The following is a 144,179-nucleotide window of genomic DNA, read 5'->3' on the forward strand; positions in this document are numbered from 1 at the left end:
TAGAATCTGTGTGGTGGCAAGCAACCACTACTTTGTAGACTTACTTGAAGCCAATTTGTTTGTCCTCTTCTATGGGCACTAGATTAAATTCAAATCCCTACATTATTTTCATAATATCATCAATATTGAATGTATTTCTTATTTTTATTTTTAAATTTAAAAAAATTGATATGAAATTTCATTTACTACTACTTACAAGTCATGCATCAAGTTCCATATATCCGCCAAAGCCAAGATGGTGTTGGCCAATCTTATCTTTTCTAGCTTGTGTGGCTATTGATATGTCCCCCAACCTATATGTGTAAACTTTAAAATATGTTAGAAATATGTTAGATTATATAAATATAAAGATCACTAATTTGTGAACAATTATATTAATGCTACCACATACCTATTTTTGTTGGGTGGTGGCTTACTTCCTTTATCTTTTAGTCTTATCTCTTTTTCATTTTCAACAATATCATTCTAGTCCACCTTTGGAACCATAAGAAGACACTCATAATTTGATTTGACCTTTATAGCCCCATTCGATAACTCCAAAATTCATCAATAAGGTGCTCAATATATGCATTCATATCTTTCACTTTGGTACTTACCTAGTTGAATGGACATTAAAAAACATAATTATTATGGCCATTTTGATACTATGTTTATAAATTAATTTACATGACTATTAAATGAAAAAATAATTGGTACAATAATTGTGAAGATTATTTGATACCTGTTTATGGACATCCAAGGAGGAACGCTATTGTTAATGACAAAAACATACTAGACTGAGTAAAAAGATCTCATCTCTCCAAATGGATTGACATTGTCTACTATCAATGAAAGCTTTAGATTACAAAGCTCTTCTTTAAATAGTGGTCACCTATCTTCTATGTCCTTAAATGTAGAACCATCTATAGACATTCATATAATGTCATCTTAACTTCTATTACATGTATGATAATCCATAAATTGTGCCAAGATAGTGCACCTGAACAATCATTGTAGATGTGGAATAATGGGAATGTACCAAAGAAGCTTGTGAGGCACCTTTTATTTGATCTAATTGATATCTACTAATGTGACAATCAGGGAATTATATTGCAAATTCATGTTGTTTATGATATATAATATGATCATTAGGACATGCATGTATTTTTTTATACTCCATTCCAATATCTTTCATAATGGTTGATATTTCTTGGTAAGAGAAAAGTAGAATATTTGATGGTGGTTACAAACACTCAACTATCAACTGATGGAAAAAAATGTTAATATAAAGAGCATTAATGGTACACTAACATGGAAGATGAAAAAAATAACACTATACCTTAGCATACTTAAGATTTCTACATTGGATATACCATTCATACCCTTGAAGTTAACCAGCAACAATACAATAGAAAGAATCATTGTTTGGGAGCCTTGGTATAGGGGATTGTATGCCTATTCAATTACAAGTATATCAAGGTTCTCTTCATCATCATCATTAGATGTGCTACTCTCATCCTCTTCATCATCTTGATCAGTTGTGCTAGTAACATCTTCTTCAATCTTGATCTCTAGCACATGGTCAGCTTTGCCAATACCAACATCTTCTATTGTGTTCTCTACCTCATGATCATCTTCTTCCATGGAAGAATTACCTTTTAATATTATATTCACAACTCCATATTCCCCTAGTTGGAAATCCATATTCATCAAAGGAAGAAAATTATTTTCCGCTTCAATGTGATCATGTTGCCTACAATATATTTGAGTTGTTTTGGTTAGAATTCTTTGATTCTTTAAGCCCTTTCATTTTTTGCAAGGACAATAACATTTTCCATCACCTTTTCTTTTGAACTAACACCACAATTTAGCAATCATCTCCTTATTTTGTTATGGGTTCATATTGTTAGGCATGGAATTTTTTCACAAGAAAATATTAGAGCTATAAAATTATATCAAATATGAACATATAAGAATTAGTAGTATCTTGTATATAATAAAAAACAATAAAGTATTACTATCTCTTCAATAAGGGTATCATCTAAAAATTAAATGAATTATACATTTTACACACACACATAAAGATTTCATTATAAAAATATTATTGTATAGAAATAAATCAAAAGGGCACAACAAGAGACAAAATATATATTCATTGTTGAATCCTAAATGAATGAATAACTAGAAAATATAGGTGGGGGCATATTTTATAAATTAATCAATTGAAATTTAATAACTTTTAGTTTCCCTTTCATTCCCCCAACTCAACAAAATCTTCCATTGTGTAGCCCTCTAGTTTGTATTTATCATTAATTTATATGTATGTAAAGAGGAGATAGTGAAGAGTCTATGTTTAGGACACCACATCAAATTTGAATGGCCCTTCAGCAATGGCCCTTCCTATAAAAACTTTATGTAAAACCTTTCTCATGAGATAATGTATAATGATATCTCCATCAATGGGATGGAACTTCAATCCAAGAGGCAGTTGTGTATCACCCTTATCATGACTTTAACCAAAGTTAATAGCCTTCATTATTGAAATCTATTCCCATATAGGCTAAGGCATCCCTGCCCAAATTTTAGATTCCTACTTAGCCTTTTGTAAAATCCAAAATGTTGGCTATCTAAAATTATTCCCTCAGCCTAATGCATACATGTTAATAAAAGCATCACCATAGACATTTAGATCTAGTATATTTTATGCACCTTCAACACTAATATTCCTTGAGTATGTAAATCACTATGTACAAAACCACCTATTAATACTGATGATGTATATGACAATAATGTTATTGGTGCATGGGATTGACCCTTCTAGAAAATGGAATCCTTCTTCTTCTTTTATTCTTTTACGATGATCTATAATTTGTATATAAATTTTATGTATGTTAATTGCACAAGAAATAACAATTGATAGTAGTACTTAGTAATGTTGACACCTTCCAATTAGCATTAGATGCTCAATCAATATTTTACATTTTCTTAAGTTTTAATTAATGTACCATTTGTATTTTTTATAAATTTAATATAGAAAATTTTACTTCTTCTAGAAATAATTATATTTTTCTCTAACTCATAATTATTTATTTCATTATCCAATGCTAATTAAGTCCTCTACTTCTATGGTGCTAATTTTCACTCACTCTTAGTCAAACTAGTTGATCAATTTAGTCAATCTTTTTCATGTAGTTTATTAAATTCCCAATAACTTATCTATTTATTTCATCTAAGCTATCGAAGTCAAGAAACATATTTGCATTGTTATTATATTAGTCAACACAAAATTTTGAAATCAAGTGACCAATTTTACCTTATTATCATGGCCATCAAATACTCTTTTCAAATCTTAGCCATCCACTGTTTGTAAGAATCTTTGAATATGGGCTTCCAATTGAAATCCTAAAATCTATATAATCATCCTTGATTTCTCATTTTTTATAAGTGCAATCTTTCAATATTTGTGTGATTACACACCAAATTGATATCATTAATTTTAGATCCAACATTACAACTTGAATAAGAGTACAATGGAGAGCTATTTTTGATTTAATGAAATTGATTCCATATGATTTATTGATTTTATTGTAATATGATTTTCTTTATATTCTTTATTATTTGAAGGTAGGTTTATGCACTGAATTGATTTTTATGGTTTCTCACTTATTTAATGTAGTTTTAGCCCTAGTTAATGATATTGATACTATTAAGAGTGCTATGATTCAATGACTATTCAAAGCCTAAAAGACTATAGATAATGTATACCAACTAAATTAACGATGTTGTCAAAAATTAAAAATGAATATAACTTTAGGTATTTGTAATTATCTTAACTATAGTTGCATTATTCTTCTAGCTACCTAAAATTAGATATTTGTGACTTGAATATAAGTAATCCTCAATAAATTATAATAGTTGAATTAAATGACATAGTCATATATCCATTTCAAGATTCATTCTGGTGAATTATTTTAACATATTTAAAATATTTTTCCAAGTACCTTGTTGATATTGGTAGGTTTAAAGTGTAGAAGATGTATATTGTTCTCTTGGTTATTGAACTTTTCTAATTTTCAAACTTAAATGTAGTTTCTTTCATTGTATAATAAGTTATATCAATTGGGAAAAATATTTTAGGTGAGGATTAGTGTATAAGGAACACGAAACACACATGTTTCATGGGTTGTCATAAGGCTTGGGAATCTAGAGTTAACTAGCTGAGATCTGGGTTCATAGGTCCACATCATACTCATATCATAACACAAGGGTGAGTAAGATAGATGATAAAGTACCATATTTTAATCCAAATATATTATCTTCAATTAGTCACTTTTGAGGAAACTTGCATCTGTGCACTCAGCAAAAACATTAAGCATTCTTATACTATTGGAAATATATGACAGGCTAAGTTACTAAGAGAATTAGTAACAATTAAAACTTGGTTTTTATTTACCAATTAATCCTTCATGTGCATTCTGATCTTATTACATGCATGAAAAACTGAAAGAATTAAAATATTCATAACACTCTAACACACAATATGGTAACCCAAAAACCTTCCAAATAGAAAGTAAGACTAGGGTGGAGATGATACCCAAAAGATTTAATATTGTAGTATAAATTTGGCCTATTAAGGCTTATAATGAACACTTCTAATGATCTTCCCTATTAGGAGCAATAAGGACTACTAGATCCACCTTGTAAAAGGATTTACAAACATACAATGAAGTATGCATTTCGTAAAGAGATTTACAAAAGACTATTAAGTCTACCTTATGAAAGGATTTAATTGTTCCACTTGTTAGGATAAACCAATGGCTGATCTCTGATCTGCATCTATGATTTGCTGAATGAGATACCCTTTGAGTGTAATGATTACCTTTTTGTGATAGATAAATCTTTGCTACTCCTTATACTATTGTAGCCTTTTACTTTGCACTCCTACTTAATAATCTTCTTTTCATAATTTTATATGTCATTAGATGTGATATAATACATTAAAGATATACCAATCCAATTTACAAATCAGCAAATTTGGCTACAATACAAGTTTCACCATAATACACAAAGTCATCCCAACTACAAGAACTCAGGTTTTGAAGAAAAACTTGGTGAGGTTCTGATAGTTGGAATCCATTGTCAATGCTTAGAATCATCATGCACTTGGTAGATGTAGAAGCTTGTTCCATACGAATTACTTCCAAGTAGCCTGAACTTGGTCTGCACTAGTGACTTGGTGAATACTATGAAACTTGACATATAAACTAAATCACTTGATTCACACTACATAGCTTGGTCAATGCTATCACTACAAGCTTGGTATAAACTAAATCACTTGGTCACATTGCATAATTTGGTCAAAAATGGATTCACATCACTAAAACTACAAACTTAGTAACCACTATATAACTCAGTTTGCACTAAGAAAATTAGTAAACCTTGTGAAGCTTGGTTTACACTGATAATCACCAACCTAGTAGAAACTACTTGGTGCAAACTAAATATTGTTTCTAATACTCAGTACTAATTGTAGAACTCGGTAGAGACTAAATTACTTGGTTAACATTGTTAACTATACAATAAGCTCAATAGATACTAACCATCTAAATAAGTGTCTATCACTAATAAAAAAACTTGATTGAAATGTCAACAATATAGCCCTTTTGCATTAGTGACAAAAACACTTATCAATCAAAACTGAACTCTTAAAAAGTTTCAAACAATCCTTAGTCTTCAACTCAGTAACATACTTTTATTTTGAGATTTTTCAAAATTTGTTTTGTAAGAGATATTTATCTAAATATCTATACATGTACATAATATGATGATGCTCCCCCATACATATATATTCAATATACTTTACATAATATACATCTTCTCATCTTATTCTCATTATCGCATCTTATATTACATCATCCCCCCTTTCACAATAAGCTTTACCTATTATATACATCTTCCCCCATTTTTTACATTAATTTCAAAGGTATATTTTACATGGTAATGCCAAAATATGATAAGAAATTAGAATGTACCTTTAGAATTACTGTCATTGTCTTTTCCCAATTGTATTGCAACACCTTGCTTGTGTGCAATGCAATTTGAACTTCTACTGATAATTCTATTACATGATTAGCAATAGAGAAGTTTTTATCATGGATGAGAGTTTTAGCATGTGCAATATGTTTTTGCAATGCATCCATGCTTGCAAGAATCATGCCTTGTATATCTACAAGTGTAGCCCTTATCCTAGCTTCTTCCCTTAGCAATTTTTCTTTCATATCAATTAGAAATCTGATCTTTGTATAGTGAGAAAAAATGTAGCTCGGGTCAAGTGACAATTGGTGTGCACTTTCCTTTAGATCTTCATCTATCTTAGAGAGTTTATCTTTGATTTCCTGTATGAAGATAGATGTGTCATAGATTTTACCAAATAAAGAAGTGACATTATTGGCAGAGGTTTCCAATGAGCCTAGAATAGTAGACAAGTCTACTTGATATATGGAAATATTTTGTGCTACTAGCTCCAATACTTTATTTTCAAATTTCTTCTCTGCTCTCTACAACAATTTCTCTTGTCCATTCAAATCTTCATTGAATTTCTGGACAACTTCTACTAGCTAAGCCAAAATAGGTTGAGAAGTGTTAACCTCAGTGCTAAGTGCCTCTAAAAGAATGTTCTTTACATGTTCAAGCACTTGAAATTCTTTGTTTCTTTCTTCTCTTAGCCTCCATTGCTTAGCTTTCTTCTATAGCAGCTCCCCTACTATATGCATCTAATCAAGATTTAGATTAGAGATATCCCAATTTGGGATAACTATATCATCATCAAGATCAATGTCTTCTTCCTTTTCTTTTCCTTTGCTAGAAATTTTTGTACTCAGTTGAGGCTTGGTCTCAACTATCTTCATACTTTTATTTGTATGCTTGGAATGAAAACAATAGTGGAAATGGTAGGACTAGCAAAAAAAGTAGATTTAGCACTAATTGAAGAAATGCTTTGTTTTTGGGTGACCAAAAGTGATGAGAGAGGAACCACTAACTACTCAGTAGAAGAAGTGTTGGTCACTTTAGTCAATGATGTACCAAGCTGAACATGTGCAAAGATTAGTTGAGTGCATGGATTTTTAATGTTTGACACAACCAACTTGGCAATAGCTTTCTCCAAGCTGGATGGGTTTGAAGCTTTGCTCAAAGAGTGAGGAAGTGAGGCTATAATTGCTACTACAATATTTTCAATGTCAATCTCCTCAATGCTCTGAATCTTAGGGAGATTCTCCTTAATGGATTCCTATTCTTGTTCCTCATCATCTATATTCTCATCATTTTTTTATTCTTTATCATCTTTGTCTTCTTCTTCCTTGTCATCATGACCACCATCATCCTTATCACTAACATTAACAACAAAGTCACTCTTCTTATGAAGATTATAAATATTATTCCATGTGTTAGTAGCATTCTTCTCTACATGTTCAATTTTATTGATCAATATCAAGAAAGTGTTAAACTTCAAAGAAAGTTTCTCTTTATTCTACTTGATGGAATTTTTCACTTCTTTATCACTTAGAATCAACATGAGTTCCTCAAAATCTTCTCATATATGTCTTTTTTAGTTTTCTTAGCTTGTTCCCATCTTGGCTTGATTTTCTCCATTATTTCACTAGCAATCTATTGTGCAAGTTGGTTAGGAGAATATTTCCATTTACCCATCTTAGACATGACCATGTCTTGAACTTTCTTCTTCTCCTCTACAATTCTTATCTCATATCTTAATGATTTGAAATTTTCCGTGCTGGCTCCAAAATCAATTTCTTTCAACTCTTCTTGGAATGTGGGTAGTGTCCATTTGAAAATTACATCTCCTCCCTCTTTACCCAATTTATGTTTCTTCCTAGATGCCCTTGTTATAAACATTGTAGCAGATGTCTAAGCAAGTTTGGTTATAATAACCTTGTGTTTCTTCTTTACTGGCTCTTCTTCTTTTTAATTTTCTTCATCTTCTACATCATCTTCTTCTATGTCATCTCCTTTATCTTCTATCAATAGGAGAGTAGAACTAGTATTTTCAATTTTGGTATTATTTTCTTCCTTTTGCTGACCACCTAAGGGAGTTTTATCTCTATTTCTATTCTGTCCTTAGCTTCATCATATGTCCCAAAACATGTAGCCTTTGGATCAATAGGTCCATTTAGAAATGCCTCAATTATGTCCTTGGTTTGATCAATATTAACCTCATAACTTGGAGGCTTGACCCATACAATTCTTGGTCTGACTACTCCTATATACACTTTATCCAAATCAACCATAAAACAAATATCATCCTTGTAATATTCAACAAGTTTCTTTTGGATTCTGAATCTATTATTCATCTTTTCAATGCATCAAAATAGTTTTCCATGATGCTAACATATTTTTCTCCCATATTGGTTATATACTCATTGATTTGATAAAGAACAAGCACAACTTTTCTCCATACAACTATACCTTTTGATATGAAGAACTTTTTCACAAAGAAAAATAAAAAGGTTAAGAGTGAACTAAACTTACAAGGTTTATTCTCTAAACTTTTGATGCTTTCCATATTTTTGTTGAAGTAGTTCAACATCAACTCAGCCAGGTCAAAGGACATCTTGTTCTTGACCACTTTGAAAGTAGGATCGACAACTTCACATGATATACTATTGAGTCTACTAGAGCTATATATCTTGTGTGAAATTACATGTATTTCAAACTTCAGCTCCATATCAGTAACACAATTGATCTTCATGCCCCTTCCATCCCATTTGGTAAGGGATTTCATCTCCTGTTCCACTAGACTTAGGGTTTTGGTGGTTTTAGACATGGCCAACATTGGAAGTCCTATGATTCAATGAATCATTTTCTTCATTATGGAAATAGGCTACTCCAACCATAACTACCCATTATGCACATGGCTAAGGATAAACCTTATCCACTTAATCTAAAAATCTTTGGGCATGTAAGGAATGTGGGTTAAATCCTTCACTTCCACATGTTGATGTTCCTATTTTAACACACCATTCACACATAGTTTCTCAAAAGTTTCATCCACTTCTAGGGTTCCTATATCTTGAAAAGAACATAAAAAATGTGAGTGAATTTCATTTACCAAAAGTACATTTGATGGAATTAGAGATTGTGCTCTAGTGGGATCAGGGGTTTCTGCAACAGTTGGACTAAGCTTGAAATCAAGTGCCTTCCATTCAATGCCTCAAAACAACATTTTAGGCCTCTTCTTTGTTTTACTAATGGATTATACCATCACTTAGTAGGATTTGATAAAATGAGGAAAGTTCAATAACAATTCACACAACTCACTTGGATGCACAAAAATTGCTCTTCACAAATAGCTCTTGAAAATTTACGATGACAAATGAATTCAATTTTTCCCTTTTTAACAAATTTCATCTTTTAATCACCATAAATGCCTGGTATAGTCACTTGGTTGATGATAGACTATCTTCCACTCAGCTTGAATTAATTGCTCAATAGGAACATTCACGACTTGGTTTCCACATAACAACTTAGTTTTTCCCAACCTTGCTCGGTAGAGTCTTGCAACTTGACCTCGCTCAGTAATGTCTAGAATTTCTTCAAAAACTTGGTGATCCCTTTGCATCTTAAATACTGATATGGATCTTTATTTTCTACTAATTATAACTAATTTAAGATGTCTACTTTAGAATCCTAGTTCTAGTTCTCCTTGTGGGAGATCAAGTAGAAATGCTTGAGTCACCCAATTCTTGAGTGACATTTTCTTCATTTCTTGGACATGCATTCTCAGACGATTTTAGAATCCACTACTATCTCATTTTCTTTCTAATTTTATCGACCTTGGCTTTATTTTCATCTTCAATTCTTCCAATGTTCATATACTTCTTGGCAAGGTGTCCAAGTTCTATACAAATAAAACATCTTGTAGTGGTGTCTCTTTTCCTCATGTGATGTTTTACACAATTCATTCCAATGTGTCCAAATTTTCCATAGTAATGGCATCTACACCAAGTCTTGTAGTCCCAACCAAATATAGCTTTTACAACCTATTCTACTGGATTCAATATCTTAGTTTTGCATTCAGAGGACTTGTGCATATGCTTCTTGCATTTCTGACATTTTCCCTCAAATTTAGGTTTCTATTTGCATTCATTTGCTCCATGACCATGTTGATTATAATTGTAGCATTTTCCATTGAACTTATCTTTTTCATTGCTCCAACATTTGTTTGATGTATGACCTAACTTACTATAGTGACTGTAAGTAGCTCTTTGATTCTTTTGAGCTCCTTTATTGGATGATTTACATTCTTCTATATATCCAATTCTTGCTTTGCCCTTTTATTTGTATTGGATTTTTTCATTTAGTTGATCCATGTGTTCTTGAGATTTTATCACCCTTTCATTGGTTTTCCTTTTAGTGTTTAGATCATTTGGCAATCTTTGATTCTCTGATCTTAATTTCATGATTTCTTTATTTTCGTTAGTAAGTTGATTAATGAAGTCTATCTATTGAAGGGATAGATGCAAAATTTCATTATTCTTTCCTTCTAACTCTTTCTTTTTTTCTTTTTTTCATCTTCCATGACTTCACATAATATTACTGACTAAATTTCTTACTCTCTTTTTAGCTTTCTTACTTCTTCTTGAAGTGTGCTATTCTTTCCTAATAGTTATTTGATTGCCTCATTATCTTCATCTGAATTACTTTCTAAATGGATGTCTTCAATTCTTTCTTCAATGTAGAGTTTGGCATTCATCTAAATTGCAAAATCTTTTCTTCTTCTCAAGGATTGAGAGAGTTTCTCCTTTTCTTTCTTAAGTTACCTAATAGCCAATTCCAAATCTAGCTTTTCATTTTCAATAGCCTTATCAAGTCTGAATACCTCCATTGTGTTTGATCTTTTCTCAAGTTGTTAAACTTTTCTCAGAGAACCAAAAAGCTCTGATACCAATTGTTGGAAATATATGATAGGCTAAGTTACTAAGAGAACCAACAACCAATAAAACTTAATCTTTATTTACAATTAACCCTCCATGTGTATTCTAACCTAATTTCATGCATGAAAAATTGAAAGAAATAAAACATTCATAACAATTTGACATGCAATATGGTAACCCAAAAACTTTCCAAATAGAAAGTAAAACTAGGGTGGGGATGATACCCACAAGCTTTAGTATTGTAGTATAAAGTTAGCCTGTTAAGACTTACAATGATCACTTCTCATGATCTTCCCTATTAGGAGCAATAAGGATTTCTAGGTCCACCTTATAAAAGGATTTACAAACATACAATTAAGTATGCACTCGGTCAAGAGATTTACAAAAGATTGTTAAGTCTACCTTGTGAAAGGATTTAACTGTTCTAACTGTTAAGATGAACTAGTGGTTGATATTTGATCTACAAATATGATTTGCTAAATGAGATACCCTTTGAGTGTAATGATTGCCTTGCTATGATAGATAAATATTTACTACTTCTTATATTGTTGTATCCTTTTACTTCACACTCCTACTTAATAATCTTCTTTCATGCTTGTTATATGTCATTGGATGTGATACAATACATTACATATATACCAATCCAATTTATAAATCAACAAATTTGGCTACAATATAGGTTTCACCATAATACACAAAATCGGTCCAACTACATGAACTTAGGTTCTGAAGAAAATCTCAGTGAGGTTTTGATACTCAACATCCATTGTCAATTTTTGACATTGTCATGCACTTAGTAGATGTGGAAGCTTGATCCATACTGATCACTTCCAAGTAGTTTGAACTCAGTTGACATCGGTGAGTTGGTGAATACTAAAAACTTTTCATATAAAATGAATCACTTGATTCACACTGCATAGCTTGGTCAATGCTATCACTATGAGCTTGGTATAAACTGAATCACTTGGTTGACATTGCATAGCTTAGTCAACACTAGATTCACATCACTAAAACTATAAACTTGGTAACCACTATAGAACTCAATTTTCACTAAGAAACTTGATAAGGCTTATGAATCTTGGTTTATACTGATAATCACCAACTTGGTGGAAACTACTCAGTGCAAACTAAAAACTATTCTTGATACTTGGTAGCAACTATAGAACTTGGTAGAGCCTAAATTACTTGGTTAACATTGTTAACTATACAATAAGCTTGGTAGATACTAACCATCTGAATAAGTGTGTGTCACTAATAAAAAAACTTGATTGAAATGTCAACATATACAATAAAGCCCAGTATATCATTCATGCATATTATTGAAAACAAGGGTTGCATTTTTTTAGTTGGAGTCCATGCTAAATAAAAATATTGAAAGGATAACCTAGATACACTACCAATATCCCCTTATGCTAGCCACACATACTCTATTTCAGCTAGACTAATTGCAACACATGAAAACAAACATTACACAATGTAGAAAATGAATCAAAACAAAAAGAAAATTTTACAATGTAGAAATTGAATTAAAAAAGAAGTTATACATAGTAAGGGTAATCATGATTTCTATTATTTTTTGAGTCTTTGGGAATATGCCAAAATTCTAGACACATACCATGAAACATACATCTAAAAGAACTTAAAATGAATATATTATAGAAGAGAAGCCTTTTGATCTTTAATTTATAGTAAATTAAAATAATTTATAATATAATCATCCAAAGCATCTATATCTACTAAGAGAAGCCATGAATTTTCACTTTCTCGTAGAGAAAAACCTTCAAAATGTTCAATTTTATTATCTCTTCAATCACAAAAGGAGTTGATGTAGATATGTTTCCACCCATATTATAGGCCACATCACTTTACCTATTACAATGTATAGATAGAACATTATGAGATGAATAATTTGAATTTGAATCCACTAAGGGTAATTCTATTAGAAATTATATAAAGCCTATATTTATAGTATTATCTCAATCCATTATTAAGTATCTTCTTCAGGTGTTTTTTGGAACCTTTCAATTTACTATTTTCAATTTGACGAGGGAATGAGAGTCTTGGGTCAACCAGGGGGATGGATAGTATTATACACTCATCTGATCCTTATCTTAGAAGATGATAATTGTATTTTTGATATGTTGGAGAGAGAGAGAGAGAGAGAGAGAGAGAGAGAGAGAGAGAGAGAGAGAGAGAGAGAGAGAGAGAGATTATTGAAAGGGTGGGAAAATTACTTTACATGAGTATAGTATGGTATAGTTAGTACTATAACTACTACTACTACAACAACTAGTAATTGACCTACTGCCATGCTACTTCCACTAGCCCTTAATATGGTTGTATGTAAGCTACTTGTAGTACATTATGTATACAAGACCCTTTCTTTTCCTTTTCCTTTTCCTTTTCCTTTTCATTTGTTTCTATTGAAAAATATCACTATAGAGACATAGATAACAAGGGCACAAAAAGAGACAAAATATATATTCACTACTCAATCCTAAATGAATGGAAAATTTAGGTGGGGGTAGAAGTTATAACACAATCTACATGCTTCTTGTGAAAGGATGAGAATAGAAATAATGGAAGCAATAGAGGTTGGGATGGTTTTTTATTTCAGCCTACAAGGGTGAGACCCAGACATGTGCATTTGTAACTAGTAATATAGTTTAGAGAAAATTGGAGGTTAGTCAAAATTCAATGACTTTTAGTTTCCCTTCCATTATCCCAACTTAGCAAAATATCCCATTATGTAGCCCCTAGTTTCTCTTTATTAGCCCTTGATAATTGGGTTTTGTCCCTAAGGCATCACAAAGGAACAAGTATGGAACAAATGGAATAGATGTTGCATCCAAAGGTTGCATTCAGAGGGAATAGATGTGGATATTTATATTTGATGGTTGTGATTACTTACTAGACAAAGTTGTGATGTAGTTGTTTCTCAATCCCTCCTCCTACCCACAAGCACTTTGCTAATGTGAAAAATGAGTTTCACTTTGCACTTTTTATTGTTTATAACCCATTTCATCTATTTTCAACCAAATTGGGATATTGGTAAAAATCAAATATTTTTTGTTGAAATATGGACAGTAAACTTAAACAATGTCAAAATTTTGACACTAAATTTTAAGTTTCATCTAAATTTTGACCTTTTTGAGAACAAAAACACACAAAAAAAAAGAATTTCAGAAGCCAAAATGGCATTTGGTCTAAAATGTTGGTCAAAAATAGTGTTACAATGTAGTAGTGTAGAGCTAACTTGAACATTTAGGGGTATATATATTTATATATATCTTGAAAGTAGTTGGTAGTCAACCTCTCAATTTCCTCTTCATCATTAAGTTCAACATTATCATTATTGATTAGCTTTCTAATAGTGTGATGACGAGCCACACCACCCGTACCAACTCACAACCAAAAATGCAACAAGATGGAGATAGAGAGATGACAAAAAAAATGCTTCATAAAGCACCCATTAATACTTGAAATCCACTAGAAGAGATTACATTTGAAGAGCTTACAATTCAAGAACTTCTATTTCTCGAACTTCCATTAGAAGAGCTTCCATTTCTTGAACTTTCTTGAACTTGATTACAAACGATTATAAGCCTTGCTTAAATAGGCACTTCTAACCCAAGACATTACAAACACAAGCAATGTGGGATAAAAGGTAAATACAACTACCTTTAAATAAATATTAAATTCCCACCCAAATACAACTAAGCACCCAACAAATATTAAATGCATGATTTAAGGATCTTTCCACAAATTTCTAAATTGCCACCTATACACCTTGATTAATGGAATGACAACTATTTTTACTATTTTTCTTTTTATGCCACCTATGCGCCTCGAAAATAGAAATCTTCTTTTCCTTTCTTTTCTCCTTTTTATTTTTTATTATTTCTCCTCTTATGCTTAGTGGCTGACCTATGGAAAAAAATCATGTTCTTGTCTCATTCCAATAGTCATTGAACTCTAGATCTTTATTTATAGAAGATTTGTTCTCTTCCAATTACTTGATTCCATTTCTTCCTCCTCCCTTATTCCTCCTCATGGGTAATCATTGAGAGGTCACCTTCTGCCATCCTTGCTTGGAATTTCTCCACCTTATTTTCAATCTATTTTTTTCTATTTGAAGATAGCACCAAAGGATGTTTTACTCCACTTAATAACTTCCCTTCTAATAATTCTAATATTTTTTGCTATGCAGAACATGGTGGTCCCTTGATTTTGGTGTTTCAATAGTAGCTAACTTGATCCATGAAGTAAGGGTGTGAATGTCATATTATTTCAAAGTAGAAAGATTTCTTCTTTTGATGGTTGTTGGTAGACCAAGTACATAGAAGCATAGAATTTTCTAAGATATATCTCAAGAAACCCTAGAGATAATTTTATGACAAGATATCTCAATCTTTTGAAATGAGCACCCTATCAAGCCTTACCTAGATAATATTTTTTCCCATGTAGTTATTGGAATAGGTAAATTGGACTCCCTTAAGCTCAACATCCATGAGATCATTTATGCTCAAGAATCCCTCTAAATCCGACATGTTCTCAAAGACATCTTTTAGGCTAACCTTATTTTTTGAGGGGTATTGAATTGTGTTGGCACTTCAATCTAGCATCCTTCCAATTCCTCATGTAACTAGAGGCTTCTTGATGCAAGAGAATCCTACAGAATTGAACAATCCTATATGCAAGGGCTTTGGGTGCTGATTTGTGGAGCTATGGTTTACGTAATTAGGGATGTGTTCAAGGCATATTGGGAAATCTTGTCCTAAGTGCGTATAGAGTCTGGAGTTTTTATCTTGGAGTTAGAGCCATTTTGTGAGTTCTAGTTGTGTGTTCCTAAATTGTTGACAGAATTTGGAGATTATATTCATGAGCTTCAATCTAAAGGAGTTGGCATGTGTACTCTTGGATTTGGATAGTTGTATGGCACATAGACTTATGTCTAAGTAAGAGTATTCATGTGTGGTCTTCTGAATTAGTTGTACATTATAAACTTGGGGCCTATCTTAAGTATTTAATTTATGTTATTTATTTAATGTCTATTGGAATCTGGCATATGGCTTGATGGGAATATTTAATTAATGTGACTTTCTAGGCCATCCTATAGCTTTATTTAGTATAAGTAGAGGATCTTGTGGAGTCTAGAGTCACTTTCATTTATCATGAAGAAGATGAGTAGCTGAGAGGAGAGAATTTTGAGCACAAATAGTAGCTAAGTAGGCTTTGGAAACAAGGAATTTGTTTGTTGGCTTGAGAGCACAAGATAGATTCTTATTGGAGTTCTCTACTAGATTTTAGATGAAGAACTAGCTACAAGTTGTATCTTGTGAGGTCTTGTAGAATTACTATCATAATTGATTTGTATCTTGTCATAACCCCAAAGGCCTTATAGTTAGGAATGCTTGATGTAAATCTTATGATTCTATTATGAGAGTTGGCATTTTATGGATCTAAATCTTTATTTTATTGTTTATATTCCACTATGTGGTTATTTGCTAGGGGCTAGGACATCTCCTTTGGGGATTCTCCTACCTTGCATTGCATTACTTCTTCCTAGAGTTAGAGACACCTCCCCTCATATTAGAGGCATAAAAGTTCAGTAGCACCCATTTACTCACTTCTTTATTAAAGGAAACCACAACAAAATGTGGGTTACAATGGAGCTCCATCCCATTGAGGTGAATGGGATTCTGCATAGTGGAAATCCCTCAAACACTCTAGTTTTCTCACTATAGAGATAATTTTCCCCTTCCCATGTGTGGTTGGTAGTCTTCCCAAAGTTTTGTTTACTCATCTTAACTTCCTAAATAAGAACTATATCTACCTCATGATCTTTACTCATAGATTTCAAAACAAATTGTTTCGTTGGGCTACTAAAGCCCCTAATATTCCATGATATTAATTTCATTTCTTATCTCTTTACATATCCTCCAAGGTTTTTTGTGTCCCTTTGGAAATATCCTCAAAAGTCTCCTTAGTTATTGTTACCCTTGTTGGAGGCCTTCTAGTTCTTGTCTCTGAGCCCACATCTTCCTTAGGTTGGTCGTACCCCTTTCTTTTTAGTTCTTGCAATGCCACTTCCCTCCCCAAAGGGGTACCCAAAACTAAGGATAGAGAACCCGAATCTAAGGAAAGTTGAATCTCAAGACCAAAAATATTAACTACTAGAGTACCTTGTGGAGAGGAGTAACTCAACCCATCTCCCCATAGCTTGTGACCCATCTCAACCCCCACTTCCTCTGGTTGATCCTATGGTTCAACAATGTCTTGCGACCCCTTCCCTCCATAGCCTCAGTCTAAATTTCACCTTCCTCCAAGGATTTTCTTAGCACCTTATTGCTTACCTACTTGGGGGTTGTGAGTGCACCAAGTTGGTGTACAAAACAATGCACACCAAAATGAAAAATTCTCAATAACCCAATCAGGTTCTCAATAACCCAATCTAGTTATTTAAAGTGAAATGTGGGTCGGGATTGTTGTATTATACTTTGAAAAACCCGATTGGGTTTTTTGAATTATCTTATTTAATAACCTGATCAAGTTTTACAAAACCCTATTGGGTTTTGCAAAGTATATATTTTTGTCTATTAACTTTTTTAAGGTCATTTTATACCCTCAAATGGTAGCAACAATGTGCAGTGTGGAGGAGAAGGTCAAAAACCAATTGGGTTTGGGATAAAAATTCAATTTTTATTACATTTTCATCCATGGTGCCCCACAAAAGAGGTAGGTCTTTATTCTATCCATTTTTTATGTATTTTTCTATCAAATTTTATAATGTGGTTTTGTAATTTTTTTTTAATTTTTTAATATAGATGCATCAAGGAATCCAAGAAAATGAGGGAGAGAAGAAAGACCACCTCCTACACAATCAAACACTCCACCCATTATGGAATAACTAAAAAACCCTCCACCCCTAATGACAACTACAAAACCCTCCACCCATAGTGACACAATCATAAAACCCTTTAGTCAATGTTCCCATTCAATAACCAATGCCTCTTATAAACCCTATATGCATAGAATTACATCATTTAACTACTACATAAGAGGACCTCATAAACTGCCTTACACAAATTAATGCTAACATTACCAAAAGGGTCAATAGGATGCGGTCATCTACACTTTCTCACCACTCAACCCTAGCTAATTAACTTGAACAAATATTCCAAAATGAAAATGAGGTGTCTAGGGAGGCTACAAAATGGGGTACATGGAGGGATAGGTGTCATGTATTCTATGCTGATGGGTTATCATATCAATAAGTGAAAGATAAAGACATAAAGAAAGGTACTATATGTTCTCTTTTCACCAATCTTATATTTGGCAACTCCCTATTATGCACAACTAAGAAATTTCCCATTCATTGGTGCAGTCATACTAGGATGAGATCATGTTTCTATGACAAGTGTTATATGGTATTTGACCCACCATCATGTAATAATTATGAGGTGCCTCTATATTTTTAGAGAAACCTATATTGTGAGTTCAAACTTATTGAGAAGCTAAATTAGTTTAATATTTTTCAATTCTAGGGTAGAGGGAGAGGCTCTATACAAGATAGACCTAGGGCTCATAGGGTGGTATCACAATATGAGAGGAGACATATAACATGAAAAACCATGCCTCATGTTGTGCCCCTAGTTAGAGAAAAGGGTTAATTTCATTTCATTTATTAAATTACCTTTTCTCCCTTCTTAAGATTTCACTTTATGCACCTCTCATTCACATTTAATAATTAATTAGTAATTATTAAATGTATTTTCTCTTTTAGGTTACCCTTTTTCACGTTTTGATCTCCTTATATAAGGACTGATCTTTTGTAATTATCTCTTATCTTTTTCATTTTTGAGAATACAATTTGCATATTTTTCAAAGAAAAACCCTTGCCTCTTCTTGTCTTTTTCTTCTCTGTGATAGATTCTTACATGCAAGTATTCTTTGAGCTTTGTGGATTTGTATTTCTCAAATCCTTCATGCTATCAGAGCTAGATCTATTATAGCTTGTTTGATATTTGGAGAAAAAGGAAAATGAGAGTTTGGTAGAATAGATTTGGTGTTTTTTAGATTTTTTTGTGAAAATAGGGGGGTCTCTAATTTTTAGAGCACTTTAAGGCCAAATAGACCTTTACGATTGGATTTCAGAGGCGTCAAAACCCCCATTTTCATATAAAGTTTGTCAATTTTAGATAACATTGACCTGGAAGGAAATTTTTTATTGCATACTAGGGTCATATAGCCTTTGGCCCATAGATTGAGAAGATTTAAAAATAAATTTTAAAAAAATGTGTAGTTGTTTAAAAAAACTCATAGCAGTTTTCCTAAACTACATGGTGTTCACACACTACTATGGTTTACTACCTACAATTTTCCATCTCCCCTGGTAGTTTTGTATTGTAGTCACCACTTTTGGCACTATTTTCGAGTTTCTTCAGAGCCACCATAACTCCACCAATTGCTTACCACTCTGCTTGGCCACCACCATCGCTCCACCATTGATGGTGCCAAATTTTTATTTATTTTATTTTTTAAAAAATATCTTTTTTGATGCTTGTACGAGGGCCCTATCATTTTATTTGCAATATCTTGAGCATACGAAGGTCCTTTTTCAATTGAAAAGAAGCATCAAAAAGCTGGTTCTAAGATGAAGACGATGGAGCGGGTAGTTTTGGGAATTTTTTCCCATTTTGGTACCTTTTTTTTCTCTTGAATTCTATTGATGACTTCTATCTTCCAGGGGGCATAACTTCTTCATTATAGCTCTATTTTCCAATTTGAAAAAAGTGCCAAAAAGATCTTCTTGAGAGCTTTCTAGATTCTTTGTTTTTTTCACTAGTATTCTATACTAGGTCTTTTTTATTCATTTTTAAATCTTTTTTCTCTTCTGTCATTTACATATTCCTTCTAGCAGCTGGGGTTTAGTTTTTTCATTGTGGGTGGTGTTTTGTCATATTATTTCTATTATTTACTTGTGTAAACCAAAAATATATTCAAAAACAATTAAAAATCTTCTAAACAATGGTCGAGACCTCTTTTTGTCTAGAACTTTTGACCCCTCATAACTATCACACTTGGAAGACTTTGATGACTCAACTTCTCTGGTCAAAAGGGTTGTGGTCTTGTTTAGATGTCATGCAACTAGTTTTACCAAGGCCTTTTGAGGTCATGCAACATAGGCACAAGATGGATGAGACAATAGGATTGATTTCTTTATAGGTTTCTAAGAGTCTACAATTTCATCTTGATGGTTGCAATACCCCTCTAGCTATGTGAACCAAGCTTGAAGGATTGTTTGGTACAATCAATGAGTTTAGGGCACTTCAAATTGAGAAAGAGCTTACGTCTCTTGTACTAGATTATTTTACTTTCATTGAGCAATTCTTAGTGAATTTTAATCAGCATAGATCTTTATTGCAAGGTTGTGGGAAGACCAAAACTAACACTGAGTGCATTTATCTTATTTTTTCTAAGCGTCATGGAAACTTTCATATTTTTTCTTCTACCTTCTATTCCACCAAAGATGCTTTGGGTAATAAATTTACCATGCCATCCTTTGAGTTTTTTTGTGGTCATTTGACTCAAGGGAAAGCCAAGCTCTCTCAATTGGATTCTCTCATAAGTTCATAGACTTATGCATTGGTAGCTTGACCATCTTCAGGAATGAAAGAGAAGACACAAAAATTTCACTCCATAGAGTCTCAGATTGATTCTAGTACTCATAGTTCATTAGGGCTACCTCCTCTTAAGAGGGGTAAACCAAAGCTAGAAATACTAAAGTGTACTTATTTTAATATGCCTAATCATGATGAATCACATTGCTATGCGAATAATTGAGATGGCTATGCCAAACTAGTTTCAAATTTGATAGCTCTCCTTTAGAAGAGCAACATTGATATTCCTTCCACTTCTCACAAATCATCTTCATCATCATCTTTCTAGTTAGATGGTAAAGATATAGGAAAGGGTCATGGGCACTATAAAACTATTACTCCTCATTCTTCTAGATGGTTACTAGATTTAGGTGCTTCAAACCATATGGCATTTTCTCAAGATTTTTTATCTTCTTTTGAGGCTTCTCCTACTCCACATATTTTGATGGGGAACAAAATTGTTATGATTGTATGTGGGAAAGGTTCTATTGACATCAATGATGGTATATTTCATGATGTAATTTTTGTTCTAGCTTTGTCCTCTAACCTTCTATCTATTTATCAGATTACACATAGTGGGACAAGGAAGATAGTTGATTTTCAACAAGATCCAATACACATTAGAGATAGTGAGATAGGAAATACTATTGCTACAGGGACTATTGATCATTATTCCCAACTATATTCCTTCTATTGAGGTGAAGTCAATTCGCTTGTGTTCACCGATTCACTAGTTTAGACCAAGTTCAAATTACTTGGAAGTGATTAGTATGGAATGAGCTTCTATGTCTACCAAATGCATGATGATGCCAAGAATTGATAGTGGATGTTGAGTATCAAAACCTCACCAAGCTAGTCTTCAAAACTCAAGTTCCTACAGTTGCACCAACTTTGTGTAAACTTGTATTGTAGCCAACTTTGTGTAATTATAATTTGGATTGGTATATATATAAATTCTATATCAAACCAAATTCATGATGCATGGAGAATATATGATAAGAAGTATAATGTGAATTCGAAGGGAAGAAGTGTGAAGTAAAAAAGCTACAATAGTATAAGGAGCAACAAAGATTTATCTATCACATCAAGGTGATCATTACACTCAAAGGAATCTCATTCAACAAACCAAGTTATAGATCAAAGATCATCCATTTTTTCAACCTAACATTTGGATCAATTAAATCCTTTCACAAGCTAGACTGAACAGTCTTTCGTAAATCTATTTACGGAGTGCATACTTTATTGTTTGTTTGTAATTCCTTTTGCAAGGTGAATCTAGCAATCCTTATTGCTCCTAATAGGGAAGTTCATTAGAAGTGATCATCATAAGCCTTAATAGGCCAAATTTATACTATAGTACTAAAGCTTGTGGGTATCATCCCTATATATGACAAATGTTAGTATGCTAATAGAAACCAAATTTAAATAAAGCTTCTACAAACTAAACAAAATTTATAAACTTCAAGATAGACTAAGATGAGCTCTCATTTGAGAATGTGAGCCATTAATGGGCACTCTCAATAAGAAGCTCTCTTGTTGAGTAGCTTTGTCTAAATAGATAGGATGTATGCTCAAGTGTATGCTTCAAAAAGGGCTTCAAATGGAGTTGGAATTTAGGTGTGAGTGTATGGTTTTGATGTAAAATGGCATTATGACTTGACTTCATGGATTGTGTTGTTTTGCAAAGGGGAAGGATTTAATTTATAGGAAAGAGGCTTGAGGGATTGAGGGCTAAGATTCAAGGATAGGGAAAAGCTCATGGAGGGCTTAGATTGCATGAGAGGAGAGCACATGGATTGTGCTTCTTTACAGCCAATCAGGGAGTGACACATGTCATAGGGTGAGAGGATGGAGGAAAGGGGAAGGATGAGTCAAAAAAGGAGGCTCAAGGGATAAAATATTCATAAAGACCCTCATAATGGCTTGTAAGAGCAATGAAAGGGCTTGGAAGAGTCATTTATGGCCTAGTGGGCTTCATAAAGTTTTATGTTTGGGATATTTTGAGGGAGGTTAGAGGAATTTCAACTTGGGCTTGATTAGGAAGGTTTTAAGCTTGCTTAGGATTGTGCAAATGATTAGAGGATGGATTAGGATGGTTTAGGATTAGCTTAGGGATAGGCAAGTGGATGGCATTTAATGAGGGTGGGTGAAGGAGGAGATATTTGTTAACTTTGGCTTGGGTTAGTAAGTCTTAACCCATGTTTAGGGAATGTGACAAGGTTAGGAGGGGATTAGGATTAGGTTTAAAGACATTTTCTAGAAGAGTCTAGACTTTGGATGAGGATACAGACTTTCTAGAATAGTCTAGAACTTCCTAGGATGAGGATGAAGAATTTCTAGAAGAGTCTACAACTTCTTAGGATGAGGATAAATTAGATTTTAGGAAATAAAAAAAGTTTTATTTATTTCAAGGGTTTGGGTTGAGGAGATATTTATTAAAACTTTTTTAATAAATATGAGGATTAATATTTAATCTTAATTAAATATTTTGTGTTGGGATTAGAGGTAGGAAATGATGGGATTAGCCTTTAATCAAAATTAAAGAAGGATTAGAAGATTTTGGAAGAGGTTAGTGGTCTTAAGGAAATTGACCAAGTTTTGGGAAAAAAATAATTTTTTAATTTATTTTGGGTTTTTTGGTCAATTTACTAATTAAATAATTAATAAATAAAGAAATAATGTTTAAATAAGATTTAAACATTTTTGGGAGGGATTCCTTAATTAAATATTTTTAATTAAGATAAAGGGATTTAATGGCATAAAAATAAATAAATTAATTAAATAATTAATTAATAAATAAATGATGATGTCATTAGGAATTTTTTTCAGAAAAAAAAACACTATATTTTCTAAAGGATTTAGGTGTCTACATTTTGCCCCTCTTTGATGTGATGCCACAAGTGGCATGGCATCAAAGATAAGAAAATAAGATGCCTAAGGCTAGAGCAAAAGAGGAGAGAATGGACTGCGAGATGCCCCCTCAAGAAGGCAGCGGGGAGAGAAAGCGAGGCTCGACAGCTTCTTGAAAAAGTACAAGAATCTAAGATGAGCAAGGAGACTCGGATTGGCTTAAGAGAAGAGATTTAGTTAGCTGAAACTCTCATTATGGGAGAATGATAAAGGGAGAATCAGAGGCACAAGAGGAAGCAAGCTTAAGATCTCAGGGATTGTAGAGGATGAAGGAGCAAAGCGCAATAAAAATGAATCTAGGATGGGGAGATGGATGATGGGATGATAAAGCCAATGCAACAGGATTTCAAAGAGTCAGATTGGTGGAAGATGGGTTTTGAAGATCCCAAGGACTAGGATTGTGGAGCTCGAAAGATGAGGCTTGGTGGATTGATTGGATTGGTGGATGCCTAAGACTAGGATTGTGGATCCCTAAAGCTAAAAGTGAAGATTGACTCAAAGAGATACTAATGCATAAGCTAGGGTAGGAGAGATAGATGCTAGATATGGATGGGGGATAATGGAGATGAAGGGAAACCATTGAAGCTTTTTTGAGCAGGCAGATACTTCAAAGAGAAGTACCACCATGCAGTTGAGCACTAGATTTTCTATAGGATTGTTGGTTAATTGCCAAGGTTACCAAGAACATCAAGGCCTTTTCACCAACTGTCCAAAGGACTGACGGACTGACTCAAAACAAAAATGCAAGGATTTCCCCAGCATCACACATGATTCTTGGAGGAAGCAGCATGGAACCAACACTAAGTAACCCACAAGCAAAAAAGAAAAACAAACAAAAGACCTAATCAAAACCTTATGCTTAGATTGCCCCATTCATGGTATACCATGATATGGAAGATCGTGGAAACCTTGAGGAGTGTACAAAATTTTTTTTTGGAAAAGATAACTCAAGACCCAAAGGGAAGCTTCCAAATCAAAAGAAAGTGAAAATTCAAAAGAGAACTGTTTACCAATGAGATGGGTAGGACGAGGTACTAACGAACCAAGATCAGACATGAGGAAAGCTATATCCTGTAAGGATCTATCGAAGAGAACCTAAGCTAATGGATTTTGGATGAGTGATGCATTTGGCAAGCTGAACTAAGAAGGATAACACTTTGGTGATAGGAGATCTAGCTAAAGGATGCATTGGAATAGCTAACCAAGGGTTGTGCAATGTGTGCAAGATGCTAATCAAGGAGGAACTAACACGAAAGCTGGATAGATACAACGGTACTAAGCTAAAGAGGATGTAGAAGCTGATGGACCAAGATATGTTACAAATGTACAAGGTTTGTTCATGTTTTGGTTTTTGTGAGATGGGAATGTTCGTGAAGGGTGGGATGTCTACAATAGTTGATAGGCAGATAGGTAGATGGTTTACGAAAAGCTTAAGGAAAATGGGATTCTTTGTGTGCATGTGATAGGATACAAGCTAGGATACAAGATTTGGCATATAATAAAAGCTAGAATATGGTACAAGCTTTGGAAAAGATTTGGATATACAAGCTATGATACAAGGGATGATACAAGATTTACAAGCTAGGGTACAAGATTTACAAGCTGAGGTACAAGATTTACAAGCTATACAGGAGGTATTTACAAGCTTTATTAGATTTTGGATATTTGGTTGGAACACCAAAGGAACAAGCAGGTGTGTTATAAGATGGTGGGTGAATGGATGAGGGATAGGATACTGATAGATAATGGATTAGTCTTAGTACACAAGGTGCCTGAATTACCAGGTTTTCACCAAGGTACCTATCCAAGGCACTTGAATTGCCAAGTTTTCACCATTAGATGCTTATTTCTCTTTACTTTTTTTTGTATTTCTCAAAAGATGGGTATACCAAAGATCTTCAAGCATAGAACTTCTTGAGATGAATGATGTTAGTAGGATAATTCAAGGGTTCTCCTTCTAGTGTAGTTAGTTGATAGGCTCTGGAGCCAAAGGAGGTAGTGACAACATAAGGACCAAGCCAAGTAGGTTCAAAATTGCCTTTCTTTTCTTAGACAGCTTGGACTTTCATATTTTCTTTGAGGACCATGTCACTTGGCTGAAAGTTTTGTGGGAGCACCTTCTTGTTGAAATTCCTTTTGAGATGAGTTTGATAGACTGTGAGATGAACATAGGCTTGTTGTCACTTCTCGTCTAAGAGATCTAGCTGGGTGAGCTGAGCTACTTTGTATTCTTCATCTGATATTTGCCCCTACAAAGATATGCAGAAGGAGGGAAGTTCAACCTTTATAGGTAGTACCACTTTGGCACCATAGACTAGGGAGTATGGAGTTGTTCCTGTGGATGTACAGAAGGAGGTTCGATGGGCCCATAGGGCTGGATTTATTTTTAGGTGCCAATCACAGTCAAAATCATTGACAACTTTCTTTAGGATTTTGAGGAGGGTTTTGTTAGTTGCCTCTGCCTGGCCATTACCCTATGGGAAATATGGGCTAGAAAAGTGGTGATGGATGTAGAGGGAAGTGCATAATTCTTCCATGTTGAGATTTTCAAAGTTACCTCTGTGGTCAGTGAAGATGGTGGATGGGATGCTAAAGTGGAAAACAATGTGGTACAAGATGAACTTGGAGACCTGAACTCCTGTAGCTGAGACTAGGGGGACTGCTTCCACCCACTTAGTGAAATAGTCTATAGCTGTTATTATCCATTTATGTCCATCAGATGAGAGAGGTGTGATAGTTCCAACTAGATCAAGGCCCCAACAAGTGAAAGGCCAAGGTGGTGCAATAGGTTGTAGATCTTGTGCTGGAGCGTGCACGAGATTTGCATGCTGCTAACATGGGAGACACTTTCTGACAAAGTCACAGGAGTCTTCTTCAATGATGGCCAATAGTAGCCTGCACTAAGGATTTTTTGTGCTAGGACAATACCACTCGTGTGGGCACCATAAATTCTAGAATGTACTTCTTTTAACGCCATCACGACCTCATTTTCATCTAAACATTGAGAGAGAATATCGTGATAACCCCAGTGATATAGGGTATTGGCTATGATAACATAGCAAGATGATTTTTGAATGAGGTTTTGGCGTTGGGTACGTGTGAGGTGAGGGGATATGATACTATCATTAAGGTAAGCATGAATCTCATGGTACCAAGGGGATTGGGGACCAACCAAGATACAAACACAGTTTGAATCCTCATTTACATAGGCAGGTGTGAGGAGTTGCTCGACTAAAAACTCATACTCCATAGTTGCTTGGGGAATTTCCAAGAGTGAGCCTATAGTAGCCATAGCATCTGCTACTTTGTTCTGTATTCGAGGCAGTTGTGTAAATTGAAGCCTTGTAAAATGATGGGTTAGCTGATCAACTAGCTCTTTGTAGGGTAATAGATTTTCATCTTTGGTTTGATATTCATTTAGGGCTTGCTTGATGATAAGCTAAGAATCACCAAAGATTTATAACTCAGTAATGTTCCATTTTGCAGCTATCTTTAATCCTACTATGAGAGCCTCATATTCAGCTATAGTGTTGGTGCTAGGGAATTGTAGCTTGAAGGCTTTTGGAATGTAATCTCCTTGAGGTGTGACCAACAATATTCCTACCCTTGATCCATGAGATGTGTGTGAGCCATCAAAATAAAGTTTCCATGGGGGCTATTCTTCAATTAGATAGACATGTTCATCTAGAAATTCTATGATCAAAGGATATGTATCTACTAGAGGTGCATCAGCTAGGTGATCTGCTATAGCTTTCCCTTTGATTTCCTTTTTGTCCACATACTGGATGTCAAATTTGCTAAGGAGCATAACCCATTTGGCCAAACAACCTGTAAGTGCTGTTCTAGAGAGCATATACTTGAGAGGGTCGATCTTGGAGACTAGTTGGATGGTATGACTTAGCATGTAGTGGCGAAGCTTTTGAGTTGAGAAAACAACTACCAAACAAGCTTTTTCCATAGGAGTATAATTGAGTTCATAACCAACTAGGGTTCTACTGATGTAGTAGATGGCTCTTACTCTGTCGTAGTCATCGAGCTGTGATAAAAGTGCCCCTAGAGTAGTAGGCATTGTTGATATGTACAAAATCAAGGGACGATCAGGAACTGGTGGAACCAAGATAGGGGGATTGGTGAGATACTACTTGAGCTGATCGAAGCTACGCTGACATAAATGATCCCACTTGAAGTTCTCATCCTTCTTCATTAAATGTGCAAATGGTGTACACTTATCTGCAAGTTGGGAGATGAAGTGTCCGATAGATTGAAGCTTTCCCTAAAGAGAGTGAAGCGATCACAGTGTCTGGGGAGGAGGCATGTCTAAGATAGCCTTGAACTTCTTGGGGTCGATCTCTATACCTCATTTAGAGACTATAAAGCCTATAAGCTTGCCAGATGTGACCCCAAAGACACACTTCTTGGGATTTAGCATGAGATGATATTTAGCTAACCTATCAAAGACTTTCTCCAGGTTAGCAAGATGGATCCATGAAGGTATGAGATTTGACCAAGATATCATCCACATTATCCTCCAAAATTCTATGGATGAGACCATGAAAAATGGTTGTCATAGCTCTTTGATAGGTGGCCCCAGCATTCTTTAGGAAAAAAGGCATCATGTTGTAGCAAAAGGTTCCCCAAGGGGTAGTGAATGTTGTCTTATGCTGATCCTCTTCTACAATCTTGATTTGATTATACCCAGAAAATCCATCCATGAGGGACAAAATTTCATGTCCAGCTATAAGGTCTACAATCATATCTATGTTGGGTAAGGGAAAATCATCTTTTGGACAAGCTTTGTTAAGATCTCTGAAATCAGTGTAGATTCTGATGTCACCAAAAGGCTTAGTGGTAGGGACCATGTTGGAGATCCACTCTAAGTAGTCGATAGGTCAGATAACCTTAGCATCTAACATTATTTCTAATTCAACTTTGACTAGTAATGCCACCTTGGGGTGCATTTTTCTAAGCTTTTCTCTGACGAGCCTAACCTTTGGATCGACTACAAGATGATGAACTACAAGCTTTGGATCAAGTCCTGGCATGTCCTGATATGACCATGCAAATCAACCAATGTTCTCTCTTAAGACCTCAAAGAGGAGATCAACTTGGTCTTGTGATAGGGACGCAACAATGTGAAGAAGTTTGGGGATCTCTAAAGAACTGATGTTGACTTCTCTAGTATCCTCAATTAGAATAGAAGATATCTCTGGTCGATTATCTTGAGGAGGCAATGCTAAATCCCCATGTTCTGCTTGTGACTCTAGATTTTCTTGCTGAGGGGTTCTCTTCACTACCTTAACTAGTCTCGGTTTCACCTTAGTTCTAGTTTTGGATGTATCAGAACTAGGTTAGGGATTTTCTCCAAAATACCCCTTGGGATCTAGCTTATAGATATAGGTAGAATCTAGCTTTGTTTTCTTGTGAGTAGTTTTTGCTCCCATGAATCTCAAAAGTGCTTCCTCTGATGTGAACTCATCAATGTGTATGATGCTTGGTTGGTCCCAATCTATGAGTTGTGGATGGGCGAGTGGTAGGTCAATGAAATGGATGGATAGTTCTTGGAGAACAGAGTCTCCCAAGGAGATTTTGTCTAGGATATTGTCATAGGCTCTCTTTTCAACTTCCTCAGGAATGTCTTCAATTTTGACAAGGTCAGAGTGAATGCTTGAAAAAGCATGACCATTCTCATTGGTGCCCCCAGTTGTGGGTATGCCAAAGCCAAGACCTGACTTTGATTCCCACTTGTGTGCATTGATGGGGCACTGTATGCCTCTTTCTTCTAGTCCTAGACCACCACCTTGATAGTTCCATTTGTCAGTGATGAGCTTATGTTCTTGGGGATACTTCTGGTTGAACTGATCAAGGCATGCTTGATTTCTTGGAGGTGCATCCTTATGTAACCAATTGTTGATATCTAGAGTGAGCTTCTCATGAAGAGGGATTTTCAAGGATACAAAGGTTGTTGGGCCAAACTGTTTGTATCAAGGAAGTAGAATCTCCTTAGCTTTGTGATATTTTGATCATCCATGGGCATGTGGATCAAGTGGGAGTGCCCCGACAAAAAATGCATTTGATAGACTATACTCTCCATAGCCTTTGTTATTGATCTTCACGATAGATAGGGTGGAGGCGAGGATGGTTTCTAGGTCATTACAAGTGTGGGATGAGCTGGTGATGGCTATGCTGATATCAATTCTAGGGAAATGGTTTGCATATGAAGCTTCAACTACATTGCAGTAAACAAAGGGTTCTGGATCAGCATGGATGGTTACCTCAATGCCCTGATGCGAAAATTTGATGCACTGATGGTAAGTGGATGGAATGGCTTTCATGGCATGAATCCATGGGCAACTAAGGAGGATGTTAAATGGTAGGTTTAGATCAATAACATGGTAGAGTGTTTCTTTGATGACTGGCCCAATGTTGATTGACAGCGAAATAGTTCCTTCTATGGTTTTTTCCAAGTTATCATAAGCTTTGATGGTGATAACCTCACTGATGATATCTGCCTCAGTATACCCAGCTTGTTTTATAAATTTTAGGGTCCAAATATTCAAGGCTAATCCATTATCTATCATTACTCTTTTTACGGAAAAATTGGATACCATAATGGCTATGCGAAGCAGAATGGTGTGATCTGGCTCGACCACGGGTATGTCAGTGGGTTTGAAAGATAGGGCACATGAGGAGGATAGGTGTCCAACAAGATTACAAAAATTAGTAGTGTTGATATCTAAAGGGATGCGGGATTCTATGAGAGTACTATCAAGGATGTTTTTGTACATAGGACTAGTGCGGAGAAGGTCTAAAATGGAGATTTGGGCTGGCATGTTCCCAAGGTGTTCCAAGATATTGTAATGGATTTTTGATGGAGCTAATGGTGTTGGTGAAACGGGTGGGCCTGCGATGTTAAATCATGCTCTTCGAGTGGTGACTGCACACTCATTGTTTGGTCCTTGGATATTGATAACATTGACAGAAGGCTCTTTCTTGGATATACAACCTATGAGGCTACCATAGTCTATATAGGATGAAGTGTGGTCATTGTTCTTCCCATGCTATTGGTTTGGCTGGTAGTTTTTGGTGTTGTTTTTGTTGGTTTGGATAGGTGCTTTTCCAAGATTTTGGTTGTTGTGAGGAGGAAAAGCATTTTGATAGATCTGTAAGCCTAGATTGGGAGAGGTTTGGGCACCAACGGTGATTTCTTTTTTATCAATGAGGTCCTGCACATAATCTTTTAGTTTCATGCATCTGAGGGTAGTGTGACCTTTTACCCTATGAAATTTACAGTACTCATTATCTTTGTACCATGTAGCTTTGGATTGGCTTGGGTCAATTTGCTGGGTAGGAGGAAATTTGATGAGGTTTTCCTTAGTCAATTTCTCAAAAATGACATCCAATTGCTCACCAAGGGGTGTATAGTTTCTAGGTGCAGGTTAGAATCTGGGCTTTTGCCCTGCAGCTGCATTGATGGCATTAGCTTGATTATCAGACCTTTGAAAGTTGGGTCCTAGATTGTGGCTTTGATAGCTTTGGTGATTCTGCTATTGGTAGTTGATAGCTTGTTGATTTTTTGGTTGATAAGGTGGGTTGGATTGATTTTGGGAAGGACCAACAATATTCACATGTCTCATATCAGTAACCCCATCTATTGCAATGTGCTTGTTTTTGTTCCAATACCTAGACTTGTCATTTGAATGTGTTCGATTTTGGTTGGATTCTTTGTAAATCTTGACCACACCATCTTTTATGATTCCTTTCTCAAGGATCATTCCTTTCTCTTTGATATCTTTATAGGTCTACAAACAATTCATAGTCATGTGGTGAGCCAAGCTGGGATAGGCATTATCAATAAACATTTTCACCAAATGGCGCTTTAGCAAGGTGCAAGATATGTGGGTGGTGAGGGTTTGCCATCTTTGCAAATATTCAAGAAGGCTTTCTCCACCTTTTTGTTTAGTGTGGACAAGATCCACTATTGATAGCTCTATTTCAACAAGATGGGCATATTGGGCTACAAATGCCTCAGACAATTCAGAAATTTTTTTAATTGTGCCATATGGTATTCTATAAAACCATTCAAGAGTTGGTCCAACCAAGCTTTTGTGAAAGAGATGCAAGAGGAAGATGTGATCGTATGCCACTTCTTAGCAGTGCATCTAAAATTCTTTGATATGTGTGACAGGGTCTCCTTTTCCTCTGAATTTGTCAAACTTGGGTGTCTCAAAATGCTTGGGGAATGGAGTCATAGTAATGGCTTTGTCAAATGGGTAAGGACACACATTCTCAAATTTGAAAGTTTTTGGATCATTTCCCTCTTGGATTTTCCTCAAAGCTATCTTCATGTCTTCCCATTCTAAATTAATGGGTGATGGCTAGGGTGCCCCCAATGTAGGAGTACCTTGAGGTAGGTATGTACTAGATGTAGCAATGGAATATGGATGGCTTTGAGGTATGGGCTTGTAGGGATTATACATGGCTTGGACAACTGAATGGTGGATGATGGGTTGTTGTGGTGGAGGTGACACATATTCCTACATGTGTTGTGAGGCTTGCTGTTGATATTAGATTTGAGGTTGGGATTGAGGAACATAAGCTGGTTGTGGGATAAATGGATTTCTTTGTGGAGGTAAGGTATATGATGGTTGTGAAGCTTGGGGAAAGGATTGGGGAGCTTGTGGAACTTTACTTTGGATTTGAGGAGTTTGACCAATATATGTGGGTTGTGCCCCCATTTGGGAAGGTATCTGCATGGCAAAAGAGGCCAAGTTATTCATAGTTGGTGGTGGTGGATTTCATCCTAGAAGTGGCATAGAAAAATAGTTGGTAATAGGAGGTAATGGATTAGTTGGTGGTGGAGGTGGTGGAAATTGAAAATTGGAAATGGAACTGATGAGGTTTGATAGCTTGGTGGCTGGATTGAAAGCTTGGTAGAGGGGTGGCAAGAGCTTGGGTCACTTGAGAGCTTGGCAGAACATTGGTAGTAGGTTCTGGGGTTTGATATCTTTGTGGAGTGAGGATAGTAGCTTGTGGATTTGTGGCTAATGGCACTGAGCTCCAAGGACCTAGTGGAAATGATGGAATTATGTTCTGAGCTAAGGTAAACAAGCTGGGGGTGATGAAGGGTTGATTACTTGGCCCCATGGGTGGCATCCCGGTTGTATATTGCTGAGGTTGGCCAAAGATGCTATCACTAATTTGGGAGATGGGTGGATTTGGAAGGCTGGGTTGGAGAGCAGCAGTAGCAATAGTGAAGGGAGTGAATGATGAGGTGTTTTGGGCCAAGGGGATTTGGGATGGAGTGGTATGGACCAATGGTGGAGTGGTGGTGGTTGGATTTTGCGGAAGGGAGATTTCAACTTGAGTGGAGGTTGGTATGTTTGGGTCTATTGGATCATATGGGGTGGGTTGAGGCTCTTCTTTTGGCACATATTGAGGATAATTTGAATCATAAGAACCTATGGGTGGTGGGAGTTGTCCAAACAATAGGTGAGATGGATCTAATAAGGGAGGAGGTCTTCCAAAGTCGAAGGCTCCTATGTTGTCCCTTCAAAAGTTATCCATGACTGTTTCTTTGTTCTTGTCTATAATGGTGTTCACCAATACTGCATTTCCTGGTTGTTTCATGAAAGCTTCAATGTCAGTAGGTGATGGTATAGTCTTCTCTAGGCTGAAGGATGGTTGGGTGCTCAAGGGGAGCAAAGCTATTTGATCCAAATGATAGGGCTCCATTGTTTCCTTCTTCTTCTTGGCTAAATGAGTGACGGGTGGCATGAAAATGCAGAATGTTCCTAGGGATGAGATGCAGCAATGCTGATGGATGCAAAGGGGGAAGGCTTTTCTATGCAAATGATTTCCTAAGTTGAGGCAAAGCTGTATGAAAAAACCTAAGGAGGATTGGGTTGGAGATTCTAACTTCAAAGATATGTTGCCAAAGCATGAAAGGTCTACTTTCCTATGTTCAAGCTTGGTGGTGATTGTGTCAACTGAAGGATAGACTGATGATCCTTTAGGAAGAACACGAGATTGACCACTTTTGGATCCCAACCTTTAGCTCAAGGTGATGAGGGATAACAAGTGACAAAGCTTTGTCAAAGGGATAACCTTGGTGAGATTGGTGGATTTGGAAGATGTTAGGAATGGAAAACTTTTGGCAAAGTGACAACAATTTTGAAGGCTTGGATGTGAAGATTTTGGATTTCTAGCTAGATGGTTTGGTTCTAAATGAGATGGATGAGCTAAAATGCTTAAGGGGAGGAATAAAGATGGCTAGCTTACCTACAAGGATGACTCTAAAGTGAAGCTTATGCAAGAAGATGTGGAGAAACAAGGGGGTCTAATCATAGAAATCATGCCTAGTTGGTAATGAATAAGAAGGATTAACTCTTGGATGTTGGTTAAGTTGGATAGTGCGATCTAACTAGGCATCTTGAAGGGCTTCATCAGAAACTTTGTCCTCTACTTTGTGGAGTTTGGCAATTCGAGAGCTTGGTGTTATTTCCTTTCTCTTGGCTGAAACTTCTTGGTATGCCTGAGATGGCTTGAGTTTGACTTTGTGAAACTTCTGTTTGGGTTTGGGTTGTTCTGACATAAATTCTTGAATTTGCTTGGCCTAGAGAGATTTTGGTTGTTTTGCTTCAACTCGTTCAACTCCTGGAATAGGCAGTGACTATGCTAAGTGTGCCCTAAGCTAGGATTGACCAAGTTTGGCAAACATGCATTCAACAAGTAAAAAATCAAGCAATAGATAGGAACAACCAGATAGAAGTTTGTGATTCTCAGAATGTGATACTTGCACCATGGAGTGTGTATGTTCTACAAAAGTTTTGATCAGTCACTTCAAACACATTAACATCTTAGATGGTTGTCTAGAAGGCTGACAGTTGGTTTAGCTAGGGAGTCCTCGATATACCCAAGGTACGTGAGGCCCAAATCCGTAGATGAAACCAAAAACAATGTCACACAATCGAGAGGAGTGGTAACCCACTTCTCCTCTTTCACTTCTCAAGGGTATAAAGTTCCTTGAGGCTTAGCTTGAGTGACAAAATATTGATTCTAAGAGAGGTGTCTTTGGATTCACCTCCCAATATTTATACTCCGTCGAAATGCTAGAGTGGAGGTCATCCAAGGGGTGATGAAATCCCCAAGCAGGCCTCTTAAAAAGAGAAACAAAGTTTCTAATCCTAGTCTTATGCACCCAAGATAGCCTCGAAAGATGACAAGGGGAGAGAAGATTTGGATGACCTTGGGCTAAAAGACAAAGTTCTTTTCCAACTGACGCTTAAGTTTTTTGATCTAGACCTTGCAAACACACATGTTTAGGATGAAAATGTTCAATTCCAACTTGAAGCATTAACTAAAATAAAATCAAGCGAAGAATGCAAACAAGAAGAAGAGTTAGGGTCAACAAGAAAGTAAACCCGCGCACCCGGAGGCCCTCCACGTCAAGTATCAATTAATTTCCTTTAAGGCATTCAAGATTGAGTGTGAGTTTATTTTAAGCCCAGAAAGAAAGATGTGTAAAACTTGGTTTCAAGCGCACGCCCAGAGGCCCTCCACATCAAGAGTTGTTCAATTTTAATGTCCAAATGAAGTTTTAGCCAGCCTAATGTGCATTCAAGGAATTTTCTAAGTTAGAAAAACTAATAAAAACACAAGTGAGTTGAATTTGATTTTTGTGGAGCACTTAACACCTTCTTAGGTAGACCGATCCCCATAGATGGCACTAATATTGCAACCAATGGTTAGAATGATGGGTGATTAAAGAGGGTGAGTCCAACAAAAAATTCACTCAAAGTGCCTTTATTTGTTTGTATAACTTAGAAAGTTTCTAAAATGTAGATTCTTTTTATGCCCCAAAAGATGAAGTGTGAGATATTGTAATAATTAATTGACCTTTTGCATTCAAGATTGGATTTTTTGTTTTAATCATGCATTCATAAAAAAGAAAAACTTGATTTTAATCCATGGCACTCAAGAGTGATTTTAGCAACATGCATTCAAAGACAAGTGATTAAACATTCAAATTTTTTTCCTTTGAGCATTCAAGATTGAGATTTTGTGTGTTGTTTTAAGAACTTTGAAGTGCTTTGTTTTAACCTTAGATCATTCAAGATTGTTTTGGACTCAAAAGTGAAAATGACTCTTTGGACTTTGCTTTTCATTCAAGATTTTGTGTTCTAGTTTTCATGTTTTAAGCCCAAAAATGATATTCTCAGATTGTTTTCATGCATGAAAAACCTAAGAAACATTCAAGATTTTGCAACAAGACATTTGTTTGGAACAAATAAAAAAGCTTTTAGGACAATTTTGGAAACCATTTAGGACTCTTAGTTTTCATTAGATTTTTAAAAGAGCTTTAAAATATTTGCAAATGAGTTTCATTTTATCCTTGATTGATGCTTTGAGTTTGATTTAGATTTTAGTGTGCACTTAGTGTTGATTTTGAACCTTTTGAAATGGAGACTTGAAGTTCTTTTTAAATTCCCAAAAATTAAGTGTTCCTAACTTTGCATGAATGCATTAAAACCTTGATGTTGCAAGGATGCAAATAATTGGATTGGTTTAGTTTCACTTGTTAAAAGATTTTTTTTTTTTTGCAAACTTTTAGTTTTTAATGGATTTAAGTATGATTTGGAGGTTCATTTTAAGCACTAAAAAGAAGTGTGTATGATTTTGATTCCTTAAAAAATAAAAATGGCCAAGATCTCCCACAAGAAGAAGAAGAAGAAATAGATGGAATAAGAAGAATATAGACAAGAAGAGGAAGAAGAATTCCAAGTGCTTTGTCCACCTATAAGCTTGAAAAATCTGCAAACACTATGAGATAGACTATGGGTTCCTTTGTCTTCTTCATGCTCATGTGGACCTACAAAACCAATTTATACAATCCTACCAATCATAAAAACAAGCAAAATTATCCAAAATTAGCAAATGACATACAAAACTTGACTAAAAAAGCTAATGAAGATGACCCATGTGGGGTCCCACCGGGCATGTCAAAATGTGCATGAGCAATGTTAGTATGCTAATAGAAACCAAATTTAAATAAAGCTTCTACAAACTAAACAAAATTCATAAACTTCAAGATAGACTAAGATGAACTCTCAATTGAGAATATGAGCCATTAATGGGCTCTCTCAATAAGAAGCTCTCTTGTTGAGTGGTTTTGTCTAAATAGATAGGATGTACGATCAAGCTTATGCTTCAAAAAGGGTTTCAAATGGAGTTGGAATTTAGATGTGAGTGTATGGTTTTGATGTAAAATGGTTTCTTAAAATAGCATTATGACTTTACTTCATGGATTGTGTTGTTTTGCAAAGGGGAAGGATTTAATTTATAGGCAAGAGGCTTGAGGGGTTGAGGGCTAAGATGCAAGGATGGGGAAAAGCTCACAAAGGGCTCAGATTGCATGAGAGGAGAGCACATGGATTGTCCTTCTTTGCAGCCAATTAGGGAGTGACACATGTCACAAGGTGAGAGGATGGAGGAAAGGGGAAGGATAAGTAAACAAAGGAGGCTCAAGGGATAAAATCTTCATAAAGACCCTCATAATGGCTTGTAAGAGCAATGAAAGGGCTTGGAAGAGTCATTTATGGCCTAGTGGACTTCATAAAATTTTATGGTTGGGATATTTTGAGGGAGATGAGAGGAATTTTGACTTGGGCTTGATTGGGAAGGTTTTAAGCTTTCTTAGGATTGTGCAAATGATGAGAGGATGGATTAGGATGGTTAAGGATTAGCTTAGGGATAGGCAAGTGGATTGCATTTAATGAGGGTGGGTGAAGGAGGAGATATTTGTTAACTTTGGCTTGGGTTAGTAAGTCTTAACCCATGTTTAGGGAATGTGACAAGGTTAGGAGGGGATTAAGATTAGGTTCAAAGACATCTTCTAGAAGAGTCTAGACTTTGGATGAGGATAAAGACTTTCTAGAATAGTCTAGGACTTCCTCGGATGAGGATGAAGACTTTCTAGAAGAGTCTAAAACTTCTTAGGATGAGGATAAATTATATTTTAGGAAATAAATAAAGTTTTATTTATTTCAAGGGTTTGGGTTGAGGACATATTTATTAAAACTTTTTTAATAAATATGAGGATTAATATTTAATCTTAATTAAATATTTTGAGTTGGGATTAGAGGTAGGAAATGATGGGATTAGCATTTAATCAAAATTAAATAAGGATTAGAAGATTTTGGAAGAGGTTAGTGGTCTTAAGGAAATTGGCCAAGTTTTGGGCAAAAAATAATTTATTTATTTATTTTGGATTTTTTGGTCAATTTATTAATTAAATAATTAATAAATAAGGAAATAATGTTTAAATAAGATTTAAACATTTTTGGGAAGGATTCCTTAATTAAATATTTTTAATTAAGATAAAAGGATTTAATGGCATAAAAATAAATAAATTAATTAATTAATAAATGATGATGTCATCAAATTTTTTTTTCAAAAAATAAAAATACTTTATTTTCTAAAGGATTTAGGTGTTTAGAATCCCCACCCTAGTTTTACTTTTCTATCTCATCCAAACTTAGGATTTTTTCTTTCTTTGCTTTGGTTAGTATTGGAAAACTTGTGATCCCATGAATTGTTTTCTTCATTATCACAATAGGTTTCTCCAACCACAACTAACCATTATGCACATGGATGAGAATAAATCTTATCCATTTGATTTGAAATTCTTGTGGCATGTGAGGAATGTGAGTCAAACCCTTCACTTCGAAGTGTTGATTCTTTAGCTTTAACATGTCATTCACATATAGCTTCTCCAAGGTTTCATCCATTTCTAGGGTTCTAATATCTTGAATAGTACATAAAAAATGCAAAAAAATATCATTAATCAACAATAACTTGTATGGAATTTGAGATTGTGCTCCACTTGGATCTAGGGTTTCCATGATAGTTAAACTTAGTTTGAAGTTTGGTGCCTTCCATTCCATGCCTTGAACTAACATCTCTAAACCTTTCTTAGTATTGTTGCTAGAGGATGCCATTGCTTAGTAGGGTTTACAAAGACATCAAAATATTCAATAGTAATTTGATTAGATCACTTGGATGAGCTAAAATAGCTTTCCACAAATAGCTCTAGAAAATTTATAGTGAAAATTAAATTGAATTTTGCCTTTTTATCAAGTTTTACCTTTTGATCGCCATAAATGCATGGTATGATCATTCGCTCAAATGACAGACTACACCAAGTGTTATAGTCCCAACCAAATATAGCTTTTACAATCATTATGTTGGGTTCAATATCTTATCTTTCCATTTTGATGATTTGTGCCCATACTTCTTAAATTTGTGATATTTGTCTATAAACTTGTTGAAGAAGAAAATGTGTTTCAATCATTGTTTTGTCATTGATGTCAAAAGTGCTATTTTGTTGGTAAGACAATTGCTTATGAGATTCAAGTACTATCACTTAGTTGATTGATGAGGAGGATTTGATCAATAAGATGTGACAATAGCACCTAGAGGAAAGGTTGAGTTATGATTATGTAACAAAGTATGAGGATTAGTTAAGACAATGATGACATGATGTATTGATAATCTACTTGAGGTTACAAAGGCTAGTTACACTTAGAAACTTTAGAAGAACAAGTTACACAAAGACTATCTACCAAGCTTAACTGAGTTTATAGTAGGTGTTGAGAAAATTTAGTGCAAGCCAAGCAAAAAATCAGTTGGGGCCAAGTAAAAGTAAATTCTAGTGTATGGCAAATAAAATAGTTGAAGCTGAGTGAATTCATAGTTGATCTCGAGCAACACAATATGTGCCAAGCATCAGTAAACTTTAGTTGATGCTGAGTAAATTCATAGTTGATGATGAGAAACATAGTATGTTTCAAGCATTAGAAGATTTTGATACAAGAGCATCCTGGGTTGCACTTCCATCCTGCATGTTTTTGGTTTGTATCTTGCTACTGAAACTAGTTTCTTCTGAAATTGCATTTTCTAGTTCTTAGGTGTCTATTGCAGATCATGTAACTAATTTTCCTTAATGAAAAAATGGTTTTACACTTTAGGGATTGAAGAGGACCTATATTATCTATGTTCCAGATCAAAAGTTCTAAATCCTTATAGTTTGAGAGCTATGGTAATTCTCCCAAAACATGAATTTTTGGTAGTTCTGCATGATAGTTTTCTATGCTCAACTTTTAGAATAGATGCAAACCTTTCCTTGATGAACTAGACTTTGTGCACTTAAGGGGTTGTAGAGGACCTAGATATAAACCCACAACTGTAAGTATGAGTTCTAACTTAATCAGAGCTAGGAGATATTGCAATTTTGCTCGGACATCATTTTCAAGACAGTTAATTGTTGATGCAAGCTGACTTGTGTATTTAATTTTTGTTTATTTTCATTTAATATTTTCTAAGAGCCAACTTGTGGCTTCTCCATGTTCCAAAATGATCTATAATCCATTTTGGCTAGTATAAATAGAGTTTTTATGCTAGGAGCTAGGCTAGTTAAGAGTTTTTAGGTAGTTTTGAAGAGGATTGTAGAGCAAAACTAAAAAGTGTGAATTGTTGTTGGATCTTTGTGTATGAATGTACTTTATATCTGGTTGTAACCTAGAAGGCCTTAGAGTTGGGTATTTATGTTGAATATTTGAAGAATAAATGAAATCATTTTACTCTTCTTCCTCATTTGGTTGTTATTCTTTGTGTTTGCTTTCATTGTGTTAACTCTTGCAGGATGGTTCAAAGTTGTGTGTGCCAGTCCTTCCTTATGTCAAGTGATATCAAAGCTTGAGGTTCATCCTTTTGAATATTGGATTGTGTAGAACCATAATTTGGATTTGGTTGTAGGGTGGAGGATCTATAGATTTAACCTATAACTTGCAGAGGGTTACAATCTTATAGGATCTTGATTTGTAAAGATAGTTTGTGGTAGAGGAAATGTTGATAATTCTATATTAGATCAATTGAGACAAATTGTAGCTAGATTAGATGCTATGGAGATAGCCCAAAGGAAAGGAGCACATCTTGATGATGTAAGTGATGATAAATCAGTAGCACCAAATCATAATCCAGAACTTGAAGAAGATCAAGATGAGGAAAGATTGTTGTGAGTGTTGTCTAAGGAAAATTCAAAGCCTATTGTAGAAGTTGTTCCTAATGATGAAAAATTGGATGCCAATGCTGTGTTAGATTGGATCAAAGATATGGAGAAGTTCTTTGAGTATGAAAACACTCTTGATAATAGAAAGGTGAAGATTGCAGTTACTAGGTTGAAAGGTCATGTATAACTATGGTGGGAGCATTTGCAAACTAATCGACAAAGGAGAGGAAAGGAGAAAATTAGAACTTGACCAAAGATGGTGAACAAGGTAAAGAACAAATTCCTTCTTGTTGATTGCCAAGTTATTTTTTTGAGAAAGATGCAAAATTTGAAACAAAAGGACATGAATGTGAAAGAGTATATCGAGGAATTCTATAGATTGGACATCAGATCTAGACATGTGGATGATGATGTTGAGAAAATTGCAAGGTACATAAATGGATTGAGATCTTGAATTCAAGATGAGATAAGTTTTATAAAATTGGAAAGTGTAGAATAAGCATATCAATATGCCTTGAGAGGTAAAAACATCTTGACAAAGAAGCATGAACAAAGAAAAAGAGGTAGAAGTGGGAGATTCCAAAGAGGGAGAGGCCAATCTTATGGTGAAGGTGGAAGATTTGAAAGTCTTATGCATGATAAAGGAAAATATGAATGGAAGAATGATGAAAAAGATAAGATCAAGTGGAAAGGTGGTAGCTCATACTGACAAGGTACTAGATCTTACTAAGGAAGAGGTAATTATTATCCTAGAGGTGGTTTTCATGGTAATTGTTTTAGATGTGGCAAAGAAGGGCATAGATCATTTGAATGTAGATCCTATAAAAGGGGGTAGAATAATAGAAATTTTGTTATTCAAGAAGACATTGAGAGTTCACCAAGTGGACCTGAGGCTGGAGAAAATTTGATGGTGAGAAGAACCTTATGTAACAAGGGAAGCGATGAGGAACCTGTCCTTAGAAGAAGTCTTTTCAAGACCAAATGTAAGATGGCTAGAAAATGCTACAAGGTAATCATTGATAGTGGAAGTTCTACAAATTTGGCATCAAAAGATTTGGTTACAAAGTTGCAATTGCAGAGTCCAAAACATCCCAAACCTTATCATGTTTCATGGATCAAAGATGAGCATAAGATGTTGGTAAGTGAGCAATGCCTTGTGAATTTCAAAATTGGACATTACTTTGATGAAGTTTTGTGTGATATTATGCCCATGCATTGTTGTCATATTTTGTTGGGTAGATTTTGGCAATATGATAGATATGTTGTGCATGATGAAAGATTGAATCAATATACTCTTTGTGTGAATGGGAAGAAGAAAATATTGCTACATTTGATTGAAAGTCTAGATGAGGTTATTTTTACTACAATAAAAATTTGTATGGTTAATGGAAATTTTTTTGAAAATGAAGTAAAGAAGAATCAAGTTTTTTTTGCCATAGTTCCTAGAGGACCGAGTGTTGGTAGTAATAAACAAGCAGCAGAAGTTAGTAATAAATTGTAGAATTACTGAATGACTATAAAGATATTTTTGTTGATGATATTACTAATGGTTTACCTCTAGTAAGAAGTATAAGTTATTGTATGGATCTGGTTCCTAGAGCTAGCTTGTCGAACACAACACCATATAGGCTAACACCTACAAAGAATTAACTTAATAGACAAGTGCATGAGTTGTTGGATCCGAAAAAGTTTTAGTCCATGTGTTGTACTTACTATATTAGCACCTAAAAAGAATGGAGAATGGAGAATGTGTACTAATTCTAGAGCTATTAACAAAATCATAGTAAAATATAGGTTTTCTATGCCTAGAATAGATGACATAATGGATTGCATGAGTGGAGCAAAGTATTTTACAAAATTGATTTGAAGAGTGGCTATTATCAGATTAGGATCAGAGAAGGTGATGAATGGAAGACTTCTTTCAAGACAAAAGATGGATTGTATGAATGGTTGGTTATGCCCTTTGGTTTGATCAATGCACCTAATACTTTCATGAGGTTGATGAATGAAGTTCTAAAATGATTCTTGGGTAAGTTTGTGATTGTTTATTTCGATGATATTCTAATATTCAGTAATACTAAGGAATAACATCTTGAACATTTTAGAAAAGTATTATAGAGGTTGAAAGAGGAAAAGTTGTTGATTAATTTGAAAAAGTGTTCTTTCATGCAAGAGGAGATTCTGTATTTGGGATTTTTGATTTTAGCTGATGGATCTTCAGAAGGTTAAATCAATTTTAGAGTGCCTAAACCTAAGAATATGGGTGAGGTAAGATCATTTCATGGTTTGGCTAATTTTTACAGAAAGTTTATAAAAAAAATTTAGTTAATTTTGTAATGTTATGACTAAAACAATGAGGGGAGATCAAAAGGAATTCAAGTGGACACATGGAGTTGATAAGAGTTTTGAGACTTTGAAACAAAGGTTGTTGGATTACCTGTATTGGCTTTGCCTAATTTCAACAAAGTATTTCATGTTAAATGTGATGTAAGTGGTAATGCAATTGGAGCTATATTAATTGAAGAAAGTAAGCATGTTGCTTTCTTTAGTGAAAAGTTGAATGATGCTAAAAGAAAATATTTTGTGTATGGTCAAGAGTTTTATACTATTGTTCAAGCATTGAAGAAGTGGAAACATTATTTGATTCCTAAGGAGTTTGTGTTCTATATTGATCATAAAGCTTTACAATACTTGGGAAGTCAACATAAATTGAATCAGAGACATATGAAGTGGGTTGAGTATTTGTAGAATTTTTCATTTGTCACTAAGCATAAGAGTGGAGTTACTAATCAAGTTGTTGATGCATTGAGTAGAAGACATTCTTTGTTGATTGAAATGAAGGTTGAAGTTCTTGGTTTTGATGAAATGAAAGAGTTGTATGATGTTGATCCTAATTTTTCTAAGATGTGGAGAGAGTGCAGAGCGCCAAATCTAACCAATCACATAAGTAAGTATGATGAATATTTCATTCAAGAAGGTATGTTGTTCAAAGGTATTCAGTTGTGTATTCTTAGAAGTTCTATGAGCTTGAATTTGATTAAGGAAAAGCATAGTGGTGGATTGGCTAGACATTTTGGACCTGATAAGACATTGAGTTTTTTGAAAGAGAAGTATTATTTGCCACAAATTTATAAGGATGTTAAGAAATTTTTAAAGAGTTGTGGAGTTTGTCAAGTTGAAAATGGAATGAGTCAAAATACTAGTTTGTATACACCTATTATTGTTCATGAGAAACCTTGGAGTGACATCAGTATGGATTTTATTCTTGGATTACCTAAGATAGTAAAGGTGTATGATTCCGTATTTGTTATTGTGGAAAAATTTTCTAAGATCACTCATTTCATACCATGTAAGAAGACATTAGATGCTGAGCATGTTGCTAATTTTTTTTTAAAGAGATTGTGAGATTGCATGGATTAAGTACTGAGAAGTATTGTTTTTGATAGAGATAATAATTTTGTTGGTTATTTTTGGAATACTTTGTGGAAGAAGATGGGTACTGAGTTAAAGTTTAGTTCTACATTCCATTCACAAATAGATGGATAGATAGAGGTTGTGAATAGAAGCTTGGGTAATTTGCTGAGATGTTTAGTTGGGAATAAGCCAAGTAATTGGGAGATAGTATTGGCACAAGCTGAATTTGCATACAATAATTCTATGAATAGGACTATAGGGAAGAAATCTTTACAAATTATTACTAGAATGAAGCCTATAGGAGTATCAAATTTGAGAGAGATTGCTAGTGAAGAAAAGAGAAGTGTTGTAGGAAAATAATTTTCTGATTTTATAGAGTCTTTGCATAAGAAAGTGATTATTAAGGATAGAACAAAATAGCTAGAAGTATAAGGAGAATGCTGATTAGTCTAGGAGGCATCATGATTTTCAAGTTGGTGATGAGGTGATGGTTCATTTGAAGAAAGGAATATTTCTAGTTGGAACATACAATAAGCTGAAGATGAAGAAGTTTGGATCTTGTAAGATCTTGAAGAAATTTAATAGTGGAAATGATTATGAAGTTGAGTTTCTTGATGACATGGATATATCTCCTATATTCAATGTTGTTGATTTATACAAGTATCATGAGTCAGCTAATGAAGTTATTGTATCATAGGACTATCCTAAGAAGTAGATTGAAGAATTTGAATAGATATTGGATGAGAGACTTGGCAGGAGCACAAGGGGAAAAGATTATTATGAATATATGGTGAAGTGGAGGAATAGACCTATGGAAGATGCTTCATGGATTTCTCAATCTAAGTCAAATTTAGCTTAGATTATTACATCTCAATGATTTAGGAGAATAATCTTTTCTAACCCTAGTTGTTTGATGTAGGAGCATCCTGGGTTGCACTTCTATCCTACATGTTTTTAGCTTTTATCTTGCTGCTGAAACTACATTTTCTAGTTTCTAGGTGCATGTTGCAAACCATGTAAATAATTTTCCTTAATTAATAAAGGGATACACACTTTAGGGATTTAAGAGGGCCTAGACTAATATCTATTTTCTAGAGTGTATGTTCTAAATCCTTATATTTTGAGAGATATGGAAATTCTCCCAAAATATCAATTTCTAGCAGTTCTGCATGACAATTTTCTGTGCTCAACATTCAAAATAGATGCGCATATTTCCTTGATGAATCAAAATTTGCACACTTAAGTTGTTGTAGAGGACCTAGATATATATCCATAGTTTTAAGCACAAGTTCTAACTCAATTGGAACTAGGAGATATCACAATTTTTCTCAGACATCAATTTTGGGACAGTTGATTGATGATGTAGGCCGACTTGTGTATTTAATTTTAGTTTATTTTTATTTAATATTTGCTAAGATCCAACTTGTGCCTTCTCCATGTTCTATAATGGTCTATAATATATTTTGGCTAGTATAAATAAAGTTTTTAGGCTAGGAGCTAGGGAAATGAAGAGGTTTTAGGCAGTTTTGAAGAGGATTACAGAGCAGAACTAGAAAGTGTGAATTGTTGCTCGATCTTTATGTATGAATGTATTTTATATCTGATCATAACCCAAAAGGCCTCATAGTTGGGTATGTATGTTGAATATTTGAAGAATAAAGGAATGCATTTTACTCTTCCTCCTCCTTTGGTTTTAGTTCTTTGTGTTTTCTTCTGTTATGTTAATTCTTGCAGGGTGGTTTAGAGCTGGGTGTGCCTTTGGCCCTAGTTTTCCCCATCCTTCCTTGCATTAGATTGATAATGTCGAGCTAGTGCATTATTAGAAAGATCAAAGGATTTTTTAATATGAACCAACAAGTTTTTTTTCTTAAAGTCTATGAACTAGGTGGAAGATAAGGTTGATGAGCTGGTGGCACTGAATTTGAGGTAAACCATTTCTAGGCAACTTCAAATGGATTCAAGGAGAAGTTTCTAGACAAAAGATGGAATATGAGGTAGATACATTGTATTCTACCTAATCTATCTAAACCCTAAAATGGATGATGGAAAATGGAAAAGTATCTTAATTTCCTATTTATAAGAATGCTTGGTCATGAAGTAAGAGAGGAGAATGTTAGAGAAGATAAGGAAAAGAATAGAGAAAAGAAGGAAGACAAGAAGTCAAGGACTCTGCTTTATCAAGTGACCTAAAAGGTGACTGCATTGGTGTGCTAAGCAAGAAGGCTTAAAGAGATACATGCATGAAAGGTGAACAAGCAATCAAAACTACAAAGTATGAAAGCTAGGCAAAATTGAGGATTGAACAGTGATCTTAATTTGCAAGAGAAGTTGTAAGTTGTATCAAATCAAAGCTCTACTATTACTTTCTAACAATTGTATTAGTTTAGGGTAAATCCTTTGGATTAATATTGACCTAATAGTCATTTGAATATCCTTTAATTAGGTTTCATTCCATGTGAATGGCCCAAAGTCCTCTACTAGGGTGATTGAAATCCCTTAATTGGGTCACATTTAATAGCGTGTGTTGTAACTTTTAATAGGGTTTGCCTTTCCTAGGGCATCACTTTAGAAGAGTGAAAATGAGTAGCATGTTACTGGTGGTTTTTATCAAACTGAATTTTCATGTTAAATCATTGTGTCAAGTGTGTTGATGAATAATTTATGTTTCATGTCTACATTTTTGTAAGTTAATTTAATCGTAGCTTGCAAGTTTTAGTGATTGTTTGGATGCATGCACACATTTGAATGTTTTGTGAATTCACTAAGCTAACTGAAGTCTTATTTTTACAACTTACCTTGAATAACTTATTCAACCTCCCCCCCCCCCAAAAAAAAAGTTATTCTAAATAATTCTAACAATTGGTATCTAAGCCATCTACTAAAGAGGACTAGCTTGAAAGGTACTAGAAGCACAAAGATCAAGATGTCAAAAAGAGAAGTACCCAAGCTTAACAAAGACAACTTTCCTATATAGAAAAGTTTGATGAAGCTAAATCTTGGAGGAATAGGAGGTCTTGCACAATGCACCATCTTAGTGGAACATATTGATCCTATTGGAGCTTTAACTACTAAAGATATGAAGAAGAAGAAGAAAGAACACAATCAAGCGATGTTGGAGATTGTCTCTGCCCTAAGCTATGCAGAATTTGATGATATCAAAGGGTGTGACACTGCAAGAAAAATGTGGGATGCCTTGCACACCATCTATGGAGGAGAAAAAAATGTTCAAAGAGCCAAATCTAAGAGCCTCAGAGCTAAATTTGATGACATGAGAATGGAAGAAGGTGAGAATATTGCTCAATATGTTTCTAGGATAAAAGAAGTTGTTAGTGCAATAAGAGGAGCTACTAGTCATATAGATGATAATATTATTTTAAGAAAAGCCTTAAGAAAACTACTGCCTATTTATGCTATTAGAGTTTTTTCTAGCCTAGAATTGAGATGTATTCCAGGAAATAATATAGCTCTTGAAGGTTTGGTAGGTAGACTCACTGCTTTGAGCTATCTAACTTTAACAATTGCAAATTGGAGTATCTTGAATCTACTTTCAAGGATAAATTGTTATTGAAAGATTCTAATGAGAAAAAGTAGAAGAAGAAAAGAAAGATAAAACATGTGTCTAGTGACAGTGATACTGATGAAGAAGATGCTAAACAACTAGAAGCACTACTGGCAAGAAGATTCCACCGAGGAAAAGGAAAGTTCAAAGGCAAGTTACCTATTATTATTATTAATTGTAATGAGATTGGTCATATTGTTGCTAGATGTCCAAAGAAAGAAACTATAGAGGAAGTGATAAATACAAAGGTAGAAGAAATGAAGATAGCAAGAATTACAAAGATAAAGGCAAGAAGTGCTACATTACTAAAGAGGATGATTCTGATGAACATGATGATGAAGTAGTTTATGTTGCAATGAAGGATGAATCTGATGAAGATGAGGCAACTGCACTTGTGACTTGTGTGAACAAAAATGATAGATGGATCATTGATAGTGAATTCTCACATCTCATGACAAGAGATGAAAGTAAGTTCATTGCCTTAAACTATTATGATGGAAATAGTGTAAGATTTGGTTATGATGACCCATGTTTGATAAAAAGAAAAGGTCCCATCAAACTCATAGATAAGATCTAATGTGATCATTCTTACTGTGTTGAAGGACTAAATTATAATCTATTTAGTGTGTCACAAGTAAAAATTTTGGGATGGAAGGTTGAATTCAGAAATAAGACTGTTAAGATATATGACACAAATAGGATATTGATTCGAAAAGGTGATCAAACTAGAACTAATCTATTTTATCTTGATATAGAGGATGCTACTTGTCTTTTTGTAAAATTTGATGATGTATGGTTATTTTACAAATGGTTATATCATGTTAACTTTGATAACTTGATTAGTATCAGTAACATGAAGAAAGTTAGAGGGTTGCCCAAGTTGAAAAATCCTAATAATGTGACATGCAAACAATGTCAACTAGGAAAAATGACAAACTCAAGTGTCAAGAGAAAAACCTATACGTCTAAAAAGATACTAGAGATTGTTCATACTGACTTGTGTGGACGAATTGAAGCGAAAAGTTACAAGGGAGACAAGTACACAATGTTATTTGTAGATGATTATTCTAGAATGATGATGGTCATGTTTTTAGAACAAAAAATTTGATGCTTTTCAAAATTTTAAATGGTTAGTGGCAAGAGTTGAGAAAGAAACAGGTAAAATTATGAAATGTTTGAGATCAGACAGAGGAGGAGAATTAACATCAAATGAGTTAAATTTTTTTTGTAATGATAAAGGAATTAAAAGATATAAATCTACACCTAGAACCCCTCCACAAAATGGAATTGCTGAAAGAAGAAGCAATTCAATAATGGATTGTGCCAAAACACTTATGATGGAAAAGAATGTTGCTCTAAAATATTGGAGAGAAGTTGTTAGCACAACTATCTATACCTTGAACCATGTGAAAATCAAGAAAGGTACTCATTCAACACATTTTGAACTATGGTATGGATACTCACCCAATGTAAAATACTTTAAGGTATTTGGGAGAAAATGATACATTCTTAAAGATGTTAGAAATGGTAAGCTTGATGCAAAAAGTGAAGAAGGTATATTCCTTGGCTACTCCAAGAGAAATAAAGCATAAAAGTGTTTGAATACTAACACTAACAAAATTGTGTAAAGTGAAAATGTGAGTTTTGATGAATATATAGAAGTACATGATGTTGAACCTATGAAAAAGCTAGAAGAATACAAATCTTTTGTATACTTTTATGAAGGAATGTCTACTAAAGAAAAAGATGCAAATCAAGTTGAAAATCAACAACAAGTTTGAGTAACTGTTGAGTCACATCCTATGAATGTTGAATTGAATTTAGAAACTGTGTTGTATTCAGATGCTAAGTTACAGAATGAAGGGATTGCACATTCTAATTCTGACATTAGTGTACATGAAAGTGATGTTGAGATACCTGATAGAGATATACATAGTGACTCTAAAGCTGAAAGACAAAATGAAGAAACAAGAGATGAGCCAAGATTGTCCAAATATGTCAGAAGACATCATCCTGCTAATCAAATCATTGGAAATAAACATGCTAAATCAATGAAAAGAAATAGATTGAGAAGTGAATCATGTTTGTTGAGTATGAAAGAACCCAAGATAGTAAAAGATACATTAGAAGATGTTGACCAGTGCAAACCATGGAAGAAGAGATTGAACAAATAGAGAAAAACAAAACATGAAGTATAGTTCCTAGACCAGAAGACAAAAATGTGACTGGCATCAAATGGGTATTTAGAAATAAGCTAGATGAAAATGGTAAAATCACAAGGAACAAAACAAGACTAGTTTGCAAAGGATATCCACAAGAGGAAGGAATTGACTATGGAGAGACATTTTCCCATATTGCAAGATTGGAAGGACTAAGAACTCTACTTTCTTATGCTGCATATAAAGGATTCAAAGTCTATCATATGGATATTAAATCTACATTTCTGAATGGCATACTAGAAGAAGAAGTTTGCATAGAATAGCCTTAAGGATTTATTGATGATAACAATAAGAATATGGTATGTAGACTACAAAAATCTCTTTATGGCTTGAAACACACACCAAGAGCATGGTATGAAAGACTTCATAAGTATCTTGTGAAAATTAGATTTGAAAGAACTGATGATAAAAATAATCTATACATAAAGATAGAAAAAGGTAAAGGTATTTTGCAAATTAGATGAAACATGATGTTGAAATGTCAATGTTTGGAGAAATCAAATTCTTTGTGGGATTGCAAGTATATCAGTTGAAGTATGGTATATTTATCACTTAGTCAAAGTACATCAAAGAAATATTGAAAGTTTTTGGACTAAAAGATTCAAAACTAGTAAGTACACCTATGGTGACAGGACACAAACTATCAAAGAATGACGATTCTGCTAAAGTAAGTCAAACACTGTACAGGTCTATGATGTGCAAGCTACAATATATTTTACATAGCAGACCTAATATTGCATTAGCTATAGGGATAGTTGCAAGATTATCTGAAAATCCCAGGGAGAATCATTTAATGGCTTTGAAAAGAATAATGAGATACTTGAAAGGAATAGAAAAGTTTGGCCGATACTATAAGAAGAATGAGAATTTTGATTTGAGAGCCTACACTAATGTTGACTAGGCTGGCAACATAGATGACAGAAAGAGCACTAGTGGAGGAGCACTTTTCTTAGGCAAGATACTAGTTACATGGACTAGTAAGAAATAAAGTTGTACCTCACAGTCTACTACTAAAGCTGAATATGTTGTTGCTACTATAAACTACACAAACATTGTATGGATCAAGAAGCTACTCAAATCAATGAAGGAAGAAATAACAAAACTAGTGATACTTTATTGTGATAACACAAGTGCTATCAATATATCAAAGAATCTAGTGATGCACACTAAGACAAAACATATTGCAATCAAGTATCATTACTTGAGAGAGCTAGTTCAAGATAAAGAGGTGAGGATGGAGTATGTTAACACAAAGGAACTAATATCACAAGACCATTACCTAAGGATGCACATGAATATCTAAGAGGAATATTAGGGGTGATACCCCTAACAATAGTTATCTAAGCAACATGAGCACTGCCTTGCATCAAACAAACTAATTGCCAAATGTCACAAATTGATGCAGAAGATCTTACTTTAGGTGTTGCTTGTAGTAATCAAAATGCTGAAACTCCAAAATAGTCACAAGAAAGGTGATAGAGGGAGAAACTAGAGATACTACAAAATTCTATATTTACATGTCAAGATGAAAAGATGATATGTATTTGGCATTAATTTTTATTAGATAAACAGGTTTTACAGGGACCCTGAAACCCAAGAGTTAAAACAAGAACAAGGCTGATAATAAGCATGAAAAGCCTAGCCAAAAGAGTTCAAATTCAAAGGCAGATAAAAAGCCCAAGGCCTAGCCTAAAAACAAAGATCATAAAAAAGACTAGGAATAGAAACTACTTAGAAATGACAAAGGCAAAATCTCTAAGAAAAAGCCAAAAAAAGGATTGAGACAAAAGAATAGGTAGTGGATTAGTCCTCATTCTTTCTCTCCAGGTCTTGCATGGCCTGAGCAGCCTCATAGACCATGTAGCTCTCCTTAGCCTCTTGTTGGTGTGCCCTTTGATCTTCCTGGTCCTAACCATTATTCATGTTGTCCTTTTTAGTGTCGACCACCAATCTAGCTTTTTCCCTATCTTTTCCTTCCTCTTCTTGCTTCATAACTCTGTCTTTGATCTAGCCAGTTAAAGAAATAATGTTGTTGTTAATGGAACTTAGCAGTGAAATCATCTAGTTTGAGAGATTATGATTATAGATTTTGAGGTTGTTAATCCTTCTCTTCACCAAATTGAGGCTCTCACTATTTCCATCTCTATTATCAAAATCTGCTCCATTCCTATTATCCTCCATATGACCCACCTGCTCTTTGACCTCCTCCAGCTCATGTAAAAGCCACTTGATTGATCTGAAGTTATTAATCATACTGTTATGAGCATTTTTCAAGAGGTTTAGCCTAGATTCCCTTGCATTATCCAAAATAGCCACAATTGCTAGGTCTATAAATTCTTCAAGCTGCGCCTCTTCTTGGTTTTCCACAAGGACCTACAGGTTCATGGCCTCTCTAAAAATGCCCATTTTTGAGGTCCTAACATTAAATTTTTTCCAAGATTTCCTCTTGTCTTTAACCTGTACCTCCCCACCCTTAGTCTCAGAATCCATGTTTTGCTCGTCAAGTTGGGCTTGAGTATGGATAGGAGAAAGAGGTAGCAAAGACATATCCCATTCTTGCTGCAATCTCTCATCCTCCACACCCTCCCTCTTGCATTTCTTCCCTCCTCGATCTTCCTTATTTTCCTCTTGCATCTCCTTTTCCTCCTCTTTTGTCTCCACATCCTCCTCATCATCACTGTCAACCTTCACATCCTTCACAGGTTGCTTATGCCCATGAGCCCTAGGGCTTTTCTTGCTTGGGGTAATGGAAGAAGGAAAATTCTTGACTTGAAGGGAGAAAGAGCATTAAACTAATCATCATTGGCATTGTTGTCAAAGGGTAATATGTCTTTGGAAATGTTGTCAAAGAGGGAGAAAGAGCATTAAACTAATCATCATCAGAGGGAGTTACAAGAGATATTCGATTGATTAGAAGGGAGAAAGTATATTAGAGGAAGATATCAAGAGATTTTTTATCTTGGAGGGAGTTAATTACTGATGTTATTGAAGAGGGAGAACTCATAATCTACCTAGCAAGAGGGAGTTACAAGAAGAAAATTAGAGGCAGTCATAAGAAACAATTTTGCAACCTAATTAAAAGATTGAAGTTTGTGATAGAGGAATAAATTTTGATACAATTTTTCTTTTTGGTATTTTCTTAATATTTTAAGTTAGTTAGTTTGGTCAAACAAAGTGTTTTACCAGTCAAGTGACTTGGTAGATTAGTTTGGTTAGCCATCAATGTCAAAGAGGGAGATTGTTGAAGAAAAAAATGTGTTTCAATCATTGTTTTATCACTGATGTCCAACTTGCTATTTTGTTGGTAAGGCAATTGCTTCTAAGATTCAAGTACTATCACTTAGTTGATTGATGAAGAGTATCTGATCAATAAGATGTAATCATTACACCTAGAGGAAAGGTTGAGTTATGATTATGTAATGTAGTACAATGATCAGTTAAGACAATGATGAAATGATGTATTGGTAATCTACTTCAGATTACAAAGATTGGTTACACTTAGAAACTTTAGAAGAACAAGTTACACAAAGACTATCCACCAAGCTTGACTGAGTTGATAGTAGGTGCCAAGAAAAGTTAGTGCAAGTCAAGTAAAAAATTAGTTGGAGCTGAGTAAAAATAAATTTTAGTGTATGCCAAGTAAAATTGTTGAAGCCGAGTGAATTCATAATTGATGCCAAGCAACACAATATGTGTCAAGCATTACTAAACTTTAGTTCATGTTGAGTAAATTCACAATTGATGTCGAGCAACACAATATGTGTTGAGAAACAAAAGATTGATAGTGCCAAGCTGCTACATTATTAGAAAGATCAAAGTCACCAAATTTGAGCCAACAAGTTTGTTTTCTTAAAGTCTATGAACTAGGTGAAAGGTAAGGTTGATGAATTGATGGCACAAAATTTGAGTTAAACTATTTCTAGGTGAATTCAAATGGATTCAAGGAGAAGCTTATAGAAGAAATATGGAATATGAGGTAGATACATTGTATCCTACCTAGTCCATCAGAACCCTAAAATGGATGATGGAAAATGAAAAAGTATCTTAATTTCCTATTTATAGCAATGTCTAGTCATTAAGTAAGAGAGGAGAATGTCAGAGAAGATAAGGAAAAGAATAGAGAAAAGAAGGAAGAAAGGAAGTCAAGGACTCTACTTTATCAAGTCACCTAAAAGGTGACTACATTGGCATGTTAAGCAAGAAGGCTTAAGGAGATATATGCTTGAAGGGTGAACAAGTTGTCAGAACTGCAAAGTATGAAAGCTAAGAAAAATTGAGGACTAAATAGTGATCTATAATCTACAAGAGAAGTTGTAAGTTGTATCAAATTGAAGCTCTATTGTTACTCTCTAATGATTATATCAGTTTAGTGTAAATCCTTTGGATTAAGGTTGACTTAATAGTCATTTGAAAATCCTTTAACCAGGTGGCATTCCAAGTGAATGGCCTAAAGTCCTCTAACAAGGTTCACTTCTAATAGGGTGATTTAAATCCCTTACCAGAGTCACATTTAATAGTGTGTGTTATAACCTTTAACAAGGTTGGTCTTTTATAGGGCATCACTTTGGTTAAATCATTGTGTCAAGTGTGTTGATGAATCTTTTGTGTTTCATGTTTCTAACAAAACTTAGGTTTCTCTTTGCATTCATTAGCTCTATGACCATGCTAATTGCAATTGTAGCACTTTCCATTGAATTTAGCCTTCTATTGCTTGAACATTTGTTTGATGTATGACCTATCTTACCATAGTGACTACAAGTAGGTCTTTGACTCTTTTGAGATCCTTGCTTGGATGATTCACCTTCTTTTGTATATCTAGTTCCTGCTCTTCCTTTTTTTCTATATTAGATTTACTCATTAAGTTGATCCATGTCTACTTGAGATTTCATCATCCTTTCATTGGTTTTTCTTTCAGTGTTGATAGCATTCTTTACTACATGTTCAATATCATTGATTAATATCAAAAAAGGGTTAAACTTCAAGGTACATTTTTCTTCATTCTTCTTGATGGACTTATTAAATTTTTTATCACTCAAGCTAGGCATAGTTACCTCAAGGTCTGCTCATAAATGTCTTTAGTAGTTTTCTTGGCTTGTTCCCATCTTGTCTTAACTTTCTCCATCAATTCACTCAAAATTTGCTAAAAAGGTGGTCTAAAGAATATTTCCATTTTCCCATCTTAGACATAACTGTGTCTTCAATTTGCTTCTACTCTTTTGCATTTCTTATTTCATACCTTAGTGATTTGAAATTTTCCATACTAGCTCCAATGTCAATTTCCTTCAACTTTTCTTTGAATGAGGGTGGAGGCCTTTTGAAGATCACATCTCTTCCTTTTTTCTTCCTAGATACCCTCCTTATGAACATTGCAGTAGATGGTTTTTTAGGTTTGGTTATAATAACCTTACCTTTCTTCTTTATTGGCTCTTCTTCCTCTGACGTCTCTTCATCTTTTGCTTCATCTTCCTCAATGTCATCACCTTTTCCTTCAGATAATAGAAGAGTGGACCTAGTTTTCAATTTTTCTATCCTCATCTTCCCTTTTTTAACTACCTAAGAGAGTTTTATTTCAAGTTCTATTCTTTCTTTTACTTCATCATAAGTGCCAAAAGCTACAACTTTTGGTTCAACAAGCTCATTGAGTAGTGCCTCAATAATATCCTTAGTTTCATCAATGTTAACCTCATAACCTAGAGGCTTGACCCATACAATTCTCAGTCTTACTACTTGTATATACATTTTATCACTATCAACCATGAAAAAAATATCATCTTTGTAGTTATCAATAAGTTTCTTAGGTATCCTGATCAAATGCACATCATTGGAGAACTTTTTTAGAAGAAAGCTTGTTGGTGTAAATACATATTTACTATTTACACTTTACTTAGGTTTACTTAGGTTAATGCATTATTTTATTATTTACTAGTTTGACACCTAGGAGTATGCATACTCTTATGAGTTTTCTTGTTGACAACATAGGAGTTAGCAACTCTTTTATACACATGGTGTCTACAACATAGGAGTTATCAATCTAATTAAGCACATGGTGTCTACAACATCTCTACATAAGATACACCTTGTCATACTTATCCTCTCATCTACAATGGAGGATAATCCACTTCTGGTGGACATGTGCTTAGTTTTCATGCTTATCTTCTAGCTCATTCTAGAAGCATTCTAGATGCATCTTAGAGGCCCTTATATGCAAGTACTCCTAATGTGTATGACATAACATTACATGAATACAATTTTATATTGTTTTTCTAATTATACTTTATTGGTTCATTTTTGTGCTTGTGCTTGAGTTCCTTGATCTTGGGTGATTTTTTCCTAAGGCAAATTCTTACATGGTATCAAAGCTGAGGGAATTTCTCTTCACATAGCCCTTGTGAGACTATTTTCTTTCTTTACCTCTCAGAGGAGCACGACTTAGATCTGGAGTATTGTAGTCATTAGGAGTGTCTAGAGCCAAAGTGAACCTTGCCATTGCATCCAAAGCTTCAATTCGGTGAAATTTGACTATAAATTTGCCAACCCTAGGCCATAGTCAAATTTGAGGAAATTTTTTTTTGCAAAATGACACCTGAAGGCCCAATTTGAAAATTTAGTATGATCATTTTTAGATCTATATAAATTATTTTTCAAACCTTTATTCTCTGCAATTTCCATCTTTAGTTCTTTCAAAAATTTTGGATTATATTTTTCTAAATTTTTTTTGACCTACCAGGCCTATAGAGAATTTTTTTTATAAGAACCGGGTGGTGAAATCTTGGCTCCCATGGCTACAAAATATTCTTTGAGAATCTAGAATATTCCTTCAACATACTATAGTTTGGCTTCATTTTACAAATTTTGGTATTGCTTTAATATCCAACAGTTTCTGAAAGTGACACCTACTAGTGGGCACACATCATAACCCAACCAAGCTATTTTCTTATACCGGGGAGGATTTTTGTTTTTATACACATTGAAGTTTGTTATCCATGGAAATGTGGGATTATTTTTAATCCCTTTTTGTCCTTTAAAAACTCTGACAACCCGCTTTCCTCTAGCATGACGAAGCTTTTGTATGTATTTTAACACTCTCTATCGGCCAATTTAATTCCAATGTGAAATTCTCTAGTGGCATTTATCACTACAAACACTAGTGATTTCCAACTCACCACCAATAGCTACATTTATTTTCACCATTCAACAATGTCCTTACTAGCCTAATGACCTCCTACCATATTTCTTGCATCATGCTAACCCTTCATTTTTATGGCTAGTGCTGCCATTTACAGATTCCACTAGAGCTATTAAAATTCTCAACACCAACACATGCCAGCATAGCAATCCACACCAACACAATAGACCTCTCTATCATGACACATGATAGTTTAGCTCATGTGTACATGGGCCTTGTCAGTAATGGCTAGTAGTAATCTACCACATCGAACAAACTTGCCTAGTCACGATTTGACTCATTTGTCATGCAACATGACTATGCCTTCTTTATGATCCACATGTACAAACTGTATGCCTACACAAATGCCATGTCATCACTGAGTCAACTACCACATCAGCCTTTTTTGTACTATTGATGTCATCTACCACGTTAACCAGGGGCATCTTTTTGCTGATGTCATCTTTTTTCTATGTTAAAATTGATGGTCATTTGACTATCATATGTAGCCCAGTTCACACTATCATGATGGTCATTTGATTGTCAAATTTAACCTCACAGTTTGCTACTCAGACCCCTCTCTAGATTCAATTTTAATTTGTCAATCTAACTTTGGGAGACATATCATAGTCATCCAAACTCCAAATCAGGTGCCATTTTTTTTTATTTTGGGTATAATTTCCTTAACTTTTTAGTGGTGCTATTCTTTTCTAGTTTTGATGCACAAATTTTGTCAGAAATTGCATTTTTTGGTGACTATATCTATCTAATCTTGTATTTTGCAAATTCAAAATCTTTGTATGGGCTCATCTAGACATATTTTTAGGTTCTATTTTTTCTGAAAGTGTGTAAATTTTTGTCTACTTTTCAGATCTATAATCAAATTATAGGGTTGTGTGGACAAAAATATCACTTTCAAAATTAGGTCCTCTTCTGCATTGTATTACTTTGATTACCCTTCAAAAAATTTGTAGATTTGAGCTACAATGCTTAGTGCCAGATTTGAACCTCAAAGGTAGTTGTAAATAGCAAAATCTAAAGCCTACTTTTGTCTATTTTGACAAGTGGCCTATTGTAAATGCACTACATATATAGTGTCAAAAGTATCATTTTTTTTTGGTGGCGGGGGGGTTGGGGGTTTGGGGGTGTTCTTTGATTGAGTGAATAGGGGGGTGTGTCTTGTGTTCTTGTGTCTCTCTTTCTCTATTGTGCTCTTTTGCATCATCGGTTCACCTAAAGCTCCACTTCTAACTTCACACAATTATTCTACATGGAAAGATATTATATGGAGTAGACTTATGGAAAAAGCTTTAAATGTATATGTTGATGGTACAATTACCAAACCTACTAATGCTACAACACTAATTGATTGACAAATTAAATACAATCAAATATTAGGAATAATCAGAAGTTGTGTTCATAGAGATCTCTTCTTCCATATTTCCATCTTTAAGGAAGCCAAGCCTGCTTGGGAAAAACTTGTAGGATTGTATGGTAAGGTGGATGAGGAAAATGGATTCCAAATTAAGGACAACCTACTTCAATTGGATCCTAAGAATTTTGACACAATTCAAGATTATATCAACAAAGCCAATGAATTGAGAGCACTATTTAAATATTGTGGTAATCCCATGAAAGATGATAGATTGATTCATCACATCTCAAAGAGGCTACTTTTAGAGTATGCATCTTTTTTTTTGAGTTACAACACTCATAGGTTGACCATGGGAAGTGCCTTCACTAAGCCTACATTTGATACATTTGCAAAAAATTTGATGTTGGAACAATCCAAGTTGATAGATATAGGAATTCTCATGTCATTAAAGACCAAAGCATTGGTGGCCAGTAGTGAGAACCAATCAAGTCAAAGTGGAAAAAGTTCTTCCAAAACAAGAAGTAGTGGAAGAAAAAATCACAATTAGAGACACAAAACTCTTCCTCCTTACAATAAGGAAGTTCTTCTTCCAACAAGAAGGGAAACAAAAATAAGAAGGATAAACTATTTTGTGCATATTGCAAGAAATCAAATCAGGATGAGTATCAGTGCAAGACTAAGAGAATAGATGAGTTGGAAAACTTACTTAGGAAGAACAAAATCAATGTACTAAATACTTCCAAAGATTCAAATCCATCCACTTTGAAGGAAAAAGGGCAAGCATTTATAGCAAGTTCAAGTTCTCCAAAGGAATGGATTCTTGACTCAGGTGCCTCATATCATATGGGTTCTTCAAAAGGACACTTTTATTCACTAAAGCAATCTAAGATACCTCACATCTTTGTAGGAGATGATTCAAAAATGGAAGTTGAAGGGAAAGGACAAGTTGAGATGGAAAATGGAGAGTTCAAAGATGTTCTCTACATTCCTAACCTTAGCTCTAATCTCCTTTCAATTTACCAAATCACTCACTATTGAGATGGCAATAAAGTTGAGTTCCTTCCTAATTTAGTAATGGTGTGAAAATTCATTGGTTGTAGTGGGTAAATTCAATCATGACACAAGGTTGTATTCCTTCTCCCACTTTGTGCCTAAGTCTCCTTCACATGCCTTGTTGACACAATCTCAATCACAAAGTAAATTATTGCATGAGCAGTATGGTCATCTTAGTTTTTGCTATCTTCATCAACTTTGCTAAAAAAAATGGTCAAAGGTCTACCTACAATCAACTTTTCTAAGGGTGAATTTTCAACTTGTTCAATGGATATGCATTTAGAGGAGAAGTTTGATAATGGGAATTCTTTGAGAGCATCAATTGTTTTTGAGTTGGTTCACACAGTTCTAGTAGGTCCTTTTACAATGACATCAGTCAGCAAGGGTTTCTATATTATCACTTTCATTGATGACTTTTCATGCTACACATGGGTCTACTTTCTTGATCACAAGAATGAAGTGTTTGATAAGTTTCTAGCCTTCGAGAGTCATGTTGAGAAGCAATCAAGGAAAGCCATCAAGATTCTTTGTATGGACAATGAAAGCAGATATGTGAACATAAGACTTATAGAATTTTGTAAACTTGATTGTATTGATCTTCAAAATCCACCAACATTTAGTCTACAAAAGATAAGTGTTGCAGAAATGAGGATTAGAACTCTTAAGTCTATGGCAAGTTGCAGGATTCAAGCCAAGTCTCTTGATCCATCACTTGAAGTCAAAGCTATAAGCAGTGTCAATCACAAACTTAACAGGTCTCCTCATTATGTCCTAGATGGAAAGACTCCTTTTGAAGCATGGTGTGGTAGAAAACTAGTTGTGAAACACTTTAGAGTCTTTGGTTGTTTAGCATGGGCACATATATCTTCAAGAGAATGTAAGGCACCACCATCTTGGCCTTGTACTTTCATCAAATATGAAGAAAATGTTAAGGCATATAGACTTATGAATCATGAGACTCATGAGATTTTCATATAGAGGAAAGTTCACCAAGCTTATCCTCTAATCCTTTTTGTGCTTCATACATTGTGGAAACTAGTAGTGACACCAGTGATAGTGATTCAATAGATTCAGATATGTGGGGTTATATTGATAGATACAAGGAGAGGTCGCAGCATTAGCACTTTCCACATGCATACATTGCTACAGTGATAGGTCCATGTAATTCAACACAATTGGGTACACCTTGTCTTCTAGCTCCAACACCAAGGGATGACTACATAATAGATAGTTTAGGTTTGTTTTTGGAGTTATACATAGAAAATTTGGGAGACATCATTGATGATATACATCTTCTCTTTGATGAAGATGATCCTTCTTTAGTTGTTATGAGGGTTCACTCTGACCCTCCTATCCATTCTCTACATGATCATTCTTACTAAGTTGATATGATTATGGATCCTTAAGTACAAGAGTTATAGGAGGTCTCTTTATCATTTGAGGAGATGGTTGGTTCTTTGGGACATGTTCTACATGCATCCTTGCTAGATCTACACTTGTTCTTTTTAGCAGTGTCAGAAGGGGCAACCATCAGTATTGACACAAGGATAGTTAAGCAGGTTTCAGAGACAACATTCATCTTCAAGATTTTATTTACATATTGGGGACGCATCTCAAATGTACCTATGGCATTATTTCTTCCAAAGGGGAGGAACATTATTCAACAATCATGGATTAGCTTCTACATTGGAGCAACTATCACTGATTGAAATTCTACATTGGGGGGGGGCTACCTTGTCTCCTTTCTTCTTCTTTTCCCTTATGGGGGTGCCTTTTCCTCTTATTGGGTTTTTTTCTTCTCATACCTCTCTATTGTATATACATGATGTATGTCATAATGGGGGGCGGGGAGGGGGGTTGGTTTCTTGATTACTTTATCCATCCATACATCTTTTTTTTCATCTCTCTTTTTGGTGGAGGATTTTCCCTCTTTCTCTGCTTTATGAGAGATTGCATTGCATTTTGTAGATGGGTACCTAACATTGCCTAGTAGCTGGGACCCATCATGCATTTTCATCATAGCTTTTGTGATCTTAAGTGCATTCCCTTAACTTGCACTTGGGGGTTTGTTAGTGTAAATATGTATTTACTATTTACACTTTACTTAAGTTTACTTAGGTTAATGCATTATTTTATTATTTATTATTTTGACACATAGGAGTATGCATACTCTTATGAGTTGTCTTGTTGACAACACAAGAGTTAGCAACTCTTTTATGCACATGGTGTCTACAACATAGAAGTTAGCACTCCAATTAAGAATATGGTGTCTACAACATCTCTACATGAGATACACCTTGTCATACTTATCCTCTCATCTACAGTGAAGGATAATTCTATTGGATTGTGATAAAAATACTTGTATACAAGAGCTTAGAGTTAGGGATTATTTTATAGTTGTGATGCAAAATTGGTTCTTGCAGTGGTATTGAGCTATAAGGGATTATAGATTTTAATTAGGATATAATCACTGGATCATAATAATATTTGACTTGATGTTTGGTGGATGTAGCCCAAGGATTGGGTGAACCACATTAAATCTTGGTGTCATGTGTTATTTTTTGTGTGATCTATTATTTTTTGTTATTGGATATATTTGCATTTAATTTTTATTTTTGTCCATGGTTTAATCCTAACAAATCCACTTGTGGTGGATGTGTGCTTAGTTGTCATGCTTATCTTCTAGCTCATTCTAGATGCATTTTAGAGGCCCTTATATTCACACACTCCTAGTGTATATGACATAACATTACATGAATACAATTTCATATTGTTATTTTGGTCATACTTTATTGGTCTATTTTTGTTCTTGTGCTTGAGTTCCTTGATCTTGAGTGATTTTTCCCTAAGGCAAATTCTTACAAAGCTAAGTAGCATAGGCTTAGAGAAGAAAGGAATAAAGAATATCAAGTGCTTAAAGATGCAAAGAATATTCTAGCAGAAGCACTCAACATAGAGGTTGACACTTTTCAACCAATTTTGGATCAATTAATAGAGGTAGTCCAAAAATTTAACAAAGATTTGAATGAATAGGAAAAATTGTTGCAAAGAGAAGAGAAGAAATTTTAGAATAAGGTATTGGAGCTAATTGTACAAAATACTGCAGTTCATCAAGTAGACTTGTCTACTATTCTAAGCTCATTGGAGACCTCTTGCAACAATGTGACTCCACTATTCGGTAAACTCTATGATACTTCAAATTCCACAAAAGAAATTAAATCTATAAACTTTCTAAGATTGATGAAGATCTAAAGGCAAGTGCACAATAGTTGCAACTTGACCCGAGTTACAGCTCTGCCCACCACACAAAGATTATATTCTTAACTAACATGTACGCTAAATTACTAAGAGAAGAAACCAAGATAAGAGCTACACTTGTGAACATAAAGGGCATGATGATCCCAATCATGGATGCATTTTAGAAACATATTGCACATGATAAAACCCTTATCCATGATAGAACTTTCAGTAAAAGTTCAAGTTGCATTGCAGACATGCAAGGTGTTGCAAGAAGACTGGGACAAGACATTGGAACTAATTCTAAAAGTACATTCAGATTTCTTATCACATTTTGGCATTACTGTGTAGTATATAGCATACATCTTTGGCATTAATGTCAAAAAAGGGGGAGAAGATATAATATAAGAGGTAGTATACAAAAGGGGAAGAAAATGTATATATAAAGGGTAAAAGATATGAGAAGATATAAATTATATTGTATATATATGAATGGGGGAGCAACATCATATTATACATATGTATAGATACTCAGAGAAACATGTCTTACAAAAGCAATTTTTTAAAAATCTAAAAATAGAGTACTCTACCGAGTTGGAGACAAAAGATAGAGAACAAAAAGTGTTTTAAACTTTTTGACAATTCAGTTTTGTTTGATAAGTGTTTTTGTCACTAATGCCAAAGGGGGAGATTGTTGAAATTACAGTCAAGTTTGCTATTAGTGACACACACTTATTTAGATAGATAGTATCTATTGAGCTTATTGTATAGTTAATAGTGCTAACCAAGAATTTTAGTGTTTATCAAGTTCTACAATTGCCACTAAGTTCAAGGAATAGTATTAAGTTTGTACCAAGCAATTTCTACCATGATGGTGATCAGCAGTGTAAACTGAACTTCATAAGTTTTACCAAGTTCCTTAGTGCAAACAAAGTTGAGTAGTGCTTACCAATCACAGTTACAGTGATGTGAATCTAGTGTTGACCAAGCCACTCAGTGTTAACCAAGTGATTTATTTTATACCAAGCTCATTGTGATAGCATTGACTAAGCTATGCAGTGTGAATCAAGTGATTCAATATATATGCTAATTTTTGCAATATTCACCAAGTCACCAACACAAATCGAGTTTAGACTACTTGGAAGTGATTAGTATGGACTAAGATTCTACATCTACCAAATGCATGACAATGTCAGGCATTGATAGTGGATGTCAAGTATTAGAACCTCATCGAGCTAGTCTTCAGAACTAGAGTTCCTATAGTTGGGCTAACTTTGTGTATTTTGTGTAAATTTTTATTGTAGCCACCTTTGTTGAATTATAATTTAGATTAAGATATATGTAATTTTTTGTATCACATCCAAATGCATGGCACATGAAGAATATATGACATGTATAATGCATATTTGAAGAGAAGAAGTGTGAAGTAGAAAAGCTACAATAGTATAAGGAGTAGTAAAGATTTATCTATCACAACAAGGTGATCATTACACTCAAAGGAATCTCATTCAGAAAAACAAGTTGTAGATTAGAGATCAGCCATTGTTTCAACCTAACAGGTAGGTCAGTGCAAGAAGTTGGGTCTTACTTTTGGCCAAAAAGTGGAAGTGGTTTTCCTGTTTTTGAAATATTTTGTCAATTGATGCCAAAATTTGAGCCATTTAGAGATTAAATATTTAAAAACTTCATAAATAAAAATTGTAGTGCCTGGAATCTTCTTTTTGAATATGTAATTTATTTGTATACCCATATGATATATTATTTTTTTGGTATGGATCTTTAAAAACCACTTTTTCAAAATGCCTGTTTCAGGACCATACCATGCTCATGTATGGACACCATAATTTGACACAAATGAATGAATTTTTGTGAATTCTTTTAAATGGAGTTACCTGACACATCAAAGATTGATGAAAAATATTTTTCTTGAATTTTTTAATGAATATTTTTTTAAATTAATTTTTAATTGGCTATAAAAGAAAATTTTTAAACCTCTCGTGTACGGACACCATAATTTGATCAAAATTTCACTTTTTTCAAAAAAAAAAAAAATTTAACTTCAAAAGAATTGAATGTAGATCGATGACATATAAATTAATTTAAGAAAAAATATAAAATAAAAAAGTTATTAAAGTTTTAGTGAATGTTGCTATTTTACATTTAGGTACCACCTTTGATTAAAAAATAATAAAAAAATAGTAAATAAAAACATAACTCTATAAAATTTATATTTCTAAAATTAGGATAGTGAGAGCTCTAATAGGTTTTTGTTTCGTAAAAAAAATTTATTAGGAAGACCCTCTAAAAATTATGGCAAGGCATGATTTTGTCAGTTCAATGCCTTAGCCAAATCTTAAGAGGCCAAGGCATAGGCTTGGTGTCACCAAGCTTGTCCCAAACCAAAATCTAAGGCAGGAAAAAAAAATCCCACCTCATGTTCTAAGAAACAGGCACCTGTTATTTGAATTTCAAAAAATGGTACCCGTTTTCAAAAGCTAAAAGTGGCATGTGAAATCTGCTGAAAACTTAAAAAATTGAATTTTTAAGAAATAGGTACCCGTTTTTTACTTTTAAAAAATGGGTACCTGATTTTTAAAAAACGGGTACCCATTTTTTATTTTTACAAAATGGGTTCCTGTTTCTTAAAAATTTAAATTTTTCTTTTTTTGAGAAACGGGTACCCGTTTTTTGAAAATAAAAAATGGGTACCCGATTTTTAAAAATAACGGGTGCCCATTTTTTAAATTTAGGGTCGAGCACCTGAACCAAAAATGGGTGCCCTTTTTTTAAAATCGGGTACCCGTTTCTAAGAAGTTTCATTTTGCAGATTTGACTTTCGTAGAATTGCGACCCAACTTTGTGCATTCACCCAGGTGGATCAATTAAATCCTTTCATAAGGTAGACTTAACAATCTTTTGTAAATCTCTTTATCAAGTGCATACTATATTGTATGTTTGTAAATCCTTTTGCAAGGTAGACCTAGTAGTCCTTATTGCTCCTAACAAGGTAAATCATCATAAGTGATCATTATAAGCCTTAACAGGCCAACTTTATACTATAGTGCTAAAGCTTGTGGGTATCATCCCCACCCCAATTTTACTTTCTACATGGAAGGTTTCTAGGTCACCATATTGTGTGTCAAAGTGTTATGATTATGCATGGAGTTATATTAGAATTCACATGAAGAATTAATTGGTAAATAAAGAATAAATATTATAAGTTATTGATTCAACCCTCCCCTCTTAGTAACTTAGCCTATCATATGTGGTGTTCATGAGACTAGTGTTGTGACTTCTACACCTCCACCTCCTATTCAGATTTGATCTCTTACACAAGATTACTCTCCAACATTACCTACTATTGTAGCTCTAGTCATTGAGCCACATACTGTAGTGGTTGAGGATATATTAGAGGATACACATCTCCTCTCTAAAATGATAGATTTAGCACACCTATTATCCCACCTCCATTGGAGATTACATTTGAGGACTCTCATGCTTTCTCCTTTGAGCATCAACTAGGACTTCTAGTTGCAACTTACATACATGGGTTTTGTCATCCTTGTCCAATGCCTTTGTTTCCTTTAAGACTTATGCCATTTTATTTTGTTTTTGGGAGGAGGAGTGGGGGGGGGAGGGGAGGATATGGAGTCTCAAGCTTCTATCATGTAGGCTTTCATTGTACTTATGGTCTTAAGAGAGTCTCTTGAGATGTTTCATTTGTGCATCCTTTTCTATCTCTTTTTAGAGTAGGGTTTTTCCCACTAGTTTTTCACTATTTCTCTATCTCATATTTTTTTATTATGATTGGGTACCTCATCAGGCCTTGTTACTAGGACCCAAGTTTTCTTTCAATATTACATTGTTGCTCATCTTAAGGGGGGTGTTAGAGAAAAAGGTTAATTTCATTTCATTTATTAAATTACCTTTTCTCCCTTCTTAATACTTCACTTTATGCACCTTGCATTCATATTTAATAATTAATTACTAATTATTAAATGGGTTTTTCCTGTTAGGTTACCCTTTTTTAGGTTTTGATATCTTTCTATAAGGATTGATCTTTTGTAATTATCTCTTATTCTTTTCATTTTCGAGAATAGAATTTGCATATTTTTTAGAGAAAAACCCTTGCCTCTTCATATCTTTTTCTTCTTTGTGATAGGTTTTTGGATGTAGGTATTCTTTGGGATTTGTGGATTTGTATTGCTCAAATCCTTCACTCCCATCAATTGTGAAGGAGTCTATTGATTTATAGACTCTTCATGTGGCTACATCATTGAAAGATGTTATCATTGAGAATGTCTCATAGTTAGGTGGTTTTCCTTCACCTATGGTACCTCGACCATCATTAGATGTACCTTTAAGGTCATCACAACATGTGATAGCTTCATCATCACCTATGACACCTCAATCATCACAGCCTATGATAGCTAGTGTCATCTACACTTGTGTCGCCTACACCACTAATGTCATCTCTTCTTGTGTCACCTACACCACTAGTGTCATCTCTGCTTGTGTCACCTACATCACCAATGTCATCCTCACTTGTTCCACCTACATTTTCATCATGTGCATCATTATAGTCTTCAGGGCCCAATCAACATTTTTGTTTTAGCTATCAACACATGTTCGATGGATGAATATGGAAGCATCTCAGGATGGAGTGTCATCTCATCCATGTGTACATTGTGGGAATACTTGTTATTCATATGGAGGTGGGAATTTCACACTCATAGATGATTTGAGGGTGATGGTCTTCAGTGGACATGAGACACAGGTTTGTTTGTTTGAGTTTTGAGATAATATTATTTAATTGCCTAAATATCGTAAAAGTAAACAAAAAATATTTTATAGATCACTCTAGATTGATATGTGAATAATATGCTATGCAGGGTGTAGCAAGTAGTATGAGAACATCACAAAATACTCATTATGTTGGAGGTGTGAGGCTAGGAGCAAGATTACCCAAGGTAAAAAAAATTAAATACTCTTGAAGGTACATTAATACATTGGCTTTAAAATATTGTTTCTTAATTGTTATGACACTAAAAACCTGCTTATAGATCCTTTTCTATCTCCTACCATCACTAAAACCCTCACATTCATCAAATCCATCCAATTCTCATCCACATATCTTGCTCCTAGCATTACTCCAACCCCATCTAATGAACCTCATGAGTTCTAACATGATATTATTTAATCACCTAAATATCGTAAAAGAAAATTATTTTTATTTATTGTATAGAGAACTTTAGATTCATATGTTCAAAAAATATGCAATGCAAGTTGGAGTAGGTAGTACGAGAACACCACATAGTACTCGTTCTGCTAGAGGTGTAAGGCTAGGAGTAAGAACACCCAAGGTAAAGATTTTTAAATATTCTTAAAAGTACAACAACACATTGGCTTTGAAATATTTTTTCTTAATTGGTATTCTTAAATGTACAATAATACCTTTCCATCTCTTACCATAATTGAAACCCTCCCAAATTCATCAAATTCATCCAATTCTAATCCACATATTTTTGAAGATATTTGATGTTGCAATCAAAGTCTTCTTAAAGAGAAAACTCCAATTCCACTACTTTGTTCATAGAAATTAAAATTAAAATTAAAAATCTCATGCATAATTGCTAGATTGCATGATTATCAGCATTTTTTTCTACTTTGTTAATAGTCTTTTAAATTCCTAAATTTGTTATTTAGTAAGGCATGCAATCATGTTAAAATCACTGCATAGAATTCAAAATCTATATTTTGATCTATGTGTTAGGGGGTAGTTTTAACAATTTCCTTCTTGAATAAATGTATTGGTTGAACAATGATTGTTGTTGGAATAGAATATGTCATGCCCAATTTGTTTTTTTTTAAATAATAAGGTTTAAGTGTTGATTTGCAAGTGAAGAAATAGGTTTACTACATTCCATCTTGAGTTTATAATCGTGAGAAGGAATACATTGTTAAAGTTAAACTCTTGTTATTAAATTGGTATCAACATTTGATTTGTTATTACATTAATATTACAAAAATGTATTAAAATTATTATAATATCGATTGGTGGAGTATAAGTCCAACTATTGGATAGCCTAGATATCAAAGAACTAATTACTATGATAACATTAAATAATTGTATAACTACAATCAAACTCAATTCTAAAACTAAATATAATTGAATTAATGATCTATTGAAAAACAATAATAACGATAATAAAAATATAGCTAAAAATTGAATTAACTAAAATCTAAACTAAAATTAACTAAGATAATTTATATTTGCAATAGAACCATTAACTTTCTTTACCAATGAAAACTAGAGTTTCACTAATTAAACTTTTACTAACCATATAATTTTAAATCTAAATTTATTAGAACTAACATCTAATAATATTTAAATGAAGGAGAAGTTTCAGCTATACTTACAACAATTTTCAATATTAACAAGCTAAAATTCACATACTAAATTTCATTTATACTAGCTCAAGATTTAAACTAACTTATTACAAACTAACATAACTTAAAACAAAACATTAACCCAAGGACAACTAACTTAGATTAGTAAACTAACTAAAACTAACTAATTAACTTAAGAACTTAATTTAAAACATAGGCAATTCTAAACCCATACTAACATCTAACCTTCTAACCTAAAACAAAAAAAAACATGCTAATACCATCTAGGCTACCTTAATTATAAAAAAAACTTACATAAGATAAAACATACTAAGTTAATATTAATACTAATACTAACTAAATGAAAACTTTAATTAAATAAACTAATATAAACTAACTCCTAAAACTATCCTAACAACTAACCCACTTACTTACCAATTTAAACTTACTTCCCCCCCCCCCCCACTCAAATCCATGTTTCCCTAGGTGCTTTCCAAAGCTACCACGTTACCCAAGACTGCATTAACGTCAGTCTTGTCCCCTCCCTACCATGCATGAGCAGTCCTAACTTGGTGCTCAATAGGTATATGGTGGGGATCGATATAGGAGTTGTTTAATATTTTAATTTTGTTGACTTTAAACTTACTTCACCCCCAACATCTTGCCACCTACTAACCCCATTAAATGCAGTTTATAATATTTTTTTTTCCTTGGTCAAATATGCTTGCGCCAAAGGGGATGGGAGTAAGAATTAATGATTAAAAGTTTTATAGGTAGATTTTAGGATATTTTAGATATTAAGTTATATAAGTTTATTAACTTATGCAATTTTCTTGTTATTATTTTCTTTGATTTCTAATTTTAAAGTTAAGAAGATTCCTAAGAATATTCTTTGTTGTTTCTCTAAGGACCAACTTATTTTTCTCCATACAATTTCCAAAGAGCAATTAGCTCCTAGGATTTTTTTTTTTTTTTTTTTTTTTGAGTGTAGAACATTTTCCAACATTCATAATTTCTCCAAGGCATATTTTTTTTTGTCTTAAGGGCTTTTATACAAGGAGGTTTATATCTTCTTCCTCTTCAAATTGAATTCACCAATTATTTTGTTAACAAGAGGGTTGAATAAATTTTGTTTATCAACCATGTGAGGTTTGTTTTATCTACCAATATGCATGAGTCAAATTGAAAATTTCAACATAACAAAATTTCTTCCTTAACATAATTGAAAACTTGAGAATTGCATAGTTTGAAAGTATCAACATTTAAACTATTCTTCTACACACCTTTACATGAAATGAAATAACGTAAGATACAATGCAAGAAAGTTAACATCAGATACAATGCAAGAAATTTTTCTCAATTTTTTCTCTCTATTAATCAACCTAGTTCGAGGCTCCATTAGGAAAGAACCAGTAAGAAAACTTGACATCTTTGCCAAATACATCCGAATTTAAATTCATTTTTACATAATGTTACAATTCAATTGAATTCTCTTCTTAGTCTTTCACAAGAGGTATTTTTCAATATCTACAATGCACCAAGGGAACCATGGGAAAACAAGAACTGACCTAGAGGTAAAATAACATATTATGATAAACAATTCAAGCATACATTCCCAACTCAATTTTGCAAAAATGGTTCAACATTGAACCAAAGTAGGGGGGGAGGTGGATTTTCTCAATAGGAAACATCAATCACCATACCATAACATAGCCCTTTTGGGGCTAAAATTGAAGAACTTACATTCTTCTACAAATGTCCTTTCAAGGCCAATACAACAAGGACTTTCATTCTATCAAAGCCATGGTGAGTAGGAGTGGGAGTGGAGAGAGTTTAGGAAGGAACCGGATTTTGAATTCCTCTGTACCTACTAAGCGGTATGGGGATCCCCTATCAAATTTGGGGATGGTTTTTCTAGAGATGATGATGATGGCAGGTCCTTGGTAGATGTGGGTGGGGGATCCAAATAGATGGGCAGGGGACCCAAATAGAATAAAAAATGGTCTAGTCTATTTGGGATTCGACCCACTGCAAAGTTTGCTTTCTCACTAGTCAAAGATATCTCTGCAAAGGATATAGGTAAGTTCTCCATTGAAATTCTGGATCAGATCATAGATAGAAATATTTCTTGAATGGATTCCACCTTGGTTGGGTGCTTCATTGGAGCATGACCAAATATTGAAGATGTGCGTGCTTTTGTCCAGAGAAAATTGTGTTTAAAGGGTCAAGTGGACATCTATGCTATGGCCAAGGGCTGTCTATATTTTTGTTTCTCTTGTGATGAGGATAAGAGAGATATCATGTGTTGCAGCCATTTGGTTATGGGGAAGCATACCATGCTATTACAGAAATGGGCTCCAAATATTTACTCTCTGAATGATTCAGCAATTCAAGCCCTAATGTGGGTTAAGCTTCAGGGTCTCCCTCTAGAGTTTTGGGTGGAAGATATTTTCAAGGGCATTGCCAATACTTTTGGAGAACTCCTCTCTTTAGATCTGGTGATAGTTTCAAGGAGGAGACTGAACTATGCTTGGTTTTGTGTTGGGGTTTCCCGTGGGGTGGATCTTCTAGAATCCACTGCACTAAAATCAAAACTAGGTGTTCGGGACTAAAGGATAGAGTATGAATCTATCCCTTTCTCTTGCTTCCATTGCAAGAAAGTAGGCCATTGGGCAAAGCAATGTCTGTCTCTAAAAGAAAAAGCTAAAAAGAATGCAAAGAAGAGTAAGAAAATTTGGGTTAAGAAAGACCTATCTAAAGATATGGTGGCTACAGCTAAGGGGCCTATTTCTCCAAAGGACCAAACCCAAAAGGATAGTTGCTCTATGAATAGAATGGAAAGTGCCCCCCACTTTGATCTTTTAGCATGGAAAGATTATTGACCTGACAAAGACTATTGGGGAGAATATTGGTCTAGTTTTCCCCTCGACAGAGCTTAATAAGGACTCACCATTGATGGTGACTGAGGGGACTTCCCCTTCTCAAGTTGCCTTGGTTATCCTTGAGATTGTTTGTTCAAAGAAGAATTAGGAAGCTTCAGATAGTCTTTCTATGGAGAATCAGATTTATGTTTCTTCTGCTTAGGTTCCTGTGCTGAAGAATAATTCCTTTGTTACTGGAGTTGTTGAGGATATTCTCACTATCTCCCATGTTGAGGAAGCAATTTTGGAAAAGGATAATTCTGAGGCCAACTAGACAACAGTTGAAAATTTTTCTAAGGGTAGGAAGAAAAAAGAAAGAAAAAAAGATGAGGATACTATCCTAGTGAAAAGAAACAAGAAGGGTTCCAAAGTTGATTCAAAACCTATTAAGGGTAAGTCTGGTTAGTCTAAGAAAGGTGTAGCCATTGTCAAGAATGGTGATGTTGGGTTTTCTCCTTCTCCTATTGGTAGATGTTTGAATCAAATGATAAGAATAGTGGAGGCTATTAAGAACATTGCAGATGGTAGTCAGAGAACTATCCTTGACTCCAAACATTTTGTTAAATTATGAAGATCATTTCATGGAATATAAGAAGGTTAAATAATCCTCACAAGAAAGATGTTTTAAGAAACATGTTGAGGGATAATAGACCTAACATTTTTGTTATTCAGGAAATTAATAGACCTAACGTTTTTGTTATTCAGGAAACTAAGATGCTCAAGGAGAAGGTGGAAGGTCTTTCTATTTTTAAGGGGGGAAAGATTGTTGGCAGTGATTCTGATAAAGCTTGTGGAGGCTTGGTTGTATTTTGGAATAATAAATGGATTCAGGGGGACCTCATCTATCATAGTAGAAATATGATGAATGTGCATTTTGTTAATACAAAAGACAACTTTAGTTGGGTTCTGACTAATGTTTATGCCCCCAATACCAAATGGGGAAGGAAGGCTTTGAGGGAAGAAATTTCTTATCAAAGAAAGTTTTTTGCTAAGGATAAGTGGCTGGTCATTGGAGATTTTAATACCCCCTTAAAGGATTCTAAAAAATGGGGAGGTAATTAGACCAATCTGGATAATAGATTAGATCTTATGCATTTTATTGACTCTCATATGCTTCATGACATTGAGTCACATGGGATTGAGTATACCTGGATGAATAAGAGAATAGGTAAGGATCTTATTCAAGTTAGATTGGATCATACTCTTATTAGCAATGAGTGGATTTTGAATTATAAATGTTCCCTCAATGCCCAGGTTAGGGTTGGGTTGGATCACTATCCTATTTTCTTCTCTGCTGATCAATGCTTCTTCAAGAAGAATTTCCCCTTCAAATTTGAAAAAATTTGGACCCTTCATCCTAATTTGGAGAGTCTCATTTAGGAGTGGTGGAACATTAATGTTGAGGGTACTACTTTGTTTAGAGTGGTAGCTAAATTGAAAAATGTTAAGAAAAACATCAAAATCTGGAATAAAACCACCTTTGGTAACATTTTTTAGAACAAAAACAAGATTGTGGGGGAACTCAAAGACATTCAAGACAAGATTCAAGTTGATGGTTATGAGTTGGTATCTAGGGATAAGGAGAGTGATAAGTTGGTTGAACTTCATGATATTATTACTAAGGAGGAAATGTTTTGGAGACAACAATCCCCAAAGGTTTTTCTTAAAGAAGGTGACAGGAATACCAAGTTCTTTCATATCACTACCCTCAAGCATAGGATGGCTAATAGAAATTACAAAATTAAGATGGATGATGGAATGACTGATAATGAAGATGTCATTAAAAGGGAGGCCATGTTGTTCTTTTCCAACTTGCTACAATGTGACCCTGTCCTCAATGCTGAGAAGCAAAATTTGTTCCTAGGCTATATTCCTTCATGCATCTCTAAAGCCCAAAATTCTTTTTTTTCATCCATACCTTCTATGGAAGAGATTTCTAAAGCTATTTTCTCTTTTGAAGGCAATAATGCCCCAGGTCCTGATGGGTTTCCTCTCCTATTTTTTCATAAATTTTGGCATATTATTGGTTTTGATGTTTGTAATGGGGTTAAGGAATTTTTTGGCTCAAGAAACCTCCTTAGAGAGTTTAATGGTACTTTTATTGCTCTTATTCCTAAGAAGCTGGGTGGTGATTGTATGGATCAGTTTAGGCCTATCAGTTTATGTAATTCTTTTTATAAGATCATCTCCAAATTTTTGACTCTTAGCATTCTCTCTATTCTTTCGATTATTATTTCTAGACAGAAAAATGGTTCTGTTATGGGCAAACAGATTTTGGATTTCATTATATCCGTTCATGAAAACATTCATTCTCTTGTGGTTTCTAAGAAGGAAGGGTTTCTTCTTAAGCTTTCCCTTTCTAAAGCATATGATAGAGTTGACTGGAACTTCCCTCTAAGGGGGTTGGAAGCTTTTGACTTTAATAAGAGATTTATGGATGTAATTTTTATGTTAATTTCTTCGGCTTCCTTCTCTGTGCTTGTTAATGGCTCACCTTCCCCCTTTTTTAAGGCTTCTAGGGGCCTTAGATAGGGAGACCCTATTTCTCCTATTATTTTTATTATCTTGGCTGAGTGCTTGGGAAGATATGTTAATAATATGGTTGTCAAAGGAGACTTTGTGGGTCTTAGTCCGTCTTCCTCACCTCTAGTTTGCTCGCATCAAAAATTTGTGGATGATTCTATTGTCATGGGGGAGGCCTTAGTGCATAATGCAAGGAATATTAAGAGGGCTTTGACTAACTATGGAGATGCTACTGGCCAGATCATTAATTGGAACAAAAGTGTGATTTACTTTATCAATGTTAGTGAAGCTAGACAATTAAAGATTAAAAGAATTATTACGTGTGAGAGTGGTTCTTTGCAGGGCACTTATCTGGGGTTACCTATGGGTTTATCCCCTCCTAAAAACTTTTGGAATTCTCTAATTGATAAGATTCATGTCAAACTTGTTGGCTGGAAGGGTTCTCTCCTCAGTTAGGCTGGGAAGGTGATTGTTTTGAAATCTATTCTTCAAAGTGCTCCACTTTATGCCTTGAGTGTCTTTAAGATTCCAAGAAAGTTTTCTCTTCCTATTGAGAAAATTTAGAAAACCTTTTTGTGGACTAGTATGGAGTCTAAAAAGAGACTCCCTCTTATTGCTTGGGAGAATGTTTGTATTCCTAAGGGGAAAGGTGGGCTTGGGCTACAAAGGATTTCTACTATGAACAAACTTTTACTGGCTAAACTTCTTTGGGCAGATAAATACAATTCAGATAACTTTGATTTTCAGCATTTCCTTTTCTCTGATGCTAATCAAGGGGGATCTCAGATATGGAAGAATGCTAAAAAATTTAAACATATATTAAGGAAAGGAGTTAAATGGAAGGTTGGTAATGGATTGAAAGTCTTTTTGTGGGAAGACATTTGGCTTTTGGATCACCCCCTTTGTGATGACCCTAGATGGAATGGGTTTATGGTGTAGTGTAAGAATCGATTTGGTACTTTGGTTAGTGATTACTGGAATAATGATTTGTGGGTCAATCTTCTTAGGGTGGACCTGAATCTGGTGGAGCTAGCTAAATGCCTGAATGCTTGTTGTTTGAATCATGAAGAGGATGTTCTAACTTGGAAAGATGATCCTAGTGGAGAATACTCCATTTTGTCTTCCTACACAAATTCTTTGAGGATCATGATGTACCTTGTTGGGCTATGGCTTGGGTGAAAGGTATGACTCCTAAAGTTAATATACATTTTTAGATTATTTTGCAAAACAAAATTTTAACTCTTGACAATCTTAAGAAGAGGGGGTTTTTCATTGTCAATCAATGTGTCCTCTACAAAAATTATGGGGAGTCGGTGGACCATATTATGCTCCATTGCTCCTTTACTAAGTAGGTGTGGGATTTTATTTGGAGTTTGATGAACATGGACTAGGTACCCCATGCTACCATCCAGCTGTTCTTTTCTTCTTGGAGAGCTCCTTCCAAGAATACTTTAATTATCCAATTATGGGAACTTATTCTTCCTTATCTTTGCTAGGGTATATGGAAGGAACATAATGATAGAATCTTTAGAGGGGTGGAATCCAATCCTACTCAGGTTTTCCATAAAATCAAGGTCCTTTTGCATGAAAATATCAAAATTTGTCATAAGGGAAAGCAACCTTTTAATGAATGGGATGCTGGGGTGATGAATAACTAGAATATTAGTAATATGATCTGGAATACTAAAGATCCCAACCCTAGGGAAAGTGCTAGATGGGATTTCCCTCTGACTAATTGGTTCAAAATTAACTTTGATGGGGCCTCGAAAGGGAACCTGGGCATTGCTGGTTGTGGAGTGATGATTAGAAATTCTAACGAGGACTTTGTTGGTGGTATGGCAATACCTTTGGGTCATCAAACTAATCATGTTGCTAAAGCCTCTACTGCACTTTATGGTCTTATTTATGCTAAAGATCTAAACTTGAAGAACATTTGGATTGAAGGTGATTCCCTCAATATTATAAATTTCTTAAAAAAAAATTATCCACCTTCATGGACCATTAGTAATATTATGTCTAAGGCTCATTATATTATTAACTCCTTTCAAAATTACATTATATCCCATAATTATAGGGAAGCTAAAGGTTTAGCTAATTGCGCTACAAATGTGGCATGTTGTAATAATCAAAAAATCATATGGGATTCATATGGCACTTTACCTATTGATGGCCACAAGCATGTTAAGCAAGATAAATGGAAATCCTAGCAAAAATCCTTTAATTATGATGTTGTCAGAGAATTATGATTTTAACTCCTTTGGAGTGATGTGGGCAGTTATTTTTAGAAATATGGGTAGAACACACGGTTTATGGGTTGCCTCTTTCTATCCATGCTCAGGTAGTGGTATTCACAAAGTTTTTGGGGGCTTTCAGTGCATGCAAACCAGTGCTTTTGTTGCAGAGATCATGGGAGGTAAGAGGAAACGGGTCGAACTGCCTAGCTACATGGATTGGAAGAAGAAAACTAAGGTGTGGGATATCCTTAGGTGGGGAAATTTTACTGGTTACATGGAGAGACTCAAAGGTAACAACCTAGCTATTATGCACCAATTTTTGAAATATTGGAAGGATGGTTCTATCATGGTCGGTAACCAAAGGTTGGAGGCTACAAAAGAAATCATTGCAGAGGCTACGAGTTTGGAGTTGGATGGGATGAATTTCTATAGGGAAAGGAAGATCTCGGATAAGGCAATTGATGACTTTGTTGAGACCAAATAGGAAAGAAATTGACTGGTTAAAATAGGTACTTCTTATTTTAACCCAGCTTCTGTGTCTCATCTGTGGTGGTTTGTGTTCTATGTTATTATGGAATATCTAACTTTAGATGGAAGATATACAAAATTGTATGGTTACCATTTGGTGTTGGCAAATCATTTTTGTCATGACATTAGGGTAAATTTTCCTTCATAGTTGTTGCAATCTCTCTCCAATTCTACCCTAGCTATTCAGTGTGACCCGACTGGTGAACATGTTTGTCATGAAAGATTAATGGTTTTGATTATGAATGTGCTAAAATCTAAAAAAATCTCAAAACTTAGAAATTTTAAAGGGGAAGATCGAGATACTATAGGAAGTATTTAGGAAAAGGGCTATGACTCTGAGACACAGGTCAGGTGGAAGGGGGTCTGGTTAGTCCTAAAAGAGTTTCAGGTGGTAGCACTAAAAATAAAAAGTAGAGTGTTGAGAAGGATGATTCTGATTGGAAAAGGGAAAGTGATTTTGTTGATAAAACTATTAGAGAACATGCAAAAAATAGGGGATGTAGCAAAGGGAATGGCAAAGGTCATATTGATGAGAGGGTTTCTCCTCTATTAGATGATGAGCCCCTTGCTAATCGTTTGGAAAGAAAAAGAAAGTCTTTAAGGTGACAGGAAAACAAAAATGTGAAAAAAGGATTGAGGCTTCCAACTTTTTTGATGGTGGTGAATAGGGGTCAATATCTGATGGAGGTGATTGTGTTGGTGGTGGAATTGGGCCCTCTAAAGGCTTATTTGATAACCCTAGTTCTATAATGAAGCACAATGACATTCTTAAACATAAAATGGTGCTATTGAACAAAGAAATGGAGCATCTTAGCAAGATGGCCAGAGGGGAAAGAACATTAGGTCAGCATATTGACAAGCTCACGAAGGTCGTAGGTAATGTAGAAGAAGTGAAAAATATGATGCATAAGATCCTTGTGTTGGAAGCCAAGTAGAAGGTGATGGACAAGGACATTAGTAGTATCTAGGGGAAGGTGTCTAAATTTGAAACTAGGCTGGGTAACATGGATAAACAACTTAGACAATTGGGGGATAACATGACTAGCTTCCTTAAAAAGAATGAGGTAGATAAAAGTCAGGTTTCTCCCCTAGGGGTGGACTCTTAAGGTCCTAGAAAATTTAGGAGAAATTAGTTTTTCATTATGTAAGGTGTAATTTGCCAAGTATAGAAATGAGAGTTAATTCTTGATAGCGAAGTAGTTGAAGAATGATTTTGCAAGTGCGGATTTTTTTAATTTTTTTATACAGTATTGATTATAGTTGAAGAGGCTATCTTTTTCATTACATCAGTCATCATAAAATGAGGGGGATTTATATTTAATTGTGCTAGTTTCTATTTATGTCATCTTCTAGCTATGATGTTGTTGTAAGAGTCTTCTTTGGAGCCCTGCGAGAAAAGGAAAAAGAGATTAGTGTGAACTTTGATTTGTATTGAGCATATAGTCAGTTGTGAAATGTAAAAATGAAGAATGTTTGAAAGAAATTTATACCTATTGAGTTTTAGGAGTATTTAGATCCACGTTTCAGTTTTTTTTTTTTTGGAAGTGTTATCTATCACTATCTTCTTCCAGCAATGATGTTGTTATAAGAGTCTTTGTTGGAGGCCTGCAAAAAAAGGAGAAAGAGTTAGTGTCAAGTTTGATCGGTAGGGAATGTATAGTGTTTTGTGATTTGTAAAAAGAAAGTATGTTTGAAAGAAATTTATACTTGTTGAGAGTCGTTTGTGCTTTTGGCAGTGTTTGTGAAGCTGTTTTACTTCTCGTCAAAGTGGGTGGGACTTTTTTTTCCTTCTGAATTATGGGTGTATGATTGCAGACATAGATCTAGTAAGAAAGTGTATGTGTTGATGTGCAATGTTATTATGTAAATCTAAGCGTATAAAAACCTATTTTAAGGTGTCGAATAGTACATTGAATTTTCCAAATGTAGAGCATACTTATGAGTATTTATATTTTTGCATCATGTAAATGTTGTACATAGAAATGCATGAATTTATTTGATGTAGTTGAGAAAGTAATTTTGCTAAAGCAGATGAAGATTGTTTTGTACATATAAAACCAGCAAGAGCTTTTGGAATCTATTAAGAATATCTGTGTTGGAAGCTTTGTTGTTTACATCAAAATTATCATAATGCATAATGAATGTGAGCATTTATATAATCCTATTTTAAGCATCGGAAAAAGTAGATTGCATGATCCAGATGCACAACATTGTAAATGATGGATATTTCTATTTTAGCATTATGTAGATATGGAACATAGAAATACATAGATATAGTACAATTAACATTAATAGTAAGTATAGGTCAATTTGCCTTATCAAAAATGAGTTCAAAAAATAGTAGTTGTTTATGCAACATTGTAATGCAAGAGTAATTTTTTTCGAGTATTTTTGAATTAATGGAGCTTGGAGAAACTATTTTTGACATGTTCAAAACTAGCAAAATGTGAGAGCTCATATTTCTATTTTCATGAGCTAAATTTCCCATAGAGCTAGTACCTACAGAGAAGGATATGTTAAAATGGATTGGAATATGCATTTGTCATAGTTAACATTCAAATAACCTGTAGAAAATATGTCAATGGCACTGTATTATTGAAGTAAGGTAATTCCTTTGAAAATTCTTCCTTGTCATGTCCCCTTTTCAAATAATTAAAAATAATAATCTTTGCTAAGGCAGGCAGGCCCAAAAAGACGAAGTTTCAGCAAAAGGGGATAATCTTTGGAAGCGAATGGAATAATAAATAAAAATTATTATTAAAATATGTTTTATTAACCCCTCTTGGACATGAGTTAGTTTTATGCTCTCTTTTAAGGGGTTTGGAGGCATTCTGGGCTGATTCCAAAACTTGATTTTTGCTCATTTCTTTGTTATTCTTCAGAGGCTGCCAAACCTGTGGAGAAGGAGACCCAAGAACAGGAGTTTGCAGGTTTCCAGGGAGACCCAAGAACAGGAGTTTATAGGTTTCTAGGAAGGCTAAGGATGGGAGTTTGAAGCCATTCCATGTGCATGCTCATGCAGAGTTTGCCTTTGTGCTGAACAGTGCAGATTTGTGAGTTTTCGGGTGTATTTTTTGTAAATGTTTGGTGTTTCCAGTTGAGTATTTCATATCAGTTTGGGTTGCTGCTGTATATTAGACTTTTAATTGTTAAAATAGATCTGAAAATATTTATTTGGATATGATTATACTTCTGTGATAGATTATTAAGTTTTTGTGGTGATTTCGAGCTATTTTGTGCTATTTTCAGGAGCCCGATGAGCATCGTTTTTTGTCCTCCGTTTGGGAGCTATTGTGTGCATGTTATACAGATCTGGAAATGTCATTTTAGAGGCTGTTATGATGCTCAAATTTATGTTAAAAATTCCATTTTCAGATTTATTAATAATAGGTGAGGCTGTGAAGCTTTTGGCACTATTTTCGGCATACCCAATTTGGGGTTTCTTGAGAAATTTGGTGGATCTTTGTGATATTAGTTGTTTGATTTTGAAAATCTGATTAGAGGCATGAAATATCATATAAAATTAGTAAAGGGACATTTTAGTGGTATCAGAGCCATGATCTTGCCAGCCTAAGGGTTTGTAGAAGTTTGCATGTCAGTTTTGACAACTACCCAGATCTTGCATGTCAGTTTTGACAACTACCCAAATCTTGCATGTTAGTTTTGACAACTACCCAGATCTTGCATGTCAGTTTTGACAACTACCCAGATCTTGCATGTCAGTTTTGATAACTACCCAAATCTTCCATGTCATAATTTATGGTTGCATGTTGCTTCCAATCAACTGGATGTCAAAATTTATGGTTGCATTCTACTTCTAATCATTTGCATGTTAGTTCTTGGTGAATTTGGTGGTTGCATGTTGTTTCTAATCAATTGCATGTCAAAATTTATGGTTGCATGCAACTAAGTGAAAGAGAAAAAAGATATTTACAGTGAGAAAAGAATAAAGAAATTTTGATCAAACCTCCAGTTGAAAGTAAAAGTACAAAATCCAAGGAAGGGAAAAGTATGGCTGATCCAGATGAGATGGCAATGAAATTCTTCCAAGACATCCAAAATACTCAGAAGAAAATAGTAGATAGTTTGGTAGAAACTAGAGAGGCTTTGCGAATATTGACAGAAAAACTACAAGGAGTTGCATCTATTAATGAGAAAGGGAGCACTTTAGAGGAGCCAAGAAATCTGAAATCCACACTATCTAAATCAACCAAAACTATTTTCTTGCCTGCAGATGAGCCACCAGTACCAATCTAGCCATTAATCCTATGGAAGAGGTTACAGGTAACTTGATTACATTAAGAGCTACTTACAACGGCTTAGATGATGACTTTCGTAGTTCAGTTCCTTTTAGAGAATATGTGGATATGATGAACACTTTGATGCCCAAGAAAGAGTACAGAAGGGAGCATGACATAAGTGGAAGAGAGCTCAAAAATAAAATAAGCAAGTTTATAGCACCTACTTTTGATGGAACAAATAAAATTTCAGCTAGAGCATGGCTACAAAAATTACAGACCTTCTTCACACTTAACCCCATGAAGGAGAGTGATGTTGTTCAAATTGCAAGTCTACACTTGGAAGATGCAGCCTATGATTGGTGGTATCATGGAATGACTACTCAAGGTCATGATCAGGTAACTACATTTGATGATTTTAGTCAAAGAGTGATAGATAGATTTGACCTCAAGGATGATGATTATAAGGATGTTGTTGTGCATGATGGTGAGATACCTTGTGCAGATGAGTAGACATTGAGCATTCATGACTTTTCTAAGAGAGAGTACCAGGCACAGTTAGATGCTTTGTCACATGAGGTTGAGGCTAGTAGTACTTCACATGATTTATCCCGCCAGCTGAAGGTGAGTGAAGACAGTATTGTGACTACATTATCTCATCATGATAGGTATGTGGAGTTAGTTGGTATTGGTCATATTACTCAAGTGAGTATTTTTCTTGAGTTACCAACTGATTCTAGTTTACAGATATGGACTCAAGATTGTTATATTGGCATTTGGGATTCAGTTGACTATAAATCTTTAACACTTTTTGGTAGTAGTGATTGTTTGGGTGCTATCATGGATTTGATTAGCAAATTGCATAGTGTTGTCTTTTCTTGTGCCAGGAGCTTATCCGATGTTGGTATTAGTTTTTCTACACCGGTGTTGGGCTTTGTTCATATATCCAGTTGACCATACTTGCTGGAATGTCTTGATGATCTTTCATATTTTGTAGTGTGTACAGATGAGTCCCAGGATCATATTGGCATTGATGACATGCAGGAGGATGCAGTGGGCAGTTGTGAAGACTTAGTTTCCTTGGGTACAGAGGAGTTGGACAACAGTGCTACAGTTTTTGATACACCATATGTTGATATGAGCTTTAGAGTTGATCCAAAAGACATGGATGGTAATACTCTAGAGACTAGTAACTTTGAGGATACTTCTTTAGACAGTGCATCAGAGGAGGTTTGTAGGAGATAGTCAAGCCAGTGCCATCATGTGTCTAATCAGTTGAGAGTTAGCAGCCAAGACATTTCTATCACTTGCCAGCATTTCGATGCTACTTGTCAGTTGTTAGAAATTTATGGATGGGGTTCTCCTACTAGTGATGAGCAGGAAGGCAGTCATCTTTCCTTGACAAAGTTCCACTCTTTATGGGAGGCTATCCAAATTTTGAGATATGATTATATGCAGTTGGTAGCTGATAGAGATTATCTTATGGAGTGGGGCAGTACAACATATGATGCATTGTTGGCCAAGGAAGATGAGGTGAGTGAGCTTACTCAGCAGCTTGAGGTGACTTCTAAGATTCTTGAGAGTACACAGTTGGCTTTCAAGGAGTCATAGTTTCATTTAGCTAAGGTGACCATGGAGTTAGAGCAACTACAGTCTTTACCAGATTCTGTATAGTCACAAGCTATGGTGTCTAGTGATTTGAGGATGTCCATGGTCGAGATTGTCAGAGATAGTGGAGATGAGGATGCATCCATACTTGATACTAACATTGGCATATCGAGTTTATCCCCACTAGAGTTAGGTTCAGATGAGTTGGGTGTTGTAGCAGATTATTGTGGTATGCCTAACATGGTGATGACCTCTAGTACTAATGGCGCGAAGACTAGAGAGGTTGTATCAAAGATCATGTGTGATATTGGTGAGCTAACAATTGGCATGGTTCCTGCTAGTAATACTACTCCCTTGGTGATGTCTTCAGAGGTAGTAGTCAATTCCAACTTGGTTAGTGATCGATTGTAGTTAGTTACATCTAGATTGTAGTTTGAGCCACTGACTGAGATTGGTGCATTCTATTGGCATTACACTATGAGGTATGCTCATCAATCTACCTTTGATGACCATGTTGATGAGATGATGATACAGAGATGTACTTTGGTTCCTAGTGCTTATCATCAGTTATGGGACAGTTTGATGCCTTAAGATGAGAGTTGTGATGGGCATGACATGGTGATAGGTTCTGCAGTTGACAGCTTGATAATATGTGACTTAGATCAGGATTTTGGGAGTGATGCTTCAGTGGGTGTTGTTATTGATTCTACTCCTTTGGCTACGACATCTCCTAACTTAGCTAGTGATCAGTCACAATGGGTTGTATCACTTGTTCATGGTGAGCTATTGACTGAGGTTGGTTTTTTTTATGAACATTATATTGCAAGGTATGTACATTAGTTAGCATTTGATCCTTGTGTTGAGGAGTTGATGGCAGGCAAATTTGGTTTGGGTTCCATTTCTTGCTGTTTATCTTGTGATGACTTTTCACCATCAGGGGTGCATGGGAGTTATGGTTATGAGATAGTGGTCAATGATCTATAGAGTTGTGTTGACTACAGGAGTTGTACAGTGTGTGGATTCTCCATACTTAGTATAGTTTCATTTGAGAGCATTCACAATTGTTGCAGAGTTGGATTGTACATTCTGTATAGGCCAGTGGGATGTGTTGATGGTATTTATTGTGTTGGCGGTTTGATTTGTCCACTTTACTTGGGTTTTAATGTTCTAAGAGTTTGTGTCTCGTGGGTTTCTGATTTTGGTAGTGGTGATTTTGGAGTTTGGTTGAGTTGTAATTGTCAATTTGATTATGGATTCCTCTTGGTCATATTGCAGAGGGTATTACAGGAGCCTATGTTATTTGGCAGTAGTATAGTTCATGACTACATTTGGGATCCAGGTGGATTGATTGGTTTATTGTTTAGCCATTTCTTGAGGACAAGCAATATTTGGGAGGGGAGGACTTGTCATGTCCCCTTTTCAAATAATTAAAAATAATAATCTTTGCTAAGGCAGGCATGCCCAAAAAAGGTGAAGTTTCAGCAAAAGGGGATAATCTTTGGAAGCAAATGGAATAATAAATAAAAATTATTATTAAAATATGTTTTATTAACCCCTCTTGGACGTGAGTTAGGGTTATGACCTCTTTTAAGGGGTTTGGAGGCATTCTGGACTGATTCCAGAACATGATTTTTGCTCATTTCTTTGTTATTCTTTAGAGGCTACCAAACCTGTGGAGAAGGAGACCCAAGAACGGGAGTTTATAGGTTTCTAGGGAGACTCAAGAATGGGATTTTTTAGGTTTCTAGGAAGGCTAAGGATGGGAGTTTGAAGCCATTCCATGTGCATGCTCATGCAGAGTTTGCCTTTGTGCTGAACAGTGCAGATTTGTGAGTTTTCGGGTGTATTTTTTGTAAGTGTTTGGTGTTTCCGGTTGAGTATTTCATATCAGTTTGGGTTGCTGTTGTATATCAGGCTTTTAAATGTTAAAATAGAGCTAGAAATATGTATTTGGATATGATTATACTTCTGTGATAGATTATTAAGTTTTTGTGGTGATTCCAGGCTATTTTGTGCTATTTTCGGGAGCCCGGTGAGCATTGTTTTTGTCCTCTATTTGGGAGCTATTGTGTACATGTTATATAGATCTAGAAATTTCATTTTATAGGCTGTTATTCTGCTCAAATTTCTGTAAAAATTCCATTTTCAGATTTATTAATAATAGGTGAAGCTGTGAAGCTTTTGGCACTATTTTCGGCATACCCGATTTGGGGTTTCTTGAGAAATTTGGTGGATCTTTGTGATATTAGTTGTTTGATTTTGAAAATCTGATTAGAGGCATGAAATATCATATAAAATCAGTAAAGGGACATTTCATTTTGACATGGTCAAAACTAGCAAAATGTGAGAGCTCATATTTCTATTTTCATGAGTTGAATTTCCCATAGAGCTGGTACCCACAGAGAATGATATGTTAAAATGGACTGGAATATGCATTTGTCATAGTTAACATTCAAATAATGTGTAGAAAATATTTCAATGGCACTGTATTATTGAAGTAAGGTAATTCCTTTGAAAATGCTTCCTCATTTTCATGAATTCAGATCGTCAGTTGAGATGGGGTTTGAATCATCTTCCTTTGTGCTGTTAGAAGTAGAGCAGTGCGATCATTTTTTTCAAAATCTATATGGATGTGAAAAGCAATGAAGTGTTTATTTGAATTACCTTTTACTAATTTTTTCTTGCTTTGGGTCTTGTTCATTGGTTGGTTGCTTTGGTGGATTCATTGTTGCTGCATAAATATCAGTAAGTTTCTATGTCAATATTTTTTGTTATCATTGCTATCATTGGTATCATGAAGGTGCACAAAAATTGCGAGATGGTCAGACTAGTATGCATGTGTTTTGTAGATGGAACATATTGTATGAGGTGCATTTATCCAGACATGGTCTATTAATGATTTGTTTGCAGAATGGTTTTGTTCCATCATGAAATCCATGTTGTGTTGTAGCATATAATTTTTGATGAATTTTTGTGTGTTATTGTTGTTGGACATGTCAATATTAAAATCCAATAGAATAAGATGAGTATTTGTCACTTTGATATCTATTTGTATTTTAGTAATAATGGTTAAGATCTCTTGTGTTGAAGTTTTTGGTCTTGAATATATGTTTGAGATAGTAATGTTGTTGAAACCTTGCTATACTATTATTGTTATGGCTTCTCTATTTGTTGTCTTATGTTGCAATGTTGTGGTGACTAGTAAGTGTTTTTTAGCTAATGTCATTATACCATGTATATGGTACATTGCATAGGTTTTATACTCGTGAAGGGGAATCTTGCTTTCTGGATAGGGTATAAGTTGGGTTTCTTGAAAGCACAAGATATCTATTGCCATTAAGTCATGGTCATTTATGATGTCATTTGTGTGTGATTTGAAACTTTGAGTGTTTAAAGTACACAATAGTAAGTGTCCTCTAGATATGAGGTAGTTAGTTTGGTTTTCAAATTTCCATTGTGCCTATGTTTGAAGACGAGACATTTCAGCACATATTTTTGGTTTCACTTTGAAGTGTTTTGGTTACAAAGGCTTCAATAGATACAATGATTCAATTATTCTTGTTCGAGATAGTACTGTGTATGTTAGACCATGTTGTGTAATTCCTAAAGGATCAAATGCCAATCCTTACATTGTGAGGCCTTGAGAGTGATGTATTGTTCATGCACATGCTACTTGTATTGGGAATTGTTTCCTAATTGTTATGTTTCTAGTTGAGAAAATTTTGGGGTAAGGCCTACTTATTCATAGTATGGGAACCCATTTTTTGTCTGTAATTTCATTGTAGTATTGGGCTAGTCTATTCTTCTGTTGGATGCCAATTTTTGGATAATGAAATTCTATCCAAACTATATCAACATTTGGTTCTTTTGTGTATGCTCTAAATAGTCCATCTAATCCATTGACAAGTCCATCTTGTGTATTATAGTTCCCTGCAATAATCTCTACAAGGATGTTAGGTTTGAGGATTATTTGACTGGGTAGCATTGATGTTGTGTTGTATAATCGTAGTCCAAGGGTGCCTTCATCTTTTTCATCAACTGTTTCTCATATTATAACTTCACCATCAAGTTTGAACAAAATGTTTTTGTTATGTGTATCAACATCCTTTTTGGTGTGAAATAGATAAGGGAATGTTGGTTCCATTGGTGGTGGTAGTAGGCAGTTGTAATTGAGATATTGTAAGTCAGCATTTGTTTTCTAACCTATTCTTATTCTATTCAATGTGAGATGAATTTTTGATCAGTTTGGCACATTATTGTGTTCATTGAATAGCATTTGACATTTTCTTTCCAGAATTTATAAGGCATTAGCTCTGTTGCATTTAGTTTGTTCTCAACCACAACATTGTCAAGAACATGCAATGTTTGATATAAATCACCACAGAAGATTGTATCTAGATTGCCAAAGTATGCAGTTGGTGTTTGCATTATGTCTCGTAATTTTTTATCAATGTAGCACAAGAATGTTGAACCAACTAGTGATATTTCATCTATAAGGAGTAAGCGTAGTTGACTATAGGTCTTTGACATTGTGTCTAGTGTGTCTGTATTTAATGGTATGAATTTTGTTTTATTAAAAGGTATATGAAATGTAGAGTGTAGTGTAATTCCACCTATGTTGTATGCAGCTTTATCAGTAAATGTTGTTATTAGCCCTTTTGGTTTATCTAGATCATTGTCTAGGTGATCACTATAGACATGTAGGAAAGTTTGGTAAATGACTATAGTAGTAAATGTCTTTCTAGTACCTGCTCCACCAGTTAGGAACAAATGTAGTGGAGTTGTGTGGTACTTTAATTTGTTCATTTTGATTTCTTTAACGATGGCTTGTTGTTCTTTATTTAAGAGTTGTCTCAATTTATAATAGTCGTTGTTGTTTATCAATTGTGGAGCTTGTGTTGTTTGAAACTTTTTTGGAGCTACATTATCGAGATTCATATGGAAAGTATTTGGGATATCTGATTGTATGTCATATTCCTCATGTTCTATTTTTCTTTTTTTTGGGGACATGTGTTTCACTATTTTCTTTGTCATTATCAAGGTCATCTGTAGCCTTTTCAATGTCCCCCCATATAGAATTTGTGATGTAGGTAAAGTTTACACAATTGTTGTGAATTATATGTTCATTATGTAAATATGTTTCATGCTAGGATTGGAAGTTTTGTTTTAATGTGTCTTCGTGTATTCTAAATGGTACATAAAGTAATAGTTGTTCTCTACAATGATTCTCTAAGTCCATATGTTTGCTGAAATTAATAAAGTAGATTACACATGGTTTGGATTTTGGATCTAGAGAGGAACCATTTTTGTTTTATTTTGAAGAAAATTCAGCGAGGCATATATTGGTTATGTTTTTTGGGCATTTTAAGTAGTATTGTATGACTGATTTGCACATTACATTTTCAGAATCATCTTCCTCTTAGTTTAATTGTTTAACGGGTTTCAATATAAAAGTGCATTCGCTATCTGTTCTTGTATCAATAAAGATACATTTTCTTGAGCTCTGATTCAATGGGAGCAATAGAACAAGGTGAGCAACCTGTTGAGATGACATTTGTTGTAAGTTTAATAGAGTGTTTCTAAGTTTGCTGATCATTTTCAATGCATCTATATTTTCATATTTGTGGTCTTTTCAGATTTTTTTAAATTCATTTCTCATTGACTTGTCAACCTTAGCCATGTATGAGCTACAATACATTACTGTTGTGTACGCATTGAGCACAAATTGTGCATATGTATTGGCTTTCCATAATTTGGGTATTTTCCTTGCAAATTGGTTGTTCCAGATGTCTGAAGGATTTCTTTGGAGGAAAAGAGTTGGTCTATGAATTGTTGACCTTAAAGAAATGATATAGTTAGTTTCAGTGATTTCATGTTCCATTAAGAAGTCATCGAATGTGAATGAAGCATTGTAGTTTGCTTTCTGTAACTTTTGGAGGATATCATTTGCAATGGATCTTGTAATTTCTGTATTTTTTGGTAATGGTTCAAGTATTGTTGTTGCTCAAATTGGTGGAAGAGGGAAATTGTATCTACATGTTTGTTTTTTTGATCTTTGACATTGTTTGGTATGATGATGTTTGTGAAGCATGGCTAAATGAGGTTGTAGTTGTGTAGTTTGACATGTTATATAAGTATCTACAAGTTGGACAATGGTGCTATTATTGTCTTTTCCATAGATGGGTGCATTCTTTACCCATATAAGAATGTGGTCATGTTCATTTCCTCAATTTTGGAATTCAGTGATTGAAAAGTAGTCCAATATTTTTTTTAAGAAAGAGCTATCTACAAATATTAGCTTTTTAAGAGAATTTATTCTATGTCTGTAGTATCACACACATGTAATTGGATCCTTTTTTATTAGTTCAAATTTATTAGTATGATGATTGTTCTGCATTCTTCCTGATACAGTTGTGGAATAGTAGGTGTTGTGTAGGTCATCAAGTGTGGTTGTTTTGGAATACCAATTTTGTTTCGCACTGCTAAAAGTGAGGCAAAAAGTGGGGGGTCCTAGTTGGCATATCATTGCAAATACATTTTTTTTGAGTTGTTGAATATAGTTTGGGGCTATTCTAATTCTTTTGAAATCAACATAGCCAATATCTTATTTTAAAATTTTCTCGTGATTTGGTTTATGTTTAACATCTTTTGCTAATAATTTTCTCCCTTTCAACTGTCCTTTTCGTGTTCTAACTGACATTGTGGACAACACTTGGTGTATGAGTATTTTGATTGTTTTTAAGAATAGGTTTGTTGTGTGGTATGCAAAATGCCTATTGGAGTGTAACAATTCCCACTGGGTTATTTTTGGTAGCTAAATTTTCTAACAATGTCATCGTCACATGGATTGCCAAAGTAGAGAGTTAGGTAGTTCATTTCCTTGGCATATTTGTCCTTGAATATTCCAATTGGATAGTAATCTTGTGTTGGTGCAATTTCAATTACAAAATCTTGCATTTTATGTATATTGTTTGATTCAGTGAATCCATGGATCAAAGTTTTAGATGCTTCTTCTTGGTCAATTTCAGTATCTGAGTAATTGCTAGCTACATTATATTCATAATTTTGTGCAATTTGTATTTCCATTTCTATTGCTTGTTTCCAATTTTTGTTCAGCTTAAGATTTTGCATTTTGTACAATTTAGTTCTTATCAATTGGTTTAGAGCATGAATGATAACATTTGGTCACACCATGCCCTTTTGAAATGCATTCTTGTATTCTAATCATCTTTTGAGGGCTACTGCAATTGTTGTTGTGTTAGAAATCGATGACGGTAATTCTTTTTGTATAATGTGTGTGTCAACAGGAACATTAATAATTGAACCCGTTGGGATCTTTTATATCCTAGCTCCCAAATTTGAGCAAATTCAGTTCACAATGAAACAAGTCACTCCTCCAATTGTATGAGCATTTCCACATAGTGCAGTGGTTTTTTAGTGCGTATCTTGTGTGGGATAGCATACTTTGGAATTGTTGATTGTTTCAATGAAGCATTACATGAATGACAAATCAAATTATCCGTTAATGTTTGTTCAGTAGAATTGATGAGTTTGTAATAGATTTCTTTTTGTTCACTTTTTAGAATTCTAATGTCTTTCTTGAAGCATAATAGGTGGCATATTGTGCATACATGCTTTGGCGTGTCTTCAACTACTTTTTTGTAGACTTCTATTGGAAGTATTGTTTTCTTCCTTTTCCTAGTCGGTGTTTTTTTTTTTGAGTTGTTTTGACTACTATTCATGTTTGTTTGTGTGTGAGCTTCTTCTAGTAATAAATGCTCGCATTCATTTCTTAGAACCTTTTTTTTAGATTTTTTGTTGCATGTTTTTTGTTCTAGTGGTTGATAATTTATTCTAGTTCTAATAAATTTTTTTACATGATGTAGTGATTTTTCTTGATTTGTACTTTTTTTTGTCTTGGGTTTTCTATCAGTTCTGCCATGTTCACATTTACTATGTTTCCATGATTTGTATATGTTTTTTGTTTTGTTTGTATGTAGTGCATGTTACTTTCTACAAGTAGTTCAAAATGACCACAAAGCGGATTTGCATCATGATAGAGTACTGAGTAGGATTTTTTATGCAAGTTTTCATTGAAGTGCAAATACTTTTTTCCTTATGACATTGACCAAACACATATTTCTATATTTAGCCACTTAGACAACCAATGGATACAAAATATATCTCCCCAAAGCCCTATTTCATTTTGACCTAATGGTGTAGCAGACAATCACATTCTCCTAAAATATGTTTCATGATTGCTCACCTTGTGCAATTCATATAAATGATCAGGATGTAGTTCAATGTTGAACGAGTCTATTGCTTATGTGTCATGGTTATCTAGATAGGCAAGGAAGTAATCAATAATGCCATTACATAGTTGACTTGATGTATACTGCTTATAAATTAGAAGTTCAAATGAGTCAAAAAGGAAGTCGCCAATGTTATATGAAAATGTTTTTATTCTTTGAAGGACTTCTTTGATTAGTGAGTATTCAATGTCCAAAATTGCACTTTGTCTTTGGCTACTATAGTCTTTGAGTTCTATAGTTTCTACTTCTTCTCTCCTGATTTTTGACAGTGGTTCCATTATTGTCTATTATAGCACAAGAGAGATATAATTACTATATTATTACTCACAAAATTTTTTTAACCATGACAAGACAATTTAATGAAATGAAATGTTTGTTATGAGGGTTACCTTGTTCTACTCTCCACTGATTGTTTGGACATGCTCATTCTATGCTTTTTGACTTGATATGTGGACTACAAAGAGAACACACTAGTTAGAATAGTAAAGGTAAACATGAATACAATGTAAAATATTGAAATTTGGTTTCTCATATATCATTTCATATAGTTTTCAATGAAAAAAAAGAGAATGAGGTAAGTATTTGCATTCACTGTAATTGAAAATTTTCATGGTTGTTTTAAAATATTTGGCAAAAATAAAATCAAAAATTGCTTCAATGGTGAAGAGAAGAAGTAATAGCCATGGAATGAGTGGAAAAGTTATTGCTACTTGAAGCTTGTATATGTTACCACTATATTTTACAAGTGATTTTATTAGCATAATAGTTTGCTAAGATTATTATTACTTGTATAATTTTAATTTTAGAATATTTTTAATTCTTTATAAATATAAGAGAAATTGAATTATATTTATCATTTATAAAACTAAATAATTAACTTGAATGAAGGGGAATGAAAGGAGAAATAATGGAAGTTTCAGAGTCTTCCAGAAGAATAACATTAATTGCAACACTTGACATATATTAGCGCTAAAGTTTCTAAATATTTTTTATTGATGGTGTAAGGTTTTTTCTTTGACATTTTTAGATTAAATTTCCTAACCAGTCACTGATTATATTGATAAATAGTGGCAAAATTGATGAATAGGGGATTAACAAGAGATAAACATCTTGTTTTGGTTACAACTATGTAAAATTGGCAAGTGCACTCAGGCCAATTCAAAGAAGATGGAGGAAACCACTAAGAAGGACGAGGTGAATACTACTGCTAAGACTATGCATTCTCTGGTGGACTAGGCTGTGCATCTAATTAATACTCCTTAGCTGGTCGGTTGTTGTTCCTTTCTTGGTCTTTTGCTGTCTTTTCCAGCAATGTTGCCTATGACCTCTTTTTGTTTTCTGAGGTCTGTTTCATGTTGTATGTTTATTCTCTTTTCATGATAATTTCTTAATACTCTTCTGATGTAGGGTTTTGAGTCCTTTAAAACCTATTTTTAGATAATCAAAACAAGGATTTTCATTCCTTCCTCTCTTGAAGAATTCAATTTTTCATACAAGGTATGTGATGACAAGTAGCGGTCCATACACCCTACCCTATTTCCCTATTCTCACCATGAGAGGAGACTCTACATTATTGAGGTCCAACTAAGGTCCTTGCCTCATACTTGGACACTTCTTCCCTATCCAAGGGTGAGTAATGCCAAAACAATCCCCATAAAATACCCTCAAAATTTTGAAAAAATAAAGCATAAGAATGACCTCAAAGAACAAGTTAAGATCCCTCTCAAACACCCTCAACACACATAAAAGCAATACAAGGACCATAACATTGCCTTATGCATGAATCAAACAAAAACAATAAGAAGAAACATGATCAAAAGAGTGAAGAACCTTACCTTCACAAAAAGTAATGGTAAAATGACAAGTTGAGAAGAGTTTTTCCTTTTTTTCTTCCTTTAATCTCCAAACTTCTCTCTAAAAACTAGAGATTGGGTAATAACCCCAAACTTCTCCAAAATGCCTCTAAATATGATCTTAACTCAACTAGACTTTAGGTAACTCCAAGGTGGAGTTTGAGTCACCAACTCATGAAGGATACAAATCAATTTTCGTAATCAATCAAAAGTAGGGTTTTTGAGTGATCTTAAAAGTCAACCAAAGAGGGTAAGGGGGTGGAAAGTACTCCAAACCCCTACCCTTACCCCTAGGATACTTAAATTTAAAGTTTTTAGGTCTAAAAGACTTAATAGAACCCAAACAAAAGCTAGGAGAATTTCAAGACTATATAACAACCTTCAAAGACATGCAAAATAGGATAAATTGGCAAGGGGTACAGTTTCGTCTTTCCATTAGGTTTCTCAACTAAGTATCTTGCACACTCATTGCACACATCAGTAGTTCAAAAAAATCACATGCATATATGTAAATTACATATCAGGAAAATCATGTAAATTTAAAACATCCATCTTTCTAATAATCGATTGTTTATCCCATTCTACTCATATTTTTGACCATTAAAATTCCATAATCAAAGTGTTAGTTCTGCATTCATTCACTTCATCATTATACATGTTCATAAAGCATTAAATGATGAAATCAATTAACTAAAATAAAGCATCACACATCATTAAATAGCATAATAATGTTTAGTGCATAAAATAATGTCCCAACATATCGAGTCATGAGTATCAAAATAGTAATGTATCAACTATGCTACAATGTGTCAGGGCGAGGCCTCACATCCTCCCTCACTAGGAATGAACTTTCTCTTGGAGTTCATCAAAAAGATATGGGTACTGAGATTGCATCCATGTCACATCCTCCCATGAAGTCATAACCTCATCATAGCAATCCCACTAGACCCTAACCTAGTCCAGCTCTTGACCTCGAAGTGCTAGGGTCTGTTGGGCAATATCACAGATAGGCTCCAAGGCTAACTGGTTGTCCAACTCCACCTGCAAAGCATCTCAAGCTATAATATGAGACTCATCATAAATGTATCATCTAAGTACTAAAATGTGAAACACATCATGGATGTGTGACAGGCTAGGTGGCAAGGCTAAATAGTAGGCTACTAGTCCTATCCTTTCTAGGATCTTGAATGGTCCAACAAATCAGGGTGCCAACTTAGAGCCCTTTCCAAATAGAATCAGACTCTTGTGTAGCTGCACCCTCAAGAAAACTCTATTACGAAATTGATGCTCTCAATCTATCCTCTTCACATCAGCATACTTCTTCTATCGATCCTGTGCCTCTCTCAGGTGCTGCCTAATCAGGGTCACCTATTGCTCCATCTCCTTAACTAACTAAGGACCAATAGATACTCGATCCTCAATCCTATCCCAACTCAAGGGTGTCCTGCAAGGTCTTCCATTCAAGGCCTCATAAGGAAACATACCTATGGAGGAATGGTGCCCATTTTTATAGGCAAACTCGACAAGATGTAGGTATTCCTCCCACTTGACCTGATGGTCCATCACGTACATATGTAACATGTCCTATAAAACCTAATTCACTCGCTTAGTCTGACCGTCAGTCTAAGGATGGTATGTTGTACTTAAATTGAGCCTAGTGCCCAATGCTACTTGCAACTCTCTCCAGAAGGATGAAGTGAATAATGAGTCCCTCTCAGAGATGATCTTACAAGGAACACCATGAAGCCTGACAATGTCCCACAAAAAAACTTGAGCTATGTTTTGTGCTATGAATGTAGTATGCATAGGTGAGAAATGGGAAACCTTGGTCAATGTGTCAACTGTCACCAAAATGGTATCATGGCAACAAGATGACATGGGAATACTAGTAATAAAATCCATAGATATAGCATCCCACTTCCACTCTGTAATTTCATGAGGCTAAAGGAGCCCACTGGGATGACGGTGCTCTACCTTCACCCTCTGACACTCCAGGCATCTCGCAACTATGTTAGAAGTTTTCACTCTCATGCTTGGCCAATGATACAACTGCCTCAAATCTACATGCAACTTCTTAACACCAGGGTGCATTGCTGTAATGGACACCCAGGAATGCCCAGAAGCTGAACCAAGGCTGAAATTATATTAATGCTACAATCAATTACAAAGAGATGTATTCCAAAGGCCAAACCCTAAGGGAATGACATCTAGAATGTTACAAAAGAGAATGAACATCCTCTATTGCCAAAAAAAAGTGTGATTCGCACATCCAAGCTCTTATCAAATTCAAGTCATAAATATCCCATAATCAGCAATGAAACTTTCAGCCCTATTTATCCTTTTCTTCATCCTTCTGGAAGGAACTAAACATTAATTAATTGCAAGAGCAAGAAGCTTCTCCTTCAAATAATTAATACATACCCTAGAAACTACTCCCTTGTAAATAATAATTAAATTAATTAAATACAAAGTCACCTTTTAATTTTTAATGGAATGACTTTATAAGAAATTAATTTAATTTCCTCTTATCCTCCACTTAGACTTTGGAGAACGTGAGAGCTAAAAGACAGGATCATTACAAATCCACCCCCCTTGAAATTGTTTGTCCTCAAGCAATTAAGTAACATAATGAACTCCAACCTTCACCTGGATCCCAATTGAAGTAATATGTGATATCCATATAGACATTAAACAAACTGCAAATGAACATCATTAAAACCAACCACATGTCCTACAAGTTAGCTCCCAAAACTTGTGCTGATGAAGGATAAGTCTGGATGTCACTAGAAGGTGGCTCCATAGAAGATCTATGAAACCTCTTCCTGCCAACTATTGCACCACAAAACTGAACCTTTGTAGATGATGAAAACTGGGACCAACTCCACTCAGGTGAATGATCAACATCAGCCTCAAACATTAGATTGTCATAAGACAATGTTGCATCCATGTTGAACATAGTACTATCCCAAGAGTGAACATTAACACTTTGTTGATTGATAGTATAATATGACTCTATCACTATATTGCTCACCTCATTAGTAATAACAAGTGTACTATCATCAGAACACACATCTACAATTGCATGCATACTGCCAAACTCCTCGTTGGATGGTTCAACTGAAATAGAAGTGGCTACTGATATGATAGTATCCTTGCATTCTTCTAATCCCACATTGATGGACTCCATATCACTAGCATCATAGCTAGGTGGCTCTATATTTGTCTCGATCCCACCTAAGGAAGCAACTACTTTCTGCACTAGAGCAACATACAGATTGTCAATATTGATGCCCATCTGTCTAGCCATAAGCTGCAACATCATATCCATTCGCCTGTTATGCTCCTGTAATGAACTCAGTAACCTAAGCATTGCATTTTCTTGATCTGGGCTGGTATACATTTTGTCAAACTCTTTTCCTTTTATCTTGTTGTTCCAAATTCTCTATAAGAACTCCACAAGATGGCAAGACTAATAGCTCTGATACCACTATAACGGACACCCACGAATGCCCAAAAGCTGAACCAAGGCTGAAATTCTATTAATGCTGAGAATGCTGCAGTAAATTACAAAGAGATGTATTCCAAAGGCCAAACCCTAAGAGAATGACATCTAGAATGTTACAACAAAGAATGAACGTCCTCTATTGCCAAAAAAAGAGTGTGATTCACACATCCAAGCTCTTATCAAATGCAAGTCATAAAAATCCCATAATTAGCAATGAAACTTTTAGCCCTATTTATCCTTTTCTTCATCCTTCTGGAAGGAACTAAACATTAATTAATTGAAAGAGCTAGAAGCTTCTCCTTCCAATAATTAATACATACCCTAGAAACTACTCCCTTGTAAATAATAATTAAATTAATTAAATACAAAGTCACCTTTTAATTTTTAATGGAATGAATTTATAAGAAATTAATTTAATTTCTTATTATCCTCCACTTAGACTTGGAGAACATGAGAGCTAAAAGATGGGATCATTACAATTGCATAAGGTTCTCTATGAGCCTCAAGTATAATGAGCTCATGCAAACCCCCAATGGAAGGTACATACATATGTCCCCTATGACGCAAGAGTCCATCAAACTCCAAGGAATACTCTGAATACTTTCCTTCCAAGGGTCTCTGAAGATGGACCACCTAACTAACCTCAACATAAAACTCATCTAATGGAAAGTGCTAAAGAATCTACTCTCTCAAATTGGTGCTAGTAGTCATAGATGAAAGCTCATGGCACCTTCTACTTAAGGCATCTGCAACTACATCCTCCTTTCCCTTGATGTAATGAACATAAAAATTGTACTCACAAAGGAACTCCATCCACCTTCCCTACCTAGCATTAAGGTTCAACTGTAAGAATATGTACCTCAAGCTCTGGTGGTTGGAATAAAGCTCAAATCTATTACTTAGTAGGAAGTGTCACCATCTCACTAAAGCATGAACCACTGCTACAAGCTCTAGGTCATGAGTAGGGTAATTGAGTTCATGAGTCTTCAACTTCCTAGACTCAAAGGAAATAGGTCATCCATCTTGCATAAGGACTGCCCCTATACCATCCAAAGATGCATTAGTGCACACCACAAAATCCATAGATGGATCTGGTATTGCAAGAATTAGTGCACTCATGAGGGCTCTCTTGAGCTCTTGGAAATATTGTTTGCACTTCTCTATCCACTCATACTTCTTTCCCTTCTTCTAAAGAGATGTGATGGGATGTGCCAATCTAGAGAATCTTGCAATGAAGTGTAGATAATAACCTGCTAGTCCCATAAAGCTCCTCACCTTAGTGACACTGATGGGTGCTGGCCAATCCATGATGGCCCTAATCTTTGATGATTCTATGAAGACACCATCATTTGATATGACATGACCCAAATAATGTATCTCAGGCCTATAAAATGCACACTTCGACAAGCTGACAAACAACTAATTCTCTCTCAACTTCTAAAATACCTATCTCAAGTGCTCTTCGTGCTCTTCCTCATCATGAGAATATATCAGGATGTCATCCAGGAAAAAAACCACAAAATTATCCAAGAAGGTACAAAATACTTCATTCATGAGGCTCATGAATACAGCTGGAGCATTCGTGAGTCCAAATGGTACCACAGTGAACTCATAGTGACCATACCTAGTATGGAATGCAGTCTTAGGGATATCACTATCCACAATCCTCAACTGATGATAACCTGACTTAAGATCAATCTTTGAAAATACTCAAGCACCCTACAACTGATCAAAGAGGTCATCAATCCTAGGAAGAGGGTATCGGTTCTTGATGGTTACTTTGTTCAATTGCCGATAATCAATACACAACTTAAGTGATCTATCCTTCTTCTTAATGAAGATCTAGTGCACCTCAAGGTGACACACTAGGTCAAATATGCCCCTTCTCTAAGAGTTCCTCCAACTAAATTTTTAGTTCACTAAGCTCATGAGTATTCATCCTATATGGTGCTCTTGATACTGGCTCCGCTCCTGGCACAAGTTCAATACAAAAATCCACTGCTCTAGGTGGAGGTCTACCAAGGAGCTCTAAAGGAAAAACATCTGCAAACTCTTGCAATATTGGAAAATCATTGAGGGATGGCTCCCCCTCTAAATCTTCCTCCTTATCACTAATGGTGATAGTGAACAACTAACATCCCTTTCACATGCACCGTCTAAGATGCATAGTGGAAATCACACAAAGGGATATGGGTCTCTTAACCACAAGGATCACTCTAGAGATACCATCCTCATCCAAACATTTCATCCTCTTCTATTGATGATCCACTCTGGCACTATGGGCATAAAGCCAATCCATGCCAAGAACAACATCATAAGAACATAGAGGGGTAATGCATAGATTAGACATCATGGACATGTCTCCAATCTGAATCAAGAAATTATGCACCATGGAACTAACTGACACTCTCACTCCTGAGGCTATCTCTACCTCCCAACTGACATCCTACCTAACCACCACCAGCCCACAATGCTCCACAACATAAGGAGATATAAATGAATTAGTAGCTCTGGAATCAAATAAAACAATAACCATGCTACCTTGTATACTACCTATAGCCTCAATAACTGTAGCCTGATGCTCAGCCTGGCGGTTATCAACCATTGTAAAAACTCTATGGGATCTACCTACATCAGCAACTATCAGCTCTGAAAATGCCCCTCTCTCACCACTTGAAGACTATCCCTGAGGACACTCTCTAGCAATATGACCCATGCCACCAAAAGTGTAACATGGTCCTCGTGTATAAGATCATGCACCCTAAGATCCAGAATGTTGTGGGCCTCCTGACCTGCTAGATCCACTGAAACCACCCCTAGAAGATTGCTGAGTCTTCACTAATTGTGACTATGGGGCCTATACTTTCTGATCCTGCCTTGAACCCTAAGACTGCCACTGTTTGGGCTTGGAGCCCTAATCACCCTATGAGGGTTTCTACTATTTCTTCTACTAAGGTTTCTGCTACTAAGACTGTTGGCCCTTAGAGGACCTTGTTGTGTAGTTCTAATTCCCCTTCCAAGGGGGTTTTTGCTGGGTAGATTTTGTATTCTGAGACTGATTTCATGACTCCTATGTACTCTGAGTATCCTTTGCAACTAGTGCTACCTCAACTACCTGTCTGAAGGTAGTAGGAAAGGCCATACGAACTGGACCCTAAAGTGAGAAATTCAGGCCCATGATGAATCGATGCACTCATTATTTCTCATCCTTTATGTATTCAACATATGGAAGGAGCTTGAGAAATCTACTCTCATACTAAGCTACGGTGAGGCCCCTTTGGTATAGAGAATGAAAATCCTCAATTTACTTCTGTTAGAAGTGCTCATTCAGGTACCTATCTCTAAATCTCTCTAAGAATGACTCCCATGTGAGGGTATCCATGCTCACTCCACCTATAGTCTCCTTCTGATGCCACCAATTGGAGGCATCTCCTCTTAGCTAATGAATTGCAAGATGTGCCTTTAGATTACTCCCATAGGGACATAATCCAAAGCACCGCTAAAGACTCTATAACCAAGCCTCTGCTACTATCCCCTTTGTGGAACTAGTAAAGAGTGGTGGTTTGAGTCGTATCAATTCTCTAATATCATCTCCTATATGTCTAGGAAGTCTGTCAAGTGGTGGTCGTCTCTAATGTATCAACTCACCCTCATGCTCACCTTGTCCCTCAACCTACCTCAGTGGAGAACTCCTACTCCTCTCTTTGTCTCTAGCCCCACCTCCTCTAAGATCTTGTGCTTCCCCTTTGGGAATCTATTGCCCTGGCTGTACTATAGGTGCTATCATCTGCTGGACCATACCAATCAATTTCTAGAGGGAATCCAAAATGTCCTAATTCGGATTCGATGGTGGAGGTGGTGGAGGTGCTGGTGAGGGTGGTGGTCCATTCCCCTGTCTTGCTCTACCACCTCTCACCCTATGACCTCTACCTTGAAGGTTGCTTCATTCAACAGGAGGCATCCTACACAATTAAAGTTTTAGTTAAGTTCAGAAGCATAATGGTTTAAGGTCCCTAGTGTTCAAAAATGAGCTCTGATACCAAAATGTCATGCCCAAATTTTTATTTTTTAAATAATAAGGTTCACTATGGTTTAAGTGTTGATTCGCAAGTGAAGAAATAGGTTTACTAAATTCTATCTTGAGTGTATAATCGTGAGAAGGAATAAATTGTTAAAGTTAAACTCTTGTTATTAAATTGGTATCAACATTTGATTTGTTATTACATTAATATTACAACAATGTATTAAAATTATTCTAATATTGATTGGTGGAGTATAAGTCCAACTATTGCATAGCCTAGATATCAAATAACTAATTACTATGATATCACAAAATAATTGTCTAACTACAATCAAACTCAATTCTAAAACTAAATATAATTGAATTAATGATCTATTGAAAAACAATAATAACGATAATAAAAATATAGCTAAAAATTGAATTAACTAGAATCTAAACTAAAATTTACTAAGATAATTTATATTTTCAATAGAACCATTAACTTTCTTTACCAATGAAAACTAGAGTTTCACTAATTAAACTTTTACTAACCATATAATTTTAAATCTAAATTTATTAGAACTAACATCTAATAATATTTAAATGAAGGAGAAGTTTCAGCTATACTTACAACAATTTTCAATATTAACAAGCTAAAATTCACATACTAAATTTCATTTATACTAGCTCAAGATTTAAACTAACTTATTACAAACTAACATAACTTAAAACAAAACATTAACCCAAGGACAACTAACTTAGGTTAGTAAACTTACTAATTAACTTAAAAACTTAATTTAAAACATAGGAAATTCTAAACCCCTACTAACATCTAACCTTCTAACCTAAAACAAACAAAAACATGCTAACACCATCTAAGCTACCTTAATTATAAAAAAAATTACATAGGATAAAACATACTAAACTAACATTAATACTAATACTAACTAAATTAAAACTTTAATTAAATAAACTAACATAAACTAACTCCTAAAACTATCTTAACAACTAACCCACTTACTTACCAATTTAAAAATACTTTCCCCCCCCCTCAAATCCATGTTTCCTTGGGTGCTTTCCCAAGCTACCATGCTACCCAAGACTGCCTTCACGTCAGTCTTGTCCCCTCCCTACCATGTATGAGCAGTTCTAACTTGGAACTCAATAGGTATATGGTGGGGATGGATATAGGAGTTGTTTAAAAATTTAATTTTGTTGACTTTAAACTTACTTCACCCCTGTAAGGAAACTCAGGTGCGGAAACAACTTCCTACACTAATCTCATAAGGAAAGTATGATGCAAATTCTATTAAAATCTTCTACACTTATAGATTCAATATCATGTAAACAACAATATTGCAGCCAACCATGCATACAGAAAATAGACAGAGAAAGGAACATATAACACAAGGATTTTCTAGTGGAGAAAAACCTTTCGGTAAAACAACCCCATCCCTTCAGAACCTACACAATGTATTATCTTCAACACAAGGTTACAATACACTTGCAATGCAAGTTCAACATCAAGAACAGAAGACTCCAGTAGCTACTCGCAGTACCAAAAATACACTCTTTTCGCATCACATCTCTTTGCAACCCTAAAAATGCTTATAACATGTGCTTCACTTTAGGGCTACTCCCAAAAGGTAAACCGTATTAGGGTTTTACCATTCTCCAAGAAAATAGGAACCCCAAAAAATTTTTGAGGCGATGCCCCGAACCCCACTATTGGGGTAGAGTGTATAGTACTCAAATATCTTAGTTGCCACATGTCTTCACCTGTCATTGAATCTTCCTAACATAGCTCTTACATGTCATAGGAATCCGTCATAACCGTTTTAGTCATGATCTGCTTACACATAATTCAAGATGTCGACACATCAACATTACTTGCAAGAAATACATTTTACAAAACAAATAATAAGAATAGGAATTATACAAGGTTGAGACACCTTATTCCTAACAACCCCCAACATCCTGCCACCTACTAACCCCATTAAATGCAATTTATAATATATATTTTTTCTTGGTCAAATAAGCCTGTGCCAAAGGGGATGGGAGTAAGAGTTAATGACTAAAAGTTTTATAGGTAGACTTTAGGATATTTTAGATATTAAGCTATATAAGTTTATTAACTTATTCAATTTTCTTATTATTATTTTCTTTGATTTCTAATTTTAAATTTTAGAAGATTCCTAAGAATGTTCTTTGTTGTTTCTCCAAGGACCAACTTATTTTTCTCCATACAATTTCTAGAGAGCAATTAGCTCTTGGGAGTGTTTTTTTTTTTTTTTGAGTGTAGAACATTTCCAACATGCATAATTTCTCCAAGGCATATTTTTTTTTGTCTTAAGGGTTTTTATAGAAGGAGGTTTAAATCTTCTTCCTCTTCAAATTGAATTCACCAATTATTTTGTTAACAAGAGGGTTGAATAAATTTTGTTTATCAACCATGTGAGGTGTTTTTTATCTAACAATATACATGAGTCAAATTGAAAATTTCAACATAACAAAGTTTCTTCCTTGACATAATTGAAAACTTGAGAATTGCATAGTTCGAAAGCATAAAAATTTAAACTATTCTTCCACACACCTATACATGAAATGAAATAACATAAGATATAATGTAAGAAAATTTTCTCAATCTTTTTTCTCTACTAATCAACCTAGTTCAAGGCTCCTTTGGGAAAGAACCAGTAAGAAAACTTGACATCTTTTCCAAATACATCTAAATTTAAATTGATTTTTACATAATGTTACAATTCAATTGAATTCTCTTCTTGGTCCTTCATAAGAGGTCTTTTCCAATATCTACAATGCACCAAGGGAACCATGGGAAAAAAAAATTTGACCTGGAGGTAAAACAACATATTATGATATACAATTCAAGCATACATTCCCAACCCAATTTTGCAAAAATGGTTCAACATTGAACCAAAATAGGGGGGGAGATCGATTTTCTCAATAGGAGACATCAATAACCATACCATAACATAGCTCTTTCGGGGCTAAAATTGAAGAACTTCCATTCTTCTACAAATATCCTTTCGAAGCTAATACAACAAGGATTTTCATTCCTTTCTCTCTTCAAGAATTCAATTTTTCATACAAGGTATGTGATGACAAGTAGGGGCCCATACACCCTACCCTCTTTCCCTCTTCTCACCATGATAGGAGACTCTACACTATTGAGGTCCAACTAAGGCCCTTCTCCTGTACTTGGTCACTTCTTCCCTATCCAAGGGTGAGTAATGCCAAAATGATCCCCATGAAATCTCCTATACTTGGTCACTTCTTCCCTATCCAAGGGTGAGTAATGCCAAAATGATTCCCATGAAATCTCCTCAAAATTTTAAAAAAACAAAGCATCAGAATAACCTCCAAGAACAAGTTAAGATCACTCCCAAACACCCTCAACACACATACAAGAAATACAAGGACCATCACAATGCCTTATGCATGAATCAAATAAGAACAATAAGAAGAAACATGATCAAAAGAGTGAAGAGCCCTACCTTCACAAAAAGTTATGGTAAAATGACAAGTTGAGAAGAGCTTTTCCTTTTTTCTTCCTTCAATCTTCAAACTTCTCTCTAAAAACTAGAGATTGGGTAACAACCCCAAACTTCTGCAAAATGCCTCTAAATAAGGTCCTAACTCAACTAGACTTTAGGTAACCCCAAGGTGGAGTTTGAGTCATCAACTCATGAAGGAGACAAATCAATTTTTGTAATCAACCAAAATTAGGGTTTTTGAGTGACCCTAAAAGTCAACCAAAGAGGCTAAGGGGGTGGAAATTACTTCCAACCCCTACCCTTACCCCTAGGGTACTTAAATTTAAAGTTTTTAGCCCTAAAAGACTTAATAGAACACAAACAAAAGCTAGGAGAATTTCAAGACTATATAACAACCTTCAAAGAAAGACAATGCAAAATAGCACAAATTGGCAAGGGGTATAGTTTCATCTTTCCATTAGGTTTCCTGGCTAAATATCCTACACACTCATTGCACACATCAGTAGTTCAAAAAAATCACATGCATATATGTAAATTATGTATCAAGAAAATCATGTAAATTTAAAACATCCATCTTTCTAATAATCAATTGTTTATCCCATTCTACTCATATTTTTTACCATTAAAATTGCATAATCAAAGTGTTAGTTTTGCATTCATTCACTTCATCATTATACATGTTCATAAAGCATTAAATGATGAAATCAATTAACTGAAGTAAAGCATCACACATCATAAAATAGCATAATAATGTTCAGTGCATCAAATAATGTCCCGACATAACGAGTCATGAGTATCAAAATAGTAATGTATAACTATGCTACAATGGGTCAGGGTGAGGCGTCATAGAATATCAATTTTTCTTTGTGGTAAAATAGAGCCTTCCTTATTTTGAGTATTTTTTATAAAAAAAATTCTATTGTTCTTCAAATTCTACATTTGGTATTAGAGCTTAACATATTTGGAAGACAACAACATGGAAAAAAAATTGTAAATCCCAGAGTTTGATGGAGTTGATTACCAATATTGGTCAATCAAGAAGAAGATATGTTTGATTGGGAAGGACTATTGGGAGATCGTTGAATCTGGATATGAAGAGCCTATAGATTGAAATACTCTCCAACCTAATAATAGGAGATTGAAGAAAGAAGATGAGAAGAAGAATTCAATGGCATTGTTTCACATTCAGATGGCTCTTGAGAAGAGCTTGTTTCCTTAAATTGTTGATGCACAAACAATAAAAAAAGCTTGGAAGACTCTAAAAGATGCTTACCATGGCAATGATTAGATCAAGGTTGTGAAGCTACAAATCTTGAAAAGAGAATATAAGAACTTGAAGATGAAGGAGACAAAGAATGTGAGGGATTTTCATGTGAGAGTGGAAGATGTGACTCATAAAATGGATACTTTGGGTGAACCTATGATTCAAGAGCATGTAATATAGAAGGTATTAATATCTCTAACCCCAAGATAGAATACAATCACATTTTTTATCAAAGAAAGAAAAATTTAGCTACCATGGAGTATGATGAGTTGTTTGGATCTCTCATATCACATGAGGATAGAATAAGGAACACATCTACCAGTGTTAATGAGAAGGCTTTTTCTTCCCAATTGAAAATTTCAAAAAATGATGGTGCTAGCAGTAGCAATAACAACAAAAAAGGCTTGAGAAGGGGTCAAAATCAGAATTTTTCAAGAGGATCCAAAGGAAGAGGAGGCACTCAAGGAGGAAGAGATAGAGGTAGGTTTAATAGAAAGAATATCCAATGCTATCATTGCAATAAGTAAGGACACTTTGAGAGAGAGTGTAGAATAAAATTAGGTAACAAAAATGCAAATTATGCCCAACAAAATGAGGATCCTTCCTCAGGTAATTTTTTTTTTTTTGTATGGTAAAGATGAGAATAATGTGAATGATGTTTGGTATTTGGATTCTAGATGCTCTAACCATATGTCTAGTAACAAGGAAATTTTTTCAAATCTTGATGATGGTTATAGATCCAATATTACTCTTGGCAATACAAATACAATGGATGTTGTGGCCAAAGGAGACATGGATGTTTAGACAAACGAAGGTATGAAAAGTGTTCAAGATATTTATTTTACTCCCAAATTGAAGCATAATTTATTGAGTGTTGGGCATGTTGAAAATTGGCTAATGAAGATATGTAAGTGTTGTCATTTATCAAAACACATGATGTACATGCTTATAGGAAACCTCAGAAATAAAGATACTTAGCTTTTAGTACGTAGAAAATTGTATAAGTATGAATTTGGTTTACAACAATATATTATTTTGTATGTAACTTGTTACTAACATCATATTATGACTAACGAAGTTAGATAGAGATTATATACATATTGATGATGATGTGTATAACCTCAAAAGTTAGTACAGACTATATGAAAAAGAGATATTCATGTTTTACCAATGAGACAGGATAGGGGAATTAAAGGAAATGAATTATTTTGTTTACAAAATAATTACTCGGCCAATTAGGGCTGACATCCTAGATGTTTACTCTAAGTTGGAAAAGTATATTGAGGTCTTAGCCGACCTAGTAGAAATTTTTGTAAAGGCATGTTATTTATGCAAAGGACATCTTGCAAATTCAAATGAGTGACAAAGTATAAAAAGTGTGCAAATATTGTGATATGTGAACTTTCTGTGAAAGTGATGTATACGAAGCTTTGTAAAGCTATTTTGTGATCGAAGATTGAGCTAAAGATTAGAGATCATTCAAGAAAGAAATTACATAACCTATATACCAGAAGTCTAATTACTTGTTTGGGTAGTGAGATCTTCTTGTAATTGGAAGTGGATGTTTGGGTAGTGGGCTCATCTTGCATCCACTATACTAGAACTCCTAACAGGGTTGGCACAACTCCTAATAGGTTTGGAATCTCCTAATAGGAATTCAAAGTCTCCTAATAAGGACTCTCTATACTAAATTTCCTCATTGAATCCTAATAGGGTACATCCTCTAACAAGGAACTTATATATTAATATATTATCTAGTGGGTATCATCCCCACTAGGGTTTTGCCTTGGCCAAGACTTTCCTAGTTAACAAAATATGATGTTACCAGGGTTTTCCCTCAGCCAGGGTTTTCCTAGTTAACAAAATATGGTGTTATGAGTTATCTTTGTGCATGGGTACTATTACTATTCAATAGTACTTGTTTACTTTGTTATGTATGGTTCAAAGTAATTAAGAAAATATCTAGCTGGCAACTAAAGTTTGTATATTATTGATTCACCCATCCCCCTCCCCCCCTACCTAGTAATTCCTATTTCTAATAATTGGTATCAGAGCACAATTACTCAGAGGAGGTTTAACAACTTCAGTAAGATCCCTATGGATATGGAATAGTTGATGAAGAACCTTGAAGAAGCACTTGAACAAATTGATCTCCTTGCTAAAGAAAGAGATAAGTTGAAGGATAGATATGAAAACTCCAAAGTATACATTGGACAATTGAAGGATAAGATTGAACATCTCAAATCAAAGCTTGAATCTACTAAATCTAAAACTAGTGATGATGATTATTTAAAGCTGAAGATAGAGTACAAAATCTTGAAGCATGAATTGAAAATTACAAATCCAAAGTTGACTTTGAGGAGTGATCCTAGAAATGTAGAATCTGATTTGAAGACTAAGAATACATATCTTAGAGAAAGTCTAGAGAAGAAGACATTTGAGTCTGAAACACTAAAAGAAGATCATGAAGACCTTCATAAGTATAATACTATTGTGAAAGGTGAATTAACTTAGTGCAAGAAACAACTTGAGAAAATTTATTCTAGTAGAGAAAAGCTTGATGATTCAATGTCAATATAGAGACCTACTTATGATAAGATTAGTCTTGATTATCTATTTAACATGTCTACAAAGAAACCTGAGTTTAGATCAGATCTAAAAGAAAAAGATAAATCTAATGATAAGATTGAATCCAATCAATCTTCTGATAAACCCAAAGAAGTTGGACAAGACAAGGAAGTTGAAATATTGGATGAACCAAAGAAAGTGGAATCTCTTAATGAAACCAGGTATGAATTTAGTGGTAAGTTTTTTTCATTTAGTGCAATAGGTCATATGAAAAGGGATCATACAAATAAGTCATTTAATTATATTTAGGATTTTTGTTGTCATAATTGCCATGGTATGGGTCATAAAGAAGTTGATTATAGGAAACCTAAATATGATAATGATAGAAGGAATAATAGAATGTCTAGAAATACTAACCCTATAGATAGAAGAATATCTAATGAAAGGACATTGAGAGAAGGAAGACCTTATGAAGAAAGAAGATAGATCATGTGTTATAAATGTAACAACTTTGGACACATAGCTCAAAATTGTCATGCACTTGATGATCAACATAATCCTAGAAGAAAAGCTCTAGTATGTCAGTTATGCAAAAACTTTGGACATACAAAAAAGTATTGTAGAATGGAAAAAAACTTCAGAGATAGAAGGAACAATGGAATAAACTTTAGAAATAGAAGGAATGATGGAAGAAACGTCTGAAATGGTGAAAGGAACCATGAAAGGAACTTTAAAACTAAGAAAGACAATGAAGAATAATGAAATTTAGTTAGTGAACTTTGAGAAGAACTCAATGAAGCATTTGTAAAAGGATTAGACATCTCAAAAGAAAATCTAGAAGATGATAAGATAGGAAGATTGAAGTAAGTAATTAAGTTTGATTCAACTCAGTTGAATTAAGCTTGTTCACAGTACCAAAATTTGAAACTTCATTCAAAGATTGAATTATAGGTACAAAAGTTGGGAAAAGGTGTATCATGATAAGTTTAGATGGTATCTAAGTTGGCTTGAAATTTGGAGCTTATCTAAACTAGTTACAAAATAATTAAGAATTATTATTATCACAGAGAAAGTAAATGTTGTAGCAAAAGATAAAATCTAGGTTTTAATAGAGAATTTTGTGGAGTGAAAATTCTTGGAGCATTGACATGATGGAAGGAAGCTATGGTAAACTTCGAGTGGCATCTGAAGACTAGATAGACAATCTTGAGCAAATATTTGATTTCAAAATGTAATTTATAGCTTTTTCATGTTTGAAAAATACACAATTAATGCAAGTTAAATTTGAAGGAATAAAATGGTGTAAAAACTTGATTACCACTTCATTGTGATTACATCATAAGCATAGAGCACTCAGAAGCAACTTGACAAGGTGATTTTGAAGCAAACCCTCTTTCCAAAAAATATATTTTATCATTTAACCATTGAATTTATTCAAGAAAGTTTATACTTGATAGAATTATGGATATGTTAGTAGTTCATAATTTTGAGAATGAGGAGAGACCAAAATTGAAGGTTGTTTTTGTAAAACCCATAGAAGGAAACCCTAATTCAACATTATCTATTACTCCAAACAATGTAGTATATTTGGAAGATGTAGGAAGTTATCTTAACAACAAATTTGAATCTATTGGGAGTGAGTATATAAAAAAGGATATGGAATTAGTCTTTAACCATGATATAACTATGAAAGTCAGATTTGAACATGTAAGAGAACTAGACTTGTTCAAATATCATTTCTACCAAGGATTGGACATGGATGAGTGGATAGAGATCATACTAAGTAGAATACATGATGGAAAACTATGGATGGAAGATAATGTAGTTGATATTTTAACCAACCTTATTCATTAGGTAACTGGTCTTAGCAAATAAGGAAGTGTACCTATAGGTGAGAAATTGGTTAAGAAGAAGGTTGAGAGCTACACAAAATAAGTTTATAATGGAAAGGCGATGGTGATTAGCACCATTAAACACGATAATGTAAGATTACTAAGTAGAATCATTGTCTACTCTATATGTACAAGTTCTAAGATTGATGAATTATTAGTTGAATTCATCTATGTAGCCTATAACATATGTGTTGAGAAGGAACAAGTTAACCATAGTGAAATTCTAAGAATGCAACTTATTGAGAACCTAGAGAAAATCAAGAAGACCAAGAATGGTGTGTTTATATTTTAGTCACTAATCAATCATATATTCTTTCATGTACTTAAGAGATTTCCATATTTTTTAGTCACAGAGCTTATGAGTAGTGAGAGATGTACAATGGAGAAGATCAAAAATGTATGTAGAGGACATCTAATAGATAAAATCTTGGATAGTGGGAATTTGATAATGAAAACATTTCAGAAGATGAGACAAAGATTCAAAATTGCACCTACAATTGTAGACATATTTAAAGAAGATATTTGTTTGATGATTGATACATATTTTACTTATATTCAAGTAGTAGAACCTTGGGAAACATCTCTTGATCCCTTAGGTTATGAATTGAGTGATGAAGTATCAGTTGAATACATTGATTTATTATTAAAATCTAAGAAGGACCAAGTTGAGTATAGATTTGTTACTTATGAAGAAATTACCTAATTAGCTCATCAAACATCCTTAGAGAAGGCATCTCACAAGAAGATAGAGATAATAAAGAAGAAATATTTAATAGAGGCTGGTATGACTGAGAGTGAGTCACATGCAGTCAAACAAATTATGAAACAAGGCATAACATATCTGCAACCTTTGTCAGTATCTATTGCAAAGACATCTTCAAAATAGAGCATTTCTTATACAACAATCTCAGATGTACAACCAAGTGAGTTGAAGAGGAAGTTAGAGATATTAGTGGAAGTTGTGACCACCAAGACAAATAGGATCAAGCTAGGAAAGAGACAAAAGACATTGTTGACAATTGTTGAATCTAGTGAAGAACAAGAACAAGAACAAGAAGCTACATAGGTAGAGAATGTAATTACTTATGACTAATCAACAAGAAAAGCTCAGCAACCCTAGAAGTTGAAGATAGTAAAGATTAATTCAACTATTGCTAATGAAGGCAACTTTGTATAGATGAAAAATATTTATTAATTGTATAATAATTTTGAGAAAGATCAAATTGATATCTCTATTGCGAGATACATAATAGATAACAATATGAAACTTAAGGATATTGAAGGCATAGTAAATCAAAAGGTCTATGGTAGACTTATTAAAAAGAAAGCACCAGCTTGAGAAGAAGACATAGAACTTTAGAAGAACTTCGAAAGTTTATGATAAGGACAATATGCAAGACTGATGATGAAGAAGAAGTCAAGAGATTGTTGAACAATCTAACACCTTACTTGAGAAACAAAGTAAGACCATTTCTTTTTATGGTGGGTGAGAAGGATAAGATAAGAAGTGATTTAATTATGATAGCTATATGTCATATGATGAGAGAGTCTAACGCAACAACTTCACTGGCACCTAGAACCTCACAAGTGTTAGTAAGTGGTGACACAATGTAGATAGATCAGACCAATGTTACCATTAACATTGATGATACTAACCTTTTTGAGATTTCATAATAGATTGAATCTCATTTTGAGGATATTGAAGATCAATTGAAACAAATTGAAGAAGAGAAGAGGTTATTAGAGGAAGAAAAGAGGAAAATAGAAGAAGCCAAGCATGAATTGCTTGAAGATGAGATGAAAAGAAAAGATTAGTCAAAGAAGAAATGAAATGGAAAATAGAGGAAGATAAGAAGAAGAGAATACAAGAGGAAGAAAAGAGAGAAAAAGAAAGAGAAGAAAGAGAAGAGAAAGAGAAAGAAGAAAGAAGAGTCAAAGAGGTAGTTGTAAAGAAGCAAAGGGAAGATGACACTAAACCTTCTAGTTCATCTACTCCACTTTCACTTGCTATCCTAAAAACTGATACTAATGATTAAAGTGACTTCATCTCATCTTTTTCAAAACTTATCAAAAATAATAAAATAGTGAAGAGCCTTCAAAGAACCTTGATCGAGGTTACTGATGGATTACATAGTACTTTGGTAGTCTAGCATACAGAGATAGATCCTGAATAGAGTGCACAAATAGTGTTAAAATATTTTGATGAAGAATTTTCAAATTTTTTGAATGTTGCAAAATCAAAAACATAGATTTCACATGATGCAAACTTCTTTATCTCTATTTTTCAGAACATCAAGAATAATTTGTTAAGTCTTGATACTTGTATCAAGGAACTTTGAAAATGTCAATAGGATGGAAAGATATTTTACATCAAGTGTACTCTATCACATAAGTTGACCAAGAATATTGATAGTTAGATTGAAGGTAAGATGAGTGAGCTAGAGGCTTTATCTAGCTAGATATAGCATCCTTCTAGTAAAATTGATGATTTTGAAGGAAAAGTGGCCAATATTCATTATGATATGAGGAAACATGAACTTTGAAAAGATCAAATTTTGAAGAGAGTATCAGATTTTAGAAATTTTATTTCTCTGAAAATATCTACTATTAAGAGATAGTTGGAGGAGTGTGTCAAAGCCAAGGACACCTACTCAAAATTTTTATACTCTGAACTTCATGCAGTCGAGATTGTATCATATGCTCTATATGCAATTCTCACCTCTTTTGAATCAGCCTATGATACATGGAAAAAAAGTTTAACCAATCTTAAGGCAAGCTTTGATGATTGCATGAAGATACTATTAGTTTAAGGCTAAAGAAGAAAAAAATTTATAGCAATTTTTGACAATTTTTTAACATTCTACCCTTTGTCATTGATGTTAAAGGGGGAGAAAATGCATAAGAAAATTGTAAATTAGGTAAAGAAAAAGATAATTGTCATGCCCAAAATACAAGGGAAAAAACACACACAATTTTTATTTTTTTAATGATTAAACCCACTAAGATGATAAGTTTAACTTAGTCAAGAACATAGATACATTGCAAGACAACGATGGGTTTTCCTATCAATACTTTGACATCCTATTGAGGTTTAAAAATAAAATAAAATCAATGTGTAGGTCTAGATTGATAATTTGAACTTTTATTGGTTAAATGATTATTTAGTTTCAACAATCCAAATTAAATTAATTAAAAGATCTAGCTCATAATTACTTTTAATTGCCTTTAGAATAATAGTAAAACATAATTTATAATAAATTTTTAAATCCTATCAACTTTAATCAATAATAAATCTATTAAGCAAAACATCAATTAACTTATATAATTAATAGATTTGAATGTCCATTTTAATAATATAAATCTAATCTAACAACATCTTTTAAAACAAGGCTAATATTAAATAATCAATGTAGTTAATTTAGAACATAAACAACAATTCTCCTTTAATTTAAATCAATTCATTCTCTTTATATTTATCATATAAATAACTTAAAAATATAATGTAAAACAATAATATGTTAAACTTAATTTTAACAATAAATTGTACAATTAACTATAAAAGTTACTAATCATCGAATCCTAAGTCACACAATATTAAAAATTAAACTAATACTAACTACACTTTAGATAATAGTAATTTCTAACTTTAAATTAAATTAATTAAACTAAAACTAATTCATAATTTTAAAAATAAAATTTAAATTACTAACAACTAAAACTAACAAAATCCAAAAGCTTGAATTTTAAACTACCTATAAATCTAAACTTTACTAATACTAAACTACACTTCTAACTAATACTATAAATAAACAAACTTTATTACTCAAACATACTAACTAGCTAAAACAAATAAACAAAACCTAAAATAATCCAAAACTTACACTAACTAAATTAAATAAAACCTAACTACAAGAAATATAAACAAACCATCCACTAATCTAAACTTTTACTAACTAATCTATTCTTAACCTTAAACAACCCTTAACTACCCCTTTATACTCCAAGTGCTTAATTTAATTAAGCTTGAATGAACTAACTTAAAAACTAACATCCTACTTTAATAAACATTACTATACTAACATAACACAAAATAAATAAATAAAATTAATATATACTAACAACTTACCTAACAAAAAAACTAAACTGACTTACCCTTATTCACTAACCTAAGTCCCATACTAATCATAACACCCAAACTAACCACATACCAACATACCTAACACTAACCCCCTAAACATCTACCCCCACCCTCCCCATGTCACACACTATGAAGCCTTTACGTGGCCCGAGCACTGACAACGCTGTCTCCCCTTCCACTTCGTATGGTAGAGGCTAGGATGCCTAGGTGTTGGAAGGAATGAAGGCCAAGGTAAAATGAAACACATTTTAAAAAAAAAAACAACACATCACTTTACTCCCATCCCAAGTAAAAGATGTCATGCACCCAAGTTGAATGGGAAAAAGGATGGGGTGATGTCACCCCAACATATTTTATTTGACTTTGTAGAAAGAGTAATCATAACCTTTCCTAAGAGCTGGTGCCAAGTGGATTCAAGAATTTAAAGCTTAAAGTTTATATGGTAAGAAAGGATATTAGTTAGCTAGGATATTTGGATTATTATAAAGTATTGGTTTTATTTGAAAAAGTTTACTTGACTAACCAATATTGTTATTTTATTGATGGTCTATTATTTTATTAGTCTGTAATAGTATGAACTATATTTTTTGTTTTCCATACAATTTCCAAAATGATAAATGTGCTTCTATAGGCCTCTTTTATATGTGTTTTTGAAACTTACTTGTTAGTTTAGGTCTTACTATGTAGTCTTTTAGGATTGGTGTTTAAATTCTTAATGATATTAACTTATCATCTTATTATGCATCATGCTCAACAAAATCAACTATTTCAAGTTCATAAAAATCTACGTAAATCTCTTATGAACTCCTAGTTAATAATTTCTGTGAACCTCAAATGCTATGCATTTCAATGACACCCATATTACATAGTATGATCATCTACAAATTCATTTAACTATCTATTATAACTAATGGAGCACATAATTGAATAACATAGTAACTAAACTAATCTTAGGGCAATTGAGAAAATAAGAAGATCAGAATGATAATGTTCTATTCATTTTGAAGGGAGTATCAAAACACACAAGGTTCTTTCCTCTATCAAGTTTCAACTAAATCTTTCCTACATTTTCTTGCAAATTTACTTTCAACACAACCAACCATGAGCTGAATCATTTCAAACTCAATGGAGATAACATACATTTACATGGATTAGCAACATCTCTCTCTATGGCCCATATGAATGGAGACAACACCACACTTTACAAATTGAATCTTGCATAATTGAACATCATCATTTCATCTTATCTTTGATATACATTCATATAATAGAAAAAAAATACAAAAACCTCAAGAGAAGCAAAATTACTTAATCACTTATTTTATTGACAACCTGATTCAAGAGCTTAGCCAGGAAAGAACCAGGAAGAAAACTCAGTGTCGTTGCCACTACAAAAAAGTTTTGAAATACAAATTACATAGGATTTCAATCCCAATTTTTCAACAATCAATAAATTTCCTTAAAGTCCCTTATCAAGGGATCAATATCATATTCTGCAACACATTTCTAAGATCAAGGAGGGAACAGAATCTGATCGGGTGACAACCAAGCATAACCAAGAGACAAAATCAAACATGCATATTCATACTAGTTTTCCACAATAGGATTCACAATGAATCAAAACTAGGGAAAGGTGGATTTTCTCAATGGGAGACGTCAATCACCATGCCATAACATAGCCCTTTCGAGGCTAAAACATCAAGAACTTCCATTCTTCCACAAGGCCCTTTCGAGGCTAATACCACAAAGATTTTCATTCCTTTCCATATTCAAGAATTCACAATATTAAACAAGGCATGTGATGACAAGTAGGGGCCCATACACCCTACCCTCTTTGCCTCCTCTCACCATCAGAGGAGACTCTACACCATTGAGGTCCAACTAAAAAGACCTTTCCTAAAATTGGCCACTTCTTCCCTCTCCAAGGGTGAGTAATGCCAAAATTCCCATGCAAGGAGGTATGCTCATCAATCTACCTTTGATGACCATGTTGATGAGATGATGATGATGATCAAAATTCAAATAGAAACAAGAAAGGAAAGCATTCAAGAAAACACATAGTTTCAATCCTTCCCAACATACCCAACATACATACCAGCATCCAAACAACAACCAAGTAGCATAAGCATAAAACAAGCATGAAAATCTGAACAAGGGAGATGAAGAACTCCTACCTTCACAAACAGGTAATGGTAAATGAACAATTTGAGTAGAGCTTTTCCCTTCCTTGCCTTCAATCTTCCAAGACTCCTCTCTAAAAGCAGAGATTAGGTAACCCCAAAAACTACTCCAAGAAGGGCCTCTAAATAAGACTCAAACTCAACCACCAAAAAGGCAATAACTTCCTCCACCCACCTAAAAATCTAGAAGTTTCTAACTCAACCCATACTAAGGTTAACCACTAAGTGGAGTTGAGGTGATGCAACTCATGGTAGCCACTTGCAATTTTCGCACAAAGGTAAAAATAGACTTTTTGAGTGACCTCAAAAGTCAATAAAAGGGCTTAGGGGTTGGAAAATGCCCCCAACCCATACCCATACCCTTTGGGCATAAATATTTCATGTTTTAAATCCTTAGGAAAATATTTGGAACAAAACAAAGGCTAGGAAAATTTAGGACCATCTAACAACTCTAAAAATGCAGATTAAGCACTAATCTAGATTAGGAGTAACTAAACTTGATTAAGAGATAAATTAGTAAAAAAAAAAGACACTAACTTAATTTGACTTAGGTCCAAAGGTTACACAGCTAACCCTAACTAGCACGCTAAAGAGCATAGTCAAATTCATGAGTGTCAAGTGACACTATAAAAATACAGTTACAAACATTAACATTCTCTGATCATAGAAAGACACATTCATACATCTCACAATGAAATTTAGTTACGAACAACAAGGTTTCCACAATTAGTACATAGGGATCAGTTATGTTCCTCTGTTGGATTTCTCAGCTTAAATATCCTGCACACTCATTGCACACATCGGTAGTCCCATAAAATCACATGCACATATGTATATACCTATTAGGAAATCACATAAATTAAAACATACATCTATAAAACAATCAGGGTTCCTCTCATCCTATTCAATTCTTAACCATTAAAATCCTTAATCAAAGTGTTAATCCTACGTTTACTTATTTCATCAGCATATATATACATAAAACATTAAATGACGAACATCAACAATCTAAAAGTAACATCACACAACATGAAATAATATAATATGTTCAAAGCATTAGATAATGTCTCGACATCTCGAGTCGTGAGTATCAAAATAATAGTGTAACAAGTAAGGCTACGAAGGGTCAGGGTGAGGCCTCACAATAATATTGTAAGGTATGAAATAATATTGTAAGGGGGAGCATATGAAACATGGACAAGTTGTAATAGATGATTAATGTAATGTTACTTTATTATTTTTGATAGGTTTTTGATACTTAACCAATTTTCTCTATTTTGTTGCCATCAATGAAAAAGGGGGAGATTTTTGACAATTAGTTAATTAAGATATGTAAATGTTGTCATGTATAGAAACACATGATGCACATGCTTACAGGAAACCTTAGAAATAAAGATACTTAGCTTTTGGTACTCAGAAAATTGTCAAGGTATGAATTTGGTTTACAGAAGTGTATTATTTTGTATGTAACTTGTTATTGATGTCATATTATGACTAGAAAAGTTAAATGGATATTGTATGCATGTTGATGATGAAGTGTATAACCTCAAAAGTGTACAAAAAAGAGATATCTTTGTTTTACCAATGAAATAGGATAGTGGAATTAAAGGAAAGAAATTTTTTGTTTACAAAATAATTACTTGACCAATTAGGGCTAACATCCTAGATGTTTACTCTAAGTTGGAAAAGTAAATTGAGTTCTTAGTTGACCTAGTAAAAATTTTAGTAAAGGAATGGTATTTATGCAAAGGACATCTTATATTTTTAAATGAGTGTGAAAGTGTAGAAAGTGTGCAAGCATTGTGATATGTGAACTTCCTGTGAAAGTGATATATGTGAAGCTTTGCAAAGTTATTTTGTGATTTGAGATCTAGCTGAAGATCATAGATCAATCAAGAAATAGGTTATAGAACCTATATACCAAAAGTCTAATTTCTTGTTTAAGCAGTGAGCTCTTCTTGTAATTAGAAGTGCATGTTTGGGCAATGGGCTCATCTTGCATCTATTGTACTACAACTCCTAACAGGGATTTGAAGTCTCCTAATAGGGACTCTCTATACTGAATTTTTTTATTGACTCCTAATAGGGTCCATCCTCTAACAAGAAACTTATATATTAGTATATTATCTACTGGCATCATCCCTACTAGGATTTTCCCTTGGTCAAGGTTTCCATAGTTAACAAAATACGGTGTTATGTGTTATCTTTCTACATGGTTACTATTATTATTCAACATTACTATTTTACTTTGTTATGTTTAGTTCAAAGTAATTAATAATATCCACTTGGCAACTAAAGTTTGTAGATTACTAATTCACCCACCCCCCACCCCCCCCTACTAATTCCTATTTCTAACACGATAGCTATATGAGAATAATTATAAAGTGGTATTTGAGAATATGAAATGTACTATCTATGATAAGAATAAATTTGACAACTGAGTGTCAATACACTTAACCAAGATAAAGTGTAGGTGCCGAGTAAAGTGTAAATGTCGAGTAAAGTGTAAATGCCGAGTAAAGTGTAGGTGCCAAGTAAAGTGTAAATGCTGAGTGAAGATCAGGTGCCGAGTAACACAATTTTGTGTAAGTGCCGAGTAACTTAGTAGAACAGCATGTGCCGAGCAACAAAAATATTTCAGGAGCCGACTAATCCAAGATATTAGCATAAGAGTTTGGAATCGCACAAACTATGATGAAAACAGTCTTTACAGCCGACAAAGGAAATCTCGAAGGATTTAATGATCAGATCGAATCTTTTATATTTCCTATGTAATTTGCATGAAGCCAATAAGAAAAATGATAAAGGCATGCAACCAATCAGCAAAAGATAAGTATTAAGAAGAAATGAAGATTGAATATGGATCGTAGATCCAGACCTAACCCTAAATCCTTGAATGTCTTTATAAGGAAGATGATATCTAATAGAGAAGATATGATAGAGAAGGAGATGATGAAGATGATGATATAGAGGAGAAGATATAGAGTGGTTGATATACTATTTTTAGAAGCAAAAGATATTAGATCACAAAGGATCAAGATCAGATGAAGCAGAACAAAGCCAGCATTCAGCAATCAAGGATTGTAAACTATCAAGTTCATTTTACCTAATAATTTCTAGCCATTGTATTAGCATAGAAATCCTATGGTGATAGGTTAGCTTAATAGCTATTTCATTGATCCTAGAGATAGGTGATTAAATCCTTTAACAGGGTGACACTTCATGTTAAGTGTTTGTAAATCCTCTAACTAGGTCACTATTGACATAGTGTAAAGCCTTTAACAGGGTAGGCCTTTAATAGGGAAAACCATCAAAAGTGGTTAAACAATATTGCTGCAGTAATTTTTGTGGGTATCATCCCCACCCCAGTTTTACCTTCTTATTCCTGGAGGGTTTCTGGGTTACCAATTTCAAGTGTTATGTGTTATTGATGCATTTATTAGTTTCATGTTTACTTAATGTATTTACATGCATGCAATTTATTTCCACATAAAAGTTTTATAGGAAAAATTTTAGTACTTCTAATTCATCCCCCCCTCCCCCTCTCATAAGTACTCTTTCCACATTTGAATATTCCAACAATTGGTATCAGAGCGTTACCAAGTTCTCATAAGGAAAAGTTTAACAGCTTGGAGGAAAAGATCTAGAGATGGAAGCTTTCAAACTTGGAAAGATCATTGAAAATCAAGTGATAGATGTGCAACTTGCTCTGCATAGCTTGGAGGAATTTAGAATCAATTTGAGAAACTCATTAAAAAAAAAGGAAAGATCTGGCCATAGCTAAGAATGATATAAACTACAAGGAAATTGATACCACCAACATATTTTCCAACAGAGATACCAAAGAGTTTGATGCAGCAATAGCAGAACTGATGGAGAAAAACAAAATTCAAGCAGAAGAGATTAGATCTCTCAAGATGGAACATGAATCACAGACCATAATGATATGTGAAATTACAGAACAAAAGAAACGAGCATTTGATGATAAGGTCATGATGGAAAATGAAAAAAGGAATCTTACAAACAGACTTGAAGAAAAATGTACTGAACTGACAAGGATCTCAAACATGCAGATGGATACACTTGCTCAAATGATGAACCTTCATCATGAACTCAGTGTGAAGGACATTGAGATCTCTACTCTGAAGATGTAGAATGAACAAATGTAGAATGAATTGAACAGAGAAAAAGAGGTAGCAGAAAATCTCAACAAGTCGAGTGAAGCCATCAAGTATTTTGAACAGTTGCTGAAAACTCCAAGATCTGCCCATGATACATCAGGACTTGGTTACAATAGCACTAAAGTTGGAGAATCATCAAAAAGTGTTGAACAAAGAAGTGACAAAGGTAAGAATACTAAACCCGCTTGTCATTATTGTAATAAGAAGGGACATACTACTAATGTGTGCAGGAGCAAAAGATTCAATCAACCAAACACACCCAAGAGTAAGAGTTTTTGTCACAAGTGCAACATGCAAGGACATATGACACAAGATTGCAGATCCAATTTCACAAGGACTCAGAGATTTGATGGACATTGTTATAATTGAAATAAGTATGGACATAGGGCATTTGAATGCAGATCAAAACCTATGTGGACATCAAATCAACCAGCAAAAATAGAAGGAAAAGAAAGTCATCATCATTAAGATTACAATACTAGGTATAGTTGTCATTATTGTTAAGAATATGGACATACACCACAGAACTGCATAAGAACACATTTCAGAGGGAACTACAAAAGATGGTTGAACCAAACCACATGTTTCAGTTGTCTAAAAACTGGTCATATCAACAAAAACTGTCCTACAAGATCAAAGGCACCCAAGTCTGAAGAGAATAAAGGAAAAGAAAAGATTGATATTGAAAAGATAAGGGGGCAAATGAAAAAGACTTGGAAAAAGAGAGATGAGTGCAATACATCAAGTGAAGGGATCACTTCACCCAATGGGTCAAGTGATCACACTTCATCAAACTAAGCATGAGAAGTGTATGGGACTGATATACAAAGTTATATCAGACATCAGTCCCAAGACAAAGAAGCAATTCAAACTATAAATCTACATGAAACAAGATGTCAAGACGAAAACTAAATGTTGATGCCGAACTACCTTTGGATATCGAGTCAAAACTCAAAATAGATGCCGAGCTCCCAACAGCGACCGAGCTGATAACCAATGCCGAGTTAAAAAAACTCCAATGGAAGCCGAGTAGAAAGGAAATTTAGCAGACGCCGAGTTGGCAGTTGAGCATTTAATGCGATGAAATCAGGGTATATTATCATGATTTTAATCAGTTTTTTGCATCACAATCAAGAAGAAAAGCCAAAAAATGAGTGAAGAAGATCAAGAAAAGTTCAGAAGCAATTCGTGAAAGATTCCAACAATGATATTGTCTATTCAAGGTATTTCTCTTAAGTGCCGAGCTACGTAGGTCTCACAAACTTGTTTGAATTATAAAACCCTAGTTTGGAAAACAATGGCATCCGGGTCAGGAACCACCAAGGGTTTAGAAAGCCATGAAGTTTAGTTGGTCAGCAATGAAGTAAAACAACTTGAATTTAAGCCCATACCTAAAGTAGCATACAAGAATGATCCTGCAGGTGCATTATCAGTTATTCCGGATAAAGTTGTTATGGTAGAAGATCTTCGCAGATGCTACAATTGTAAAACTGGTGCCATAGGAGACTTAGAAATTCATAATGCATATGATAAATTATGTGAAAACAAAGTACTAAAAAATGAGTTTTCCATTGTAGAAAGAAAAGGACTAACCAAAACCCTAGCATTTTCGATTGTCTTCAAAATAGAATGGGTACGGATAGTTTTGAGCCAAATACATAACAGAGCTTTTTGGTTAGAGTCAGGGCTAGTAAAATTCACCAAAAAAATCATTCATAGGGTTACTGGTATTCCAACCCTAGATCGGCCAAAGACATTGTGAAGTGACAAAAGGGAAGTACTTGAGAGAAATATAGGTGCAAAATGGAACAGTAGAGGGATGACTATCGACACAGTCATTGATCCTCTACTAGACTTTGCTGTAAGAATTATTTCACACAAATTCTATCAATCAAGCAGATTAAATAGTGTACCTTGTATAGCAGTTGATGTTTCATACAAGATAATAAAAAGGGATCACACTTATGATCTGGCAGAGCTCATGTTTCAACAGATTAGTGAAAATCTGGGAGCTATAAGGAAGAGCAAAGGAGCTCAATGTAAATTTGGATTAGTTTTGATATGTATGTTTTTCTATCTGATGAAAGAATTTCCTTCTATAGGGAAAGTTAAATGGAATTCAGAAAAAACAATTGTTGAACAAATTAATGGATACATTGAATAGATGGGTGAAAATTTTGATACCCAAATGACTGGTTATTTTGAGGACTTCAAAAAGTCCATGAAACAAAGAATGAGAATTTCAATTTCAATGACTGAGAAATATGAAAAAGATATTTTCTTTCTTGTAGATATAGATTATACTTATGTGCAAGCAGTTATACCTAGAATAAGATGGCTTAGGCCACTAGGATATGAACTTGATGTTGATCAAGCCTCTACAGCAAAAACAGCCTTACTTGTAGAAGAAGTAGACAAAAATGCAAAAATCTTTGGAACTTATGATGTTGTCAAATCAAAGATAATAACAGAGTTGAAGACTACTTCAGCAGTAAAGAAGAAAGAGAAAAGGTAAGACAAATCAAAAGAAAGTTTGGTGTAGAAGAAGAAGGGACAGCAGAAGAAGAAGGAGATGACATTAAAAAAGAAGAAGACGTCATTGAAGAAGAAGAAGACAAACTTTATGATCAGACTCAAGGGTCAGAAGGAGACAAAGAGGAAAATGCTGAGGTTGAAGTAGGCAAGGAAGCACCAGTCAAGAAAAAGACCACAACTCCATCTGCTCCTAAATCCAAGGGGAGGAAAGTAGGTACCCCAACACCAAAAAGACCAACCACAAGGGCCACAACTCAAAAAGAAAAAGAAGAGGCTAAAGGGAAGAAGAAAGACTCAAAGAAGACTGCTGCTGAGTCAAAGAAGAGGAAGTTCATTCCCCAGCCTGAAACAGATGAGGAGGAAACAAAGTCAGAAGACAACAGTCAATCTCAAGAGGTAAGACAAATACCCCAGATTGATGTTGATAAATTATGTACAGAAATTAGAAATAATGATTTGAAAGGATTAAAGAATCTAAATTTTTCTAAGCTCACCAAAGGAGAGCAAAATAAATTAAAGGAGTCTGTGTATGCTATGATGGCTGAATATAAGCACACACCTCTAGAATTAGATGACTCTATGCCAAGAGAACTGTATGCAATCATAGAGGATAAATGGCATTTTTGTTTACAAATGGAAAAAGAAATAACGGAGTCAACATTGGCAAGATTGTTGCCTGATTTGAATAGAGATCAAATAATAAATGCCATAAAAAGGCATAGTAACAGATTCACTCCCAAGTATAGAGCATTCAGTATTCTACAAAATAAAATTGAAGAGGTAGTTACCAAATCCACAAGATTGTGGAAAATAGTTTACAAGAAGATTGAAGATGTATATAATGAGGAATATAAGGCAGAAGAAATTGCCAAGATAAAAGAAAAGGGAGCATCAGAACTAAAAGAGAAGAAACTAGTGGAGAAGGAGAGTAAAGGAGAAAAGGAAGGAGAGGCACTCAATGAGGAGAAAGAGGAAGAGAAAGATATAGCTGAGCCACAAGATCAAAGTATGCAAGACATACAGGTATCTCCTCCTAGTCCTCCTCATGCCACCATCACACCTGCAGATTTCATAAAAATAAAGGATGTTACAAAAATTTCAGTTCAAAACATCAATCCATTAACTGCAGAGGATTTGAAAATCCTTGACCAATCATTTTTAGTAGCAAAATTAAGTTCAAATCCTATATTGGTCAGTGTTGATGAATTACAGAATCTAGAAGTCAAAGAAAAAGCAAGGGTAAAAGCACAAATGCCACCTTTGATCACACAAACTACTGGTATTCTATTCCTTCCACCACCACCTCCACCAAGTATAAGTACTGATACACTCCAAGTGCCAAGTACAGTAGCAGGGGAAACAAAAGAAAAATTTGAACAGCCACCAAGTTCAACCCCATCTAGCATTCAAAAAGGGGATACTCAAGCTGAAGAAAAAGAGACATAGAAAAAGGAGGAGACTGCAATACAAACACTGGTTGCATTACCCAAATCTGGGACTCCAACACAAACTCTTCAGCAGCCGAGCACAGATGGATTACAACTGAAAATCAGAACACCAGGCTCGAGTTCATCAAAAGCAGTCAGGAGACTTCACTATGGAGTTCCTAAGCTTGATGAAGAAATTAAAATCCCATATTATGAATCTAGCACTCTTACAAAAGAAAAGATTAATGAAATTCAGAGTGCACTAGACAAAAGAAGGAGACAAGAAGCACTAAGAAAGGAATACAAGCATAAGTGTACATTGAATGAAATTAAGGACATATTCATGGAAGCTTTTTGCTTACAATCTCCAGATGAGTCAAGACCAATCATGGAACAACTTTCTGATATAGTTGACCAGGTGACTAATGAAGACCAGGAAACAAATGTAAAATTACTTGAATGGTCAGAAAAGAAGTTCCAAGGAAAAGTAAATAATAAAATATCTAGTGATATAGCACTAGCACAAGAAGAACTGGCAAAGAAAGTTACAACAATTAAAATTGTACTAGGAAACATCTTTTCCCTGTACAATAAGTTGTGTGATTTTTCAACATTCACACAAGACACTAGCCAGAAAATACTGAGTTTGGAAAGCAATCTGAAAACTTCTAGTATGCAACTCCCTATAGATCTAGCTCAGAGTGAGAAGCATTTTGTCCAATCGCTTCACACACAAAGAGAGTTAGCCATTTTGGCAACAGAGGAGGCGACTACAAAAGCCAAATTGATACAAATGCAATCATAAATTACTCCTCATTTGGGATTACTTCATAAGGAGCAAATAAATGCAGAGACAGTCCTTAGGAAAGACCCCAATCTTTCTTCATTTGATGGACTTGTACACCTAGCAACAGAGATTGCCATCTAGCATAAGACATTAGATGTCGCATTAGCAAATTGGGATGCAGCTTTGAAGATACTCCTTGAAGTAAATAGCACATTTTTGGCCAAATATGGCATTTCATTGTAAAGACCCTTGACATAAGTGTCAGAAAAGGGGGAGAATAAGTAATTAAAGAAAGAAGTTAAGTACAGGAATGAAATGATAAGTATAATAAAAGGGGGAGTAAGTATAATAAAAGGGGGAGATAGCAGAGATAGCCAATTTTGAAATTTTGACAGGGAGATAGCAGAGATAAGAAAATTTTGGGATTTTGGGGGAGAAAGAAAATTTTGGGAAGTAAAGTTTGAATGAAGGATTAATTACTGAGTCACATGGGTTAAGTGTTTTTTCCACTCATGTCAAAGGGGGAGATTGTTAGCTTAAAGAATAAATTTGACAACTGAGTGTCAATACACTTAACCAACATAAAGTGCAGGTGCCGAGTAAAGTGTAAATGCCAAGTAAAGTGTAAATGCCGAGTAAAGTGTAGGTGCCGAGTAAAGTGTAAATGCCAAGTGAAGATCAGGTGCCGAGTAAAGTTTAGATGCCGAGTAACACAGTTTTGTGTAAGTGCCGAGTAACTCAGTAGAACAACATGTGCCGAGCAATAGAAATATTTCAGGAGCCAACTAATCCAGGATATCAGCATAAGAGTTTGGAATCGCACAAACTATGATGAAAACAGTCTTTACAGCTGACATAAGCAAATCTCGAAGGATTTAATGATCAGATTGAATCTTTTATATTTCTATGTAATTTTCATGCAGCTAATAAGAAAAATGATAAAGGCATGCAACCAATCAGCAAAAGATAAGTATTAAGCAAAAATGAAGATTGAATATGGATAGTAGATCCAAACTTAACCCTAAATCCTTGAATGTCTTTATAAGGAAGACGATATCTCATAGAGAAGATATGATAGAGAAGGAGATGATGAAGATGATGATATAGAGGAGAAGATATAGAGTGGTTGATATACTATTTTTAGAAGCGAAAGATATCAAATCACAAAGGATCAAGATCAGACAAAGCAGAACAAAGCCAGCATTCAGCAATCAAGGATTGTAAACTATCAGGTTCATTTTAGCTAATACTTTCTAGCCATTGTATTAGCATGAAAATCCTATGGCACTAGGTTAGCTTAACAACTATTTCATTGATCCTAGAGATAGGTGATTAAATCCTTTAACAGGGTGACACTTCATGTTAAGTTTTTGTAAATCCTCTAACCAGGTCACTATTGACACAGTGTAAAGCCTTTAACAAGGCAGGCCTTTAACAGGGAAAACCATCAGAAGTGGTTAAACAATATTGCTACAGTAATTTTTGTGGGTATCATCCCCACCTCAGTTTTACCTTCTTATTCTTGGAGGGTTTCTGGGTTACCAATTTCAGGTGTTATGTGTTATCGATGCATGTGTTAGTTTCATGTTTACTTAATGTATTTACATGCATGCAATTTATTTCCACATAAAAGTTTTATAGGACAAATTTTAGTACTTCTGATTCACCCCCCCAATCTCATAAGTACTCTTTCCACATTTGAATATTCCAACATATGAAATGTACTATCTATGATAAGAACTAGAGAAATAAAGTGATCATAGTTGTTCCTATCACAAATAATAGGATGTTTCCTTTGAAGTTTGGTGAAAATGATAATCAGCTTGTCAATATGGCATATGAGGATAAAAGTTGGTTATGGCATCTTAGGTATGGCCATTTGAATTTCAATAGCTTGAAGATTTTAACATCAAATGCATTGGTTCTTGGATTTCCTAAGGTTGAATATCATAAATAGATTTGTGAAGGGTGTGAAAAAGGGAAGCATGTGAGGGAATCATTTCCAAATAAAAATGCATGGAGGGCTCAAAACCCACTTCGGGTTAGTCATTTAGACATTTATGGTCCTATGCAAACACAAAGTTTGCATAAGTCATCATATTTAATTACTTTTATTGATGATTACTCATTCATGTGTTGGTTGTAGTTTTTGAAGACTAAGGATGAAACCTTTGATGCATTCAAGAGGTTTTAAAGTTCATGTAGAGAATGAGAAAGGGAACACAATTAGATGTTTGAGAAAAAATTGTGGAGGAGAGTTATGCTTAAGATATTTTTAGAATTTTTGTGAGATGAATGGGATCAAAAGACAACTCACAATTGCATACACACCCCAACAAAATGGATTGGTTAAAAGGAAGAACAATACTATGGTAAAAATGGCAAGGGGCATGTTACAAACCAAGGGTTTGAAAAATTCTTATTAGGCTGATTCAGTTGCTATAGCTATATATATTCTCAACATGAGTCCTAAAAGTGCCTTGGAAAAGATGACTCCATATGAAGCATGGTATGAGAAAATGCCTAATAAAAATCATTTTAAATTTTTTGGTTATTTGGCTTATGCTCATATCCTTGATCAGAATACACAAAAGATAGATGTTCAATGTGAATCATGTGTTCTTGTGGGTTATAGTGAGGAAATCAAGGCTTACTAATTATTCAATCCTATTACTAATAAGATTTTTGTTTCAAGAGATGTTATTTTTGATGAAGGGGGAGTTAATGGTCATCCAAAAAGCCATGTTAAAAAGCCAAAATTAGTTTTGGATGATGATGTTATTACTAATAATGATAATGAGCAGCTAGCTAATGGATCTATTTCAAGATCACCAAGCACACCAAGTAACCCCTCAGTAATCTCAAGAGAAAGTCCAACCTCAAGTCCTCCAAGTAAGTTAAGAAGATTGATTGATATCTATGAGAGTTTCAAAATCAAATTCATGAAGAAGATCCAATAGGTGAGACAATAAATGTTGCATTATTTGCTAAAGCTGATTTTGAGCCATCATGTTTTAGAGATGCATGTACTAATGTGGTTTGGATGCAAGAAATGAATGAAGAGATGGATTCCATTTATAGGAATGAGACATGGGAGCTTGTAGAGCTTCCACATGAGAAGAAGAAGATTAGCACAAAATGGGTCTGCAAGACCAAGCATAATAGTGATGGGAGTGTTGAAAGATACAAGGAAAGATTGGTTGCTAAAGGTTTCACTCAAAGTTATGGCATTGATTATGAAGAAATGTTTTCACCAATAGCAAGTCATGAAACTATTAGGATTCTAATCTCTCTTGTAGCTCAAAAGAAATGGAGTATTCATCACATGGATGTGAAAAATGTCTTCTTGAATAGGTACTTAGAAGAAGAGGTATATGTGGAACAGCCACAAGGTTTTGAGATTCAAGGAAAAGAAGATCATGTCTACAAGTTGAAAAAGGCTTTGTATGGCCTCAAACAAGAACCACATGCATGGTATGCAATAATTGATGAATATTTTCAATAGAATGGCTTCAAAAGAACTAAGAGTGAACCTACCTGTTACTACAAACAAGAAGGTAATGATATTTTCATGTGAATTTGTATGTTGATGATTTTTTATACATAAGTAGTAGTTCAAAGATGAAATATGAATTCAAAGATGCTATGATGAATGAATTTGAGATGAAAGATTTAGGTCTCATCAAGTATTTTCTTGGCATGGCAGTTTATTAAGGTAAAAATGAAATTTTTATTTGTCAAGAAAAGTATGCAAAGGATATGTTGAAGAAGTATGATATGGATTATTGTAAACCTCTTTCCACTCCAATTACTCATGGAGATCTATTGTGTAAAGATGATGATGTTGAATTTTTTGATGAGACATCATGATGTAGCACAAGGTAGGAGAATCCCCAAAGGAGATGTCCTAGCCCCAACAAATAACCACATAACAAAAACACAATAACAAGAAGCAACAATGCAAGATCTGATACCAAATTATAATAATATATTCATAAAATATAACAAATTATATGCAATGTGTTGAGCTATAAGGCCTTCCTAGTTATGGCCAAATACAAAGCAAGTAATAGTTCTGTAAGATCCCTCAAGATCTAATCCAAACCCTAGCTAGTCTAGATCCACACTTTGATAAAAACCCTCAAGGAAGATCTCAACTTGTGCTTGCAAGCCCACAAAGCAATCTCCTTATTTTCCAAGCCACAACTACTAGCTCTTCTCCAAATTCCAAGATCCAAGTGTAAAATACCTCACATTTGGTGCTTCGTCCACACATTCACAACTCCATCACAATCCCATTGTAAACTACCTCACATTTGGCTCTCTGTCCATAGACTTAGGAAAAATCTATCTTAAGCTACCTTCTCTTCTCCAAGATGGACAAATAATGACTAAAGAATTCCCCACAACCCCTACTTATATCAATCTAAGCCACAATTCAGCCCATAACAAAAATTAAATACAAATACATAAATTAAATGCCACACATTGGCCTGTAACAACAATTAAATACCCAAAATTGATTTCTTAGTAAAATTGCAATATCTTCTAGGTCCAATGGAATTAGAACTCGTGCTTCGAACCATATTTAGGAATATAGGCCCTCTTCAATCTCTAAAATTTTCATCCTCTAAATATTTGTGGAAAATTAGTTACATGGCCTGCAATAGGCACTAAATTCCTAAGAAAGGTTGAGCTCCTCCTAGACCATGTTGAGCAACCAAAGACCATGCTGAGTAAGCAAAGACCATGCCAAGTCCCAAGACCATGCCAAGCAACCAAAGACCATGTTGAGCTTCCAAACCATGTCAAGCATGAAAGACCATGTCAACTCCCATAGACCATGCTAAGCTCCCAGACCATGCCGAGCTCCAAAGCATGCCAGGCACTAGTCCTTCTTTCACCAAGTAATAGTCCAAGAACCCTCCAAAGCAACCACCGAGCCTCCTCCCATGAACTCCAAAGTAGTCACCAGGCAAACCCAAGATGCTCCTGCATCAAACTCCCTAAGTAAATAGAAAAGTGTGTCCCACACTTTGATGCCCAAAGAAAGAGAAACAACCATCTTCATCTTCACCTAAGGCTTCCACTCCAATAGGGATAAGAAAACCAATTTGCACATCATCCACATCTACATCATTATGTCAAACACAAAAATCTCAATTATCCAATCAGCATACTCACTCCCAACAACAAATTGAATATAATGATTCATCAAAAAACCCTCACCTACATCAGCAACAATAAACTCTGCATCAGTAGCAATATGTAACTCCTTAGCAACATATGCCAAACTCCCATCACCAACCATCTCATTGCTCATAGCAAGATGCTTTGTAACACACAACTCATCACATTAGCAAATAGATCATCCATGAACAAGTGCTCTGCAATTTCCTTGTCTGATTTAGCCAACTGCTTTGTAGGTTCTATATCAAGCTCCACAAACTGATCAACAAAACTAACCTCTTCCAACTCGACCTTGGTATGCCATCTTCTCTCATGAACAAGTCTCTTAACTGGCCAAACAACTCTCTTCTGGTTATGTAGACTCTAGCTCCACAAACATTTATATAATTCCTTTCTCACCCCATCCTTAACTCGATCAGCCAAGCTAGTTTCAAACTAAGTAACCACCTTCTTAGTTCAATCAGCCAAGCTAGCTTCAAATCGAGCAGACATCTCAGAAAAACTCCTCTCCACTATATCATAGAGATTTACATTCATCTCAGGGTCCAATCCTCTTGGAGCCATCTCCCAAGATCTTTGTAAACCCTCTGCAACAAATCCTTCCTATGCTCCTTGTGACAACCTTGAATTATTTGCAAGTCAAATCACAACCTACCACCTTGCATGAATAATCAAGAACCACATCCCAAATCAAGGACCACAAATATGAAACCCACAAACTCTCTATGATCATTCCTCAACAAGATCAACCTTCCATCTTCACATCCATCGATCCATCTGCAAGACCTGTACAATTGCAAGTTAGAACCATGATCTACAACCAAAAGATCTAGGACTCTAGAAAGAAAATCTAGCACCAGATCAAGATCAACTCTGATCTACTTCTTTAACCCAAGTCCTAGTGTAAACTGCCTCAGCTTCGATGATCTATCTACACACTCAGGAACAACCTTTTCTCTGATACCATCTAACACAATGCAAGGAAGGAGAATCCCCAAAGGAGATGTCCTAGCCCCCAAAAAATAACCACGTAGAAAAAACACAACAATAAGAAGAAATAATGCAAGATCTAATACCACAGTACAAGAATATATTCATAAAATATAACTGATTACATGCAATGTGCCAGGCTGTAAGGCCTTCCCAATTATGGCCAAATACAAAGCAAGTAATAGTTCTGTAAGATCCCTCAAGATCCAATCCAAAGCCTAGCTAATCCAGATCCACACTTTGGTAGAAACCATCAAGGAAGATCTCAACTTGTGCTCGTAAGCCCACAAAGAAATCTCCTTGTTTTCCAAGCCATAGCTACTATCTCTTCTCCAAATTCCAATATCCAAGTGTAAACTAACTCACATTTGGTGCTTCATCCACATATTTGCAACTCCATCACAATCCTGTTGTAAACTGCCTCACATTCAATGATGTATCCACAAACTCAGAAAAAATTGCTCTTCAGCTACCTCCTCTTATCCAAGATGGATGAATAATGACTAAAGACTTCCCCACAACCCCTAATTATACTAACTAAGCCACAAGTCAGCCTAGAACACAAATTAAATACAAATACATAAATTAAATGCCACAAGTAGGCTTGCAACAACAATTAAATGCCCAAAATTGATATCCTAGTAAAATCATGATATCTCCTAGCTCTAAAGGAATTAAAACTCATTCTTTGAATAGTAGTTATTAATATAGGCCTCTTCAATTCTTAAAATTTTCATCCTCCAACTCATTGTGGAAAATTAGTTACATGGCCTACAATAGGCACCAAATTCCTAAGCAAGGCCGAGCTCCTCCCAGACCATGCCGAGCAACCAAAGACCATGCCAAGTAACCAAAGACCATGCCATGTTCCAAGACCATGCCAAGAAACCAAAGACCATGCCAGGTAACCAAAGACCATGCTGAGCTCCTAGACCATGCGAAGCTCCAAAGGCCATGCCGAGTCTCATAGATCATGCCAAGCTCCTAGACCATGCCTAACTCAAAAGCATGTTGAGCACTAGTCCTTATTTGATCGAGTACTAGTCCAAGCACCCTCCAAAGAAACCACCAAGCCTCCTCCCATGAAATCCAAAGTAGTCACCAAGAAAACTGAAGATGCTCCTGCATCACATCATATAGAAGCATAATTGGGAGTTTGATGTTTTTAACACACATAATGTGTGATATTCCTTATTCAATTTCATTAGTTTCAAGGTATATGAAAATCCTTTAGAGGAACATATGAAGGTAGCCAAGAGAATTTTGAGGTATGTGAAAAGTATAGAAAATTTTGGCATTCACTAGTCTTCTAATAAGTTTGAGCTTGTTGGCTTTAGTGACTCAAATTGGGGAGGTAGTTTCAATGACCAAAAATCTACATTTGGTAATTATTTTTCTTTAGATTCTAGTTTAATCACATGGAGTTAAAATAAGAAAAGTGTGGTTTCTCTCTCTTCTAAAAAAGTAGAACATGTTGTAGTTACTTCAACAAGCACACAACTTTTATGGATTAGAAATCTTCTTGAAGAAATTGGAGAGATTTAGGTTCAGCCTACTGTAATTTTTTGTGACAACATCAGTGCCATTAAATTGGCCAAAAATCTGGTTCATCACAATAGGACAAAGTATTTTGATTTGAAACAACATAAATTAGAGTTGAGTTGAATTACATCAACACAAAGGAGAAAATCACATACATGGCCTCTCTTCATGAGATTATCTTGCATTAGGATTTTGTTCTGAAGGGCCAACCAATAAAATATGTTGATCTTTGGAGTGAGGCCCATGAGCCAGGCATCTGCCCAAGGGGGTTTCTCCTTTAAACCCCAAAGAGAGTTGTAGCCAGAAGCAACATAATAACTTCCATTGGGATTATCCCTCCAGACCAACTCATCCTTATTATTACTAGGGATCAAAGAGTTAAGCATAGTCATTATTGGTTTCAAATCCTCAAAAATGAGGGAAAGGTCTATCCATTCCTTACCAACCCTATAATTCCTTACTTTAAACCCATATAGGTCCATGCATTTTTTCACCCATCTCTCAAAAATTGGGTTGTTAGAAAGTGGGTCTTGACATAACCACTTGTCAGACCAAAACTGAATATCCTCCCCATTGCCTAGTTTCCAAGAGACCCTTGCCTTAGCCAAGTCCTTGGCCTTCAAGATACCATTCCAAATAGTTGACCCTTTATGGATGTCCTCATTGAATAAAGTAAAATGAAGAGAGGGTCTTCTGAGGTATTTATTTTCTAGAATGTCTCTCCATTCACTAGTGTTATTGAAGATTCACCAGATTTGTTTTGCAAGAATTGCCTTATTGAGATGGGTAAGCTTTCTGATACTGAGACCATCATACCTCTTGGGGAGGCAAACCTTCACCTAGGCAACAAGAGGGTACCTTTTCTTTCCTTCAAGTTCAGTCCATAGAAAGTCTCTTTGGATTTTCTCCATTTTCTCTGCAAATTTCACAGGAATTCCAAAAAGGCTCAGAGCATAAATGGGAAGGTTCTAAAGAGTGGATTTGACCAGTAAGCATTTCCTAGCCTAGTTGAGAGAGGCACCTTTCCACCCAACCATCTTCTTGTTGAATCTATCCAGAATACCATTCTAGAAAGAGTCAAGGGGAGAGGAGCCCAAGGGGAGCCCTAGATAGGATGAAGGGAGAGAGCCCACCCCACAACCAAGGATTCTGGCAATTTTCCTTTGTCTGACTTCAGGGGTGTTAACAAAGAAGGTCAAGCTTTTGTTCCAGTTAATCTGCTATCTAGTCCCTCTGGAGTAAGTATCAAGAACCTCTTTCAAAGTCTTAGCTTCTTTCATAGAAGCTCCCCCCCCCCCCCCCCCCCCGCCCCCTCCGCCCCATTATAGTGTCGGCCAAAAATTGCTGGTGAGTGAAGGGGACATTTCTCAAAGAAGGCTTAATCCCTTTAAGACTTCCTTCAGACTTTTTATGTTCAATAAGCCTCCTAATGCATTCAGCTAAAATAATGAAGAGGATAGGTGAGAGGGGGTCTCCCTACCTAAGACCTCTAGAAGGTTTAAAGAAATCAGAGGGGGCTCCATTAATCAGAACAACAAGAGAGGAGGCAGAGACCAATTGAGAAATGAGTTTACACACTTTATTATCAAAACCAAAGGCCTGAAGGACCTTCCCAAGAAAGGACTAGTCCACCCGATCATAGGCTTTTGAAAGATCCAATTTGAGCAACATACCTTCCCGCTTGGAAGCTTCTAAAGAATGAATAACCTCATGAACCATCAGCACCGAGTCTAAGATTTTTCTCCTAGGAACAAAGCCAAATTGTTGCTATGATATGATTAGATGTAGGATTTTAAGCATTCTGGAAGTGAGAACTTTAGAGATGATCTTGTAGAAAGAGTTGCACAAACTAATAGGCCTGGACTTGTCGAAAGAGTCAGTCCCTAGGGATTTAGGGATGAGAACCAAGAAGGTAGAATATATCTCCTTAAGAATACTTCTAGCTTTGAAGAACTCTTGAACTGCCTTAACCACATCCCCCATGACCACCGACCAGTACATTTGGAAGAAAAAGGTGGGAAACCCATCTAGACTAGGTGATTTGTCACCAAGTAGGGAGAAAAAGGCCTCTCTAACTTCCAAAGCATTAGGAATAGCATAGAGAAGTTTATTTTGGTGGGATTTAATAATCTAAGGAATACAAGAGATGATATCCTCTTGGTCCACCTTGGAAAGTAGGGGGTCCTTGAAGAGAAGAGAAGAGAAGGAGACCACTTCAGCCGAGATATCTGGATCTTTAGACAACAACACCTGCCCCTTCCTGATTCCAGAGATCCTATTGTTAGCCCTATGTTTTAGGGTGGAGAGATGAAAGAAATTTGTGTTTCTATCTCCATCCTTAAGCCATGTGATTCAAGATTTTTACCTCCAAAACTTTTCCTCCTTGTTGATGATGTTATGAAGATCTGACAGGATCAACAACTCAGCTTCCCTATTACTCTCATTATATCCTTCCTTCTGTATACTATCTTGGATAACAAATAGATTGTCTGACAACTCCTCCTTGTCATGGAAAATATGACCAAAATCAGACTTGTTCCAAATTTTTACCATCCTCTTCACATTGCTAAGCTTTTTGGTGACTCTAAACATGGTTGAGCCATCAACACCAATCCCCCACCATCTTTTGACATTATCCAATAGGTTGGGGTGAGTATTCCACATTTTCTCGAACCTAAAAGGGTAATTTCTCCGAGCTCAAGAGGGGACACCTAAAGAGAAATGGGGGAGTGGTCAGAACCAACTCTAGGAAGCAGAGATAATCTATAGCTAAAAGAGTGCAACCAATCTAGGGAGATTAAAGCTATTTCCAATCTGACCTAAATGCAGTCTTGACCAGCTATCTTTTTAGACCAGGTAAAGGTACCCCCCAAGAGCTCCAAATCCATTAGGGCCAGGTCATTGATGAAATTGGAAAGATCCTACTTACTTTCCCAATCTGAGCGCAATCCTCCCATCTTCTCCTTGTCCTCCAGCAGAGAGTTGAAGTCTCCCATGATTATGCCTTTCTTAATGTCACTGGCTTGCACCAACTTTCCAACTTTGACCCAGTAATTTTTTCTATCTCTCTTGTTGTTGGGAGCATAAATTTTCACTAAAATCCAACAATTAGTTTGCAAATGTTGAACTCTACAAAAGAGGAAGTTATTCTCATCATACTTGGGCACAATATTGAAATGTCTGTTATTGAATAATAGCAGTAGCCCTCTAGATGCTCCTTCTGAGTTTGAGGCAATTCCATTCATGTTGCTATTGAACCTAATATTTTCTAGATTTTTTTTCTTTATTTTCATTTCCTAAATAAGAAATATATCAGGCCTTTGATCCCTTATCATATTCCTCACAACTTCTTGCTTGTGGATTCCATTGAGTCCACGAATATTCCATGAGAGGATCTTCATGCTTTAATTGATGAGTAGGCTTCCTGGATGGTGCATTACATTCCATCCATGATGTTTCTTCTTGCTTCCTCCTTCTTGGTTTCATTCTTGTTTTTCCTTCCCACTGGGTTGGTTTTATGACCAAGATCTGCCTTGACCTTGCTTCTAGTTGAAGCAGGAGAGGCAGGATAGGGGTCCTAGCTATTCCTCTTCTTTCTTCTTCTGACTTCTATCTAGGGTGTCTCTTCTTCTTCTTTACATAAATCAAACAAAGCATCTAGCCTGGCCAGTTGTTTCGATGTTGAAGCAGACAGCCGTTCTAAGATTCTATTCACTATTAAAAGGGATTCCCTACTAATTGGGTTTGTGGAGTTTTGAGACATTAGTTCCCCTTCCTTTTGTTACTCCATAGAGTCCGAGACAGAGGAAAGATTCAAATCAACCTCCTCAAAACTCTCAAGGATTTGAGACTCCATAATACTTACCTCTTCGAGATTATCCTTAGTTTCCTTCATTTGGAGAGGGTTGGTTTTGTCCTCAGTTTTCTCTTTCCCTTCTCCTTCCAGTCCTTCCACTACAACCTGGAGGTCTCAGGGTTCAGCTTGGAGATCAGGAACGAAATCATTAGCTTTTCCTTTAGCCTCTCCATTTTTCTTGACTTGCATTTCTTTCTTCTTCCAAATCTTTTTGGGAACATGAGCAGATTTCTTCCCACCTTGAGGGCAAGCCTTTCCCCCCATTCCCTTTCCTTTGAATAGTGGGAAGAATCCAGCCTTGTGGTCTGCCTTCTTATAGTGGAAGCACGCAAAAGGCACACTTTCATAGTCAATCTTTTGGATTCTACTTCCCAATCGAGATTGAAATTCTATAACTTGAGGCATATCCTATCCTTTGGTCACTCCTACACATATCCTTGCATAGGTTAGTCTCTTCTTAGCTGCCATTACAGGATCAATGGAAAGAAGCTCTCCAAAAGACCTGGCAATGTTATCAAAGACGTCCTCATGCCAATATTCCATGGGCAATTTTGGGAGTCTAATCCAAACTAGAGCCTGGGATAGGAAATCATTATTCAAGTCCAGATTGGAAGACCATTTCTGCAAGATTAAAGTAGATCTCCCCAGAGACCAGTTCCCTATGCACAGGATTCTGGAAAAGTCTTCCGAGAAAGAAAACTCAAAAGCCATGAAACCTTTAGCCATTTCTGTCACCTCTACATGCCCCTTTAAATCCCATTTGTTTCTAGTAAAAACCCTCACAACATTAATGTTGGGCCTTGGCCCTATAAATTTTCCCACTAGAGTATTTTCCATATTGAGGATATTGTGCTCTATAATTTCTTGAGGAACTTCTAGAGCAAAGATACCCTTCTCCTTGTCTGATTTATCAATGAATTTCAAGAATTTTGACTTACTTGATGGTTTGACTCCAAATAGGTTCGACCAATGCCCCCATGCCCTAGGCAGCCCACCACCCAAGTGAAGGGGAGGAATCTTCTCACCTGGGTGAGGCAACAACTTTCGTGGGTCCCCATCCTTTGAGGCGTTTGCATCATTCACCTCTGCTTCCTGCCTTGTAGCTGTAGATTGCCCCCCAATGCTCGTGTTCTCCCGATTCCCACCTAGTAGCTAGTTCAAAATCTCATTCTCGCCTAGCTGCTGATTCAAAATCCCATTCCCACTCGCTCTGCATGCTCCACTCCCACTTTCATGCATAAATGTTAGATTGCATGGTTATTGGTATTCTTTTCTAGTTTTTTATTAGTCTTTTAAATTCCTAAATTTTTTCTTTAGTAAGACATGCAATCGTGCTAAAACCATTATATAGAACTCTAGATCTATATCATGATCTATGTGTTAGGGAGTAGTTTTAATAATTTCCTTCTTGAATAAATTTATTGGCTAAACAACAATTATTGTTGGAATAGAATATTACTTTTTCTCTATGGTGAAACAAAGCCTCCCCTATTCTGAGTATTCTTTTTTATTGTATTGTTGTTGTTCTTTAAATCCTACACATATCTTGCTCCTAGCATACCTAAACTCCATCTAATGAACCTCATGAGTTCATCATCCGTATACTCATCTACATCGAAGAACCTCTATATCACATATGGTTTCTTTCAAGAGTGTGGAGATCATGAATCTCTACTTTTATGTTTTGACAAGGTGCCAAAAGTTTATTTGTATCTCTCTTTTCCTTCTCAATCTCTTTGTTTTCAATTTAGTTCTTGTAGTCTTTTTGAACTCCATATTTTTCCTATCTTTCAACTATACTTCCAATATTGTCCTTCAAGTCCTTCTTGTATCTTATTGTCCTCTTATGATCTTCTTTTTTTTTATTAAGTAAAAAAGGTTTTATAGGGATCCTGAAAGCCAAAAGTATTGCCCTCTTACAACATTCTTGTTGTTATTGTGTCTTCTTTCCATTTACAAAATTATCTCATGTTTACAACAATACTCTTTACTCTTTTATAGGCTTGTTGGGGGCTGAAATTTCTCAAATTGATGATGCCATGCTTAATGCCATTAACTTTGGCCTTTAGAGCTCTGTGGTATCATAGCTTGCACACCTATCAAGATTATGATTTGAGTTGAACTCATGATGTCTCTTATTGATACCTATTATGGTATATTTATTTCTTCTTTAGGGTATTCCACATAGGTCGAGGTCTAGAGGAAAGGGAAGTAAATCAGCAAGAACACCAAAACAAAAAATGATATGAAATACAATTAAAGTTTATATTTTGAAATTTATTATGAAAGGGTGTATATACATGTACTCAATATTGATGAATACATTTGACTTGCTTGTTGAATATACATAGAAACAATTTAGTTTTTTATAGTTAATGAATGCACCTGAGACTACCAATGTTGAGGGAATGGAAAATGTAAAATTTCATATTTTCCTTCTTATAAATTTTAGGTTATAGTATGTATTTGTTCTATATACATATTAAATAGTTGCATTTACAAATGAGTACACTTTTTTTTTTAGTTTATACTAATTATCAACAATTTTTCTTATTAACATGTGTTATTTATCTTTTATTTATCATAGCACTCTTTGAGACTTCGTGCAAATCCTTTCCCATTTCATTTTGTTAGTAGTCTTGAGCATCAAAGATAGGGTCAAACAAAATAGAGGTATGTATGTAGAGTCTTAGTTGAAGCCCTCTTGTGATCTTAATTTAGATTGCCACTATGTGTGATAGAAATCCCTAATGCCTACTCTATAATTCTAACATTTGATCACTTACCATACACAATGTACCTCATACTAGCATTAATTCATTAATGGTTGTGTCTCGTTCTAGCACAGGAGATCTAGCTCATGCTACAACATGTTTTTTATTTTTTACTCTATTTGGAATCCCTAATGCCACTATATAATGCTAATATTTTATCACTTACCATATAGGTTATGCCTCATACTAGAATTGATTCATTAGTGATTGTACCTCTTGCTAGGATGGGAGATCTAGCTTAGGCTACATCACATTTTTTTAAATTTTTTACTCTATTTGGAATCCCTAATGCCACTCTATAATGCTATCACTTACCATAAAGGTTATGTCTTGTACCAACATTGATTCATCAATGGTTGTGCCTCTTGCTAGCATGGGAGATCTAGCTTAGGCTATAGTACATTTTTTGTTTTTTTACTCTATCTGGAATTCCTATTGCCACTCTATAATTCTAACATTTTATTGCTTACCATATAGGTTGTGCCTCATAGAGGCACTAATTCATCAATGGTTGTGCATCCCATGAGAATCAATTCATTGGTAGTTGTGTTTCCTATCATCACTCTACCTCATCATATTTTTAGGAGTCCCACCCATCAATGAAGGATCCCATTACCATTATCATTTAGTCCAACTATAGGACAAAGGGATAAGGTAATGAACAACTCAACTATCCACAACTTAGAACCCAATTTCTAGTTATTTTCATATTATTTATAGATAAGATATTTGATAGCGTATTTTAATTTTTCTTCTACAGACACTTGGTGACCCATAATTGCATCAAAGAGGCTATATTTTGATCATCCTACACTAGATATTGATAGTGATAGACATATGTAGCTGTGATCATCACATGACATTGAAATATATTCATTGTATATATTTGAGATTTCTATTGCGCACATTCGACATTTCTATTGTATACATTAAACATTTGTTAGGTATTTGAATTTTGTATTATATATATTTGAGATTTGTATTGTGCACATTTGACATTTCTATTGTACACAATCAACATTTGTCGAGTATTTAAATTTTTTAGTGTACTAATGAGACATAACATCTTTTTGTAACTATATGATTGATATGGTATAATATATTGTTCATTTTGATATACATTAAACTTGGATTTTCATTCAACTTGTTCAATATGTGCATACAAACTTGTATTTCAGCTTACTTTCTTGCGATTAATCAAACACATGAATTTTCATTATTTTATATAGAAAATGTAACATGTACATCAAATTCATTATAACATGTAATCATATGTCACTTATTTTGATGTAATAAGACATGAAAAGAAAATATATATCATGATTTTTGTACTTGTGTCAAAGATCGCAGCTCAATAGCACTTAAAGACCCTTAGGGTCACTTCCATTCATTGTGGTCAATACTTTTGGAGGGACATTGTGGCTGAAATGAGGGTGGTCCTAGCCTAAACCTGGCCAACTAGAGCTAATATAGTAGACAATTCGATCCTAGGACCAATGGTTTTAAATATGCACAACCTTTCTCATTTTAATTGAGCAACATTGCAACTTTTGGCAATAGGCGAGATGTAGATACCAAATCCAAACAAAATTAAATCTCTTAAAAATAAGATAGGTTATTTTAGGCCTAGATAACATGATCTTGTAGCACCAAACAATTCATCAGTACATCACACGAGATCAAAGAAATTCTAGATCAAAGATCACAGCCTGGTGGTGCTTAGAGACCCTTAGGGATGCTTCTATTTAGTGTGGTCGATACTGTTAGAAGGATGTTGTGTCTAAAAAGAGGTTGGTACTAGCCTAAACCTAGCTCTGCAATCTTAGGACCAATTGTTTGAAATATATTCAACATTTCTCATTTGAACTAAGTAATATTGCAACTTTTTGCAGTAGGTGAGATACAGATGCCAAATCCAAAAAAAGTCAAATCTCTTAAAATTGAAATAGGTTGTTGTAGGCTTGGATAATTCAATCTTGTAGCACTTGATAGTTTTTTAATACCACACATGAGCTTAGAGAAATACCCGATCAAATATTGTAGCTTGATGGTGCTTAGAGACCCTTCGAGATGCTTCCATTCAGTATGGTCAATACCGTTCAATGAATGTTGTGGCTAAAATGAGGTTGGTCCTAGCCTAAATCTGACCAACTATAGCTAATAGAGTATCCATGGAATACATTAGAAGCTTAAAAACCCTAGTTTCTAGGAAAGCATAAAATAAAGGAAAATGAATACAATCTATTGTTCTAGTCCACTGTACTAATTCAAATCAATGAATTAAACATGTGAAAGCAACCCAAGGAATCAATTCAATCAGCCCATCACACAAAAATAGAAAATTTCTTGGAAAAGTATGGATCAACACTCTAGAAAGCACAAGACATTGCTCCTAAACTTGTCTTCTTGATTCCAACCGAAACATTTGGTTATCTGGTGCAGGGCACCTCTTGAAGACAAGAAGGGTCACTTAGGTGACTAATGAGTTTGAAGGTGATACAAGACCTATAATTTGTTTTCAGTATTGTAATGATTTGATCCATAGTAGATGTAAAACTTGTAATAATTCACTTGGTACAAATATTGAATGTAATTGCCAAAACATGACATAATAGGCCTAAGAGGTTAAGGATGGGTCTATAGGTGAATTTAGGAGTTTAGAAATGCTATTGGGTTCCTAAAAGGACAAAATCCTTAATTAGGAGTCATAGGGCATTAAATTTTATAATTTTTCAAATTCAAATATTTGAAAATAACTAGTTAGGAAAAGGAGGGAAACTAGGAAAATTCTATTAGGGTAAAAGTACAAAGTTGTGTCACCTTTCAGGCTGACTTATTAGAATGACTAAATTTGAGTATTTCTATCCAAAACTAAATTTTATTCAAATATATGATTTAGAAAAATTCAATCTAGCTAACTTATATATGGTCTCACACTTTTCCAATTGGAAATGTCTATTAAATGCATGTTTTATACAAGTTTGTATCTAATTACTAAAGAAATAAAATTATTTCAGAAAACTAATGTTACAATAACTCTTATTATTTTTTATAATTTTTTTTAATAACATATAAATACCATTTTATAGATCTCAAAATAAACAATATTCTCATATAGATTTTATAGTGTTTTAATTAGATATAGTATATTGTAATTAAAAATTTCTACAAGTATATATTTTAACACTCGAGAAGACATCAATTTTGAGAGAGTAAAAAATATTAAATTATGTCAAAAAATTTAAAAATCACATAATGTTCTATAGGAGAGAATCCTCTTCAAGAATGTATAATTTTTATTTTGGTTAGAATAGATTTGTTTTGAAAAATTTGGTGGGAGATAAAAACTATCAATTTTAGGTGAGTTGATATTTGAATCGTTATAAAAGATAAAATATATGTCTAAAGCCCAAATTTTTTTTTTGACTATTCTAGCTATATAATATTTTATCCATAACATAATCTAAGTTCAAATGGAAATAAGTTTATTTACATATAGTTTTGTGGTGGGAACTAGACCCCTAATTTTTAGCATTTTTCAGCAAGTAAAAAGTTGTCTCTAAAAATTAGGAAAATATATCAATTCTTATTCCAAATAATTATTAAAAATTATAATCCTAAAATTCATCAATTTCTACACATTTCATTAGTTTACTTCATCATCAAATTCTAAATAATACTACCAGTTTTGTGTCATTGAAGATGAACGGTTATACTTTTGTTAGCTTTTTCCTTTATAAAAGGATGACACATGTTTGTTCTTCTACCCATTAGTTTTTGTTGTTAGGGGTTAAAAATGACTTGGATTGGTTAGAGTAGTTATTTAAAGTATATCTAAACATTTTAAAAGAGGAGAATAGAAGGTGGTACGGTTTGGAGGAAAAGCATTTGTATAGATTATGGGAAACAGGCAAAATAATTCATTTTCTTGCATTTCCTTAGAGTTTTTGAATGATTCTTTGAGATCAAATAGCTTGGATGGTTGAAACACATTGAAAATATCTATTTTGAATCAGTATTGTATTCATTTCATTGGGTTTGTGCATTTTCTATTGACTGGTTTGAAATAAGGCAAGGGTTTTGTGTTGGTTCAAGATGTAAATTAAATGATCCATCCCCTTTTTATAATTTTTTTTACTTGGGGATGGATCCTAAAATTTTATTATAGAATTATAACAATGTGAATGTAGTAAAGAATGAGATTTTGTAGGTGGACAGTGTTTGGAGGAGTTTGATTGTGTTTTGAAGTGCATTTGGGGTCATGAAATGGAGCCATAGGAGTGGCTATAGAAGATCTATCCATTGGAGGGGGTCCTTTTATGATGGAGTTAATCTTATAATAGTCTAAGGATACTATTAAAACTTTCATTTTGTAAGCATGGTGTTGGGAGGTCAGACATTAAGCAAGCCCTAGATTTTTGGGGCTTTAGGATCCAAATTGGGGATTTCATATCCAACGGTATCATAGAGTCAAATTGGATATATATTTTTCTAATTATATCCATTTGATGATACTTCTAAAAGTGGAAAGGTTTGGGAGTACACCCATGATAGGGTTGCTTTGAAAATGTAGGGTATTAGGCCTAGAATCCAAAAGTAAAGCAACAATTCTTGGAAAGGATGTCGCAAAAAAAGTTCACT

The sequence above is a fragment of the Cupressus sempervirens genome, chromosome 7 (assembly GCF_028749045.1).
Source record: "Cupressus sempervirens isolate cs-2001-9-10 chromosome 7, ASM2874904v1, whole genome shotgun sequence".
NCBI classification, from domain to species: domain Eukaryota; kingdom Viridiplantae; phylum Streptophyta; class Pinopsida; order Cupressales; family Cupressaceae; genus Cupressus; species Cupressus sempervirens.